The sequence below is a fragment of the Aulonocara stuartgranti genome (assembly GCF_965226115.1).
Source record: "Aulonocara stuartgranti genome assembly, chromosome: 23".
NCBI classification, from domain to species: Eukaryota; Metazoa; Chordata; class Actinopteri; order Cichliformes; family Cichlidae; genus Aulonocara; species Aulonocara stuartgranti.
The window spans coordinates 53,470,912-53,615,090 of NC_138958.1; the positions used below are offsets into that span (position 1 = coordinate 53,470,912).

Genomic DNA, 144,179 nt, shown 5'->3' on the forward strand with positions numbered 1-144,179 from the left:
GTACCTGAGCACTCACAGTGCTTTATACAACATTCCTCATTCACCCGTTCACACAAGCACTTTTAAAAAAATGCTTTTTCTATCTAACATTCACACACATTCATACTCTGATGTATGAATTGGGATTAGTATCTCGCACAAGGATATTTGAGATGCAGAATGGAGCATCCACAGATCGAAGCAATGACCTGCATTTGGTGAACTTTTGTCTGTTTTGTTTTAAATGCCTTTGTATTTTTGTGCGAAGACCTTTGTGATGTTTGTCTTGAAAGGTGCTATATAAATAAAATTTTAGTAATGTTACTGATCTACCACCTGAGCTAAAAAAGCCAAAGAGTTGATTCTGTTCATGTGGAAGTTTTCAGTGGGAGAAACGTTTCGTCACTCATCCAAGTGACGTCTTCAGTCTGAAGAAGTAAATAAGGGGAGACAGCTGGATCAAAGAAAGGCCTTTTAAAGGAATGGTTTAATAACGTCGAACGCATGCGGTGTCTGTTAGTAAAGAAAGCATTAATCAAAGCTAAAATGTCTTTGAGAAGTGTTGAACGAATGGAGTCTAGAAGGCTCATTAATGGTTTAGAGGAAGAGATCACTGAAGTTAACACAACAGAGTGAGGACACTTCTTTTTGTGATTCTAGTCTGTGGAAGGCTTTCGAACTGTGTTTATTTACACTGTCAAAACGTCCAGCCCACTGTGACCAAAATATTACAAAATTCACATACAGGAAAAACACAAACCTCATTCAAATGACTTCAACCAGGAGTCCTTAAAACAGTTCAGAAATATACTCAAACTTATGTGTGTAATACAGACATATACTCTTATATAGGACAATGACACAGATGGAATTAGATGGTGAAATATTTATTCACGGTAACTTATTACTTATTTCAAAAATAATAAAATTCTAGTAAAAAAGTAGCCAAACCACCACACTGTCCAATTGTGTCTAAATGAAAGGGAAACAAAATACCCGGACTAAAGGTGCAGTTACAGCCCGTTAAGATGCTCGACTGGCAAAGACAGACACGTTTTCATTTTTAGATTCTTTCAGTATCACAAAGTGTCACGTGGCCCTAAAGTTCCATTTACAGGTTGAAACAAACAAATGTGTTGTGATTCCATTTATACAGAGTTAAACTGGGATATATAGCATCAGTCCAGTTCTGAAATGTTCATGTAGAGGTGACAGTCCTGTGTTATGCATTAGCTACACAGATTTGAGACACAGCGTTCGAACATCTGCAGCTGAGCACTATATAGCAGAAAAAGCTAAGCTAGTCTTATAAAAACTTCAGAAAAGCAGACATATTAAAGATAGCCAGTGCTGCACCTCAGCCTCATAGTAGATACACTTATGGTATCAATGTGAAACAAGCCATCTTCGTTCAGTCAGTCAATACTTCGTTGTCCCCAACGTCTGCCAGCCCATACTGGCAGGGTGACAATGACGCCGCGTTCACGGCTGCAACATTTTGGAAATCAAACAACAATTAGTTGGAAATTGCTGTAATCCTACTGATGCAACAGCAACACAGCAGTTAGCACATCTTTGAAAGCACACAGTCAAACATGCACACAACAGGGCCCTGTACTACGAAGCAAGTCCAGTATATCCCATCCTTTATTCTCTTACTGGAATATCTGAAATCAGGATAAAACCTCCCATCGCTGGTCAACCCGGGATTTCTCTGCACTATCACATGAAAGGGATGGTGTTGCCTGGTCAAACATGGTACGTAAACAGCCAGCAGAGCAGCAGATTTTACAGTGCTACCCCTCAGCCTCCTATGGTATTAATTTCAAAAACCTATGTCGCCTCATTCTTGAGTTATCGCTTCACAAACTTGGGCCTGTCGGCAGGGTGACCACAGTCCCCATCAGTCTGATACGGCTGAGAGTTAAGAAGGAAGATAAAAATATGAGAAGTTAAACACATGCAGTAACAGAGGTGCTGTACACTGCTTTAGTATTAAAATTATATGAAGTTTAGCCGATTTGAAACCAGGAAGGAAAGCTGCCAAAACTGCTGACTGTGTAACTTATCAAACTTCTCAATATCACAACTCTATCATTAAGACATCAGAGGATCTGATGGACTATAATGTAATGAAATGTCTGTTTGAAAGAGTTTTTATTGTATCAGCTGCAGCCTGACAGTGAATAAATACAAGAGCAGAATTCATTTGATACAAACTGAGCAAGTACAACAAGGAGCTCTGTTTTGGGACCATACACTAATCCTCACAGAACTGAAACGGTTTAATTGCAGCGAACATGTAGACTTCACACACTAAAAATAATTTAGACCCTCCCAGTATCCACACACAGAGGTCTGAGGGACCGCACAGACTGGTACGTAGGTGGTGATCTGCGATCTCTATCATAACCTCTTTTTATAAGAGGTTAGTTACCATGGGTACATGAGTGATATATACCACGTCTTACTGCACCATCTAAGTAAAGAAAATCCAGGGTTAACCCTGAGATGACCTGGATAAGACCATTTTTATCTTGACCATCCTGCTTCATAGTAGAAGCCATAGGACATGAGCTGGATATGCCACAAGTACAAAACAGGCCCCAAAATAACCGGCAGCGTGTTTGGGGCTTGAGTCACTGGTTGAACAGCAGCGCTCGCACACATTGGCAGAAAGACATTTTTCAGAACACTATTTAACCCCCACATGGCAGAAAGTGTCATCTGTTTTTTTAAAGCACGGCATGGTCAGGGACACGAACAGGTAAGTGTGGCGTTCTAAAGTAACAGATAAACATTGGTTGGACTTTAAGCCAAAGAGTAAACGGCCGTCCACGCAGGATGTGATCACGGTGTATCGCTGTGTTGTTGAGAGTCAGCGGCCTGCAGACATTCAGGTTCTCGAGGGTTAACTCCAAACTTCATGCCACCAGCAGCCATCTTGATAGTTGTTGCCTGAAGGTCTCCGTCACTACAAATCACTTCCTATGTGGGTGCCTTTAATAACAGCTGTTTGCTATGAGACAACCAAAACACACACAGAATGCAGCAAACTTCAAACACTACTTTGAAGAGAATTCCAGGAAAACTGCTTTTTTTGGGAAACTGAGTCGCAGCAAAGACAGCAGGAGGCCAGCTTTGTTTAGGCCAAGCAGATACATCAGACAACAGTGCAGAGCAATGGACACTGTCATGACTTCATGCTAGTGAGCACACAAGCCACTAAAATGTGAAAAAGCTGAAGCGGGTTGCTTCACACCTTAATAACAGACAAATGGAGCACCAGAGCAGATATCAACAGTCGTACACAGTAAGTCAATTTAAACCCTTTCCCGCTTCGGTCTGTCGAACACGACACAAATGCAGCATGCAATTCTAGTCATTTGCTTCAGCTGGATATTGCAGCACCCACAGACGCCTTCTCACAGTTTTATCCAAATCTCTGCGAGCGTGTTCAGCTGCTGATCGACGCTGACACAGTACAGATTCCCCTGTCAGCACCGCTCACTGCTCAACTCTAGGTGTGTAGTCAGGCCGTCGAGTCTGAATGATCTTTGGTCGTGGTGGGCGGGGCTTGTCATCCTGGTCGCTGTCATCGGGTGCGGAGCTGTCACCGCGTTCGTCGTCGCACACATGGACGACCACGCTGGGAGTGGTTGGTGTTGCTGTGTGAAGCTCGTACTTCCCCCCTAAGAATAAAACAAAAAAAGGTCAAATTGGAGGACGTTTCCCACAGGGCGTGCTACAATGTACCAAGTCACTGTGCAGCGATGAGGTTTCCCTCTTCAGCGATAGAGATAATGCAAAATGGAGAACAAAGCTGTCACGATCCTGACGACCTGATGATCTCAGTTTTAGATGTCAATGAGGTCTGACATCAGCTGGCAATTTCAAATGTATCAAAGAAACTATTTTAATCATTCAATTTTAGGAAACATTGCTTTTATACATCTGGAGGCAGAATCTAGATGCTTTAGCCACATCAGCCGACACCAACTCCTAACCCATACTACCTTTACTTCTTCTAACTTTGACATTGGTGGTGTGAACATAGCATCAGCATGTGGAGCTGCAACAGGTCTAAATAGTTTTAACAGTCAAATAGTCAAATTTAAAGTAATAGGGAACAGCTTTACTAAGTGACAAACGTGTTTCGGGGTGTGGCCTTCATCGGGGTCATTGAAGGCCACACGCCAAAGCGTGTTGGTCACTTAGTAAAGCCGCCCCTATCCAGTCTTTAAGTCTGACGTCATTAGCTGTTCCCGGGCCTAAACTCTGCTGCAGGTCCCAAAGTCACATGATCACTGCGGCATTACTGAGAGTTAAAAACTGTCTAAATTCTTTCATCTGTAATAAAATGATCAGCGTTGCTGCTTTACCAGGTGTAACAATTAAGTTTAACATCGAGGCATCCATGAAAACAGGATTTATTACATTTAACAGAGTTAGAAGTTAACAGGAAGTTAGCTCGCTAGCTTCCACCTAAACATGATGTAGCATGTTCTGACAGAGAGATTTTTAATTCAAACGTACAGCTCTGCTACCACTTCCAACATAAATCAAGACAAAACTAAACAGCAGTGACGTTTGTAGGGTTACTGAAGTTGGGCTAGCTGCTATATAATGATGTGCTACGTGATCGCTAGCGACACAGCTATGTTAGCATAGCATAAACACGGTGAAGCTGGAGGATGAACGCTAACTTTTTTGCTACTTGATAAAAGTTAACGTGAGGGTTCCTGATGGTTAGAGACAAATGCAGTCACATAGCAGGATGCTGTAAACGGACCAAGCTTCAGTCAGGAGAACAACTGAGATAATCCATCCACAATACGAGGTTAGTCATTAATATACTGCTGCATGCGCTGGGCTGTAGTTACATCGTAAGGTTTTAAAAACAGAGCTTTAACATGATTAGCGGTAATAAAAACCGAGAGGCCGACAGTGATCACTGACTGTTTGTAAGGGCTTGTAGATTACATAGAACAAGACACAAAGCATTAAAACAAGTTAAAAACACAACAGCCTTAGTGAACACAGCAGTTTGGAAGCAGGATTCGTCACGTCATCACTTAAAGACCGGATTACTTTAAGTGTTGCTGGAGTCTTCGGGTCATCAGATCTTTGTCTTCTCCATGCACCTTGGAAGAAGGTGAAGTTGTGCCAGAAACATTTGTTGGTTTCTAATCCTCACTGCTTTTAAATGTGCTGTGTGTCTATGCTAGCAGATGTGCATGAAGTGTGGGTTTCCCATCACTTCCCTGAGCTCAGTGTCACCCATGTCTCTCGAGGAGCCATTCGCCTGTACGGCTATACAAAGCTGTGTTGCCAGACTTTCACTAACACATCATCATAATCATCATCATAATCATCATCATAATAATAATAATAATAATAATAATAATAACAACAACAACAACAACAACAACAACAACAACAACAACAACAACAACAACAACAACAACAACAACGGATTGTGTGACATGCACAAGACTTGTAAGCATTAATTTATAGAACCTCCCCCACATTTCATGAAAGTTTGACCTTGAAGAAGAGGTCAGGGGTCAAAAGTAACGTGATATTTAGAATCCCTATATGTATTCAATAGAAACAAGAGCAGTAAGAAACATAATAAAGTTGTATAGTGCCATTTAAAACTGACTTTTACCTTCAGATCTTTCTATTGCCCATGAAAAAGAGGTCAGTGGTCAAATGTGACATATTTTAAATCTTTTAAATCTTATCTGCAATACCTTCTATATGTTCACAATACACTGTTTGTAATAATGATAGTTTCTAAGCCTTTTAGTCAATTATTGACCAATTATCATGAAACTGACCTTGAAGATCTCAGTGTGAATGGTTTGTATCATAATTCAGGGCTCAGCTTCCTGAGTATCTGGAATCTAGTATGCACTGTTGCTCTATTTACGTGATGTCATCTCGATCCCGGCCTAGGACATCTTTTCTCTAAGGAGATTGTTTTGTTGTACATGGTCCCTGTTAAATAAAGTGGAAATGAAAATGAAACACTGCAATGAGCACCTACCATAGCGCAGCTCCTTAAGTGCAATAGATGGTTCTTTTGTCCTTTTTAAATCTCATTTTATAGTTTTTCTCTTTATTATTTCTGTTCTTTTCAGTGCAGCAGGGACAGCACTTAATTTTGTTGTACTTGTTTCCGTGACAGTAACGACGCTCTGATCGCGGTGTTGGGTTTTCCCTCTAACCACCACACCTGTCTGCAGTTCTGCTGGCAGTCATTGCTACCTGGCTCCTGACTTTGAGTTGTAGGCGTTGATGTCAATATCAGTGTGGAGACAAGCTCACACACTTTGCACTTGTAATCAGTTGTGATGAATTTATCGAGAATTAAATGAAGGAAGACAAAAAGATTAAAAGAAGAGGAACAGCGTTTTAAATCATGTACCACTCAGCTTCGTTCCAAGCCTGTAAAGAGCCTTCAGTTTGCATTTGAGGCTGCAGGAAGTGTCGATTGTGTTTTACAAACCTGTCACACATTCACACACGGATGGAAAACACAAATCATAATGTGTTGTATACCTGGCCCCAGTTTAGAGATGGCACAAAGCAGGTCATAGTTGATGACCGGTGTGGCGTCCTGAGACTGTTCCCAGCCGACTGGAGGGGAAGCAGGAGGCGAGATCAGGAACTGCTTCTCTGGCTTGGGAGGCTCCAGCCGAGGACTCCCTATGTGCACAGACTACACAGTGCAAAGGCAGGGCAGCACTTTATAATAACCAGCAATATATCACAGGTTTACTGAGACTGTAGCATCATATAGAAAGAAATGGATTGATGATTATGTTTCTGTCACCTACCTACCCAGCTAACTAATGCACTGATATTTATACAGTGCTTCTATAGTCGTACCACTGAAGCCACACAGTCACATTAAACTGTAGATTCAGTGATTTATTGGATATTTTTTCCTGTGTATTTCACCAACTTTAACTACAGTGAGAAAATTATTTATTCAATCCTCCTCTGACTTTGTAAGTTTGCTTAAAAACAAATGAACAGTTTCTCATTTTTAGGGTAGTTTCATTCTAGTAGAAGAAGAAAAAACGTTGCAAAGGTTCTACGTTGATTTGCATGTAACTGTCATCGTCCCACTGCTCCAGTGAGAGTACCACCCAAAGTCCCCACAGCAAACATGGAGGTGGAAATCCTATGCTTCCGGGATCCGCCCTACTGTGAAGTGGAACGTCTAATCACTGCCCACTGCGTCATTCACCACAGGGCATTGTGCACCGGTCGCAGCAGATGGCCCCGCCCCTCCCTGAGCCTGGTTCTGCTGGAGGTTTCTTCCTGTTAAAAGGGAGTTTTTCCTTCCCACTGTCGCCAAAGTGCTGCTCATAGGGGGTCATATGATTGTTGGGTTTTTCTCTGCATGTGTTATTGTAGGGTCGACCTTACAGTATAAAGCACCTTGAGGCGACTGTTGTTGTGATTTGGCGCTGTGTACATAAAACTGAACTGAAATGTTTATTATTTTGTAGCATTAGAAAGGATGAATTAATCAGCTAGCTGACATAAAGCAAGCTAACAACATTGTTTAGGTAGACAGAATGTAACACTTATAAACTACACTAAGTTATTCTATTCTTATATACATATACAGAGCAGCAGCTCCATTCATATTAAACTGAAGCTAACATGTCAAATTTAGTCTGGAGGATGCTGACCGGTGTCACAATAAGTGAAAGTATGCACATCTCTATAAGAGAAGAACGAACACTGCTATAACACACAAGCTAATGTTCTTCCACAATGTACAAGCTGTTTTTTAGTTATTATTTCAATTTTCATTTATTATTCCAAACTCTGGGACAACCATAGATGACATTCAGAAAGTGAATCAAGAGCTCCGCCTGGTTTAGCGCGTTGAAGGTCTGAACAAGTTACATTCATGTGTCTGATAGATCTCAGCCTACAGATATTACCTGAGCGAAGTAAAGTCTCATTTCTTTGCCGTTGAAGTCCGTCTTATGTAGTCGGAGTCTCGCCTCCGCTGCAGCCAGAGCATCTCTGAAACTGATCCTGATCCGCCGAAACGACTTGAAGTACTGGAACTGCACCTCTGAGTCGAATGAACGGAACAAGGCCTCAAAGCCAGCCTGGAAACACAGAGGAAGCAGACAGCAGGAGGAGACTGAAGTAATGACTGAGATCTCTGAACCATCTTACAGACTTCAACTCCGTTCAGCCCATTTAGCACTTTCTTCACTAAAAATATTGAGCAAGAGCCAGTTTGAAGATTCTATGAACAAAGGCACAGACATCTGATCATGCAGACACACTGAAATGATCGATATTACCTAAACGCCTACAGATTAGCACACATTAGTGCAGATGTAGGATTCATCTTTTTCTTAACACTGTTTTATTATCGAGTTGCACCAACAGCTTAAGGAAACTATGTTAAAAAGCACGGCCATGCTGCAAAATCCTCATTACTGTGTTTTACAGTCAGTCTTGGCTGTCATTACACCATCTAACAGTCGAGTTGCTGCATTACTACTGAAAGACCGTTTTTAGAGGGTAGTTGAGCTGGATGCTTGGGTTGATTCAGCTGTAAAATCACGTTTAAGCAGACCTCTCAATAGCTACATTACATGATGAACTGCACATAAAACCTATATACAGTCAACACAAAATGCAGTTGGAAGCTGCTGGTCGAGCCTGGAAGCCAGTAAAGATGTCTCAGGATGCACACAGGGTCAGCTGCAGTCAAATTCCAGGAAATCCTTTAGTGACACCGTACTGTTACCTGCACCTCAGAGTGGTGGAATAATTCCCGGCTGGTCACCGAGGCCACCAGGCAGAACCGGTTACATTTAGTGGTCTTAATGTGCATGACAGGCGACCCGCCGATCCGCAACCTTTTCCACCTGATAACTGAGTTCAGGGTGCGATGCAATGCTGTAACAGTCAATGAAGTTGAGGAAGAGGAGGGACGAGGTTGGAGGACTGTTGCTTTCCCCAGGGTGACGGACGAGCAGAGACAACGGGATGTTCCAAACAGGACCGTGGTCGGGTTCTTCCCCAGCACTGGCTTCACATGCGCAGCAGCAGTTTTTCTCCTTCGGTGCCCACAGTACATCAAGTCCACAACGTTAGAAAGGCAGTGCGGCACATTCCAAGATTATGAAACGAGAATCTAAAGTTAGAAATTGAAAACAACATCTAACATTTGCTAATCTGCGTTTTCTTCTGCTGCAGCTTGTTCCTGTCTCGCTCAGCAGCAGACTGAAAACTCAAGGAATTTTCCAGAGATTTGGGTGTGGAGAGCTGAAAATGTCACTCACACTTTAATCTCTCTCTCTCTCTCCCAGATCCAAAGCCACTTAAATGAGGCCCTGCCAGCCTATGACGCATTAGCCACAGTCCCCTCCTCTCTTTTTCCTGGTCTCATTCACTGCAGGCCAATCATCGGTGGAAGGAGGAGGGAAATCTATTTTCTTCTCTCTTCCTATTCCTCCACTGACAGATACAACACTGACTAATCATACATAATGAAGGGCAGTGACTGCGTCTGTGCGAGAGAGTGGGAGACAGAGCTGACATCACTGCCTCCTGATGCTGTTTCTTAGTGGAAACTATGACAGGGAGCCTCACTTTGGATTCCACACGCAGAACAAAAACATACATTCATATCTTTTCTTTGTATATATGACTGAAAGACAGAGAAATGACACAGGTAGCTGGGAGACTGACGCCCAAAGTAAAAAATAAAAGGGGTGAAGGAAGAGTAGAAAGACAGGACGAGTGAGAAGCATGAAGGGATCCAGAGGCAGGTTGATAACATGTTTCTGTGAGGCATTAATAGCAGAGAGCTTAAAGCTTCACACAATGACAGACAACACTGTGACTGCTCATACAGTCAACATCATCATCTTTATTGATAAAGCACTTTAAAACAACCAAAGTGCCGTACACTGGAACTGAATAATACAGTTACATAAGATATCAATTAAAGCCAAATAAAAGAAAAAGTATAATCTTTAATTAGTTAGATATTAACTAATTTAATTACAAGAAGAACTACGTCTCTCTGAGGCCGAAAGCCAAAGACTAAACATGACGGCTGACATATACAACATACATGACTTTTCATTTCATTGAGGGGGAAAAAAGTCACAATATTTACAAAGATCACCAAGAAGCACTTAGAGTGCAGATGTCTGCTAAATCAAATGACTGACCTTGAAGGAGAGGTCAGAGGTCGATGTTTTGAACAATGACCTTGGAGACTTTGGTAGATCTGAGCCAAATTTGAATGGATTGTTAAGACTCTGAAAAATCAAGTTTACAGACACCATGAAGCTACCAGCAGATTACTCCAACCTGGAAGTTCCAAGCTGAGTAAGCACACGTTTCATTTACGCTGTACAAAGCTAGTAACACACTGATAATATTCACGGGGAACTCAGTGGGACTGTAAAAACAACACTGGACGCCAACTGAATGTTCTTGCTGCTGTTAGACCTCAATCCCCTGATCATCACCGACATCTGTCACACATCTGTCACACTTGGGGTGGCTGCAGCTAGGTAGAGCAGGTCATCTACTGATCGGGCGGTTGGTGGTTCAATCCCTGGCTCCTCCAGTCTGCATGCCAAATATCCTTGAGCAAGACACTAACCCCAAGTTGTTCTCCGGTGCATCAGAGTATGAAAGTGTGTCAAGCTTAATTAGGTTACTTGGGTAAGTCTAAATTGCCCATAGGTGTGAACCTGAGTGTGAATGGTTGTCTGTTAGCCCTGCGACAGCCTGGAGACCTGTCCAGGGTGGACCCTGCCTCCTGCCCTATGGTAGCTGGGAAAGGCTCTAGCTGCCCTGCGACCCCGACAGAATGGATGGATGTTGTATAAAGCACTTTGAGAGTAGAAAAGCACTATAAGAATCAGTCCATTTACCATTTAACAGTGGACATGGCTACAAATTTTGCAGTGGAGCAACCATCAGCCAACTACTGTACATGGGTGACAAGCTATAAGCCAGGACACAGACTCACTGATCCACATCACCAGGATGTACAGTGAAGGCATCAGGATGTTATTCAGACTGGATAAGTACAGTCGAATGGCTGCAAAGACAGGCAAGCTCATCCACACTGAAGGGGTGGAGGAACAACAGCAGATGTAGTACAAAAGCTACACGTACCTGGATATCCCACAGGCCAGTGGGAACATGATGACTATGCACAAAGGTCAGCCACAGTCAGGTACAGCCAGAAGGAAAAGCAGGTGCTGACAAGCCAGCTGAATGGTACGAATAAGCTCCAAGCTGTAAATGCATATGTCCAGTGTAGACGGTCAGAAAACGACTACAAGAAGACAGGACCAACTTCACCCCCGATCAGACCTGCACACTGTTAGACCTCTGCCTCACCACCACATACTTCAAATACAACGAAGGCTTTTACAGACAAAAACATGGCTGTGCCATGGACTCCCCCGTGTCACCTATTGTAGCCAACCTTTACATGGAGGAAGTGGAAAGGAAGGCTCTTGGCTCTTTCAAAGTAAGAGTACCCAGCCACTGGTACAGATATGTGGACGACACCTGGGTCAAAATCAAGACACAAGAAGTGGAATCCTTCACCGCGCACATTAACGCTGTGGATAAAAACATCAAGTTCACCAGGGAAGACACAAAGGACGACTGTTTGCCTTTCCTGGACTGCGCCGTGCACATTGAAGAGAACGGCAACCTCAACATCGAAGTTTACCGGAAGCCCACACACACGGACCAGTACCTCCTCTTTGACTCCCATCACCCTCTGGAACACAAACTTGGAGTAATCAGGACCCTACACCACCGGGCAGAACATGTTCCCTCTAAGCCTGAAGGAAAAAAGAAGGAACACACACATGTAAAGGAAGCACTCAAAACGTGTGGTTATCTTAGGGCTGTGCGATATGACCAACATCTCATATCCTGATATCAGACATCTATCGTCCGATAACGATATAAATCACAGAAATGTAACATTTTTGTAAATTCTGTGAATCTCGAGCAGCTCGACTTGCGTGAAGTGTTTCCTGCTGCGCGTCGTGTAGCTGGAGTCGAGTGTTTTAACTGATGCATGAAACGATACATTTTTAGACATAAGTTGTAACGGCGCCGTTTTCTTTGTGAGTATTTATTACACGGCGTGCTGCGGGGAAAAGCCTGTTCTAACGTTTGAGTCTAAGCTTTATTTTTTAGCACCTGGCGGCTCTTTTTTACTTCTCATCTGTAAATAATCTGCTCTGTCACGTGATTCAGTTTATTTTGAAAAGTCTCAACAGGATCTTGAGCTTTATTGTGAAAGATTTATGTGGAACATAAACAAGCGGACACGCGATGGTTTTACCGTCGTTGTTGCTAACGACGACGCATAAAAACAGGTGCTTGTCCGTCTGTAGTGTGGTTATATTAAATATAAGAGAAAGAGATAACTTTAAGAAATTAATATAGCCGCTACAGTGACCATCAGAACCATGAACAAATATTGCCGTAAACAGTTTATTTTGCGACACCACGAAACAAACGATAGCGTAAAATGAAACGATAGACGCTTTTATATCGTCATCCGATATATACGGTTATATCGAACAGCCCTAGGTTATCCTAACTGGGCGTTCTTAAAGTCAGCAAAGAGGCAGAGAAAAGAAGATCAGACACCAGCGAGGGAGGATAAGAAGGACAGATGCAACAACATTGTCATCCCCTATGTAGCCGGTGTATCAGAGAAACTCAGGAGGGTTTTCTCCAAGCACGACATCCCGGTGCATTTCAGACCCAGCAACATGCTCAGACAAAAACTGGTTCATCACAAAGACAAAACGCCAAAACACAGACTTAACAATGTGGTGTATGCTGTACAGTGCAGCGAGGAATGCCCAGACCTCTACATTGGAGAGACCAAACAGCCACTTCACAAGCGCATGGCACAACACAGAAGAGCCACCTCCACAGGACAAGACTCAGCAGTCCATCTGCATCTAAAGGTCAAAGGTCACTCTTTGAGGATGCCAATGTTCACATTTTGGACAGAGAGGACAGATGGTTTGAAAGAGGAGTGAAAGAAGCATCTATGTCCACTGTGAGCGACCATCTTTGAACAGAGGCGGGGTTTACGACACCAACTGTCTGCCATCTATAATCCAGTTTTGAGATCCTTCCCAGACGCCTTAACGCCCACTCACATCCTGGGCCATCTGACCTCAGGAAATCGCATGATAGGGTGGGGCCAGGTTTCACAATGAGCTCACCCGAAACTCTGGCTGATTGGGACCCACACCCAGTTTCACACCTTGGCTCAGGCGATTAGAGGATCATCAGGGGGTCCTTTGTCCCTCTGTGGGGGGAAACTCCCACTAGCTTTATATCTGGGACTCTCCACCATTTGACCTTAGAACTGAAGAAACTTCTCGGATGAGAGGTGAAACGTCTTCAAGCAACTTAAAGAAGTCCAGACGCTTTTCTTTGCAAGCTCCTTTGACTACGATGACCTGGATGACTGAGAACCTTCACAGACACATGTCCTGTAACAATAAGCAGGCACAGAAAGAAACAGGGAAAACCCTCCACCCAAAGTCCATGACCACGACACTCTATGTCCCTATAAAAGAGGGAGGACAAGGATTAGCGAGTGTCAGAGCCACAATCCAGGACCTCAGCCCCAAACTATGCAAACCTGCCCCGGAGACTATCCAACACATCGCAGCAGGATGTAAGATGCAAGCTGTGACAGTGTTCACTGAGAGGCACGACCAAGTAGCTTAACTGATGTACAGGATCATCTGTGTGGCACGTGGACAACACAGTCCCAAGTCCTGGTGGGAGCCATCATCAAACGCTGTTGAGAACAATGAGGCTAAGGTCCTGTGGGACTCCAGATAAGCAGCTGTTGGACAACCAACCAGACACAGTGGTGGGCAGAAAACCATAGCTGTGATAGATCCTGTCCTAGCTTAGAACATCAGGAAGAACGAGCACGGGGAAATCGAGAGGTACCAGGGCTGAGGGAACAACTGAAGCAGATGTAGAAAGGTCTCTGAGGAGCTCTGATAATGGCTCTGCGTCAGTGCTCCCCATCCAACCGGTAGGAGCTTCAGAGGTGCTAGAAAGCAGAATGGGAGACACTGTCCAAAAACAGGTGCCAAGCTTTCAGCATCATACTCAGAAAGACCAAAGGCTTCAGCAACGTATTGTGCAAAGGCTGTGAATTCTTATATACATGCTAGAGCAGGGTGATATGACCAAAAATATTTATCACGATATACATTTGAAAATTTACAATAACGATATAACTGACGATATAAGTGACACTACACAAAATACTTTACAACTCCACAACTTTATTAGTGCAAAAAACCCATCAATGTATTTTCACTTTGTCAAGAGATTTTTGTTTTTATATAATTTGATCAGCTTCATGAAATGTGTTTTTCTGTTTTTTAAGCAATCTACATGTCTATGATTTTTCACCTTATAACTTTGTGATGAACTTATTCAGCTACTAAATCACTTCCTGTTTTTAGAGAACAGATGTAGAAAAGGGAAATAACCCGTTGCTTTGGGTCTGTGCAAACAAGCAGCTGTTTTTTATCTGCATTAAAGTTATATAAAAATATATCAGTGCAAATTCTTTGCTGACAGTTTAACCAAAAGGCATTTCCAGTGGAAACTGGCCGACATATCCTCAGCATAACCATGTATAATATCCACACTGTGTGTGTGTGAGAGACAGAAATGTGCAAACACAGTGCTGTAATATTAGTGAGCCTCCTGACAGTCTGCTGATGCTCAGTGTCCATCGAGTGTTGTGTATTGATGTTAAGCAACACTACAGAAACTACAGACATACTTGCACTAATCACCTGCAGGTCTCAGCCTCACCCTGCTGCAGCCACTGTGTGTGCAAGCCCAGCCCTGCATTTTTTCCATCCCACTGTTTTTGTTTCATCTACACATTTGTTTCCATTGCCTCACCAGGCAGACACAAAACAAGCACACATTTTTATGGCACCGTGCTCTCCTTTCTAGCACAGAAATAAAACTTGCACAGCTCAGCAAACATTAGTATTTAAGTTCATACTGGGGTACAGTGATCATGTGGAGACAGGCCTCTACTGCCCTCCTGAGGCCAGTAGGTGCATAGCAAAACTATAACAGAAAATTTGGAAAATCATCATTTTGCTGATAATACTGACAAACCTTCAGGTCTTAGAGAAAAATGAAGTTAGTGTCCAGCTAACTAGGTTAGTAGAACCAAGAAAGTTTAGAAAACTCTAGCAGAACCTGACTGTGTCCACTAGTTAAAAACATTTGTTTGTTAAAAAGAGTTTTCAGTGTTTTGCACACCTTTGCAGGGCTGTGCAATATGACCAAAATCTCCTCAATCAAAATTTATTTATATAGCACATATTAAAACAACAGTGTTGATCATAGTGCTTCACAGTCAATAAAAACATGAGACAGTTAAAACAAACAATAAAAGAGGACAACAAACAATAGGTAACAACGCAACAAGCTAAAAACAGCCAACTAGACAGAATCAAAAGCCAAAGTAAAAAAATAAGTTTTAAGACGTAATTTAAAAGACTGGATAGACTCGGCAGTGCGAATATGAACGGGGAGGTTATTCCAGAGTCTGGGTGCCACGATCTTATCCTGATATAAGACATTTATCGTCCCGACAACGATATATATCACAAAAATTTAACATTTTCAGCTAATTCTGTGAATCTCGGGCAGCTCGACTTGCGTGAAGTGTTTTCAGCTGGGTGTTGTGTACCTGGAGTCCAGTATTAGATAAGTTGAAACAGGCGCATTTTTCTTTGTGAATATTTATTACACAGCATGCTGCGGGGAAAAGCCTGCTCTAAGGTTTATTTTTTAGCACCTGGCGGCTCCTTTTGGCCTCTCATTCATAAACACTCTGCATACTATTTCACATGATTCAGTTTATTTTGAAAAATCTCAACAGGCTCTTCAGCTTTATTGTGAAAGGTTTATGTGGAAATTAAACAAGCGGACGGCGGAGCCAGACGATCGTTGTTGCTAGCGATAACGCATAAAAACAGTCGCTTGTCTGTCCGTAGTGTGGTTATATTAAATATAAGAGAATGAGAGAACTTTAAGCAGTTGTACAGTGACCATCAAAACCATGAAAAATATTGCCGTAAACACTTTCATTTGCGACACCACAAATGGTAAAAATGGTAAATGGCCTGTACTTGTATAGCGCTTTTTCTAGTCCCTAAGGACCCCAAAGCGCTTTACACAATCATCCACACATTCACACACTGGTGATGGCAGCTACATTGTAGCCACAGCCACCCTGGGGCGCACTGACAGAGGCGAGGCTGAAGTGTGAAGTGAAGTGTCTCGCCCAAGGACACAACGACCGAGACTGTCGGAGCCGGGGCTCAAACCGGCAACCTTCCGATTACAAGACAAACTCCCAACTCTTGAGCCACGATCGCCCCACAAAACAAACGATAGATAGCGTAATATGAAACGATAGACGTTTTCATATCGTGAGCTGATATATATCGTTATACCGAACAGCCCTACACCTTTGGCTAAAATATATAAGAGGCTCTATTAAAAAACTGCTTCCTTGGTAAAACCTTCACAAACGCTGTTTGAGCCAATCTGCATTTTTCTGACGTGCATTTTAAAGATATTCAACTTGTTTCCAGTTTTTAAGCTTTTAAAACTCAATCACAGTATGTTATTTCTTCCTGCTGCTTCCTGCATCATTTATTTGTAGGCCAGAACTGCATGCAACTATGCTTTTTGCCATTTTACAAATTTAATAGTGCACTCTTAAAATACTTCCATGAAATACACATTGAACATGACCAACATCAGTATCACTATTAACAGCTGTGACTTATAGGTGAAAGGTTCCATTCATAGCAGCAATTTGGACATGCAAATATGTTTTTAGAAGGTAGAACAATGCAATGAACTTAGAATCTTTGTTTTAGGACTTCTTCAAATCCCAGTTCCAGTGTCAAGTCTTCATGGATCGGATTGTTTGTCCAGCACATCCCACTGATGTTGGACTGAGATCTGGAGAATTTGGAGGAACACTTAACACCTCAAACTCCTTGTTATGCTACTCAAACCATCACTGAACCTTGTTTGGCTCTTTATGGCAGGGAGCATTAACCCACTGAAAGACACTGCAGTCATCAGAGCACACAGTTTCCATGAAATGGTGCACATTTGTCTGCAACCATGCTTAGGTAGGTGTTACGTGTCCAAGTAGCATCAACATGGATGAGAGGAACCAAGGTTTCCTAGCAGAACATTGCCCAAATTGTGATTGAATATGAACCTGAGTGCGATTCCATTCTTAATCCATAGTGTTTAATATGAGGTTGGCCCACGCGGTGCAGGTATAACATCTTCAAGTCTAGAACCCGTGGATATCACCAAACGCTGTTCTTCCTCCTTTAAAACGCTCTGCTAGGTCCTTACTGCTGTCAGCGACTCTTCGTTTTTTGGGTGTTTCTGCATTCATTTTTGTATCTAATAGCTGAAACGTGTGCTCCATTGGGTTGAGCTTCTTGTCTTTGAAGAATACCCTAATTCTTTAGGTGGGGTGGTAGCACAGATCACCTACTGATCGGAAAGTTGATGGTTTGACCACTGTGTGCTCAAGTCTGCATGCCAAATATCCTTGGGCAAGATACTAACCCTGAATAGCTACGTGATGCAGTGTGGACGCACATGAATGTTAGATAGGAAGCACTTACGGACAAAGCATAGAAAGACATGATTGAGGCAAGTTGTGTAAAGCGCTGTATAAGAACCAGTGCAGAGAAACTTTAGGGCTGCTTTTGCAGTATCTTTTGATCTTCGACATATTTTGTCACATTTCTCTTGTTCCTGGTGAACTCCACAATGGGATTAGGGTGTCGCTCCCCTCCCTGTTCAGCCTGACGCAGTATATACTACAGTAGAAACAAAACTACAAAAGCAGCCTAGGTAGTGTTTGCCCTAGAAACATATTCAAATCCATTTAATGCTTCGTCTCCCCAAAATATGAAATGTACATGCATGCAGTAAGCTGCAGTAACACCAGAGATATGTTTTATTTCAAGGCAAAAGTGTTTAAACAGACGTTATTAACACATTTGCATGTACATACATATTAGCTGCCTAGCTTAATCTTTTCTAAGGAATATGAACCCTAGAATGCTCTTCATACTTGCTCACTACTGACTTCCTGGCTTTAAATATATTATCTCCCCCTGCTGGTAATGCAATTATTGCATGCAGTAATGCAACTTCTGCATGCATGTCTATTTCACGTTTTGGAGAGGCAAAGCATGAAATGTAGAGAATATGAGTTTTGAAAAAGTGAATGACTTCTTTACATTACATTAACAACAGCATGATGGAGAGAGGGCATGACGAGCTGACCAAAGTACAGGCTCAGCAGCACTTTCAGATTAGCATCTATAAGAATGTCTGAATAGAATAAGTTTAATCAGCGCTATATCAAATTTCAGTGCTATATAAAACATATGAAGTCCTATATAAGAAGTCATTTTATTAAAAATGGCTAGAATGCTTAAAACCCCTAAAACCTAACGGTATAAGCTCAGATTAGGGGCCTGTTGGAGGTATTTTCCCGCTTTGTAGTGATCAGTGTTGAGGTCACAACCAAGGCCAAGTGGGACTACCAGGACAAAGTCCACAGGAGTCCACTTACCGCTCTTCTGCGCTCCTCTGACCCCAAGCGATTACGACTACGCTGTATCACTGACTAATAAAAGAAAAACCAGGTCAGTGTTCAGTCCGTCACATCTCTCCCAGACAAGCTAAACACCCTCTATGCTCACTCAAACACAGTTTCATGTCCTCCAGTGGGGAGTGAGGCTGCCACAATGGCCTTCAAAAAGGTCAAGCTATATAAAGCTCCAGGACCAGAAAGCATTCCTGGTCATGTTCTCAGAGCACGTGTGACCAGCTGGCAAAGGTGATTGCCAATATCTTCAACATCTCCCTTCAGGGCGTCCACCACCATTCCCATCGCCAAGAAACAAGTGGTCTGTCTAAATGACTACTGCCCTGTTGCACTAACATCAGTCATCACAAAGCCAGCAGACAGTCAGACTACACATCCAGTCTACCTCCCTTACACGCTGGTCCAATTAGCCTACAGAAGAAACCGAGCCACAGACGTTGCCATTGCATTGGCCACACACACACTGCCCTGCCCACCTGGAAAAAGGGAACATATATGTGTGAAAGCCCTTAGCTGACTACAGCTCAGCATTCAACATGACAGTGAGAGTTGGAAAACACACTTCCTCCTCGCTCATCACAAACACGGTACAGTACAGATGATATGACCATCACGGGCGACGATGACAGTCTACAGAGTGGACATGAAGGGACCAAACAACTGGTGCTAGGACAACAACCTCTCTCAACATCAGCGAAACAAAGGAGGCGACAGTGGACTACAGGAAACAACAAAAACGAGTTGACCTTGGTGGCTGTCAGCCAAATCTGATTGGACTGGTAACATAACCCCGCACTACACTACTTCAGTTTTATCAGAATTCATTCAAAACTTTTGAGCTGTCACGTATAAGACAAAAGAAAGAAAGAAAGAAAAAGAAACGGATGTCGTGTGAGGAAATGCCACAAACAAGTCACGTAGGTTCATCTCGAGTTCAGCCACTATCAAACTGAAGCCACCGGTTATTGTTTACGAACCGTTGTTGAAAACGTTATGCTTAAGCTAGTTACCGTGAGGATGTCTCATTACTGAAATCACAATAGCAACTAATTAGATGAGCATCAAACATCAAAAGAGAAGTTTTTGATGTTTGTGTTGTTACTCAACTGAGTCTCTCACCAGCTGCTGCACATTGCTGCACCCAGCATCCACAGGAGAAACTGCTCCAAAGGTGAAAGTGACGTAACTGCACAAATTATTAGTATCACACAGTCCTGGCTTCACCGGCACAAATCTGTTTTTCCACACAGCACATGTCCACTGGGACTGAATACTCCCTGCCTGCCTCAGAATGATTCTGCTGGTTTTATTTTCATCAAATATTAATGCAGTGACATTTCTGATTTACAGGATGGGGAGTCCACGAAAATGCTCACCGATTTGGGATTCGCCTTGGTGACAGAACCACCTGTTAACCTGCTCACCTCCTTCCCCCAAGAAGCTGCAGGAGATGTAGGAGACCATCCATTATGCATTTCATTTCAGCCATGTTCCCCTGTGTGACATCAACAAACACCCTGACTATTCGGTTTAATCCAGGAGCATTTTGGGTCTGAACCCAACTGGACCTTCTTTTCTGATTAAAGCTAGCAAACAGACTCCAAACCAGAGGAAAGTCGAACCTCAGGAATGAACTAAAGAAATTCCAAAGTCCCAGAGACGGTTTCCAGCAGAATCAGTTTGGGGCGTGACTATAGCTACTACTATACTAGTCTTTAATGGAGCTAATTCATTGATTTTCATGGATGGATGCCAGTAATCCCCCTGCCACCAGATGGAGCGATGAAACCACATAAACCTGTGGCTCTCCTGCACACACATCTTTCTCATTTAAGGCTACTGTGCTCCATAGATACACGTTTATTCCTGTCATACTATCAGATAATTTCATATTTTGGTTTAAAAACAAAGAACAGTCTCTAATGAACTACACAAAAGCGCCAAAGCTATTGGTTCATGTTTCACGTTCATATGTAAGCACTGTTTAGCTGCGCCGCACACAGGCCAGTGCCTGACAGCTTACCTTAAGCCTTTCCTCGTTGAATAAATCCTCCGCCACTTTGCAGGCCACCAGGGCGTCCGGTAAATCCGTGAACTGAACATCTACCGGGGCCGCCTCCTCCTCGCCGCCATTATCCGCCTGCTGCATCACCCAAATATCTGGAAACATCGACAGCCTTCCGTCAGCACCGACACATACTGCTTACTGCCTGACTCTACACCTACCAACACCTTTGATATGCCGCGTACCAAAACCAGGACATGAAGCTATTTTTGTGGATAAACATATTATTATGACAAAGGCGTCGCTGCGCTGTTTACCCGCCGGTGTTAGCAGCGATGTCCTTTCTGTGTGTGCTTTCAGGCGGCCGCTGGCTCCTCACTGTGCTCTCAAACCCGAGCTACTGTCTGACATCAGCTGCACTTACAGCTACCTGTAGCTACACGGAACAGCGGAAGCACTTCCGGGTTTTCTTCTTCGCCGGGCCTTCGCGGCAGTTTACATCCGTTCACGGTGCGTTACTGCCGTCTCACGTTCCTCAGCGGTCCGATGACTTACCTACACACAGGGGCTGTATCCCAGTTCAGGGTCTGCAGCCTTTTTTTTAAACTTTATTTATCACATTTTAGACATACAGTTAACTCATTCACTGCCAGCCATTGGCAGTGAATGAGTTAAACCCATTGACTCATTCACTGCAATTGACGGCTATAGCAGTGAATGAGTTAAGTAAAACAGGAATCACATAAAAGATGACATTGTGGTGTTACAGTGAGGAACAACGAGAGTGACAGGGACAGTGAAACAAAAGTGAGTAGAAAAATAAAATAAATTAAGGGGAACGTAAATAAACAAAAGTTTGCAAGAGCCAAAATCAAGTTAGTTGTTTCAAACGGTTACAGATGTTAACAGTCTTGAGAGCCTTAGTGTTTTTTGATGAGGAGATTGTCCTATATATTGAGTTCCATTTTTAATACAAGAAGTTCAGGCTTTCTGCCGAGGACTTTGCTTTTGTGTATGTGAAATTTTCCCAAAATTAAAGCCATATTTATAAAGAAGAAAGCATCACTGTCCTTGTCTTTAAAATTATAATAGCCAAAGACAACATCCTTGTAGTATAGTTGAAAAGTAGGTAGAACAGAGTCAGTAATAAACTTGTGGAAGTCCTTCCAGAATTTACATGTAAATTTACATGACCAAAACAAATGAGTAACTGTTTCAGGTTGGGGTCTGCAGCCTTAAAGGCCGCATTTTAAGGCCGATTACGTCACAGCGACGTGACGAAGGCTGTCCCATTTCAAAGGCTTCTCGAAATGCGGCCCTCAAATGCGCCCTTCATTTCCCTGAATTTTAAGGACGTGGTGGTGTAGACTGCATAGCCCAACATATCCCAGAATGCATAGCGCGGCGGTGCGTGTGGACAATTTTGCCAAAAAAACGGTGGACGGCTGAAGTGGGGCAACCGAAGAGTAAACTTTTAAAAGTAAGTTAGTGATGTTGCCACAACCATACATGCCAACCCTCCCGATTTTTCCGGGAGAATACCGAATTTCAGTGCCCCTCCCGAAAATCTCCCGGAGCCACCATTCTCCCGAATTTCTCCCGATTTTCCACCCGGACAACAAAATTGAAAAACCATATCGCAGAATTCATAGCGCGGCCCAGACAATTCCAGTCTCCAACAATGACGGGTCCTCAGGTGGAAGCAGCCTCTGAATTTGGACACCCCGCTGTTTCCGGGCTGGCCAATAATAACAGTGACATTTAACGTATTTTATCCAATAAATAAACACTGTAAAATGTATTTAAACCCCCCCCCCCAACAGCCCTTTTGAACGTCTCCCTAGTATGGCCACAACACCTCACTCTTGGAGCACTTTTTTGCCACATGTATCGCAAACCACGTCTCAGCTGTTTGTGGAGGTAATATACGTCCGCACATGACTCCGATTACGCTCAGCCATTGTTGTGAGTGCGCACGCCAAAGGGCTGCGAGACATTTATACAGCCGTATTTCATACATGACTATGAAAGGCGGAAGAGGAAGTAGTTCCTTTGAATGTAGACAATCCGAATGTTATAGTTTCTTTCCACTGTGTTCCTGTTAATGATAAACTACAAATTGACTCTAAATTACTAAAATATCGATATTTTAATGTGAGAATCGATTCTAGAACATAAATGATTGGTATCGGAGGAATCAATATTTCAGGATCGATCCGCACATCACTAGTAAAATTGTTGGGCTTCATTTCTGTACTGAACAGTCATTTAAGATTAGTTACTTAGTTGTAGCTACTTAGTTGTAATATTACTCTTTCTGGGTCACAAAATAAACTTTTATACAGAGCCCCGCAAGGGACATGGGAGGAAAAAAAATTAAGATGAACTTTTGCGAGATCTCGCAAAACAAACTCGGGATCTCGCAAAACTTTTGCAAGATCTCGCAAAGGTAACTCGGGATCTCACAAAAGTTGAATTCAAACAATGGTGGCAGCTACTCAGTTGTAATATTAATCTTTCTGGGTCACAAAATACACTTTTAAGATATTTTGAGGCGTGAATGTAGCTGTGTAAACGTCAAATATCTGCTCGGTTTACAAGACATCACATATTTGCAAAAGTGCTCCGACGTTTTCGTAGATCTGACACCCACCATCTCGAAGCTAACAGGAGGTCCTACTACAGCCGGGAGGAACACCGCTCTCCCGGCACAGAGATCTCGCAAAAGTTCATTGTAATTTTTTTTCCTCCCATGTCCCTTGCGGGGCTCTGTAATAATCAGACCATGTCATAACTGCTTTAAGTCACACAGAATAGATATCAGAGCCTCAAACAGGCTGACTTCTGCTAAATGGGTCAAACTGGGCAGAAAGTCTACAAACACATAACATCCTTGTAGAATATGATGTAACACTATAGATCAACTTAGCTCAGAATATATAAAGCATATAAACAGTTACAGCAATATGATGCAACACACAGCAGCTACTGATCCAAAATACTCAAAGCTTCATAGAACTGAAACCAACATTTATTTTAGCTCCATTCTGCTGCTGATACATACTTTAGGTTTCTGAACATTGAACTTGTTGCTGCCTTTCATAGTGTGTAACTTGAAGGCCCTGAGTACTTTCTCTCACACTGGAAACACTGGGATGATAACATTATTTGAACATTACCTAATAAGACTGATTCAGCACAGACAGTTATGTTAAACTTTCCTAGCAGTCCTTCACAAACAGGGAACAGTCTGTCTATTCTCTCCATCTGTCAGCTGCTGCTGGCTCTTCCTCCTCCTCTTCCTCACACACTGCTGAGTTTGTCCTGGTGGATCATCAGGGGTGCAAAGCCTCACAGATGATGTGCAGCAGTGGGTCCCTCAGTCTGTCCTCACTCTGGACACTTGCAGTCGTCACACATGGAAATCAATTGTGTGATAAGCTGCAGGATTCAAACACAAGTGTGACTTATAAACACATGTTCATACTTTTATTCCACAATCAGAGAGAAAGAAACAGAGAGAGAGTGCAGGACAGACAGACAGGTGACAGTCTCAGGTGTACACACTGCTACAAACAGGAGGATTTAGTGTTTGTGTTATTACGAGTGTAAACAAGAAGAGTTCCAGATGGTGCAGTGGACACATGTGTGACTGCTGTGATTAAAGCATCTTTCTTTCAGCTTAACGAGTGAACCGTCAGCTCGTTCAAACACACGTTAAAGTGCGTTTGGCTCGACACCACCGAACAGAGGCAGCAATGTAACATAGCTAACATTAACAGTGCAGTGGATCCTGCTTGTGCCGCGATGTTCAGGACTGCAAACCGAGCAGCATCACTGACTTTCAGCTTGTTGTGTTTGTGGATATATGACTGACTTTAATTATCCACAAAATCATCACAATCTCTGTAAGATTAAGGTCGACTATTGAACGGCGTATATTTGAAAGTAAAGGCTTTAAAACCAAGTTAGTACAAACATCACTGATGTCACATAACTTTGCCGACAGCCACAGGCTGATTGCCTCAATGCCACGGCGCATTGAAGCAGCGATTAAGGCAAAGTGTTTCCCAACCAAGTATTGAAGATTGACGTATCATTTTGAAAGTACCACATTTTGATTGATTTGTTGTAATCCTAATTTCTTTCTTTTTTCCTGCAAAAACTGAGAACTAAACAGTGATGTCTTGACCAGTGGCGGAGCGTGGGGGTGGCTTACTGGGCTTAAGCCCGGGTTGTTTTGTCAGAGGCCCGGGGTCTTTTGGGGTGTAATTTTTTCACAGTTAGATGTCTGGCTGACAACTGTATAAAACAAAAAGTACACACAATAGTCGAAGCACATAGTGCACACTGTGGGAATTTACGACTGTGCGTGAATCCCCCCTGATATTGGTATGATCCGAGCTCAGGCACTAAACGACTGAGCGAGGGGGCGGGGCAGCTGCCGCCTGTGAGTGCGCTGTTGGAGAAACGGAGCCAGCCATACTAAGGAGAGCTTAAGTTTGACCAGGTACCAAAGCAAATCATTCGTACCGTACAAATAATGTAAATATGACGGTGCATCACGAAAGATTGATATCAAACTGATCACTTGACCAATATTACGTTATTGCTCTTCAAGTGAATCAACAAATGGCGAAATGAAAAGCCGAACAACAACAATGCTGTTTCTTTAGAGAGTCTTAGCTTACATGTGTGTTTATTTCATATTTTCAGTTGTTTCCCTCCACAGCTAAATAAATCGGTTTCAGTAATGCACTGATATACAAGAATGGACATAAGGGGCTTCTTTCAAAGAAAAAACTCTGGTAGTATTTTATATATTATGCTTTGTATGTTGTTCAGTATATTCCTATGCAAAACAAGAGGAACTTCAATACACAGCAGTATATTCACAGTTGAAACCAGATATTTACACTTTATGGAAAACACAAGAACATTTTTTTTACTGTACAACATCAATTTAGAGTAAACTTTTGTTTTAGATAAATATTGAAACATCTTTTGAATTAGTTAAATGTCAGAATAAAGAGAGACAGAGCTTCCTATTTTTTATCACTTTCATCAAATGTAGGAGTACATGTACACTAAGTTTATTGTTAATTAATAAGAAACTCCAGACGATTCCATTCTGAGCTGAAGAAGCTTCGTAGAGTCCATGTGAGTAAACTGGTGGCACAGCTGTGGATGCATATAAGGCAAAACACAGAGCCTGTTTCTGTGACATGGGAACATCAAGAGATATCAACCAAAACACCAGGAACAGAACTGTGGAGCTCCATAAGTGTGGCTCAGTTTGAATACAATTTGGTGCCAAACAAATATGTTATTGATAAGTAATAGTCAAAGGAGCTTGCAAAGAAAAGCAGACTTAACAATGTGGTGTATGCTGTACAGTGCAGCGAGGAATGCCCAGACCTCTACATTGGAGAGACCAAACAGCCACTTCACAAGCGCATGGCACAACACAGAAGAGCCACCTCCACAGGACAAGACTCAGCTGTCCATCTGCATCTTAAGGTCAAAGGTCACTCTTTGAGGATGCCAACGTTCACATTTTGGACAGAGAGGACAGATGGTTTGAAAGAGGAGTGAAAGAACCCATACAGAAAAGAAATAGTAAAAACTTATATGTGATTATTCATGAAAGTGGCCACTCTCACATTACTTTCATACATTGTTTTAGTAAGTATCCAAAACATACAAGTTTCATTATATAATTTTTCAAGGGATCTTATATCTGTTTTCACACTTATATGCTTTTCATACAAGTTTCACACAAGACAGATACAAACTTTATAAGATTTATATATATCTTTTCCATATGGGAAGCCATCTATGTGCACTGTGAGCGACCATCTTTGAACAGAGGCGGGGTTTACGACACCAACTCTCTGCCATCTATAATCCAGTTTTGAGATAATGATAATAATAATAATAATAATAATAATAATGGATACTTTATTGATCCCCATGGGGAAATTACTTGTTTTTCTCTGCATTTGACCCATTCACTGAGTGAAGCAGTGGGCAGCCCACTAAGCAGGCGCCCGGGGAGCAGTGTGTAGGGACGGTACCTTGCTCAGGGGTACCTCAGGGTAGCCGTTAAGTGGATTCGAACCGCCGACCTTCCGATCATGGGGCGACCACTTTACCTACTGAGCTATCCCTGCCCAGACGCCTTAACGCCCACTCACATCCTGGGCCATCTGACCTCAGGAATTCGCATGATAAGGTGGGGCCAGGTTTCACAATGAACTCACCCGAAACGCTGGCTGATTGGGACCCACACCCAGTTTCACACCTTGGCTCAGGCGATTAGAGGATCATCAGGGGGTCCTTTTGTCCCTCTGTGGGGGGAAACTCCCACTAGGTTTAAATCTGGGACTCTCCACCATTTGAACTTAGAACTGAAGAAGCTTCTCGGATGAGAGGTGAAACGTCTTCAAGCAACTTAAAGAAGTCCAGACGCTTTTCTTTGCAAGCTCCTTTGACTACGATGACCTGGTTGACTGAAAACCTTCACCGACACATTGATAAATAATTTATTTATCAATCTAAAAAAAAATAAGCATTTAGTCTGATTTGATGTTACAATTAAAAAAGTGTTTGTGTTTTGATCTGAAGAGTGTGTAAATATCTGGTTTCAACTGTATATTTGATGATTGTCAGCACAAAGAGAGAGAGAGGAACAGAGAGGGAGATGGAGAATGAGGACAGAACAGATGAACAAGAGCAGGTGAGACTCATATGTTAGTCAAATGGTTGTTTACCAAAAGTATCACCGTATCACAGGTCCTCATGTATCTCGTGTTTCTTTTTAGGTTTGCTATTTTTCAAATTCTATATTTATTAAGTTCTGCAGGCTTGTTTGCACAACAAGGATAAATAATTATATAAACTTTTCTCAATCTAAACAGAGTTCTTTGGTAGAATTTAAAAAATAAGTGTAGTGCAGGTCTATGATGATTTTTAGTGCTACTATCATCTAGCTTTCTGGTTCTGTCTTGGTTAAGTCCTCAGTAGTCCTGATTTTGAACTGTTGTAGTCCTGTTTTAATTCTGGATCAGTTCTGGGTCTGGTTGAATTGGGGATTAGTCCTCGTGTCTTGATACAGCCCTGACTTTGTTCTGCCTCGCTGCTTAATTAAAAAACTAGTTTAAGGTGTCCTGCATATGATATATATTTTTTCCCTCTATGAAGTCATTCTTTTTTGAACAAAACTCAAAACAGAGCCAATTAATCTTTCAGTCATTTCTTACCCCCCCCCCCCCCCCCCCAAAAAAAAAAAAAAAAAAAAAAAATCCCACATGCATACTACCCTTTAGGGCTAAGCCCCAGGTGTTTCAAATGTCTGGCTCCGCCTCTGGTCTTGACAGTATTCTCATTTTTTGAAATCCTGTTTTTGAGTTTTTTATGAGCTGGAAGCCCAAATTATGTAATTAAATAAACAACTAAGTACTTGAAACCCTGAATCTATAATATATGAAAGTTTAACGTTTTGAATGGAATTAAGGAAATAAATGAACTTTTCCATGATATTCATATTTTTTGGAAAGGGTCTGTAGGCTCTTCCTTCTCTAACCTTCTTACTCAAAAACAACACACTTTTTCTTTTATTGGTTTCAGCTGAATTAAAACAAAAACATTTTTCTGTTTCACGTGTCTGTGAAGCTTCTCAGTCATCCAGGTCGTCGTAGTCTAAGGAGCTTGGAAAGAAAAGCGTCTGGACTTATTCAAGTTTCTTTCATATCTTAATATCATCTATTAAAGATACTAAATGACTGATAGTATGACAAAATGAAGACAGCATTTAAACACGTTCATGTAGTAAACTGGGCTGAGAGTGCTTCAATAAAATAGTTCTGGTGAACCTGCACTGTACAAATAAAACTGAAGTTCACTAGATGTTGTATATATGGCTTTGTCTATCTACTGGAGGGTAGGTTTCGTAGATGTAGCTGTGATGTGTGGTTGAATGTGTTAAGAAACTCCAGATCAAATGGCGCTGGCCTCTGGGTGGCAGAGTTTAAGCTTGTGATCATGTGGGATCAGCCTTGGTTTAATCCCTTAGTGAGAGAGAGAGAGAAGAAAGCGAGGAGGCGAAACGTACTTATTGACGTGGAGCGGTGCCTGAGGCACAGTACTGATGAGAGAGCCCCATAACCATCTTACAGGGGAAATCTGGATTTTTCTTCTTGCTTTACTTTGGAACTTTGGAACCTCGTGTCACTCCTAGAGCTGTTACAGATGTCAAACTTTGGTAACCATCCATCTTTACTTTTTAGAATCTGGACTCGTCAGAAATCCTGTGAGACTGTATTCATTTGTTTTCTATCAGCGCTTTGATTTCCTCTGGGATTCAAGCTTAAAACTGGGAGTGTAAGTTTTACTCTTCATACCCATCTTTGAACTCTTCTAGAACGCCGGATCATTTTCACTAATTTTACATGTTATAAAGCTGCACATTCATCCTGCAAACTTGGACACTATCATTTCTTTCTAAATAAGTTGTGTTATTTTCCTAATGGCTCAATTAAGTTGTAGCCAAAGTCCAGACCTGCCAAATGGAGCCGTTGCCCACAGCCCACAAGGTATGTTTTCAGACCTGGATACCCACAGAATCAAAGACGACGCTGAGGAAGAAGAAGAAGATGATGATGATGATGAGGTGGAACTGGCAGAGGAGGTTGGGGAAGATGTTTTGATGGTTGCTGAAGCAGAACAAACTGAAGATGAAAGTAAAGAAGACAATGATTGGCAGAAAGGAGAGATTACACATGTGACCCTGTTATCAGATGGAGAAATAGGAGAGGGGGAGGATGAATGTGAAGTACTGGAAGAAGAGGTGAATGGAGAAATGGGAGCGGGAGATGGACATCAAGAAATAACCACCACACTGACAACAGACAAAGAATCTGAAGATACAAAGATGGCTGAAAATCTCTCTCTTTCCCCTCTATTGGTTGTGGTTGAACCAGGGAAACGGCAAATATTAAACAGCAATGGAGATGATGAAAAAGAGGAGGAAAGTGAAGAAAACAAACAAGGGGGAGAAACAGCAAGCGCAGGAACAGATGTAAGGCAGGAAAACATGGACGAAGGCACCGACGATCACGTGTCCTGTCTTCAGGACGGAGGTACTTCTGTGTGGGAGTCAAGAATCGGTTCCAACACATGTACTGGTGACCGAGGCGAAACAGAAACTGCTACTTTGCCCACTGCTGGCAACATAACAGAGGTTAATCTGAACATAGAAGTGGCTCCTTTTTCTTCTGGAATAAATGAACAGGCCAGCATCCAAGCTTCAGCTCTGGGCACTGATCACACACCAGTCGATAGAAGTGTTACAGCTGAAGAGGTGGCCAATCAAACCTACCAATTAGATAATGAGAGTCAAAATGAAATAAAAAACAATGATGGAGAAGATCCCTCAGAATCCATAAAACAGGAGGTTGTTATTGATAATCTTACATGGCAATGCCAGGGAGTCCAGGAGTGTGTAAATCATGGCTCTGAGATCCCCGTGAGAGCAGGAACCAATCAAACGGCACAAGAACCAGAGCTGACGGCCCTAACCTCTGAAGAACAGCCACAGTCAGATGGAGACACTAAAGCTAAAAGGACTGAAGACGTCACCCAGAAGGAGCAAGCAGAAGAGCAAGTTAACAACTTGGCAGAGATGGACGGGGGAGGAAAGAGTTCAGAAATGGAGGAAACGATAGCCAATAATGTTGCTGGAGAGTTAATGGGCCAAGAAGAGCACAGAGCAAGAAATGATCTAGAAATGCAAGAAGAAAAAGCTGCTAAGCTTGAAATACAAGCTATAACAGTTCCTCCAGAACCAGTGGGCCAGACTGGAGAAGAGGTACATACAGACACAAAGGACCAGGTGGAGGAAGCTTCTCTATCTGAGAAAGGCATCGAGGTGAAGCTCGACGGGACAGAAGGAGAGGACAAATCTGAGAAAAATGAATCCACAACAGAAGGAAGTGCTTTACAAGAGCATCCTTTGCAGCTCCTGAAAGAAGCAGACACAATTTGGAGAAACAACACAAAAGAACATCCACAGACAGAGATGCTTGTAGAATTTGAGACTGGAGGAGGAGCAGTAGAAGAGTCAATGGAAGGAGAAGTGGAGATGGCAGAAGAGCCAGTCACCGTTCTTGATGATGAGACTGAAACGATGGAGGAGAAGCCCAGTGAAAAATCAGAAGAAGTACATCCTTTCACCATTATGAGCGGTTCTGATGATGCCACAGACAAGATAAAAGATGAAGATCACCAAGTGCTGCCAGGAGACGAGGCCATACTGGGTAAAGAGGACATGGAGACACAGGACATAAAGCTAAAAGTGCACAACAGTGAGGCAGAGGCAGATCTAAATGAGAGCATTAAAACACTGAAGCAAACAATGGAGAATGGGTTCTTGTGTCCTGAGCCACAAGGTCTTAGGAAAGACGAACTGGGGAAAGTAAAAGTGCTGTCACCCAGGAGAAAAGATAGAGACTGGATTAAAACAGATCAGCCAGAAGAAGAGACGACTGCTGCTGAAAGGAAGGACTGGAGTAAAGAGCTGAGGCACATCAAAAAAGAGTTCTGGGAGAATGAGTGGGGAAGGAAAGAATGGGTGGATAAAGAAACGTCAGCAGAAAAGATCAGTTCACCGAGGAAGGCGGATTGGATAAATGAGCTGAAGTCAGTTATCAAAGATGAATCGCTGCCCAAAAAGAAAGACGAGCAGGTGAAGAAAAAGAGAGTGGTGCTGCTGGAACATGGTTGCTCATATGTCCCTCAGCGGGAGGCGATGACTGCAGAGACGAGGGAAGAGATCAAGGTGACCTCCGACAGGAGAGCGGACAGTCCTGTGGTGGACAGTAAAACACTGGAGAACCAACCCTATGAAATCTCCCTGTATGTCAAGGTAATCAACTCTTCCATGGTTCCTTTGGCCTGTGATGAATGCCAGACGGATAGTTATTACTATTATCATAGTGGGAATTTACAAAGAGCATTTTGTCATAATGAATAATGAATTAGTCTCTATGGAGAAGCTCATGATACAGCAAAGTGAAAGTGCACAGAAAATAAGCAGAGAAATATAAAGTTCTTGTGAGAACAGGGAGGACATTAGTACAAGAGAAAATCTGAAAATGAAAGGAAATATGATATGAATACACAAAAGAATTAGGAACAAGAAACACAGATAAAACTAATAAAGACTGATAAAACGTTATGAAATGTTAGCTTCATATATCAAAGACTTTTTCCATCCCACTCGCCATCAGGCCTCCGTCTGTGTTTGAACCTGATACAAACCTGAAGACGACTTCCTGAACATCAAGATCAGAGTATTGGCTCCATAAAATGTGACGAAAAAAACTTCAAGCTGTCCTGACTTAGAAAATAATTTTGATAAATATGAGACCTACGTTATAAAAATAAATTATTTGATTGTTTTTTTTTTTAATTATTGTAAAATATTCGATGCTTCTAAATACTTGTGCAAAAAAAAGTGAAAAATACCACATTCTTTGTAAGAGTCCCAGAATCTGCGACGGTAAATACCTCAGTCATAAAGAATATGCATTTATCTTCTTATTTGTTCTTATTATGTTTTTGGTAACCAATTTTATAAGATACTAAGCCATCAGTGAAATTAGCACAATTATAGCTTTTAATAATTTTCCATGTTACACCATTGTTAGTGAAAACTTCCTTAATTACACAAAAATATCAGTTAATAACAAATAAATCTACACAGAGACTAAACGACCTTTATTGTTAATATTTCACTGCCACATATGTTATAAATGCATTTGTCGTATTAAGTAGAATTTATGCTTAGATGTGTTTTTACAGTCTTTTTATGTGGTACAAAAAGGATCCTGATTTTTCCATGGCATTCTACTTTAGCATTAAACATACTGATTCACTGTCAGTGTAATTTATTGATATTTCATGTACTTCCAAAAATACAGTCAATTTGTCTACCCCAATCCAAGTTTATTTATAAAGCATTTTAAAATAGCCAGCACACGATCAAAGTGCTGTGCAGTAAATAAGTTAATAACAATAGAATAAAATAAACACATAATACATAAAGATTTGACTTAAAACAGCCTTATATTTTTTTTAAAAACCCAACAACATAAAACAACGTAGAATTAACTAAATAAAATAAAATAAAATAAAATAAAATAAAATAAAATAAAATAAACCAACACTGGATCTGCTACAGCAAAAGCACAATCAGGGGCAGCTGATCAGCTGACCTGAGAGAGCGGGTGGGTGTATAAGGCTGTAGCAGCTCAGAGAGATAGGATGGGGCGAGGCCATGGAGAGCTTTAAAAGCAAATAAAAGAATTTTAGAAATGAATCCTGAAAGAAATGGACAGCCAGTGAAATGAAGCTAAAATAGAGGAAATGTGCTCAAACTTCAGACGAGCTGCAGCATTTTGCACCCTCGGTAAATGACTTCAGATCACAGTCCACTTTGACCCCCAGGTTTGTGACAGCTGGCTTAACATATTGGGTCAAGGTATCTAAATACACATTGGGGGTCTCAGTGGGGCTACCAAACACCATCACCTCAGTCTCTTTATCACTGAATTTTAAAAAGTTAAGAGACATCCAAGCCTTAATTGAGACACTGAAGTAATGGCTGTGTGGAACATGAGCCTTTGTTCTGCAGAGGGACATAGATCTGACAGTCAGCACCATAGAAGTGAAACGCAATGCTGTGTTCTCTCATCAAACCAAGAGGAAGCAGATACAAAGAAAAGAGGCTGAGAGCTGAGCACAAACAAACACAACACTGGCAGTGACAGACGGCAGACACACACAATGTATAGAACCGATGTTTGCAGTGCAGCAGAGAGGGTTATAGAGCCCACGAAGGCTGTGACAGCAGCTCAGGTGATACCTGCTCAGTAAAGTGTGTGGAGATGTCACTGGTGTCTATAACTTGTTACCCACATGTAGTGTCACTGGTGCCTGAAACTTTGAGGCTGTAGCAGCTTCATCAGTATGTTAATCAAACTCTGACTTTAAACTGAGACGCTGAGAGTTTCCTGTTCCAGAGCAGCTGAATTAGTTCAATAAGCTCAACTTTGTGTGAGGACGCAAAGAGAGCCATGACCGGTGGAGCTCCACCACATTTCACCATAGGAAGAGCAGTGACTCCACTTTAACACAACATGCTGAATTAAATAAAAACTCTTTGAATAATTATTCAGTAACACTGAGAGAATGTAATTTTTCTATATATAGAATAAGATTATTTCTGGTTGTACTGGATAAAAATCTGTAATAAATATAGAGAAAAGTGCTTAAATGTTTCCCATTTCTAATCTCTTCTAATATTCAGCCTTCACTGACAGACGGTGCGTGTGACTGCTAGTGCTCATAGTTCCCTGAAAACAAATGCAGGGGGACTTTCCAAGTCTTTCGTTTTATCAGTAAATGTGCTGTAAGAAGTGCCTTTTACAGAGGTTAAATATTTCAATATAGTTTTGGGAGGTCGAGCCTGGTCTTGGCCCAGCACATTGCACACACTGTTTCAGTATTCACAGTGTTTGTTCACACAGTTGCCTGTTCAGGCCAGTGTTGCCCATTAGCTCAGCTGTCAGCTACCAGCTCATCTCCCTTCTCCTCCACGTCCCAGCATCCATGTTTGCTGTCACACTGGCCCGATCTAGACAGGATGAGCTGGGAAATGACCAGAGCCAAACTGAATCTGGTCTGAATTTGTGACCCATCCATGCCATGCAAGTGGAATCTGATTTAGATGAATTTCAGTGGATTTCCATGTTCAGACTCTGAATTTCAGACACAGAAGCCTTCAAAATGTTCTTTGATATCATGATTTACAACCTCAATCTGTGAACACATTTTAACCCGAGAACCTAACATCACGAGAGTTAGAAGGATGGAGACTACGTATTCTGAGCTTGCTGCTTCATTGTAGGGTTGTTATCTTACTATATAAAGTGCCTGGAAGCAACTGAACTCAGGGGATGATTAATCCATGACTGCTGATCACTGCACACAAAATAGAAAACTAATATCTAATTGGAATTTTTGTAAAAATGTAAAATGTGAGTTTGGCAGAAATGTATGAATAAGCACAGATGTCTGTCAGCTGGTTCTCTCACACAAACTTGTTAGCTAAGCTTGCTTCCTGGAATAGAGCAATAAACTTAAACGGCTGCCTGTAAGAGTCACTGTTATTATTAATGTGGCAGAACCACAGCCACAGTTGGGTGTCAGACACTGGACAGGAAAAACAAACTGAACAAGAGCTGAGCTCTCTCACAGTGAACATCAACAATCTGCAAAAATGAACAACAAGAGTGACCAAACTGGAGCACCACCCCAGGACCGTGACAGACAAACAGCAAGTGAAAAAGCTAATCTTGATCTGCTTATCTCATCCCATTAAGACAGTGCTGTTCTAATCCATCGCCATGGTAACCCACATTACTTAATGCATGTAGTTTTAAATGAGATTTGAAAAAGATTCAAAGTACATGAAGCTTGCACTTCTGTGACCATTGTGTGCTCTGTGCTCTGGTTCAACAGCATCCTGAGAATAACTTTCATTACCTGAGAGATTTAGCACAAATACCCGAGCGTCGGCCGCGTCCACGTAACAAGCTTGTTCAAACAAAGCCTTCCTTTGTCACGGGCCCTGTGGGCAGCACAGATGGAGGTAGATACAAATATTATGTAGAAGTTCAGGTTTCCTTCTCTGTGGTCTAGAAAAGCTGTAAATCCTCACATCTGAGGATTTCTTTAAAACAGCACGATCATGAAAATCTTAAAATAAGCATTTTACTTTCAACTTATGCTGAAACACAGTTTCTGCTTTTGTTTGTAAAAGAGTACAGAATGAAATAGTCTGAATAGTGCTGGTGTGCTATGTTAATCTCAGCAGTCTCGCTGGGTAAGCTGATTATCCTCCTGTTTGTTACTGAGAGCTCAGAGCTGTTGCAGCAACATTCAGTATGAATTCTTTACTCACAGGAAAACTGTTTTACACAACACTCATAGCGCAAAGATGAGGCACGTTGCTTATAAAAGTTATTGATCACGTTACTCTTTACATTACTCCTCTGCGAGATCATTTTTTTAGAATTTCTTTCCAGTATTGGATCTCTAACAGTGACCATACTGAGATATTTATCCCAATTCAGCTAATAATAGGACACAGACACATTTTAGTTGTGTTAGATTCACCTGAACTTCAACAGATAACTGATGTGCGTGTGTATTCACATGGGAGAGAAACAGGAATTATCATGCAGAGGATATTCTCCTGTACATCTCTGTTAAACACAGAGTCCAGATTTATTCAGTCAAATTAATTATAATATGAGAAAAGAGATGTAAGATCTACACTTACACCGTATCGTTCTTTTGGGGTTTTATTTCTTTATTTCCTTCATCCACCCATTTGTTCTGCTGTTCATAAGTGAAGCACTACAGTTTTTATCCATAGATCACCTGCAGGACACGTGATGACTGGTCTTTGTGTGTGTAGGCAGGAAGTGATGGACAGAGCATCGGAAACTGTCCTTTCTCTCAGAGACTCTTTATGATCCTGTGGCTAAAAGGAGTCATTTTTAATGTCACCACAGTCGACCTCAAGCGGTAACATGGTGCAGACGCATACACGTATTCATACAGTGACTATGATACACATGAGAGTGACCACATGCGCCTGACTTTTGGGTTATCAGGAAGCCGGCTGACCTCCACAACCTTGCTCCAGGAACCAACCCTCCTTTTGTGACCTTTAATGGTGAAGTCAAGGTTGATGTCAACAAGATAGAAGAATTCTTGGAGGAGAAACTGACTCCACCCCGGTATGCAAGCACACATTGAAAGACATGTGTTTGCGATGGGAAGCCGTGTTGAGGTTAATTTCAAATTTCTCCATTTTGTCTCCAGATATCCCAGACTGGCTCCCAAACATCCAGAAGCTAACACAGCTGGCATCGACATCTTTGCCAAATTCTCAGCGTACATCAAAAACTCAAGAAAAGACACAACAGATGGTAAGAAGGGACACAGTTAGGTTGGAAACATGTATTCAAGAAAGTTAGTAAGGTGTGTGTGTGGTTTGTTTGTGACTGCAGCATAAAAAAACGCCTTGGCTGCATTTTTAGGTAAACAGCTGCAAAAAGCTTTGTTTGCATAACTCAGTTACTTTTTTGAAGAAGTAACTATATAATTAACTGCCCAACATTGGTCATTGTTTACTGTATTTTACAGACAGAGTTACAGACTCTCTCCCAGACCACAGACTCAGAATACAAGTCAGAGCTTTATATAAAAAAAAAGAAGAAAGTTGGAGTTGAAGTTATTTTTCCTTCCAACAGTGTTAACATGCTACAGGTCAGGAACAAGATTTTTTTAAGTTTTCATTGTAAGTGGGCTAAAGCAGTTCATTAAAAGTCGTCTAACATAAATGCTGTAATTTGATTACTTTAATAAACATGTGACTTGGATGGACTGGATGCTGGCGTGACCACAGTGCACACGTCTGCTGTTGCTCACAGTGGTCCAAGGGACGCTCAGGGAGTTTGTGTGAGGGAACATTGGTCATGGCCATGCAGTGTTATACAGATGTTAAACTATATTAAACTATAGAAGATGGAATACGCAGACTTTTCCTCGTTTTATATTGGAAAATTGAAACTATTTAAACTAAAGCTGTTTTCCCATGCCGTACCTCTGTGGGGAAACCCTCACCATAACTTACTCTTTTTCTTCTTGAATAATCAGGCTCAATCTCAGGTGACAGAGCTCATGGTATCACCTGAACAGAAAGCTCTCAGATTGTTGACTCACTTGTGCTTCTCAGGATATTTAAGAGTAGAATGGGAGGCAGAGGCTGTTTTGTGGAATCAGCTCCCACAGTTTCTTAGCACTCAAAAGTCAGGCAGAAGATACAGAAGAGGATGGAGGCTGAATAAAAAATGGAGACGCATACTTGGGTAGATGGAAGGATGAGCGAAAGGAAGAAGATGAGACACAAAAGTGAGCCGCGGCTGGAAAGCTGTCATTTCTGAGAGCAATACTTCCAGAAACACACTGTGGAAGAAGCAAAGAAGGAACACGTGGTTATAAATCAGTCTGAAGACATGCTGGTGAAAAAGCTGTGACAACACCTCAAAGAGCAATGATAAATTCATGCACACTAAAAATTGCACACATAATTATGCACTCCAGTCCCCAAGAACTGCCGCTCTGCAAATGTGCTGCATTAATCAAAGCTGAATGAGAGCAGCTTGGCTTAATACATAAATAGGTTTGACCTGTTTATTATTATGGTCTGTCAACCAAATACACCACCTGTCAGAAGATATATACTAACTTTGCTCACCTCTTTTGTTGGTCTTCTTGGTCTGTGGTGGGAAGGACTTCCTAAAGTTTCGACCAGTCAGGCTTGGGATGACGTCTGCACTGGCTTTGGATGCAGTGCTGTCAAGTAACACTGTCTGTCCTGTAAAATAGTCAGATGTCTATTCATATTAATGTACAGAATTCACCTGCTTGCTGCTACTACTGCACATTCACCCAATGTACATACTATATGTATATATATATATATAATGTTTTTCCTCTACACCCCCCCCCCCCCCCCCCAATTTTTTTTTGCACATGTTGAGGAGCGTGTCAGGCTACATTTCACTGTGTGTTATACTTGTATAACTATGCATGTGACAAATAAAGAACCTTGAACTTGAACTTGAACTTGAACTTCTCTCCCTCTGACTTTGTAGCCTTACAGAAAGCTTTGTTGAAGTCTCTTCAGCGCCTTGATGACTTCCTAAGGACTCCCCTGTCTGCAGAGATTGATGCTGATGTCTTAGGAGATGTGCCAGAGTCAACTAGGAGCTTCCTAGATGGGCCAGAGCTCACCTTGGCTGACTGCAACCTGCTGCCCAAACTCCACATTCTAAAGGTCTGCAGCTTATTCAGGTTGCTAGAACGTTTACATGAGCTCGATCAGAAGGACCCATTGTTGGTTATTTTCTATGCCTTTTTTCTCAGGTTGTAGCAAAGAAATATCGTGGCTTTGAGATTCCTCGGGAGATGACCTGCGTGTGGCGGTATTTGAACCGTGCCTACCAGAGAGAGGAGTTCACCGGCACCTGTCCTGCTGAGAGTGAGATTGAGTTTGCCTATTTGCATGTTGCAAAATGAATTAAACAAAATGTAGGGCAGCGTATAAATCAAGGAAATCAAGAAATATGTAAAGAACATAAGGAAAACTAGTAAAGAGGAAAGCACTAACACACGGGTCTGTGTGTGTGTGTGTGTGTGTGTGTGTGTGTGTCATCTCTATCTTGACCATTTTAAAAATGATGACAACACAACTACTTCACTTTTCAGATAATGGCAGGACCGTGTCACTGCAACACTGACTCTGACCGTTGTATACACACACACACACACACACACACACACACACACACACACACGGACACACGGACACACACACACACGGACACACACACACACAGCGAGAGAGTGAGAGACGCAGTCTCAAAGACAACAATTATCGCAGCCTTGACTTTGTGATCAATAACAACACTCAGTTTATAGGAAATCAAAATGATTTTTTCATCTTTTATTCTATTTAAAGTGAAAATGTTAATGATGTTCATTTCACACACCATTAAAATCCCAACATGGAAAGATCTTATTTTTCCAGTGTGATGTGTTTACTCCTTAGCTAGTGATTCAGTTCTATCACTGCTGATTTATAATCACTGCTCATGATCTACTTCGTGATAATAGAAAATGAAAACATAAAGCATTTGTTAGGTAGTAAAGAGCACAGTGTGTCTCAACAAAACAGATCAATAACACACTGATGTGTGCTCATGCAGTGGGACTGTTTAGTGTAATAATCTTGGAAATACTTTGAATCTTACGCTTGTCACTAGCTGTGTGTGGCCGTGCTTTGATTCTGGATTTGTCTACTGTAAATGTGTTTTTGATGGATGCAGATCACAGTTCACTCTGATCCCAGTATTAGAATCACTTTGTTCTTCATGTACATGCTCAGTGCTAGAATTAAACTGATTGGATCACTTTGTGGACTTTCTTTGCCTTTGCTGTCTGTGTTGCAGCCCTTCTATGTAAGGTATACATGAATGTAATCAAAGTGAAAACATTTCCTGAAGGCAGATCTGACGGTGCATTGTTAGAATGGTGAGGAGACTAAAAGCAGTCAGCATTCAGAATAGTATTATGGTCTGTACAAGGGCAGAATCTCCAGGGGGGTCAGGGGGGTTATGACCCCCCCCCCCCCCCCCGCCCCCCAATAATCAGACCCAACCAATATAACCCCCCCAATAAAATTATGAATATTCTTGCATAAATAGGCTGTTGCTTTTCTTTATTCATTTCAGGTATTACCAGCAAAATAGTCCCATGTTTACCATCTGGGAATTTACCCAGATTTATTTATTTATTTAAACGGAGATCCAGAGACCCCCTAACCTCCTAACCCCTAACCCCCCAATGTTCAGCACAAAGTTACTCTAAAGTTATCTTTCTAGTAGTATGTCGATTTTTGTTGTATTATGACATCCAGAAAGTATCGCAAATAATTTTATTTTATGACATCAAACTGTATGCCAAGAGTGAACAAGACATCAGTGCACTGATCTACACCACCAAGATCTACTGCAATAACACTGGAATGCTATTCGGACTAGAGAAATGTAGTCGGATAACAACAAAGGACAGCTCGAGGAAATCCAAGACAGGAACTTGGGAACAACAGGCAAATAGAAACCATGAAGAGACTGCTGGGAAAGCTGCAAGCTGCAGAGGGTCAGGCAAGTCCTGAGGAGTCAGATGAACGGTGGGATGTCACGGTTCTGGGTCAGTTCTGACGCAGCATTTTGAGTTGTCATTGTTTATTTTTTTGCATTATGGATTATTTTCTTATTCTCTGGTGCTTTATTATTATAAATATATATGTCTTATTCTTGGTGAGGGATTAGTTCTTCGGTTGTGTCTTATGTTTAGTATAGTTTGAGTTCCATGTCTTATATTCTTTCTGTCTGCCTCTCAGTGTCAAGTCTGCGTCTTTGTGATTTGTGTGTTGTTTCCTGTTTTATTTTGAAGGATTGTGTCTTATGTCAGTGTGTCCAGCTTCGCTCCCCCTGTCTCGTTAGTCTAATTTCTCCCAGCTGTGTCTCCCTCCTGTTGCCCATTCCCTGATTACCGCCATGTGTATATAAGCCCTGTGTTTTCCTGTGCTTTCCTCTGCTCTCTGTTGCATTGTACCCTCAGATCCTGCCTGTGTGTTCCAGTTTGTGTTTTCACGGTTTGGTTTCTTTTTTTGTTTGGTGCCAGCAATAAAACTGAGGTTCTCAGTTACATTTACGTCTCCAAGTCCTGCATTTGGATGCTCATCTCCGCCTGCCCGCACACAGAGCCCTGACAGAACGACGAGACCAGGATGGATCCAGCGGACTCACTTTTAGCTTCAGTGGGGGAGTATCACCGGCGTGGAAACCAAAAATAGAGAGGGCATAGCCTAATGAAACAGGAAAAGACTGCCGTGTAATGCCTTTATTTCAACAAAGTAACTGTATTCTGAATACCACCTTTTTAAACGGTAACTGTAACGGAATAGTTACTCATATTTTGTATTTTAAATGCGTAACGGCGGTACGTGTACTCCGTTACTCCCCAACACTGCATATATACAGTTTAGTGCCCAGCAACATGGTTCATAAAATAAATCACGTTTGTAGTTGCTGTCCTGTGAGGACCACTTATCTCTGAAAAACTAGTGAGCTCAGAAATACAGGCCTTCATTTAGATTTTTTAAAGCACATTAAGTAAGTTAATAATTAAAAAAATCAGCTGAATTAAAGGCTTGAGCAAACGCTTTAACTGTAAATATCTACAGGGGATTAAAAATATGAATGAAAATGAATTTGGAGCTGCTGGTTAAAGACAGTACATTCAGATAATCTCATAGATGTTAATAAGTACTGCTGAGCCTGCATTTTATTAGATCAGATATGATTAGAGCTGCCATCCCCTCTCTATCGTAATCAGAGCTTTCCTTGTTAATGTACTAAAATTTATTAACGGCTTTTTTATTCTCCATCTTCTCTTCATCCCACATGTTAGCCAAAGTAGGTACAAAGAGGAGACTCGTATTACGCTGACAAACCACTGAGGCTCTTTTACTTGCTAATGCTAGCTGTATATGAAGCGCAGATAGTAAGTGATCTCAGAACAGTGAAAGGTCAGTCAGTGGTCGCTTGTGCCACATGCTGGTCTCTAATCAGTTTATAGTCAAAGGCCAGTGGTTTATCCACAATGCTTACGCACAAACCATCAGAAAAACCTCCTGGCCTCTCATCTTGCCCACTAAAGTAATTGACTGACACACCTTCAAAACAGCAAGGGTTGCATTCCCTTATGAAATTTAAGCAAGGGCAGCAGACTGTAGCTAACTGTGGCCACAAGAAGGCAGCAGTGTAAAGGCTGGATGCACAAATTATTGCCATGCGAGGATAGACTATTTTTAGATATTTTCCTGCTACATCACTGCTACAGTCCACAACCTAACCACTGTCCATGTCCATCATGTGCTCAAACAGTGGTGTGATGTTTGATATAATAGCCTGCTCTTGGTCCTGTGCTAGACTTTTGACTTTCCAAAGCAGTGTATGCTTGAATCATTGTGGTAAATAAAAATAGACAAAATGATTGTGATTGCAAGGTCAAGCACATTTAACACAGAGACTTGTATATAATCACCAGCTGGATGACAATGACGCTGACTTCTGCAGAAACCCTTTGAATGAAGTGACCCAGAATTTACATACCCGGACACCAAATACTCACAGTCCAGTTTCCCCAGAAACGCCCGGTTGAAGAATTCACTGCTGGTCTGGACATAGGCTGGTTTGACTACTGAGGCTAGCTGGTGTCACTCATCAAATACTATTAACTCTGATGATGATTTAGTGTCAGATTGCAACATACTGCTGCTGAAGCTGTATCTAAATAAAGTACTGTATTTGATCTCAGCTCAACAACCAGTGTTACAAAATCCTTTAAATACAAACTGTGTAATCAAAGAAAAACCACAAAGTGAAGTTACTGTTTCAGATCTCTGACTGTAGGAAATAAAATGGCAGCCTTTGTCATCACAGTCAGTATTTGCTATGCAAATGATAAACTTTATTTAAAATATGGCACACACATTGAAAAACTGACGCGTGTCTGTCTTATAAAGGAGCGTAAGGGTTAACAAGTGTGTGTGTCTTGACCAAGGGTGCACAAGGTTTGTTTTGACTGGTCTGTCTTGTTAGTTGATGCATGAATGAAAAGGTCCAAGGCTGGCGCCGGCCTGGTTCGGCACGAAGATCTTTCTGTTGTCATAGCCACAGTTTCTTAGCACTCAAAAGTCAGGCAGGAGATACAGAAGAGGATGGAGGCTGAATAAAAAATGGAGACGCATACTTGGGTAGATGGAAGGATGAGCGAAAGGAAGAAGATGGGACACAAAAGTGAGCCGCGGCTGGAAAGCTGTCATTTCTGAGAGCAATACTTCCAGAAACACACTGTGGAAGAAGCAAAGAAGGAACACGTGGTTATAAATCAGTCTGAAGACATGCTGGTGAAAAAGCTGTGACAACACCTCAAAGAGCAATGATAAATTCATGCACACTAAAAATTGCACACATAATTATGCACTCCAGTCCCCAAGAACTGCCGCTCTGCAAATGTGCTGCATTAATCAAAGCTGAATGAGAGCAGCTTGGCTTAATACATAAATAGGTTTGACCTGTTTATTATTATGGTCTGTCAACCAAATACACCACCTGTCAGAAGATATATACTAACTTTGCTCACCTCTTTTGTTGGTCTTCTTGGTCTGTGGTGGGAAGGACTTCCTACAGTTTCGACCAGTCAGGCTTGGGATGACGTCTGCACTGGCTTTGGATGCAGTGCTGTCAAGTAACACTGGGCACGCAGTGGTGGGATTCACCGCTCCTTCAGCAGCAGTGAGCTTCCATCACAACGGTAACAAAAAGATTAAACTGGCTGTCAGCAATCAAAGCACGAGTCATCAACGAGATACTTTCCTTCTCCCCCCTTTTAAGAATGCAACCACACAAACATCATTGGCTGTTTTACACTCCTATACGTGGAAATTGTTACATAGTGGCTTTGCTTGGATTTCAAGACATCCTCGTTTCTGCACCCTGTCACACTCTGGTTCATTTAATCCTTTGGTCAAAGTTCTTTATTGCTGGATTTAAGAAGTCATGTTCAAAATGCAACCAGCACTTCATTAGAACTGCCCACCTTTGGGACAAAGACCAGTGTTTTGAATAAAACTAAACAACAAGCCAGTTTTCTCTTCAGATAGACTATTAACCTGCAAGCAACCAAAGACTACTCAAGCAAGTGAATAATGCAGGGAGCACAAAATTCTCATTTCTTGTCAGCCAATTCACGTATCTGTTTTCTTTATGTCTAATTTGAATGCAGTTATTTTGCATGTTTCTAATCTGACTGACCACTTGAACCGCTTCAGACTGCGGGCCCTACTAAGTGACATTTGTTCATACATTCATGCAGCACTCAGATCTTTAGACTTTGGGTCTAACTTACCACTTTCTCTTTCCCCCCGGCATTTCTGCTGCTTACTGAAATGAAAAACAAAACAAAAATGTCAGGAAAGCAGAGGTCACTTCTTGGTTTAGGCCAAGCCTGTAAATACTGTGCAGTCCTGAGTCTCTCCAGACATTACCTAAGGAGCTGCATGTTTGAGTTAGTCTGATGTTAAATAGTCTTTAATGCAGCGACTCGTAAGTACAAAGTGTTTTGAAATGAACTAATATTTTTCTAGTCTAGTCAGAGTACTCAAAGAACTTTAAAAAACATATTCACAAAGGCATATTCATTCATTCTGGTGGAGACATCGAGGTACATGGGGAGGGGCAGGTGATTGACTGATGCTCTGATTATCTGATCTCCTCCTTCGTGCTGTGATAAAGGCCAATGGTAGAAAATATCCCAGATACAGTGTCTTAATGTGGGAGAGATATTCTTTATGTTGAGACCTTTCTCTTGGCGTTTTCTTTCTGCTAATGCTGGAACCTTAAAGAGTAATACATTTTATAATACAATGAAGAAGGAAATGCATAAAAAAGTTAAAAGAAGAGTGGTATTACCTCGTGGCATGATGGTAAGCTGTGAGCTCCGGGTTCTGTTAAATGCCCGGTGAAATTCCTCCAGGGCTGAGATCATCTTCTGCAGCTTGGCTTGTGTACCAGGACCAGCTGTGTTGCTGTTGACCACTGGTTGCTTGGACTTGGTGTCTGCAATAGTTCTTGTGGCAGTTCGGTCAGTGGTTTGTGCTGTACCATCATGTTGAGCTGCTGTGCTTTTGAGGAGCCAGTGCTTCAGGTATTGGTTTGAATTGAATGCTAAGGTCTTCTGTGGAACAGCTGAGACATGAAAAAGACTACGAAGGGAACGTGGTTGTTTCACAAAGCCTACAAAACAAATAACAATAAAGCGATTAGGCTGGCTTTTCCATGAAGAGCGTGCACAGAAACACAAGAAGCTGCTATTCGGTTCCAGCCATCATACACCTTCTTTTGAAACGATTGATGCAAAGACCGAGGCTGAAGACTGAATGACTTTTTTAAAAACTGTGACGTGCTTTAAATGAAAGCACAGTTTTTTTAAACACAAACAAACCTTTAACCAGTAACTCTTCAAGAATAAGGAAATGCCGGCTATGAGAATTAGGCGGTCTTGTATTATTAACATTTTTTTACCTCTTTCATCAGCTGCTGCTTCCACTTGCATCCCTAGAATCATCAGAACGTGCAGGATGAACGCCATCCCCATCAAAGCTGTTGCTCTGTTTAGCATTGTGGCTTTAGTTGAAAAAGAAGAAAAGATGATGCTCAGGCCTGAAGTCTATATGAATTTACTTTTTCTGAAAGTTTCAAACTTGGACTAAGAATCTTTTTCCCACAGTGTTTTTGTTCTACAAGTTCTCAGTCTGTATTGTTTCTCCTGATGCTCAAATTATCCATCCAAAAAATGAGCTCTGGAGATTTTCTGGGTTCTTTTAGTGACTTGTCTATGGAGAGTCTGTCGTTTCCAGTTTACTCAAAGAGATAATCAGCGTTATCTTCAGGTGTGATACTACACCTAAATTGGTATTTGTCAATTAAATCTCTGCAGCTTCTCTAAAAAACCTACAGTTCAGCATCAGTTTCATCTGTGAAACAGAGAAAGTTTTTCTTTTCATAATCCATGGATGCACCTCTCAAAGAAGGCTTGTCAAGAGTGTGTTGCTTTTTCGGACACAGTCAGCGTACCTCGCTTTTATAATCCTTGGTTTGTCCCAGAGCGTCAGACTGATTTCTCAGCATCAACCAATGAGACCTGAAAGGCCACGTAGCCCAGCCCTTCCTCCTCGATGGGTCGGTGACATTTGGAGAGTGTGGCGGCAAGCTTTGTGTGTTTGGTGTCAGCTGTATTGTTTTGTGAATCTGGTGTCTGTGTGTGTGTGCTTAGGCTTGTGTTTAATATGTGTGTCTTGTGTATGTGGACATGGCTGTATAAGCAGTGATAAGGTAGTTCTTAATATGTTTGCTCAGGGGCCACAGAAAAAGAAAAGCATTCTGACGCATGAGGGCTTGGAGCCTCCGACTGCACACACACACACACACACACACACACACACACACACACACATGAATACACTAGAAACTCACATACACATACAAATGAACTTGGAAGAATAGTGAAAACCACACACAGACTCTGAAAACAAGCGGGATGCACATCAAAGTGCACATGAAGGCTGGGAATTCATGTCCAAAAAGGGCTTTTCAGTTGTTGCTCATTGGAATGACTAAACCTTCAGACAGAAAGCTGACACCTTAGTGATAGCTACAAATATACACCCGTGAACCACATTAATCCGTGCGATGGTGGAAGGACACGATGGGGGGAAATATTGAACTTTGCAAAGAGATAGAATATAAGAAGGGTGAGAGAGACCAGGAGAGTTGCTGGGTGAAAAGAATTTAGTTTAAAAACATTCCCTCATTGTCTCAATCTTTCTGACTAGCTTTGACGTTAACACGCTGTGTGTGTCCACGGAGACAAAAAGTGACTGAGTTTGAAAGTTTAAGGGAAATACAAACGGAATGTTTTCTTCTTCCAGTTTCTGTAGAAGCCTTTAGCTTCTCCTCTTATAGACACTTACAGGATGTGTGTTTGCACATTTCTTTCATTCATTTCATTCTTTAAAAATCAAAACAAAAACAGGAATATCAGAATCTGACTAGATTATTTTCTAGTAAGTTTTCATGCAGTTTTTCAGCTGGTGAAAGTCTCTGTCTATTAATAACCATGACATAGTTGAAGATAGTAGCAGCTTGATTTTTTCCCTTTTGTGTCTTTCTCTCTTGCTGTCGCTGTTTTGCGATTTCAGGTACTCTGAGACAGGCTCACATAGGTGCTATAGATGAGATATAAAAATGGAGCCCTGATGTTAAGATGTGAAAGTCAACACATATGACCCACTGCAATTTGAAGCATCCAATGAAACAAAAATACGTTACACTGGATAGGTAGAGGTGAGATTCAAACCTACTACTAATTATGACTAGTTACTGATACCCAGGATGCTACCAAAACTCAACCAATAGGCTTCAGTGTAATTTTGATACCCGGTTTTGAATAGTATACAACATCCAGTGTGTGAATGTGTGCGTGACTGGGTGGATGACTGGATATGTAAAGCGCTTTGGGGTCCTTAGGGACTAGTAAAGCATTATATAAATACAGACCATTTACCATTTATCCAACTGTGCAGAGAAACCACCCACCCTTTCTCCATTTACAGTGGGGCAAAAAAGTATTTAGTCAGCCACCGATTGTGCAAGTTCCCCCACCTAAAATGATGACAGAGGTCAGTAATTTGCACCAGAGGTACACTTCAACTGTGAGAGACAGAATGTGAAAAAAAAATCCATGAATCCACATGGTAGGATTTGTAAAGAATTTATTCGTAAATCAGGGTGGAAAATAAGTATTTGGTCAATAACAAAAATACAACTCAATACTTTGTAACATAACCTTTGTTGGCAATAACAGAGGTCAAACGTTTACTATAGGTCTTTAGCAGGTTTGCACACACAGTAGCTGGTATTTTGGCCCATTCCTCCATGCAGATCTTCTCGAGAGCAGTGATGTTTTGGGGCTGTCGCCGAGCAACACGGACTTTCAACTCCCGCCACAGATTTTCTATGGGGTTGAGGTCTGGAGACTGGCTAGGCCACTCCAGGACTTTCAAATGCTTCTTACGGAGCCACTCCTTTGTTGCCCGGGCGGTGTGTTTTGGATCATTGTCATGTTGGAAGACCCAGCCTCGTTTCATCTTCAAAGTTCTCAGTGATGGAAGGAGGTTTTGGCTCAAAATCTCACGATACATGGCCCCATTCATTCTGTCCTTAACACGGATCAGTCGTCCTGTCCCCTTGGCAGAAAAACAGCCCCATAGCATGATGTTTCCACCCCCATGCTTCACAGTAGGTATGGTGTTCTTGGGATGCAACTCAGTATTCTTCTTCCTCCAAACACGACGAGTTGAGTTTATACCAAAAAGTTCTACTTTGGTTTCATCTGACCACATGACATTCTCCCAATCCTCTGCTGTATCATCCATGTGCTCTCTGGCAAACTTCAGACGGGCCTGGACATGCACTGGCTTCAGCAGCGGAACACGTCTGGCACTGCGGGATTTGATTCCCTGCCGTTGTAGTGTGTTACTGATGGTGACCTTTGTTACTTTGGTCCCAGCTCTCTGCAGGTCATTCACCAGGTCCCCCCGTGTGGTTCTGGGATCTTTGCTCACCGTTCTCATGATCATTTTGACCCCACGGGATGAGATCTTGCGTGGAGCCCCAGATCGAGGGAGATTATCAGTGGTCTTGTATGTCTTCCATTTTTTGATGATTGCTCCCACAGTTGATTTTTTCACACCAAGCTGCTTGCCTATTGCCATCGAATTTCCCAGAGGAACCCACCCGAGGGATTAATAAAGTTCTATCTAATCTAATCTATTGTAGATTCACTCTTCCCAGTCTGGTGCAGGTCTAGAATACTTTTCCGTAAGGTGTGAGTGTGCGAGTGAATGTGAGTGTGAATGGTTGTCTGTCCCTCTGTGTGTTGGCCCTGCGACAGACTGGCGACCTGTCCAGGGTGTACCCTGCCTCCCGCCCAATGACAGCTGAGATAGGCTCCAGCGCCCCCCGCGACCCTGAAAAGGATAAGCGGAAGCGAATGGATGGATGGAACTTGCACAATCGGTGGCTGACTAAATACTTTTTTGCCCCACTGTAAAGAGAAGGAGAGAGAGAAAAAATGCGTGGTGAGATGCTCCCTGAGTCTGATTATGTGTGTGCATATTTACTAATATGAGTAGGCTTGGCTTAAGTATGAGGGGCCGTACAAGCCAAAATTCATACTTTGACTCTCACATACATATATTCTTCTTTCATGCACATATATTGTCACTCTCACATACATATATTCTTCTTTCATGCACATGTATTGTCACTCTCACATACATATATTCTTCTTTCATGCACATGTATTGTCACTCTCACATACATACATATATTTTCACTCTCACATACATATATTGTCATCTCGCACACCTTTATTCTTAATTCATATCCATGTATATTCACTCTCACATAAATCCATTAATCTTCCTTTCACACACATGTATTCTATTTTTCTTAATGCTACATATTTTTATGTTGACATATATTTATTCTCCTTGCAGGTGCAGCCCTTTCTAGTCATACATATATATATACATACCCTTTACCTTTCAACACATATATATTTGTACTCCTATACTCATATACACATACAATCCCAGTGTTTATCCTTTACCCTTGCATACATACACTCTGACATTCACATCTGCATTTCCTAACACAGGAAGTTAATCCTTTAAGCAGGAAGTTATTCTTAAACCAGGAAATGTAATACACTTGGAGAACTTACTTGACATACCCAGACCTAAATCAGAATCAGAATCAGAATCAGAATGGGTTTATTGCCAGATGTTGAGGTTTACAACATTAGGAAATTGCTGCGGTGCTTCAGTGCAGACAATAAGAATTAAAGTGCTATGTAGAAAGAAAGATATGTGCATGAGATATACATGAGATATATACATGAGAATAAGAATTATGAGTGCTACGTAGAAAGATATATACATGAGTGAACCAGAAGAACCAAGCAATGAAGCTGTTCAAAGTTGTCCTGCTTTCTTTGCTAGTATTGCAGTTAATTTGTCGAGTAAGTAGTAATGAAAATGAAATTAGAACTTTTTTAAATAATGTATTAGAATGTTTGGAACAAATTCAAAGAGAAGCTACAGATTCTTTTGTTCGTCAGAGGCTCCATAGAGAACTTGGTGATCACATTCAAACCTTATCTGGAATTTTGTCCATCTCAAGATTTGTTGACGATGCAAGAAATAGAGAAGCAGTGAATACATTACAGTCCTTAAATGGATGGCTAATTTTTTTACTGACTGCTTATGAAACCAGACAAGGAACTACATCTGAGAACAGACTTGTCTTGCTACCTCCACCTCTCATGACTTGCTCTCAAGGTCGACCGCGATACAGCATTTCAAGAGAGCAAATATCTCATTTAGTATCTCTTGGAATGAACTGGCAAAGCATTGCAACATGCTTAGGGGTTAGCTCCCGTACTCTGTACATAACTTATACTGATTTCATTTTTCTATAGGCATATAGATGGAAACCACAAACTTGTGAGATGGAGGATGGTGTTCCATGGCTGTGTGGATGGTTTCAGTAGAACCATCATCTACCTTGCGTGTTTAGATAACAACAGGGCATCAAGTGTTTTGTCACTGTTCATGGTTGGTGTTCAGAACTTTGGAATGCCATCCAGCGTGAGATGTGATCATGGACTAGAAAACACTGGTGTTGCCCGTTTCATGCTTTACAGGCAAGGACTGAACAGGCATAGTGTTATCACTGGCAGGTCTGTGCATAATCAAAGAATTGAGCGATTATGGGCAGAATTAAATCGAGTGGTGTCATATCATTTTGTTAATCTTTTCAATTTTATGGAGGAGCATGGTGTATTAGATTCACTTAATGAGGTCCATTTATTTTGTCTTCATTATATATATTTGCCACGTATTCAAAGAGCTGCCACAGAATTTCAGAACCGGACGGTTGTGGAGAGAAGCCAATTGGTGGAACAGTGTTGGCTCCAGTGGCGAAGGCAAGAATTGTCCCCAGCTTCTGTGTTCCGTCTTGATCTAAAGGAAAAGCAATACTGTCAAAAATGGCATTAAAGACAAAAACACAGCAAGCATTTCTACTTTTAACTGATTCAATGAAAAGATGCACTGCATTATAAATTGAACACAATGCTTAAAACGCTAAATTTACCTTCTGCATCTGTTAGGTAGTCTCTCCAGAAACTAATGACAACTGCTTCAGCATGCCTTTTATTGCTCCCAGCTGGAGAAAGGCGGATGGTAAAGAGGCTGTCAAGAAGGTCAGCTGTAAGCACTGAAGGTGACCAGCATAGAAGGGTGCGAAAACTCTCTGGGTGATCTTGGATTTTGTCCAGCACCTCAAGTGTCCGTAGTCCATCCTGAAATCTAAATGATGATCAGAATTACCTTTAAAAATCACAAATCACATCAAAAATGAATGGATCCAAGAAGTATAATCTAAAACATATGAATTTATATATACAATAATTTTTACTTCAGATTATTCACATCATCAAAAGTGTATATCCCAAATCTGCATTTTTCATGTGATGCTGTCACCTTTGGAGGCATGGTGTACCTACACATAAAGAAATGTCACACAAAATTCCCAGAATACAAGGCAATCAGCATGGGTTTGAGTTACTTATTGGACAACAATAAATAAATACATACATACCTTTCAAATGGACCACAGACTCTGTGTATTACTTGTGTTACGAACTTGTATGTCCGTGTGTTTGTTTGTGCAGGTGCTGTGTTTTTGTCTATGTTAATTTAGCTGTGCCAGGTCCCTGTTCCGATTGGTGCGTGGACTTACTGCCCCGGCGTGATTGGATCCAGCTGGAGGACCCGCCCATTAAAAGGAGGCTGGAGTGCTACAGCGGGAGAGGTCCTCGCATTTCTCCTCATCACCCAGCAGTAGTCCTGTGGTAGCCGCTGGCTGCAGTATACGCTTGAAAGTTGTGGAAGTGGAGTGGGTAGGGGTGAGCTGCCATTTCTTTTGATCACCCGTTTTCTCCTGTTTTGAGTTAGTTAAGGAGGTCAGACTCTGTCTTTATTTTTGACTTTGTTTTGGTAAGGTCAGGGGTGCGGGATTTGTGTAGGTTTGTTTTGTTTATTGTTTTGGCCTTGGCTCACCCTGAAGTGTTGACACTCCCGTTTTGGTTCTCTTTATTCACATTGTAAATAAATCACCTCATATCTAACGGATTGGTTTCGTGTGACTGCTTGGGTCTTGGGGAGGGAAGCGAGTGCCTCGCTCATGTTATGGCCTGGCCCTAGACGGGTCGTAACATGAATTGGGGGCTCGTCCTCTGCCTTTTCCTGTGGGCTTTTGCGTGTGTTTGGTCTGTTGGCGGTTTTCTTGGGTGTGGGGGTGGTAGGTGTGTGGAATTATGGAGTTTTCTTTGGATGATTTTGTTACTTCGCCTTCGTGGGATAGAATTGTGAGGTGCAGGAAAGCGGATTTGCTTATCATTGCTAGTTGTTATGATGTTCAAGTGTCCTATGGTGCCCGCAAAGCGGTGGTTAGGGACGCTTTGTGTGCAGAGTTGGTGGAGCGAGGCGTTCTTCCTGCCCCGCAGGCAGCTGTAGAGCAGCCTGATGGCGGGGGTGTGAAGGTGGCTCCGGAGGCTGAGCCGGGGTCGGATGCCAAAGGGCCTGTTAACGTGCTACCAGCCGAGGCGGACTCTGATGCGGCTGAGGCGGGCTCTGACACAGCCGAGGCGGACTCTGATGCTGCTGGGGCGAAGCCTGAAGCAGCTGAGTCTGGTACGGCCGGGGAACCCCTGGCGGGGCGGTCTACGGAAGATCTCCGTTTGACCCTCCGTATTAGGGAGGTGGAAGCCCGTGCTAAAGAGCTTGAGGTACAAGCAATGCACCTCCGTGTCAGAGCTTTGGAGCTGGAGCGAAAGCCCTCCACATCTGCCTCTAGTCATCCTAGTACGTCCACCGCGGTCCCGACAGGTTTTGACATCACCAAACACGTTAAACTGGTTCCCCCGTTTCGTGAGGCCGAAGTGGATTCCTATTTTAACGCTTTTGAGCGTATAGCGGCCGCGTTAAGTTGGCCGAAGGAATTTTGGCCGCTGCTGTTACAATGCAAATTGGTTGGCAAAGCCCAGGAGGTGTGTACCAGTTTATCAATTGAAGATAGCCTGGATTATGACGTCATGAAGAAGACTGTGTTGCAGGCATATGAGCTCGTCCCAGAAGCCTACCGTCAAAAATTTAGGAAGTGTGAAAAAACCGCCAATCAGACATTTGTGGAGTTTGCCCGTGAAAAAAGTCGCCTGTTTGAACGATGGTTGCAGGCCAGTAAAGCACAGGATTTCGAGGGGCTGAAAGAGCTTCTTTTGTTAGAGGAATTCAAAAAATGTTTGCCGGACCAAGTAGTCATTTATCTGAATGAGCAAAAGGTGACCTCACTTGCTAAAGCGGCAGTGATGGCTGATGAGTTTACTCTCACCCACAAAACTATATTTTCAGCCGCTGTCTCACAGAATACTAGGGTGGGACAGGAAAGGAAGATAAAGTCACCAAAGATAGGACTGAAAGATAGACAGGAGGATGGTGTTAATCGCGACTGTTTTTATTGTCGCGGACCCGGACATCTAATCGCTGTCTGTCCTGCGCTCCGGAGGAAAGAGCAGCGCAAAGGCTCTAGAAATCCAGCGGGCGTAGGTCTCATCAAAGTTGTCCCTTTGCCTAAATCGCATTCCACTCTCACCCGTGATTTGCACCATGTGGATGCAGAAATAGAGCCACGTTTTAAACCGTTCATCACGAAAGGCTTTGTTTCTGTGACGGGAGAAGAGGGGGACAAAGTGCCTGTTACTATTCTTCGGGACACAGGTGCGCATCAGTCGTTTATGTTGGATAGTGTACTACCATTGTCAGATAAAACTGCTTGTGATTCGGATGTGTTGGTTTGGGGAATTAAGATGAGCGTTCTTCGGGCGCCGTTACACAAAGTCCATTTACATTCGCCCGTGAAAACGGGGCATGTCAAAGTTGCGGTGAGTTCCCAGTTGCCGATTAAAGGGGTTTCGTTTATTTTAGGAAATGACTTGGCTGGGGGAACAGTTTTCCCACCGCCTGAAGTGGTGGAAACGCCTATTTCTTCTGTCACCGAGGTTGCCGCCCCTTTGTTAAATGTGTTTCCTGTTTGTGCAATCACTCGTGCGCAGTCACGCAAATTTGATGACGTTATGGATGTTGCTGACACGTTTATGGCGATGCCAGACGAGAGAATATCTCCCAGCCGTGAGAGTGACAGAACAAAAAGCGATGTGATGAAACTGATGCCAGAGCTGGATGAGAAATTGAATAGGGATGCATTGATAACCGCTCAGCAGAATGACTCATCACTGGCTCCCTGTTTTCTATCTGCAGCTAAGAGTGCAGGAAGTGAATCACCCACTTCTTATTTTTTGCGAGATGGAGTTCTTATGAGGAGGTGGTCCTCTGACCGGTGTGGTTTGCCTGGTGCTACGCAGGTGGTGGTGCCGAAGCCACATCGAGGGCAGGTGCTTAGCTTAGCGCATGATGCCAGCATGGCTGGACATCTTGGGGTGAACAAAACATATCATCGGGTGTTGCGCAACTTCTTTTGGCCAGGGTTGAAAGCTGATGTGGTGGCATATTGCCGTACCTGTACCACATGTCAGATGGCGGGGAAACCTAACAGACCCATTCCACCTGCTCCGTTACATCCTATTCCAGTAATAGGTGAGCCGTTTGAAAAAGTAATATTGGATTGTGTGGGTCCCCTGCCAAAAACCAAATCCGGACACCAATACATACTTACAATAATGTGTTCAGCAACAAGGTACCCAGAGGCAATTCCACTACGCACGCTGAAAGCAAAACCGGTGCTAAAAGCACTACTTAAATTTTTCTCTACTTTCGGACTTCCAAAGGTTGTTCAAACAGACCAAGGAACGAATTTCACCTCAAAAATATTTGCACAGGTTGTGGAGGAGTTGCACATAAATCATGTAAAATCCAGTCCATACCACCCGGAAAGTCAAGGTGCTCTGGAAAGATTCCATCAAACCCTCAAAGCTATGCTGCGCAAGTTCTGCGCGGGGTCGGATAGAGAATGGGATGAGGGTCTGCCGTTATTGTTGTTTGCAGTCAGAGAAGTCACTCAGGAATCCTTGGGATTCAGTCCGATGGATCTGGTGTTTGGACACGTGGTCCGCGGTCCCCTCCGCCTTCTGAAGGAGAGGTGGTTGTCAGAATCTTCTGAAACTCAGCATAATGTTCTGGATTATGTTAGCGGACTTCGGGAAAAGCTTCACCTTGCATGTCAGTTAGCTCGAGAGAATCTGTCACATACGCAAGCTAAAATGAAAACTCGCTATGATAAAAAAGCTGTTTGCAGAAGTTTTCAGCCGGGAGAGAAAGTGTTGGTGTTGTTGCCTGTGGTAGGGTCCAGCTTATCAGCTCAGTTCGCTGGCCCATATGTGGTGGAACAAAAACTCAGTGACAACAACTATGTGATCCAGACCCCAGACCGCCGGAGAAAGTCTAGGGTTTGTCATATTAATCTGTTAAAATCGTTTCACTCGAGGAGTCCTTCGGGTGCGCCGTCTCCAGTGTGCGCCGCTAGTACTGTTTCTCCCTATGAACCCTCTGATGACGGGCTACTCCAGAAAAGTGAAGCGCTGGGTAGCGGCCGGTTGAAAAATTCGGAGATCTTAAATGATTTAGACACATATTTAGTCCACCTGTCTGAACCCGCTCGAGCTGACATCACTGAGCTGATAGAAAACAACTTATCACTTTTTTCTGATCACCCTCGTCAAACTGCGGTCCTGTGTCACGATATTGATGTGGAAGGACATAATCCGATTAAGCAACATGCTTACCGAGTGAACCCAGTGAAAAGGGCGATAATGCAGAAGGAAGTTGACTATCTCTTAGAACACGGTTTAGCCTTTCCGAGCGCCAGCGCATGGAGTTCGCCGTGTGTGCTAGTACCAAAATCCGACAACACTCCTCGGTTTTGTAATGATTACAGGAAAGTTAACGCTGTTACCAAACCTGATTCATTTCCTCTTCCTAGAATGGAGGATTGTATTGATAGAGTGGGATCGGCATCGTTTGTAACCAAACTTGATTTGTTAAAAGGTTACTGGCAAGTACCTTTAACTCCCCGAGCCTCTGAAATATCTGCTTTTGTTACACCGGACCATTTTCTCCAGTATACGGTTATGCCGTTTGGGTTGCGTAATGCACCCGCTACTTTCCAGCGCCTTATGGCCAAAGTACTGGCGGGCGTGAATAACTGCGATGCCTACCTGGACGATGTTGTCATTTATTCATCCACCTGGTCTGACCACTTACAAACACTCTCTCTTGTTTTCAGCCGTTTTCAGGAGGCCTCGCTTACGTTGAACCTAGCCAAATGTGAATTTGGCAGAGCCACCATCACATATCTGGGAAAACAGGTGGGTCAGGGACAGATACTGCCGGTGACCGCGAAAATACAGGCGATCGTTGAGTTTCCAGTCCCACAAACGAGAAGGGCGCTGCGCCGATTTCTAGGAATGTGTGGTTATTATAGAGGGTTTTGTAAGAACTTTGCCACTGTCGTCGTTCCTCTCACCGATTTGATCAGTCCGAAGAAGCCTTTTGTGTGGACGCCTGTTTGTCAGACTGCTTTCGAGTCTGCGAAAGCATTACTGTGCAGTTCCCCTGTTCTTACGGCCCCGAATTTCATGTCCCCTTTCAAGCTCGAGGTTGACGCTAGTGCGGTTGGTGCAGGAGCTGTCCTTATGCAGGAAGACCATTGCGGCGTGGATCGCCCAATTTGTTACTTTTCAAAAAAATTCAACAAACATCAGATGAACTACAGTACCATTGAAAAGGAAGCCCTTGCCTTGTTGTTAGCCCTACAGCATTTCGAGGTGTATATCGGATCCAGCTCTATCCCTGTTCAAGTGTTCACTGACCATAACCCATTGGTTTTTCTCTCCCAGATGCAAAACTCAAATCAGAGACTTATGCGTTGGTCCCTTCTTTTGCAAGACTTCAACCTGCAGATCAAGCATAAGAAAGGGACGGAAAATGTCATCGCGGACGCCCTGTCGAGAGCAATTTTGTAGTCTAGGATTAAACACTAGAAGGATTGTTTAATTCTTATGGAAGGGGGTGTTACGAACTTGTATGTCCGTGTGTTTGTTTGTGCAGGTGCTGTGTTTTTGTCTATGTTAATTTAGCTGTGCCAGGTCCCTGTTCCGATTGGTGCGTGGACTTACTGCCCCGGCGTGATTGGATCCAGCTGGAGGACCCGCCCATTAAAAGGAGGCTGGAGTGCTACAGCGGGAGAGGTCCTCGCATTTCTCCTCATCACCCAGCAGTAGTCCTGTGGTAGCCGCTGGCTGCAGTATACGCTTGAAAGTTGTGGAAGTGGAGTGGGTAGGGGTGAGCTGCCATTTCTTTTGATCACCCGTTTTCTCCTGTTTTGAGTTAGTTAAGGAGGTCAGACTCTGTCTTTATTTTTGACTTTGTTTTGGTAAGGTCAGGGGTGCGGGATTTGTGTAGGTTTGTTTTGTTTATTGTTTTGGCCTTGGCTCACCCTGAAGTGTTGACACTCCCGTTTTGGTTCTCTTTATTCACATTGTAAATAAATCACCTCATATCTAACGGATTGGTTTCGTGTGACTGCTTGGGTCTTGGGGAGGGAAGCGAGTGCCTCGCTCATGTTATGGCCTGGCCCTAGACGGGTCGTAACACTTGGAACATGATGTCATGTATAAGCAGATCCTTGTCTTCCAGCCTCCGTAGCGGCCTCAGGCAGCCAGCATTGGCTAAGTATTCCTGAAGTGGCTCAGTTGCTACTATCAGATCTTCAAAGGATTTACACTCTTTAACCTTCAAATAAAAAAATAAAAAATTAATGGGCCCCAATTAATACATGGAGTAGAACGAAATGCACACTGTCAAGTGTTCCTTTGACTGTGAGGTGCCCACACTTGAAAAAGACCAGACTTTGAATTTCACTCAACTTTATTGTGACCAGCTAGTTTGATAGCTGGTAGGTAGGTAGCAGCAGGTAAAAAACCTTTCAACACAAAAATAAAGAACATTCCATTAACCATTCAGATAAATTACATGCATTACACAGAAGACAGATGAAATAACAAAATACACTTCAGTAAAGCCATTTACCATGTGGTTAACTGTGTTAATTTAACTGTGGTTCTTAAATATACAAAATGTGTCTTCTTTGCATTAACACTTTTTTTTTTATAAACAATTGTATTTTAAAGTATACATTTTAAAGTTCAAACATTTTAATAGACTTTAAGGATTTTCTTTACAAAGAATTATTTTCTTTAAATCAAAACCCAAACATTTATTCACTAGTTTTACGATCCACCCAAGGATTTGGGGGGTAACTTTTTAATATTAATTAACATAAATATGTGGGAACACTAACTGAACAAACAATTTATTCAAACTTAAACATTCATTTTTGTCAATATAATTTTTTAAACTTAAATGCAGCAACTATTTCCCTAAGCGTAAAACATTTGCACAACTGAGCTTCCATAGTTCCAAATATATGTGCAGCAAATGTGAGCTCAAGAGCTTACCGATAGCCCGTCTTGTTCAAAGTCTTCCTCACAGTGGAAAAGTGCTTTGTTTGCCGTCCTCTCAGTATGTTGCTCACGGGTCAAATGACTGCTGCATGCATTTTAAGGTCTACTAGGCACGCCCACCCTTGATTGCTCTAATGTGGCTCACCTGGCAGGGCGGCGCACACCAGGCCGTGCTTAGTTGTTGATTGCACCCAAGGTCTAATCAGTGGCCATGCGCACGCAGCACCGAACAGGTAGTGGGCAGGAGGAGGAAGAGAGGAATAACAGCCACACCTACTAGGCCAGCGCGACACACACAATACTAAAACATTATCCAACAACTGACAAATCAGTTTTACCCTTTTAATTTTTTCACGCAGGTCACTATCGGCAACATCTTCTAAAACTGGTTTAGCCAAATCTGGGCCATCAACAAGGCAAGAGAAGAGTGTTGGGGACAGAAAGCCTGCTGGTGGACCACCATGTACAAGGCTTACTGCAATGGCTCTGCCTGCAATGAAGTACCTGTCCTCCCTCATGGCTAGAAATAATGAAAAACATTACATGTCAATAGATGCATGAAAGCGCTTGACACGAACTTCATAAAAATGATTTTTTTATTGCATTACTCCAGGGATATCAGCCTAAAATCAATACATACCAGCACTATCAAGCGCCAAGTTCATTTTGCCTTCTTCACCCTCAAACATTGGAGACAGGGGTAAAGCTTCGATCAGAAGTCTTAGAAATTCTCTTCTTGGTCCACCCAAGTCAACAGCCTCTTCAGGTACTCCCATATCGTCAGAAAACCTGACAGAAATTGTGTGGCATGGATCATATGTCGCTTGTTTAAAACCTCTAATTGCTCCATCCAGGACTGTTGATCTATTAATGTTGAACTTGCATTTCTTCTGTTGGTTTACTTTTGCAGAAAGTTCCTCCAAAATATCTTTTGCTGATACCAAACAACTTGAAGTCCTGTAGGATTAGAAAAAAGAAAAGAAAAAAAAAGAAAAAAATATTGAAAAGAACATCAGTAAAAACATTCACATACAAGGGCTACAAGGACATACAAAGTTTTGTCAAAATCAGAATCAGCATACTTTATTAATCCCTAAAGGAAATTATCATAATCATAAGCAAAATGTACAAAGGAGTATATTGCTCAGTGGCTTTTTATATTGTTTATATGTTTTGGAGAACTAGAAAGCACTAGAGCAAAGAAAAATAGTTTCAATGCACAATAAGTAAATTTCATTTCATTGTCAGATAGGCTGTTAAAAATTCGCTGCCTATTTCAAATAAAATAAAATTTGCCAGCATTACAGCATTATCATTTGACTCTGTAGACATTATTCAAAAAACTGTTTTGTTAACAGCAAATATAAATATCATATATGCATATAAATATCTGAGGATGGATTACACTCCTTCACAACACTGGTTACAGTATTGGATTGCAACAAATATGGTGTGTTTAATTGGCTACTGTAAAACATTTGTATTTGAAACTAACCTTTCGCTCTGCAGGCTTGCTAGTATAGCCTGGTTAAGTTCCTCATCATCAGAAGACATGTCAGATAGTGGAGTCATGATTGAAAGGTAGTTATCGTAGTTTACAGATTGACTGTGTGTTGATGTAGAGGGTAATGCTGAACAATCATTCTCTGGATTCCTGGTCTGGTAGGGTGAGCTTGAGGTATTTCGGCACGTCAGGACCAGAACTGGATCACTTAAAGATGCAGATGATGAGGTAGAAGGCTGACTAGTGGAAGGGTAGATTTCCAATGAAGACACTGGTAACTGGCTGAAGGAAATGTTTGTTGAAGCGCTGCTGTACTTGTGTGAGATACTACTTTCATGGGTCAAGGCAGGAGTTTCCGTTAATAATGTTCCATTACAAACTGATGAGGCAGGAGATTGCGTCGGAGCAGAGATTGGTTGGAAGGCAGCTGTTGAACTGGCAAAACTGTCTGAAGATGATGAGCGCAGCTGCCTTGATGAAACAGGGTTTTCTTCACAGTTTTCCTCACTGCTGTAGCTTGTAATATCATCCTTAGAAATAAAATAATAATTATAATAATTCACATATATTGAATTTGAACATTAAATACCATATATCCAACCTCTTCTGCTTATTCTTATCAGAGGTGGGGTGGTTGGAGCCTATCCCAGCTACCATAGGGTGAGAAATTTCAAGAGTTAATAGATCTTTCTCACAATTACTTTTACATACTAGGCAGACAAAATTGTAACACATCTCCTGAACAGCAGTAGTCTTACGTTCTATAATTCACAAACAGTCCAACAGAGCAGCTGTAAATTTAGTCAATACCAGAGCTTAGGATTAACATTTTAAAAAAGGAACATTAACTTGGTACTATTCTATCCAACTACAAAAGGTGAAAGGCAAGTTTAAAAAGAACAGAGATGAGAAAGTTCAAAGGTTGTTTATGCACCAATTTCTGGTCTTCATATTATTACTGTACAGTGCTATGTAGATTCATTCAAAAGTCAAACAACGTACCAAAATTGGTTTTGATGGTCTGATGTATAGGGCTTTCGATTTATAAATTTTATGTATGAGATTTGCATCCAGCTCCTGTCCTGCTCGCAGTTTGGGCGCAATCAGTCTGTTTCCACAAGCCATCAGAAACTCCAGGCTGGAAAACAGTTACAGTAAGTTGTAAAATGTTTAAAATCCAAAACAGCAAAAATGTTCCAATAACTTTTTTAGAGCTAATCTTGTTTTCCTCTTTGAATCAGACTTAAACCAGTAGTAACAGAAGTAAACTTTATACAAATGTCAAAAAAGTATGCCAAAAATGGAGTGTTCAAGAAAGGATAACTGATTTGGTTCTTTTATTTTAGTTTACTGATTCATGTCTACCTGTTCTCTGACTTAAATCGTTATGTAAAGCTTTGAAATGCCTAGATATCGAAAAGACTACTGACAAAAGCTGTGTCGCATTAGGTTTCGACTGCTAGCACAACCTACCTTACATCAATAGAAAGTTTATCTCCAAAGGCGTCCCTTATTTGTTCAGAGACAGTTTTCTGGTCCCAGGATTTTTGGAATTCAAATCCATTCAATATATGCCCTTGTTCATGTAAATGTTGTTTTGTGCGATGCTTGACAACAACACTGCTTGATGGCCGTGGAAGAAGGATGACATCTTTGTTGAAAGTATCATGATAATGTGTCTTGGCCCTATGAAACAAAACAGAAACTATATTCAGATTTATGTATCTTTTGTTTTATTTACCTATACTTAGACACTATCAGTTCCTTAAGAAAGTTGCTAATGTCACTTGGTAGTGACCAGCTTACATGTTAAACTGTTGCTAAGCTTTTATAAATAAAATAAAATGTTACACAGTTTATATTAAAAAAAAAACAGTATCGCAGCTAGCCATTTAGCCCACTTGAATATGTTTAAAGTTGCTTGTGCATGTAAGAGTTGAGTATAATAGCAAACACAAATAACAGAAACATAATTTGAAAGAAAAAAAATGCATAAAGTAATAGCATGCCTATAAATTGCCTTTGAAAAAAAATGGAAAATGTACGTAAAATAGAAAATGTTTTGGGGTTTGACCATTTTAATTCACTGACGCTTGAATTAAAAAAAAAAAAAAAAAAAAATATATATATATATATATATATATATATATATATATATATATATATAGTACAATGCATAAGGATTTTTTTTTTTACTGCTCTACAAAGAGGCATACAAAGAAACATTTGCTATTACTTTGACTAAAGAACAAAAAGGACACCGATCATATTTCTTTTTTTCTTATTTCATACACTGTAGAAACTGGACTGAAGGCATGACTTGGCATCCATGTTTATCTACCTCTACAGTGGTACAGATATTGATCCACTCACAACACAGAGTTGGATTGATGTCTTCTAGCAAGATTAAAATTCTACCCCAAAAAATAAATAAATAAATAAATACAAAACTAAACAAAAACAACAAGAAAATTAACCCAACCTTTTATTTAGCAGGCTAATGTAGCTACCACCTCCCACATTAATAAAGAAGATTTAATAAAGTAATCTTAAAGTAAGCATCAACTTACACTCGGGTCACAAGTACAAACAGCCACTAATATTGAAATAAATGCCACGGTCTTTACTGTTTTTAATGTGGATGCTGCTGAATAAATTAGCTAGGGCTAAAAATTTATAAGGGTAAAAAAGTGCGTTGCTAAATCAGCAAAGCACATTTCGTATTTTGTATTTCGCAGTTGTATAGTTAAGTGGCAAACTGTTTTGTTCTTACCTTTTCCTTGATCTGCAGTTCCAGTTGCCAAAGTGTTTCTGGGTCTGATATCGCAAAGACTGCCCCACTCCAGTCGAACTCCGTGTAGCTACTTGACTCGTTGAAGATACCCGGGTGTTAGCTAGTCTAAAAAGTTCCCTCATCTCACTTTCCACCGTGCTGTGGGTAACACTGGGTGCAGTTGAGCCCATCCCATCTCGATCAAGTGACGAGGACAACGATGTGACCGTTTCAGGAGATGATAAAATATTTCTTAACAACCCGACAGCTTGCTGAAGAACTCGAGTTTCTTCTCCCCCCTCCATGCTGTCAGACACTTGAAAGTGACCCGCGCGTGCTTCTCAGCCAATCACAGCGGTACAGACACCCAGCCTTCCGTTTCCATTAAACTCCTTCCGTTTCCACTATACTCTTTCATTCACATACATTATTCTCTTGCATACATATATTTTCTTCAGATATGTATGCATTCTCTTCTTACATACATATATTATTTGTAAGATTAAATGCATTTTGAATGCATGTAAATGAGAGCAAAATGTAGGAATGCATAAATGAAAATGCATGTATGTTAGAGTGCAAATGTGTAAATATGTAGATTAAAATACATGTATAAGAGAGCATAATATTGCAATGTGTGTGTTAAATATGTGTAAACATGAGAATAAAAATATCTAAATATAAAAATTAAAATAAAACTACGTGAGAGTGAAAGTATATGTATGTGAAAGAAGAATATATGTGTGTGTGAGAGTGAAAATATATGTATGTGAGAGTGAAAGTATATGTGTGTGAAAGAAGAATGTATGTGTGTGAGAATGAAAATATATGTATGTGAGAGTGAAAATATATGTGTGTGAGAGTGAAAATATATGTATGTGTGAGAGTGAAAATATATGTGTGTGAGAGTGAAAATATATGTATGTGATAGTGAAAATATATGTGTGTGAGAGTGAAAATATATGTGTGTGTGAGAGTGAAAATATATGTGTGTGAGAGTGAAAATATATGTGTGTGAGAATGAAAATATATGTATGTGATAGTGAAAATATATGTATGTGATAGTGAAAATATATGTGTGTGAGAGTGAAAATATATGTGTGTGAGAGTGAAAATATATGTGTGTGAGAGTGAAAATATATGTGTGTGAGAGTGAAAATATATGTGTGTGAGAGTGAAAATATATGTATGTGATAGTGAAAATATATGTGTGTGAGAGTGAAAATATATGTGTGTGAGAGTGAAAATATATGTGTGTGAGAGTGAAAATATATGTGTGTGAGAGTGAAAATATATGTGTGTGAGAGTGAAAATATATGTGTGTGAGAGTGAAAATATATGTGTGTGAGAATGAAAATATATGTATGTGATAGTAAAAATATATGTATGTGATAGTGAAAATATATGTATGTGAGAGTGAAAATATATGTGTGTGAGAGTGAAAATATATGTATGTGAGAGTGAAAATATATGTGTGTGAGAGTGAAAATATATGTATGTGAGAGTGAAAATATATGTGTGTGAGAATGAAAATATATGTATGTGAGAGTGAAAATATATGTGTGTGAGAGTGAAAATATATGTGTGTGAGAGTGAAAATATATGTGTGTGAGAATGAAAATATATGTATGTGATAGTAAAAATATATGTATGTGATAGTGAAAATATATGTATGTGAGAGTGAAAATATATGTATGTGATAGTAAAAATATATGTATGTGATAGTAAAAATATATGTATGTGAGAGTGAAAATATATGTATGTGATAGTAAAAATATATGTATGTGATAGTGAAAATATATGTATGTGAGAGTGAAAATATATGTGTGTGAGAGTGAAAATATATGTATGTGAGAGTGAAAATATATGTGTGTGAGAATGAAAATATATGTATGTGAGAGTGAAAATATATGTGTGTGAGAGTGAAAATATATGTGTGTGAGAGTGAAAATATATGTGTGTGAGAGTGAAAATATATGTGTGTGAGAATGAAAATATATGTATGTGAGAGTGAAAATATATGTGTGTGAGAGTGAAAATATATGTATGTGAGAGTGAAAATATATGTGTGTGAGAATGAAAATATATGTATGTGAGAGTGAAAATATATGTGTGTGAGAGTGAAAATATATGTATGTGAGAGTGAAAATATATGTATGTGAGAGTGAAAATATATGTGTGTGAGAATGAAAATATATGTATGTGAGAGTGAAAATATATGTGTGTGAGAATGAAAATATATGTATGTGAGAGTGAAAATATATGTGTGTGAGAGTGAAAATATATGTGTGTGAGAGTGAAAATATATGTATGTGAGAGTGAAAATATATGTGTGTGAGAGTGAAAATATATGTATGTGAGAGTGAAAATATATGTGTGTGAGAATGAAAATATATGTATGTGAGAGTGAAAATATATGTGTGTGAGAGTGAAAATATATGTGTGTGAGAGTGAAAATATATGTGTGTGAGAATGAAAATATATGTATGTGAGAGTGAAAATATATGTGTGCGAGAGTGAAAATATATGTGTGTGAAAGAAGAATGTATGTGTGTGAGAGTCAAAGAATAAATTTTGGCTTGTACGGCCCCTCATACTTAAGTGTGTGTATCATATACGACTGTGTGCGCTGTCTGATTGATGTAAATGTGCTGCCGTTGAGCGCATGATTGTGCATGATCGTGCTGTGCGTATGTGTTGAAATAAAGGTTGTTGTTTGTGGATGAGTGTGGAAGCAGGTGATCGAAGCAGTGAAAGAAATAAAGAAAGAAACCAAGGACAGGGGTGAGCAGCATGAAAACCCGGAAACATTCCAATTAGGTCACTGACGGAGAGTGACGGTGTAAATTCTGCTTTTTGATGATGAGTGCCATCTAAAATTTCCTCAGAAGTCAATGTGCCATATAATTGCATTAGCAATAAATATAATAACCCTCTATATCAACAGTTACACACTATATAGAACAACTGTCAGGGTTTCTGGGTCGTTGACCCAGTATTTTCAGTTCATGTTCACTGTTTATCCTCTGTACGTTCCACTTCCTGTTGTGTGTTACGTAACTCTGTGTGCATTATGTTCTAGTTCTTATTCCATGCATCGTTAGTTCAATTGTGTTCAGCTGCTCACTCACCTGTCACCTATCAGTCATTGATCAGCCAGTGTATTTAAGTCCTCAGTTCTCTCCTGGTCAGCGTCGCGTCATTAATGTTGTAACTGCTGTCTATGCCCCATGTTTGCCTCCCAAGTTCAGATCAGTCAGCCGTTCATTCAGTTATTCAGTCAGTCAGCCATCTCCTGTTTTCGTCATTCGTCCCTCACAATAAACACCCTGCATCTTCACCATGAGTCCTGCGTTTGAGTCCTTTTCTCCACATCCACTCAGCAACCCCTGACAACAACTTTATAGAATTGTATTTGTTTGCAGATGTTGGCAGCTATCAGCGAACAGTTATCAGCTATTTTGAAACAAATTTTTTATCCATAACAAGAACTCCATAACAGCAAATGGTCTGTACAACAGAAAATGCATGTCTTGTTGGTATATGTATAATTTCTATACATTTTACATCAGATAAAAACTTTGGTTGTAAGATTCAGATAATTATTTATTAAAAGTGAGACATTTTAAATGAGAATAAGAAAGAAAAGTATTTCTTTGTGCCCCCCTCTCCCTGTTAATGCCCTACCTGCCCCCCTGGCAACACTTTGCTAGACCCGCCCCTGCACAGTTACCAGCTGTCAGCTGCTTAGAAAAGGATCCTGGTGTTATTTGTCTCTCAGAAACAGTTCATAACTTCAACTCATCCATGTCACCTAAAAGGTAAACCTGTTTCTCCATCACCTGTTCAGCTCTGATGATCCAGTAAGGACATCTCCTGGTTTCATCTTCACGTTTCCCTCTCACCACATATCCAAACCCACATCATGACCAGCAGCTTTACAGCTGTGGCTCCAGCAAACATCAGCTGATACTAGAAATTAATATTAAATAAATTCTAACAACAGCTGATCAAGCTTAAACGTGCTGCTGTTGTTTAGCGCGACATCCGCTGGTTTCCTCTTTCTGGCGCAAAGTGAGCGATAAACAAACAAGAGAGACGATCAGCTGATCATTGATCAGTTTCATGATTGAAGTAGAAACAGGAGAGGCAGGGGAGAGAATGAGAGAAGAAGAGGCAGCTGTGCAGCAAAGACACAGAATAACTCCAGCTTTGTGTCTTTTTCATTGTAGCTGAATTACGGGACAAACTGTGTTTCTTTTCACCTCAACAAGAAACGAATAACATTGTCTCTGAATACAGAACGATTCCGTCTTTTTACGGACGGTTGGCAACTCTACTACCTAACCTTATGAATAAAATAAAATTCACTATCAGTAACATCATAGCACCACCCAGCTGTAGAAACTCCGTCATGCTAGCTAGCACGCAGTACGAGTTATTGTAACTGACTGTAAAAAGTCAGCACAACGAAAATAAACCACCTAAACTTGGTTTATATCTGACCCAGATAGACTGCAGGTCATAACTTCTTACCTGAAGTTCAGTTCACCTGACACTCGGACCGGCGGCCGCCTCGGGTCTCTCCTCCTCCTGTCTCCCCTTTCCCTCATCTACTCTGTGGAAACTCCGCCATAGCCACCGCCAGAGTTATTTTTACACATCTGCCAGCACCTGGCCAATCCACCAGCTTTCATTGTTTATACCGTTATTTACAAAAAAGAAAAAGAAAAAAAAAATCATCGGCCCATAAAAACGAAAAATCACCATCGGCCATTGGGCACATACCCAGTATGGACGATGGCCAGTCCAGCTATAGTCATGCAATCAGTTAACCCTTCGCGCGCCAGCTGTGGCACGCGTGCCCAGGGTGGCCAACCCCTGATCTACACCAATTGCAGCCTTGCATCAAAACTGGACAATCGGTTGTCGTTTGACTCCAGTATGTCGGCAATATCTTTGCCGGCTGGCTGCCGGGCGACATCTTTTCGACGACGGCGTCTCAGATTTGGCCGGGGAAGATGCACTCTGGGCCTTCTTCATTACAAGATCCTGGAAGCACCGATCGATGTAATCTTGGAGATCGCGATCGCGATTGGAGATGCGATCGCTCCTGCTGATTTCTGCACCATTTGGATGCTTTTCATGTGTTTAGGCTCAAACTGGTTTGAGTTTTGAAGGTGCACGGTGATGTGAAATAATAACTCCCCTCAAATGTCTTAAACCAAAAGTAACAAGCCTGTTTTTGGAAATGTAAGGAGTAGAAAGTTAAGATATTTGTGTTAAAATGTAGGGAGTAAAAAAAACAAGCTGCCAAAGTACAGGTACCTGAAAATTCTACTTAAGTACAGTAACAAAGTATTTGTACCTCGTTACTTCCCACCTCTGCCTCAATGTGATCATTCATCCTAATGCACATGAAGACTATTGAGTCAGGCATGTTAATGTGAGCTGGTTCTCTGCTCCGTGGCTGCTGGGTGACCCCTCATCTGTGGCTCTCCTTAGCTCTTCCCAAGAGGGTGACACGGTTGCTCCTCCGGTGGTCCTCCTTGTGTCACAGGCTGGGTCTCTGACCCAGCGCTCTGAGCCTCTCTTTTGTATTGGTTTCATTTTTGATATGTTATTAGTTTTTGTGTCAGTTCCTATCTGTCTTTAGTTTGGGTTGTTATTGTTTATTGTTCCTTGGTTTTCTATGTTTTGGGGTTTTGGTATTTATCATGGGCAGCACGGTGGCACGGTGGTTAGCACTGTTGCCACACAGCAAGAAGGTCCTGAGTTCAATTCCACCATCAGGCCGGGGTCTTTCTGTGTGGAGTTTGCATGTTCTCCCCGTGTTTGCGTGGGTTCCCTCCGGGTACTCCGGCTTCCTCCCACCGTCCAAAGACATGCAGTTTGTGGGGATAGGTTAATTGGATAATCCAAATTGCCACTAGGTGTGAATCTGTGAGTGAATGTGAGTGTGAATGGTTGTCTGTCCCTGTGTGTTGGCCCTGCGACAGACTGGCGACCTGTCCAGGGTGTACCCCGCCTCTCGCCCTATGACAGCTGGGATTGGCTCCAGCGCCCCCCGCGACCCTGAAAAGGATAAGCGGTAGCGAATGGATGGATGGATGGATGGTATTTATCATTATGTATTTAGGTCTGTTAAGTTTGTGTTGCCATGCTTAGTTTTAGTGTTCCTGTTTGTTACGTCCCCACTTAAAAGCTAGGCGATGAGGGTGGGGGACAGTAACAGTTAGATCCAGGTGGAATGAAAGAACGCCAGGCAGAGGTATTTAACATAAAATAGATCTTTATTGTAGGCAAACACCTCAATAATCATATAAATGGCAACAACAAAAGGAGACAGCACCGCTGCTTTAATGAGAAATCAGGGAGGTCAACCCAAAGTGGTAATGACCACTTCAACAAAGAAAGCAACAATAAGGCTTCAACAGAAAGAGACAGCAACGATGCTAGCAAACAATATCCAGGCAGGCCACACAAACTAATGAAGGCTGCCGTCACTCATGGGCAATCACTACTCACAAAGAGCCACACACCAGAAGGCTGGTCACACACAGCAGGCTGTTCCACACCTAGGCCAGTAGCACACTCTGACCAGCACAGAGGAAATCCACCAGAAACCTCTCCCTCCTCCACCACACTGCTCTTCTCCAGCTTATATCACCCCTGAGGGTAATTGGTTGTAACGAGAGCAGATGAACAGCAGGTGTGACCTAAAGGAGAAGGCAGGGGCAGAGAGAGACAAGGGGAGGGGCCAGAACGAAGGAGGAGAGGGAGAAGAAAACACCACGCCCACACAAGGGCAGTATCAGGAGGTCCAGCTAGGGCCGTAACACTGTTTTATTTTGACAGTGTCTTGTGTTCCTTGTTCATTATAGTTAGCTTTCCTTTCTTGGTCCTGTCATTAGGGTTATGTCTGTCAGCTGTTCCCCCATGTGCCTCCACTTCCACTGATCACCTCATGTGGGTATTTAAGCCTTCTGTTTTCTGCTTGTCATTGTCGGTTCGTCTGTTTATTTGACCTCAGTCACAGTCATGGTTTTCGTCTGTTATTCTACGGTAGTCTTAGTCATAGTCTTTGCCTGTTATTTTCCACCACAGTTATAGTTATAGTTTTTTGGTCTCAGTCCCTCTTAGTGTTTTTGTTTCTTAGTGTTTTTGTCAGTTTGCTTTGGTTTCCTGTGCCGTCATTAATAAAGGATCACTTTTCTGTTACAACTTACAACTCCTCGTCCATCATCTGCTTTTGGGTCCTGCTTCCTCACACATCGGCGCACCCCGCCGTGACAGAACGAACCGACCAGTCATGGACCCAGCGGATTCAGCTCTCACCGAGTGTCTGGAGGAGACGGCTCGGATCCAAGCGATCCTCGACCGCATCTTTACAGCGCCCGATTTGAAGAGCAAGCTTGTGATGGTTAACGTTGCTGAAGCTATTATGGAGAGGGATCCCCGCCTCCTTCAGCTCCCGGGCTCACCTGCTATCCGGTTGTTCAGTCTGACGTCACTAGCCGTGTCTGGGTCTAAACTCCGCTGCAGGTCCATATATCAAACGATCACTGTGGCATTACTGAGAGTTGAAAAACTGTCTAAAGTCTTTCATCTTTAATAAAATGATCAGCGTTCTGCTCTACCAGGTGTAACAATTGAGTTTAACATCCAGGCATCCATGAAAACGGAATTTATGACATTTAACGGAGTTAGAAGTTAGCAGGGAGTTAGCTCGCTAGCTTCTATCTAAATACAATATAGCATGTCATGACTGCGGGGTTTTGGAAACAAATTAAAACGTACAGCTCTGTTATCACTTCCAGCATAAATGAAGACAGAAAACTAAACAGCAGTAACGTTTGTAGGGTTACTGAAGTTGGGCTAGCTGGTATATAATGATGTGCTGCGTGACCGCTAGCGACACAGCTACGTTAGCATAATATAAACAAGCTAACTTTTTTTCCCACTCGATAAAAGTTACCGTGAGTGTTCTCGGTGGTCAGGAACAAATGTAATCGCATGGCAGGATGCTGTAAAAGGACCAAACTTCAGCCAGGAGAACAACTGAGATAATCCATCCACAATACGAGGTTAGTCATTCATATACTGCTGCATGGGCTGGGCTGTAGTTACATCCTAAGGTTTTAAAAACTGAGCTTAAATAAATGATTAGCGGTAATAAAAGCCGAGGGAGGTCAACAGTGATCACTGACTGTTTTAGGAGCTTTTTGAGATCAAATAGAAGAAAATACATTCCGGAGCACGAGCCCTCTTTCCGGGGTACTCGACTGGCTCTCGGGGGACCTCGGAGTTACCAGGGAATTCCACCTATTGCACAGCCGTCTTCCACTCTCAAGAAAAAGCGGCGTGCGCGCCATCGACGCTCCACACCACGAACACAAGTGAGTGACTATATCTTGCCTCCTCATGTTTTTTCTCCGGAGATTATTGGAACGGACACTGCCTTTCCGGGTCATGAGCCCGGCTATGATGAGACTGTTTTCACTGGAAATGCTAGCCATCAGGCTCAGCTAAGCTGCTGTGGGACTGCTATCCAGGCCGGTTTGGAGCCGGAGACGGAGGTGCAGCTTGTGCAGCCTATTTCAGTGTCAGCTGGAGGGCCCGGGGAGCCCGTCCGGCCTCACGTCTCGTTTGCTGGAGGTTCGGGAGAACCCAGCCAGCTTCATGTTTCGTCTGCTGGAGGTTCGGGAGAACCCAGCCAGCTTCATGTTTCGTCTGCTGGAGGTTCGGGTGAACCCAGCCAGCTTCATGTTTCATCAGCTGGAGGGCCAGAAGAGCCCGTCCAGCCTCACGCCTCGTCAGCTGAAGGGCCCGAGGAGCCTGTCCAGCCTCACGCCTCGTCAGCTGGAGGGCCCGAGGAGCCCGTTCAGCCTCATGCCTCGTCAGCTGGAGGGCCCGAGGAGCCCGTTCAGCCTCATGCCTCGTCAGCTGGAGGGCCCGAGGAGCCCGTTCAGCCTCATGCCTCGTCAGATGGAGGGCCCGAGGAGCCCGTTCAGTCTCACGCCACGTCAGCTGGAGGGCCCGAGGAGCCCGTTCAGCCTCATGCCACGTCAGCTGGAGGGCCTGAGGAGCCCGTCCAGTTTCACACCTCGCCCAAGGAGCCCGTCTGGCCACCTGCTGCTTCACCACCTGTGGCTGCAGTGCCACCACCTGCTGCGCTACCGCTTGCTGCTTCTGCGCCTCAGCCTGAGGACGACGCCTCGCCTGGTTCTGCCACACCTCAGTCTGAGAACTCATACAAACTCATTTCACCCACTATAGACTGTGTGTTGCTGCAACTTACACAGCCTCCTGCCATGTCAGCTGGGGGGCCCGAGGACCCCGTCCAGCCACCACCTGCGGCTTCCTCACTGTCACCTGGTTCTGCTTCTGCTTCGCCTGTTCCAGCTTCAGCCTCAGCTTCTGTTTTGCCTGGTCCAGCCTCGGCCTCAGCTTCTGCTTCGTCTGGTCCAGTTTCAGCCTGTGCTTTGCCTGGTTCAGTTCCGGCCTCAGCTCCTGCTTCGCCTGGTTCAGCCACAGCCTCGGCTTCTGCTTCTGTTTTGCCTGGTCCAGCCTCAGCCTCGGCTTCTGCCTCTGTTTTGCCTGGTCCAGTTTCAGCCTCAGCTCCTGCTTCGCCGTCGCCTGGTCCAGTCTCAGCCTCAGCTCTTGCTTCTGTTTCGCCTGGTCCAGCTTCAGCCTCAGCTTCTGCTTCGCCTGGTTCAGCCTCAGCCTCGGCTTGTGCTTCTGTTTCGCCTGGTCCAGCTTCAGCCTCAGCTTCTGCTTCGCCTGGTCCAGCTACAACCTGTGCTTCGCCTGGTTCAGCCTCAGCCTCGGCTTCTGCTTCTGTTTCGCCTGGTCCAGCTTCAGCCTGTGCTTCGCCTGGTTCAGCCTCAGCCTCGGCTTCTGCTTCTGTTTCGCATGGTCCGGCCTCAGCCTCGGCTTCTGCTTCTGTTTCGCCTGGTCCGGCCTCAGCCTCGGCTTCTGCTTCTGTTTCGCATGGTCCAGCTTCAGCCTATGCTTCTGCTTCGCCGTCGTCTGGTTCAGCTTCAGCCTCGGCTTCTGCTTCTGTTTCGCATGGTCCAGTTTCAGCCTCAGCTCCTGCTTCGCCGTCGTCTGGTTCAGCTTCAGCCTCGGCTTCTGCTTCGCCTGGTCCAGCTTCAGCCTCAGCTTCTGCTTCGCCTGGTTCAGCTTCAGCCTCGGCTTCTGCTTCGCCTGGTCCAGCTTCAGCCTGTGCTTCGCCTGGTCCAGCTTCAGCCTCAGCTTCTGTTTCGCCTGGTCCAGCCTCTGCTTCGGCCTCGCCTGGTCCAGCCTCTGCCTCTGCCTCGCCTGATACAACCTCTGCTACTGTCTCGCCTGGTCCAGCCTCTGTTTCTGCTTCGCCTGGTCCACCTTCAGCCTCAGCTTCTGCTTCGCCTGGTCCAGCTTAAGCCTGTGCTTCGCCTGGTCCAGCTTAAGCCTGTGCTTCGCCTGGTCCAGCTTCAGCCTCAGCTTCTGCTTCGCCTGGTCCAGCTTCAGCCTCAGCTTCTGCTTCGCCTGGTCCAGCTTAAGCCTCAGCTTCTGCTTCGCCTGGTCCAGCCTCAGTTTCTGCTTCGCCTGGTCCAGCTTCAGCCTCAGCTTCTGCTTCGCCTGGTCCAGCTTCAGCCTTAGCTTCTGCTTCGCCTGGTCCAGCTTAAGCCTGTGCTTCGCCTGGTCCAGCTTCAGCCTCTGTTTCTGCTTCGCCTGGTCCAGCTTCAGCCTCAGCTTCTGCTTCGCCTGGTCCAGCTTAAGCCTGTGCTTCGCCTGGTCCAGCTTCAGCCTCAGCTTCTGTTTCGCCTGGTCCAGCCTCGGCTTCAGCCTCGCCTGGTCCAGTCTCTGCTGCTGCCTCGCCTGGTCCAGCCTCTGCTGCTGCCTCGCCTGTTCCGGCCTCTGCTTCTGCCTCGCCTGGTCCGGCCTCTGCTTCTGCCTCGCCTGGTCCTGCTCCTGCTTCGCTGTCACCTGGTCCAGCCTCGGCTTCTGCTTCTGGTTCGTCTGGTCCGGCTTCAGCCTGTGTTTCGCCTGGTCCGGCTTTGGCCTCGACTCCTGTTTCGCTGTCGTCAGTTCCAGCCTCGGCTTTTGTTCCTGCTTTGCCTCCGCCTGGTCCAGCTTCGGCCTCAATTTCTGTGTCGGCCTCGCCTGGTTCTGCGGTTGTGTTGCTGTCGCCCAAGCCTCGTTTTGCCCCTCGGGATCGCCGGCCGCTTTCCGGGCCGTTTGTTGGACATCATTGCCGTCGGGGTCGGCCCCCTGAATCTTTGGCCTGTGACCTGCTGTGCTCTCGACCTCCGGGTCGGCCCCCTGAGCTCATGGGCTATGGACTGCTGGACCGTTGGCCTCCTGGTCGGCCTCCCGAACTTTTGTACTCCATTTTGCTTTTCTGTCGACCTCTGGGGCGGCCGCCTGAACTGCTTCGCCATTTGCTCCTGCTCTGCCGGGTTCCTGGTCGCCCTCCTGAAGCTGGGTCTCGGACTCTTGTGTCCTTGTTGTGTTTGCTCTGTATGTTTTTGCTGCTTTGTTTTTTGTGGTTTTGTTTCTGGCCCTCCTTCCTGGTCCCCCTCCGCCCGCCCTGGGTGGGTGGTTGTGGTTTTGTTTTTGTGTTTGCTCTGTGTGTTTTCGCTGCTTTGTTTTTTGTGGTTTTGTTTCTGCTCCATGCCCTATGGCTCCCCACACCCTCTAGCAGATCATTACATGGAGAAACCTTTTGAATACAAGCGTGCTGATCCACACAAACTACAGCTTTTTTGGCTGCTACCTCAAAGCACATTGTCCGCTGTTGGTCCTAAGTGCTGCACAAAAGCGTTCAATATTTAGTCTTTACTGTTAGCTAGATTATTGCTGTGGTGTTGTGTTTATTATGTTGCTCTCTTTTTGCTTGTTTCTCTGTTTTTTTTCTCTCAACAGGTGATTTTTCTTCTTCTTTCCTTTATGTGTCTTCTCTCACTGCCCCTCTTCCCCTTTGTTTTTCTTTCCCTTCCTCTCTTTCTCTCTCCTTTCCTATCCCCCAGATATGTCTGTCTCGTCTGTAATAACTTAAATTAAAATAAATAAACAAATAATAATAACAAAGGTCAATCAAATGGACCAATAAGGCAAGGCCGTGATGACCCTATACTGTGTTCTCTGCATCTGTTCCATTTTTTGCGCTAATCATCACCTGCATTTATGTATATATCTACCTGCCTAGCACTTTTGATTAGAATTTTTATGTGTATTTAAGTGTTTGTTTTACAGTATGTTTGCACTAAGTACCGAAGCAATGTTGTAAACCTTCTCAACATTTGGCAATAAAACCCTTTCTGATTCTGATCTACTTGGTAAAGTAAATCTGTTGGGCATCTTTTTTGGCTGTCAGACAACAATTCTGGCAGCTGAAGAACCAAACAGGCAAAAAACCAAAAAACATGGGCACTAGTTCACATCTGAGGTTTCATAGAACTCGCAGAGCTGACTTTGACAAGATCCAAAGATCGACTTAACCCTATAAAGCCTTTTGTATCATATTTGATACAAGAGTTTCTGAGATCTCTATCTCATCAACATCATCGATACCTGCCATAATTTCAAAATGTTATGGACATGCATGCATATGTGCAGAGTCGGCCCAAGCACAGGAATGCAGCTTAGTTTATGCTCGTTATTTAACAGGCACTCTAGTTGACATGGTCCCAAACGGTAAGAAAATAACTTTATTTATATTATATTATTATATTTATGAATTTCTTAAATAGCAATTTCTTTAATAGTTTAGATGTCACAGTTAATGCATTCATTATTATGTGAAGATGCCCCCTGTTCTGTTATTCTTTTGTAAACCGGGAAAGTCTTGTCAATAATACGTGTTGAAGAAAACAAAAGGATCATTTGTGCTCATTTGTTTTCAGAAGATGAGATAGAAGAAGAATGGGACAGTCAGCACAAGCAAATCCGCATGTTTTTGGTCGTTCCATGTTTTCTGTATTTGGTCCTGTTTCATTCAGAAGCAGCTATGTTTTCTTTTTAAGTGGTTATCAGAGTGATCCCAGACCTGTCCCTGGTTTCAGGCTCAACGGTGTTTGAGATCCTTTTGCTCACCTCTAGAGGGCTATCAACCTCCATATATGGCCTCAGAGATGCATGGATCCAGAGCTGGCCCTTCATAGTGGACTATATTAATGCGGCTTAGTTTATGAATTCATTAATATACGTGCGTTTTAGTTGATATGGTCACAAATAGTAAATAACATATTTATAAATGTCATGAAGCAAATAGCAGTGTGGTTTAGATGTCAAGCACACACATCCATACATATGCAATAATACTAAGTGCAATAATCCTTTCTGTCATCGTTGTATTTTTACTCAGTTGTATATAGTATTTGTATTTGTATTCTATTTTTATCTTATTGTATATTTATTTTATTTTATTCTACTGTATATAGTATTTTATTTTATTCTATTCTGTACAGTTGTGTACTGTATTTATTCTTATTGTATTCTAATTTTTGCCTCATAACTTTTGCACTGTCCACTTCCTGCTGTGACAAAACAAATTTCCCACGTGTGGGACTAATAAAGGTTATCTTATCTTATCTTATCTTATCTTATCTTATGTACTGGGTGATACAGATTCATTTATACCTTCAACATATAACCTTTTCCCTTCTCGTATTGTATTAATTCTAACAGATAAACACAAGGAACTGATGATTTTATGGTGAAAACAAATTCCACTTATTTAAGTCAGCTATAGGAAAAGTCTCCGTGTGATTCTGGACAAAGATCAGAATATCGTTACTGTCATTGTAAAAGTACAACAAAATAAGGTGCAGTCCCTGCAGTGTCAAAAAGAAAAAGGTTAAATATAATAACAAGAATAATTTAAAAAATGAGCTTGAACAGTCAGTGTAATAAACAAGTAAAGCCTTATTGCATGAAATAATAAATGCTGGTGATCCTTCACATTATCAACTGAAATGTTCACTTTTAAAAGCATTACATTAAATAAAATCCAACACATATTAAGCCAAGAGTTCAGTTTGTTGAGGTCTTTCTATGAGTCTGTATATTTTGAGCTTCTGTTCTCTAAAGAAAATCGTAGACTTGCGTGAGTAATGCCTAAAATATAAAATATTTTAGGCATTAAAATTTTTACATTTACATGTTTTAGTCGGCGTTCAAATTGATGATGTTTGCTTTGTAAAACAATCATTTTGGATAAAACAGCTGCCAGCTGCATCAGTCAAACAGTGGAACTAGCTGTCTCCTATTTTATAGTTGACAGACATTTAGCGAGCCAGTATCTTTAAAGTTAATTGGCACTAATGATAAATACGGTTGTTTTTGTAGCTGCTGAACAACAGCAGTGGAGACCAGTGTTAACCAGCAAACTCTGAGTGCAGCTAAATGATGAACTTTATTTATTTATCAATCTAAGCTTACATTTTAAAATAGCCACAATGTTTTTATTATAGTGTTGGAAAAAGTTCTGTTCTGTCTATACAGAAATGTCACAGTTACAGTTAGGTTTGGGATCTAAAATGCTTACCATTATAATTATTAGTAATTATAATTATCATTTATAATAAAAATTATTAATCACCTTAAAATACTACTATTTTATTATTAATTTCTACTGCAGTTTCTATTGCTGCTTGGTAATTTGTCTGAAGATAACACCTTTAAAACTTAAAATTAAGAGTTTTATGTTTAAGGGATTAAAAAGGAAAAACTGCATATAAATAAACTGATGATAAGGATGATGGACCAAGTGAAAGGAAGCGCACCCATGGGAGAAAAAGAGAAAGAGAGTAGAGAAAGGTCAGAAATGAGGATAAACAGGAGAAAGAGGGTGAGAAAGAAAATGTGTAAAAATGTGAGGGATGGTGTGTGTGTGTGTGTGTGTGTGTGTGTGTGTGTGTGTGTGTGTGTGTGGGTGTGTGTGTGTGTGTGAGGGTGTGTGTGCGTGTGTGTGTGTGTGTGTGTGTGTGTGTGTGTGTGTGTGTGTGAGGGTGTGTGTGTGTGCGTGCGGGTGTGGGTGTGTGTGAGGGTGTGTGTGTGTGTGTGGGTGTGTGTGTGGGTGTGTGTGAGTGGGAGAGAGTGATTTGTTTTCAGTGAAAGGTGAGGCCACTTAGCCGAGGCGTAGAGCTACAGCGGAATCTATTACCATGTGTCAAAGGAAACACGAGAAGGGCATGACCTGATTCTGTGTGTGATTGGTGTGTGAGCGAGAGATGAACGAAGGCAGAAAATAAGAACATGGGTGTACTGAATATGACCGTGTGTGTGTGATTAAAAGGACAGAGGCTGTTTGCACGCATTTCCAGAATCTATTCTTAATATTCTTATGTATTTGGATCTAATGCTGCATAGCCTGTAGGAAAAAGCAGTGTATGTGATTCTAATGACTTAACATGTATTTGTCACAGTTAGCAGGCGCTGACTGTGAGGAGTGAGGATGAGACGGAGACAAAGACATCACTGAAACACATGAAGGGCGAGAGAGACTTAAACATGGGGGGAATCTAATATACAATGAACTATAACTGGGCAACCTAGGAGCTTAAGATAACGAAATGAACTTAAACATAAACCATCAAAATATGTGAAAACTCAAAACTGTGGGTCAAACGAGCCAGGATCGTGACAGTACTGGGTCCAATAGCATTCACAGTGTGTTCAGAGATACTTGGGTCTGTGTGACGAGCCCTGACTTTTACATAAAGGCAACCAGAGAAGCCCCTCCCCCAAGAGACACACAAACAGAAACACCTTCCTCCTCTATTTAGCAGTTTAACGAGATAAACTTGATCAGATCACCTTTCTGCACTCCTTACTGTCTGAAGAATTTCGCAGTATTATTATTCTATTATAAAATAAATATCTAGCATATTGCCAAAAATGACTTAACATTAGCTGAGAATGACAAGCAGTAGAGAATGTTTTAACCCATGGCTTAAGGAAAAGAAGCAACAGTATAAAAATACCTCGCTACACATAAAAGTATCAACATAAAAATAACTGTACATCAGTCCATCCACGTTCACTTATACCACTCAGGGTTACAGGCTCTGAAGCCTATCCTAGCTGTTAAAAATAAACCTATCAGTCATAAATGAATTCATATTACTGCTACATATGTTTAAGTTTGAACTCTTTTTGCATATGTTGCATTCTGATGTCCATCATCATACTGTATCTATCATATGTTTGTGGTGGTTGTGCTGCAAGGACCATGTATTTACTCACTTATCCAAATAATTGAATTCATGTGTTCACTTCCACGACTACAGGTGTATAAAATCACGTACATAGGCATGCAGACTGCTTCTACAAACATTTGTGAAGGAATAGATCGCTCTCAGTTTAATTCAATTCAATGTTATTTTATTTATTTAGCTCCATTTTGGACAGTTTCATGCCTCCAACTTTATGGGAACTCGTTAGGGATGGCTCCTCTCAGGTACACCATCTGCAGATGCTTCCTTTATTCATGCAAAAGAAGATGATTCACCCCTCTGTGAATCGCTACCTTATTGTGGTGGAGGGATTTGAGTGTCCCAGGGATCCCAGGGGCTATGGTGTTAGGGGGTTTTTGCCCCCTGGTAGGGTCTCCCATGGCAAATTGGTCCTGGGTGAGGGACCAGACAAAGAGCCATTCAAACGACCCCTATAAGTGCCCGAGGCGTCTAGTGGCCGGGCCTTAGCCCATGGGGCCAAGGCTTGCTGCCTGTACATTAGGGTTTTTCCCAGTGGACCAGAGGGTTTGTCGCCTGCACCTTTGGGTCAGGGAACGGGTCCTGACTATGCATTGAACGACAGTTTAGAGAACCCAGGCTTTTTAGAGTCCCTGGGTGGGGTACTGGAGGGTGCTTGACCTGGGGACTCTGTCGTCCTACTGGGAGACTTCAATGCTAATGTGGGCAATGACGGTGAGACCTGGAGAGGTGTGATTGGGAGGAAAGGCCTCCCAGATCTGAACCCAAGTGCTGTTTTGTTACTCTGCTGTTTTGTCCAGCAGAGCTTCAACAGCACTCTGAGGGAGACTGGGAACACTGAGTCTGAATGGACCATGTTCAGTACCTCCATTGCCGAAGCTGCTGCACTGACCTACGTCCACAAGGTGGTTGGTGCCTGTCGTGGTGGTAACCCCCGAACCAAATGGTGGACACCAGAGGTGAAGGGGGCCACCAGGCTGAAGAAGGAGTCCTATTGGGCTTGGTTAGCCTGTGGGACTTTGGAAGCCAAGCAGAAAACAGCTTGGATAGTGGCTGAAGCAAAAACCTGGGTGTGGGAGGAGTTTGGAGAGGCCATGGAAAAACAGGACCACGATTGATCCTTCGTGGAGTCCTGACTGAATGATGTGTGGTCGTAATGATATCCCCTGCCTGCGGTGTGGGTGATGTGACCATGAGTAGCAATACTCCTAATAATAACTAATAATACCCCATTTAGGAAAATCAGTATTAATGTCTTGTGTATCCACCAGGGGGAGCAGTGTGGAGGTGCATTCATTTACAGACTTGCTACACTATATATGTACACCTTTTAAATTTGTTGAGGGATTCTATAATTGTGCCAGAATCAGCGTTCTAATGAAATACTGACATAGATGCACGTTTGAAGCAAATAAAATGCAGGTTGTCCGAACAAGCCAGGCAGAAAGGGATTGTTATATTCTATGATTATTACTGATTTGTGTTTCTGAACATGAAAGCATAAAACGATTATTTCATTGCACTGATAATGTTCTTATATAAAATGAAAAATCACATTTTAAAAGTGCAACAATATGTATACATGTGTGTGTTTCTGCCAGAAACATGTGGCCCTTTGTTCTAAATATTTCTGATGATTAATAAGGTCAGTGAAACGCTGCTGTAGGAGAGAACCACAAAGCTCTGGCACTGTGCTTAAAACCATTGTAAATTCCCTCATTTACGTTTTCCAAATAAATTAACAGTGATAGCTTTGACCATCACAGTCATGCCTGCTTACTCAAGGTCTGCTGCTAATCTTAGTCTATCGTCTTTGTGATTTATTTTAATACTCTGGTTCAAAAATTTGGCTCTGGGAATGGGAGATCCCAAATCCAGCAACTGGTACATGTCCCGCAAATAAGTGTCCAACCTGCAGTATTTATTTAGTTATAGGTGGAAAAACTCCATGTGCTGACAGGTAGGAGAGAATGAACAGTTATTAGAGTTCAGCCTGGTCCTAATGAGCGACCATACAAACAGCGCTCGCTGTCCCCACAGGATACAGTTTGTTTCAACTCTGCAGTCGGGAGAATCTAAACAACTGATACCTGTTTTATACATTTTTCACATTGTTTCTTGGGATTGTGCAATCAAAGCTTCATCATCATCATATGCCCCCACCTGAATGTAGAAACCATGTAAAATTTAAAATACGATGAATGAATAAACACTTTAATAACACAATTTGTTACATGTATTAAGTAGATGTCTTAACAGTAATTTTACTGTTAGGTAAGTAAGAGCCGTCTACATTATAACAGTATTTATGTTACTAATGTTACATTATTAATGTTATTGCAGTGAATTGGCCGCTGTGAGCCACATGTATTTTAACTCGCCTTCTACGCTCTGCACATCTCAGATAAATCACTGCAGTCATTTTACAAACAGGTAAGAGAGCCCAGACAAATAACTGCCGCCCCCCCCCCACAGAAGGCCGTCGACTTCCAAACCCCGGCACAAATATCCTCTCTATGCTGTGATTTTAACACATGTGAATGGTAATCCAGCAATCATTAACAAAAGGTATTTACAGAACACTGTTATAAAATATATCATTTTCTTTGTATCTTCAAGAACTTTATGACAAAGTTCAAATGAGGGATTTTTGCTTTTCTCAGTTTAGTGCTTGTTCTTCAGCTGCATATCAACACCTCTTAATGATGTGAAATAAGAGCCTTCTACAGAGCAGACCCCCATCTCTATAATGTGTATGTGTTAGTCCCCATAGGGAAATAGCTCCTCTTCATTTAACCCATTCACCCAGTGAAGCAGTGGGCAGCCACCAATGCAGCGCCCGGGGAGCAGTGTGTAGAGACGGTACCTTGCTCAGGGGTACCTCAGGGTAGCTGTTCAGTGGAGTCGAACCCCCGACCTTCCAATCATGGGGCCACCACTCTACCTACTGAGCTATCCCTGTCTGGGAAACTATCTTAGTGAAAGTCAGTGATGCGTTTTGTCCTTTCATAAAATTTATTACAAAAGATTTTTACATTTTTACATTACTGTGAAAATGTGCACCACCACATGTTACTCAAACTGGTATTAATAAATCTGCCAACTTTGTGACATCATGTTGAGTTTAGAGCAGAGTGTAACTTAAAAATGTGTAGAGGTAATTCCTACTTGATGGAATGATCTATGCCTGTATAGATTTAGGTGCACTCAGTCAGAGAAACGTCTTCAGCACAGAGCTGCATTCATGAAAACTCCCACATCATTTTGAACTTCATTAGTAGCATGCCCCTCAGTTTAACGTTCTGCTTTCTAGCAGTCATCAAGTCGTCTTTTCATTAATTCAACACATTTCTTAGAAATACGGAGACATTTTCTTAGAATACAAATAAATGTTAATTTTTTACACAATATGCATCGTTAATGAGACTCAAAGTTCATCAAATGCTTGTAAGCTACTACATGTGAGGATGCAGAGAGGCTGTAGCAGCATTTGGTGCCTTAGTCAACACACCTTTGGGTTTGGAAATTAACAATGAAAAAAATGGCAGCGTTGAAGAAGAAGAGGAGGACACAGCAATGGGTAGATGGATATGAAAATGACTGAGCAGACTTGACAGGCAGGGGCCTCATTGATTCTCCTCCCTGCTTCCCCATCCCATCATGACCAGCCTCGGCAGAAGACAGATAGTGGTGAGGTGGCCTGTATTTGATTAATGGGGTAATGGCCTTGCAAGGATGAGACAGATGGAGAAATAAGGAAGAGGAGGAAGGCAGAGATAGGTAAATTATCTTTTGGGAGGAAAAGTTCGATATGACTTTTTATCTTTGGTGGATTTTTTTAAAGTATAAATACATACTACACTTTAAAAGCTGCTGGAAGATGAAGACAGTGTCCAAAATGCAAATATACCATGTGTCAGAGAATAGAGAATATCATCATGACACTTAAAATAGGATATTATTGCAGTTTCACATATGCTGCAAAATGCTGAGTACTACAACAGCATATATTGCCAAACACTGTAAGTTGTCACCTTTATTCACCTGCAAACTACATCTTGGGATTATCAAATGGTAAATGGCCTGCATTTGTATAGCGCTTTACTTAGTCCCTAAGGACCCCAAAGCGCTTTACACATCCAGCCATTCACACACTGGTGATGGCAGCTACGTTGTAACCACAGCTGCCCTGGGTAAGCAACCACCACCAGTGGGCAAACATGGGGTTAGTATCTTGCCCTAGCATGCAGCCAGGAGGCAGCCTGGGATCGAACCACCGACCTTCTGATTAGTAGCCGACCTGCTCTGCCACCTGTCATCTAAAACTTTCCCCAATGTTGCATGCAACGTGTGGAATGCTGTACTATTACAGGTATATGTTGTCAGTGATCTGCAACATATTAAGGTGTTATGGTCACATATGATAAAAACCTTTCTTCAGGTTACGTGTGTTGATTGATAAAATGTTAGCTTTGCCATCCTTGGCTCATGTTTTTTCAGCATGGTGGCGAGTGAGACAAGCCCTCTGGCTCAAGGTTTTTCCAGACTCTAATAATAATTATACTTTGATATGACACTGTTTGGTAATCCCATGTGTCATATGTATTGCCTTTGGCCCACCATCTTTGCATGTTCTCCCTGTGTCTGCATGGTTTCTGTTCAGGTATTCTGGCTTCTTCTCACAGTCCAAAGACATACAGTTAGATTTACACCTATGGACAGAATCTGCAAGTAACCTAATCCTACTGAGTGTGAAATGTTGTCTCAGGCTCCGGATTGGGAAAAACGGCAAAAGAAATGTTTAGAGTTTATGATCTGATGTAGAAATTACAAACCTGGCAGCAGAGCATAGCTTGACAGATCTAATCTGAATTGCATGTGATTTTATGGTCAGTTCCACATTGAATAAGTCAAATCGTGTGCCATGGGTTCTTACATATAAAGGTTTGATAACAGATTAAAATGAGGGATAAGCTTTTTGGTAATTTTCCAGTGCCTTGGATTGTTGTTTTAATTTCATTAATTTAAGTGTATTTTGGTGCAAAAGAAGACAAGTTTAAGAGGATGTTACTCAAAACACTGAGAGATTTACAGCTCTTTGATGATTTGGTCCAAGGTCACGACCTCCATTCTGTACGGACTGAAGAGTGCTGCAATCTATATCACTTACCGTGGCTGCTACCTGCACTTGCATGCACTTGTGTATATGCTAGTGGTTAGAGTGGCCTCAGATGGTAATGACAATAAATAATATCATAAGTACCATTAAAGTGAGATACAGATGCTGCAGACAGATGATGTACTGGAGACGTGTCCTCCACAGGCTGGTGTGCCAGAGCTCTGCCATTACCACCAGTACAGACATACTTCGCTCTATCTGCTACTATAAAAGAAAGTGTGTGTGTGTGTGTGTGTGTGTGTGTGTGTGTGTGTGTGGCCACCCTTTGCTTTGATTACTACGTTGCACTCTTGGCATTCTCTCCATGAGCTTCACGAGGTCGTCACCTGAAATGGTTTCCAACAGCCTTGAAGGAGTTCCCAGAGATGCTGAGCACTTGTTGTTCCTCCATCTCATCCAAACCATCTCCACTGGGTTTAGGTCAGGTGACTGTGGAGGCCAGGCCATCTGGTGCAGCACTCCACCATTCTCCTTCTTGGTCAAACAGCCCTCACACAGCCTGGAGGTGTGTTTGGGGGTATTGTGCTGTTGAAAAATAAATGATGGCATGTCTCCCAGAACATCTGGCACAGGACAGCTGTGATGAAAGACAGGGAGGAACTTTCTGATAATAACGTGGAGTCTGGGTCCTGTTGTTAAACGAAAAGAACAAGTTATACTTGAAATGAAGTCCTGTGGTGTTTTTAAATCTAACATTTTATTTAAAGTTTCCATCTCACCAGTCTGTAGAGTGCTCAAGTTCACAGTGGATCTAAAACGACAGCATGACGACCGCAAATTGGCTCACGGTGGGAGTGGGATTACATCAGAGATGGTTCTGAGCCCCTTGTTGTTTGTGATGTGATAGACAGACTGACAGATGAGCTTAGTCAGGTGTCCCTGTGGACTATATTGTTTGCATTCTTCCATTCCTTAGTTATATCAAGTATGCCAGTGCTATAAGGTAAAACCAGCCCCACACCATGATGTTCCAACCTGCAAACTTCACTGCTGATATTGTGTTTATGCAGTGCCTTTGACCTCCAAAGGCACACACGGCATAGTAGTGAACTCGTTGTATTATGCCATCCAAAGAGTTCAGTTTTGGTCTCATCTGAACAAACTATATCCTCCCAGTATTTCAGAGGCTTGTCTACATGCTGCTCAGCAAATGCGCTTCAATATGCTTTTTCTGCTGATTCCAGGTTTTTCTTGAGACCTCTTCTGATCATTCTTTTCACTCTGTCTGAAATCTTGTGGGGGCATCTTGTCAAGGTCAGTTCATGGTAAAATTGTGATTTTTGCACTTCTGGATTATGGTCCCAACACTCACTGCTCACTGGAACCTTCAGTAGTTTAGAAGTTCCTCTGTAACCAATCCCATCAGTATGTTTTTGTTGTTTTGCAGGTCTTGAGCTCATTGGTTTTAATCAGAATCAGAATACTTTATTGATCCCTAGGGGAAATGATTTACCCATCGTGAGCTTCTTCTTGTGTGAAACCTTGGTAATGAGACTGAACTGAACCATCTGATATTAATTTGATATTAAGTGGCACGATTACTTTCTAATTACTGATAGACTTCAGCTGGTGTCATGACTTTCTATGGCTTTGTTGCACCCGCCTTTGTTCACTGTTCTGAAAACTCTTTACTTCCAGTCACTCAAAAATGGCTCCTTTCTAAGGCTACGTTCACACTGCAGGCGAAAGTGCATCAAATCCGACTTCTTTGACCCTATGCGACCCATCTATCCGATCATGGTGTGACAGTGTGAACGGCACAAATCCGATATTTTCAAATCCGATCTGGGACACTTTCGTATGTGGTTCTGAATCCGATACATATCCGATGTTTTAGAAAGCGACTGCTGTTTGATGGTCATGTCGCATTAAATCCGTCTTTTACGTCACCGACACAAGACTGACGCCAATTATCAGCGCCGGAGAAGACATCGTGAACGCTTCCTGGCCATCCAGCGTAGATGTCAGTGAAACTCTTGGGAAGACAACGTTGGAGAAACGTGAACATTTTCTTTGTACTGTATAATCTGCAGATTCTGACAGAAATCTGCAACTATCCTTTGAAGCAGCGCTCCTCTAAAACAGCAATAAGGATCATTATTAGGTTATTTACATTATTATGTAAATAACAAAATAACTTAAAGCAAAAATTGGGAAACGTGAAGTCCGAAGTCTTTATATTAAGGCCATCAGTCAAACAATACTGTTGCTCTGGGTCTAAACAGAGCGCGTTGTGTGTGACGTCTTCTTTTGAGCATGCGGCCGCTTTGAGCGTTCACACTAGAGCGCGTTTGCTGTCGCATTTTATTTGTAGTGTGAACAAGCAGACAAAAAAATCGTATTTGATAAAACAATCTGAATTGAGCATTAAGACCTGCAGAGTGAACGTAGGCTAAATGTCTTTTGCCTCCATTTTAAAAACCAGCTGTTCATTTAGCATCTAAAATGTGCCTCGATAAAGAGATAACCAATGTTTAACCTGACTCAGAACAACACTTCCATCTGAAATAGCACATGATTGGTTACTTCAGTAATTTTGTGAATACTTTGTTTTTTATGGAATAGATAATTTAATGCTGCTAAAACCATTTAGATATTTGGCTGTTAAGCTATGAAGTCCAATCCTGCAAGTAATACATAGACTATGTCTTTGATCCAAATCTAATCAGAATCTAATTATTATCTGTCTACTTATCACACCTTCATGCAATACACATAACACACACATTTGCACCTGCACAATCTCCCATTCTCAGAGAAATTCAATGATTGTGCAAATGGAGCAAAAATGAAATATTGACCCTGGGGATTCATGCATACTCATCAGTTTATGTGAGTTATGTATGAATTAGATATGCTAATGAAACTGGACAGGTTATCAATAAGAGATATGGCAGTCCAGCTAAAGGGAATCAAGATGTTTGAAAGGCCCGTCAGCCCCTTCACTTTGCTGCCAATGTAAAAAAAGACGGTGTTTAAGCAGTTATGGTGAAACTGGTTAGAAAACAATAAGGTTAAAAAAATATGAGTATACTGAAAAAATCCTACATATCTACAGATGTTTTTTCTTTTTCATTTCATTCATTTAGTTTTTCTCTGTAACCATATAAAGTTACAATCAAACAAGCCAAACGAAAATGCAGACTTGCTCTGTTGAGGCTAATCGCCATCACTAAGAATATGACACTGTAAGACCCTCCAGCTGACCCATCGGAGGTGGGTGCTTGTGAGTTGGCTGAAGATGCTGTTTAGGCCACCCCGTGACAGGAAATAATTACCGTCTGGCTTTGCTCATGTTTTAGCTGATCCGAGGTCCCCTTTCTCCTGGGTTTTATGTAATAACTGATAATGTTATGTGCTGTTCCCCAGCTGCACCAAGGCCGATCAGCAAGCACTCCAGCGGGTGGTGAAAGAAGCTGGCAGAATTATTGGAACAAGTCTGCCAGAGATCAGTAATATCTTCCCCACTCGCTGTCTGAGGAGGGTGCACAGTATCCTGCGGGACCAACATCACCCTGCGCGCCACCTTTTCCATCTGCTGCCCTCAGGGAGAAGGTACAGGTCTATACAGGCCAGAACATCCAGACTGGCCAACAGCCTGTATCCACAGGCTGTGAGGCTCCTGAACTCTCTGCCCCCCTCTCACGGACAATAACCATATCCAACTTCTTAATAGCAATGAACTGGTCTGCATTGGTGCATCATATCTTTATTCTCTTCCCCCTCCTGCCCCCCCCCCCTTTCTTAAATAGATAACTATCATATCTGATATCATATCTCACAGTACAATAATATTGAATGGGTTGCATTGTTGTATTTTGTCATGTTTCTCAGGTCTTTGTCTGAATTTCTACGAACATTATTGCTAAGGATTGTCTTATTGCATTGGAGTCACACTGGGTTAAATATGTACACTTGGGTTTTAAGGGGTATTTATTATTTTCTTCTTTTTTTGGGTTGTATGGAAGCCCCAAACGCAATTTCATTGTTCTTGACAATGACAATAAATAAATAAATACTAAATACTAAATACAACATATGCTAAGTTACTCCCAGGACTTTTGCTCACTTTCATTTCAATGCAAACTTGTAGGGAAAGATGAAGATGTTTGTATCAGCTTGCTAAATGAAGAAGGTCTGGAATAGAAGACTGCAGAAAACTTTATAGCAGGCTTATGAACAGTGTTGGGTAAGTTACTTTAAAATAGTAACTTAGTTACATTACTAGTTACTTCTCTCAAAAGTAACTCAGTTACTTCAAGTTACTCGTTACTTTCAAAGTAACTAGTTACTAGGGAAAGTAACTTTGGTTTTACTCAGAATTCTCTTGTTAATGTGTTTCTTCCATAACTTTGCCAGTCTTCTAGCTTGCTTACTTGCCACAGTGCACTGTGCCACCGACCAATAGAAAGGAAAAGATAATGTGCATATTTCCACGAGAGAAATCCCACACCTGGACCATTGTTGACTGCTGCCATGATTCTAGCCTACGTCACAGCGTCATGTGTGCCTTTTACATCCAACACAAAAACTGCAGTCGTGGTGCTTTCGATTGTACTCAGAACTCAGAAACTCTGCCTTCTGAATAGGAAGATGTAGGTAACACCAGACTGCAGATGAGCTGCATACAGGGCTGGACTGGGACAGAAAATCGTCCCGGGCATTTTGACTAGAGACTGGCCGCCATTATAGGAAAAATCATAAAGTCTTTGAATGAAAACAAACACTGTTGTGACAGTGATGTACACTGTTCTGATGGTATATATGCATCAATCTATCAATCGTTTGTTGTAAGATTCAGATAATTATTTTTTAAAAGCGAGACATTTTAAATGAGAATAAGAAAGAAAAGTATTTCTTTGTGCCCCCCTCTCCCTGTTAATGCCCTACCTGGCCCCCTGGCAACACTTTGCTAGACCCGCCCCTGCACAGTTACCAGCTGTCAGCTGCTTAGAAAAGGATCCTGGTGTTATTAGTCTCTCAGAAACAGTTCATAACTTCAGCTCATCCATGTCACCTAAAAGGTAAACCTGTTTCTCCATCACAGCTCTGATGATTCAGTAAGGACATCTCCTGGTTTCATCTTCATGTTTCCCTCTCACCAGATAACCAAACCGACATCATGACCAGCAGCTTTACAGCTGTGGCTCCAGCAAACATCAGCTGATACTAGAAATTAATATTAAATAAATTCTAACAACAGCTGATCAAGCTTAAACGTGCTGCTGTTGTTTAGCGCGACATCCGCTGGTTTCTTCTTTCTGGCGCAAAGTGAGCGATAAACAAACAAGAGAGACGATCAGCTGATCATTGATCAGTTTCATGATTGAAGTAGAAACAGGAGAGGGAGGGGAGAGAATGAGAGAAGAAGAGGCAGCTGCAGCATAAAGACAGAATAACTCCAGCTTTGTGTCTTTTCCATTGTAGCTGAATTACGGGACAAACTGTTCCTTTTCACCTCAATAAGAAACGCGTAATATTTTCTCTGAATACCAGACGGGACGGTTGGCAACTCTAATAACTTATGAACAAAATAAAGTTCAACATCACTAACATCATAGCACCACCCAGCTGTATAGAAACTCCGTCATGCTAGCTAGCACGCAGTACGGAAAAAGTCAGAATAACGAAAATAAACTCCACCTAATGTCGTGGTCTGGGTGGTTTTCCACAGCATCAGCTCCTCCCCACTGGGTGGAGTCTTTGTTGTTCCTCACCTGATGGCAATCGGACCAGCAGTATTTATGACCGGCGCACTCAACTGGTCTTCGCCAGATTATCTGCCAACTTTACCGCGAAAACCCACCTACCAAGCTCTCCTGGAAACCAGTTTGCTGCCGCCGGTAATCCCTCTCCGTGTCGGAGCTGCCATTCTTTCCTGCCTGCCTCCCTGCATTTCATGCAGTACCCACCTGGACCTCTCCTGCCTCCCCCCTCCACGCAACCCTCACCTGCAAGATTGTAAGACAGCTCTGTGTACTATCCTTAGATGCACTCGCAGCTCTCTGTGGGATTCCCCTGACTGCTCTCTCCTCTGTTTCAGTGCCCTGGCCCGCCACAGTTTCCCCTGCCCAGTACCTGCACTCAGTTATCCCTGCCGTCTAGTTATCATCACAGTATCTTCTCTCGCCTCAGACATCTAGTTTATGTTCATTGATTCTAGTCTGCACTTTCTGTTAGCCTTTGAGCATTGTAAAATAAATATCTCTTTTCGTTACACCTCACCCCTGGCCTCCGGTTTTGAATCTGCACTTGAGTCCCTTCCATTTCCACGGGCCACTGCGCCTGACAGTATAATCTGGCCAGTGTATGGACTCAGCGGATCAAATCCGGACCGCCGTCTCAAAACAGGGCGCCATTCTTGGCACTCACGAGGACGCGCTCCAGTTTCTCCTGGCGAAGGTTAACTCACTCACCGACGAGCAGGAGAAGATGCAGTCCGCGGTTCAGACCCTTCAGTCGGCCACTGCCCCGGAACCCGAACCCGTTCCCGGTACGTCGGCATCGGTATCCGCGCCGCCGCCGCTTCAGCCCGCTGCGGGTCCTGAGCCCCTGCAGACGCCGATGTTCCGCGATGCCGCCTCCCCGGAGCCGGAACCTTTTTCTGGCGGCCGGGGGGGATGTAGCGGTTTCCTCCTTCAGTGCGAGCTAGCGTTCGGGCGCTCACCCCGCTCGTTTGTTTCTGAAACCGTGCGGATTTCTTATTTAGTCGGGAAACTGCGCGATCGCGCCCTTACATGGGCAGAGGCTTATCTAGCTAGACATCCGTTACCGACTTGTCATTATGACGACTTTCTGAGTGAGTTTAAGAAGACTTTCGCTCACCCGACCTCTGAATGCAGTTCGGCGCGGAAGCTGTTGCATCTTCGTCAGGGACGGCGGAGCGTTGCGGACTTCCTGATCGATTTCCGCATCGCCGCCGCCGAGGCGGGCTGGTCTGATCAGGCTCTACACGGGGTGTATTTGCACTCCCTCAACGATGAGATGAAGGACCACCTGGCCTCCCGGGACGAGCCCGCTAATTTTGAGGAGCTGGTTTCCCTCACACTTCGCATTGACAGCAGGTTGCGGGAGCGAGAGTGGGAGAGGGACTACAGCTCCCGTCGGTCCTTGCGGCGGTCATCTCCGGTCGTTTCTCTCCCGCCACCGCTTCCGGTTCAGCCGTCCGCTCCCTTTGCTGGCACGGGGGGTGGTGAACCGGAACCGGAACCCATGCAGATCGGGCGTTACCAGCTGACGGTGGAAGAGAGAGAGAGGCGTCGCCGTTCACACTCTTGCTTTTATTGTGGCTCCGGTGAGCATTTGATTTCTTCCTGCCCTAAGAAGGGAAAAGAGACCGCCCGCCGGTAGATCCGGGGGTACGGGTGGGCGGTACCAGGGTTAACGCCAAGCCCCGATTTTTGCTTTCTGTGACGCTCTTACCCGGTCAGGGAGCCCACGTCTCATCAGCGCTGGTTGATTCAGGGGCCGAGCAGAGTTTGATTGACAGGGGATTTGCTGAACAGCTTCAGATCCCTCTTTTTGAGTTAAATCCGTCTATTCCAGTTAGGGCATTAAACGATCAGGTCTTTTCTTACATCACTCATCGCACCGCACCGGTTACCTTGATCACTTCCGGCAACCACAGAGAAACACTGATCTTTTACACCTCACAATCCCCTGACACGCCCATAATTCTAGGTTTCCCATGGCTAAGGCATCATAATCCTCACCTGGATTGGGTGGGACAGAGGGTCGTGAGTTGGAGCCCATATTGTCACGCAAACTGTCTCGTCTCAGCTGCCCCACCAGGGGCCACCGAGCCCTCTAGCAAGGAGAACTGCACCCCTGACCTCTCTGCGGTTCCCCCCGAATATCATGACATATCTGAAGTTTTTAATAAAGATAAGGCACTGTCCCTGCCACCCCATCGCCCTTACGATTGTGCCATTACCTTGTTTTCCGGCTCCACGTTACCTTCCAGCCGCCTCTACAACTTGTCACGCCCTGAACGGGCTGCCATGGAAAAATACATCAGAGACTCACTGGCAGCTGGACTCATCAGACCATCAACTGCCCCTGTGGGAGCTGGCTTCTTCTTCGTGGGTAAGAAAGATGGCACACTCCGCCCATGCATTGACTTTCGGCCCCTTAATGACATCACGGTTAAAAACAAATACCCATTACCACTCATCAGCTCCGCTTTTGAGCCCCTCCATGGGGCCACCATTTTTACCAAACTGGATCTCAGGAACGCATATCACCTAGTCAGAATCAGGGAGGGGGATGAGTGGAAAACTGCGTTTAACACACACTTAGGACATTTCGAGTATCTAGTCATGCCATTTGGCCTCACTAACGCACCTGCAGTTTTTCAAACCCTAGTGAATGATGTCCTTAGGGATTTTCTGGATCGTTTTGTCTTCGTTTACCTCGACGACATCCTGATTTTTTCCAAGGACCTCAAGGAACACAGAGTCCATGTCCGGGCCGTACTCCAGCGGTTGTTGGAGAACAAGTTATATGTCAAAGCCGAGAAATGCGAATTCCACTCACCGTCTGTGTCGTTTCTGGGTTACATTCTTGCAGGGGGGCAGGTGAAGACAGATCCGGCTAAAGTGAAGGCAGTAGCGGAATGGCCACTGCCAACCTCCCGAAAACACAAGGGTTTTTGGGCTTCGCGAACTTCTACCGCCGCTTCATCAGGAATTACAGTCAAGTGGCCGCTCCCCTAACTCGTCTAACTTCCTCTAAGCTACCTTACCATTGGAGTCCAGAGGCCGACGCCGCCTTCTCCCGGTTGAAAGAACTGTTTACCTCTGCGCCGGTCTTAATCCATCCCGATCATAGTAAACCTTTTGTCATGGAAGTAGACGCGTCAGGCGCTGGGGTCGGGGCGGTGTTGTCCCAGCGTTCAGGTTCATCTGCTAAGCTTCAGCCCTGCGCCTTTTTCTCCCGCCGCCTCTCACCTGCGGAGAGGAATTATGACGTTGGAGACAGGGAGTTGCTTGCTGTAAAGCTAGCGCTGGAGGAATGGCGGCATTTACTTGAGGGAGCAGAGCATCCATTCACTATTTGGACTGACCATAAGAACTTAACCTATTTACGCACAGCCAAAAGGCTCAACTCGCGCCAAGCTCGATGGTCCCTATTCTTTACTCGATTTAACTTTTCCATCTCTTACCGACCAGGCACCCGCAACACCAAGCCGGATGCTCTGTCCCGCCAGTTCGACCCTGTGTGTGACCCGTCTGATGCACCCACCATCTTGCCGGCAGGAGTCAGGATCGGTTCTGTCGCCTGGGACGTGGAGGAGGACATCCGCCGTGCGCTGGAGACTGAGCCAGACCCCGGCACGGGCCCTCCGAACCGACGCTATGTCCCCACCGTGGCTCGCCCTAAGGTGATCGATTGGGTCCACAAGGGCAAATTTTCTTGCCATCCGGGTGGGGGGAGAACAGGCTCACTCCTTAAAAGGTATTTCTGGTGGGAGACTATTGATAAAGACGTCAAAGAATATGTAGCTGCCTGTCCTGTCTGCGCACGTAACAAATCGAGCTCACTGCGCCCAGCTGGACTTTTACGACCCCTCACTATACCTCATCGCCCCTGGTCTCACATTGCGTTGGATTTTGTCACTGGCCTTCCCGTCTCCTCAGGTAAAACCACGATTCTCACTGTGGTGGATAGATTCTCCAAAGCTGCACACTTCATTGCCCTAAACAAACTCCCCACTGCAACGGAGACAGCCAAGATTATGACTGAGCAGGTCTTCAGACTCCACGGCATACCTTGCGAGATCGTGTCAGATAGGGGCCCTCAGTTCATTTCGCGAGTGTGGAGGTCGTTCTGCACCGCTCTCGGGGCTAAACCCTGCTTGAGCTCAGGATTTCATCCACAGACGAATGGGCAGGCTGAACGGCTCAACCAGGAACTGGAGGCCACCCTCCGTTGTGTCGCTGCCTCCAACCCCGCCTCATGGTCCTCGTTGCTGCCATGGGCAGAATACGCTCACAATTCGCTTACGTCTTCTGCTACTGGCCTCTCGCCTTTCGAGGCCTCCATAGGTTACCAGCCGCCTCTCTTCCCCGACCAGGAGGCCGACCTCGAGGTTCCCTCGGTCCAACACCATCTCCGACGTTGTCGGCGGGCGTGGAGGTTGACCCGTCGGTCGTTGTGCCGGTCCGTTGCTCGCCAGTGCCTGTACGCGGACCGTCGCCGCAGGGCAGCCCCTGCCTACTCCCCTGGGGCAGAAAGTATGGTTGTCTGCTAAGGACGTTCCCCTCAAGGTGGCATCCCGTAAGCTGGCCCCGCGTTCATTGGACCCTTCGGGGTGGAGCGGGTCCTCAGCCCTTCTGCGCTGCGGTTGAAGCTGCCTTCCTCGCTGCGCATTCACCCGACCTTCCACGTCTCCCAGGTCAAGCCGGTGGTCGTGAGTCCGTTGTGCCCTCCTTCTGCTCCCCCTCCTCCCGCCCGGCTCGTGGATGGGCATCCTGCCTTCGCGGTCCGGCGCATTCTGGACGTCCGTCGGCGGGGACGGGTCCGGCAGTTCTTGGTGGACTGGGAGGGTTATGGGCCTGAGGAGCGGTCCTGGGTGTCTCGTTCCTTGATTTTGGATCCTGCTTTGCTTTCTGCTTTTTACGGGGCTCGACGCGGGCCGCGGGTGGCTCGGTCGCCCGGGGGTCGACCCTTGATGGGGGGGTAGTGTCGTGGTCTGGGTGGTTTTCCACAGCATCAGCTCCTCCCCACTGGGTGGAGTCTTTGTTGTTCCTCACCTGATGGCAATCGGACCAGCAGTATTTATGACCGGCGCACTCAACTGGTCTTCGCCAGATTATCTGCCAACTTTACCGCGAAAACCCACCTACCAAGCTCTCCTGGAAACCAGTTTGCTGCCGCCGGTAATCCCTCTCCGTGTCGGAGCTGCCATTCTTTCCTGCCTGCCTCCCTGCATTTCATGCAGTACCCACCTGGACCTCTCCTGCCTCCCCCCTCCACGCAACCCTCACCTGCAAGATTGTAAGACAGCTCTGTGTACTATCCTTAGATGCACTCGCAGCTCTCTGTGGGATTCCCCTGACTGCTCTCTCCTCTGTTTCAGTGCCCTGGCCCGCCACAGTTTCCCCTGCCCAGTACCTGCACTCAGTTATCCCTGCCGTCTAGTTATCATCACAGTATCTTCTCTCGCCTCAGACATCTAGTTTATGTTCATTGATTCTAGTCTGCACTTTCTGTTAGCCTTTGAGCATTGTAAAATAAATATCTCTTTTCGTTACACCTCACCCCTGGCCTCCGGTTTTGAATCTGCACTTGAGTCCCTTCCATTTCCACGGGCCACTGCGCCTGACACCTAAACTTGGTTCATATCTGACCCAGAGAGACTGCAGGTCATAACTTCTTACCTGAAGTTCAGTTCACACTCGGACCGGCGGCCACCTCGGGTCTCTTTCCTTCTGCGTCCCTTTTCGTTCATCCACCTGCTGGCCTCCACCACTTGCTAATGTTACTGAATCTGTGGAAGCTCCGTGATAGCCACCACACGAAGTAACGAGTAACGAGCCTATCTGAATCCCAGTAACGAGTAACGCGTTCCTGATTTTGGCATAATAACTAGTTACCGTGCTCGTTACCACAATAATAACGTAGTTACTGTAACGCGTTATTAAGTAACGCGTTACAGTAACTACTGTAGCTTATGAACTTTTTACTGAGGCCTACAGGCCGCTGTGCTGACCTGCTGTTTTCTGTATGTGTGTGTGTGTGTGTGGCTGTGTGTGTGTGTGTGTGTGTGTGTGTGTGTGTGTGCTACTTGCCTGTGTATAATGGCTCACCAACCATTTCCCTGTGTGCAGATTCCAGTGGATGCAGTGTTGAAAATGGATAACCCTGACATGTGGGAGGCCGGGACCTTCATTAGTGCTGATCTTTGGTTTTCACTGTGAATAAACACACTGAACTGTTGTTGTTATTGCCTGACCTGTGATTCTGGCCAGTTACTGTATCAGCAGCATCCAGCTTTGCACATCCCATGAAATTTGGTGTTCCTCTTAAACGTGAGGACAACTGGTAGACGCCCTTCACCTACGGTGACAAAGACGTGCATGTGTGCGTTAGAAATGCCGTTTATGGGCTGTATGAATTGTCCGCTAACTTAAACCAGTGGTCAAGTGCAGCACACGCTCAGACACGCACACACTGGACACTTCTTCATTAACAAAGAAACATTTCTATTGATCTGGTCTACAGCTACGTTTCATGTTACAGCAAAGAAATATGTATGGGGAGCACTAAATGGGTTACTGACACACTGGTGGACGCACACATACACACACACATTCACTTACAGTGAAAGGGAAACTTTTTCCTCTCTCTCACTTACACACATCCAAACACATACACACAGAATGACTGGTCAGTGCTAAGCAGGTTAGAGTGAGTGAATTAGTATTGACTGGCTCCTTACAGCATTATCTGTGGCTGCAGCTTGCCACTACTGTCAGAACTGTGTGTGTGTGTGTGTTTGTGTCTAAATTAACAGGATTTCTATGAAGAAATTTCATAATCTGAGCGTAAATGCCACCTTTGTTTAAAGTGTAGTTTTTATCTGATCTGTATCTCTCTCCTCTCTCATTGTGATCATGGTGTGTGTGCCTGCGCATGTGTGTGTGTGTGTGTGAGTCAGAGATCCTTTAGCATCATCACTGTCATAACGGAGATTCTCCACAGACCTAATGCAGCCATCACTCATACACACTGCCAAGGGTTATTTGTGTGTGTGGTTGCAGGGGTGGGTTGGTGGTCTGTCATTTCTCAGTAAGGGAGGAGGATTTATAGCAGTTTGCATTGACACACAGTGACAAAGAGAAAAAGGAAGGAATACAAAAGAGTGCGGTAATAATGAGTGAGGCTCATGCTAAATCCCGGGACTATGTATCATCAGCCAGGTCAGGAAAACAGCAGGACCTCTGTGAGAAATGTCTCCACATTATGTGAGATTATTTTCATTTTTCAAAGAAAGTAAAAACAAAAGACAGAAATCTTCAGATATTTCTCCACTGAAATTTTAAAAAATCTATTTTTTCATTTAAAGTTGCACTTTAGCCCTAGTCCCTCTCACCTGCAGTAGGTTTTATTGTAAAAGTAACTGATGGGAATTCACGAGGTTTATTGTCCTTTCCCGAGTCTGCTGATGTTACGTTGTTGTTCTGAAATATAATACTTAGCTTAGCATGCATCCAACCAAGCCAAGTTCTTGGGCGCCTGGGGACCCACCTGGTGGGGTCGACTGAACTGGTGGTTCAGGTCGTTGCCGGGGCCTCCCCCGTTCTCCTGCTGACGTTGCCGGGGTGTTTGGCCTTTGGTACTCTTGTGGGCTGCGGACGGCCCGGATATCCTGGATCCATCTGTCTGCAGCTGGCTCCTGATGCGTGACTGCGGCTTCCCACCCTCCTTTTCAAGTATATTTGATGACACGGACACTCGCTCTCACACATGCACACACACACACACACACCACAAGAAGATTGTTTATTTATGTATCTGTGCATTTTTGTGTGCGAGTGAAAAGTTTCCAGTGGTCATTGTTTGTCGTGTTGCCTCTTTTTCTTTAATACATATTGTCGTATTGTGTTTCCTAGGTTACAGTATATTGCTGTACATGCACAGAGACATGTGCACTTTAAATACCAGCAAACGTATTGTGATCGTAGTAATTAAGCCACGTTTCCTTTTAGGAGTCCTCTTGCGATGTGGAAAACCATACTTACTCCATGGTCACAGTCTGTTCTGATCGCATTAGTTTAGTAATTGAAATGTGAAATGAAACGTGAGACACAGAGTGAGTACATCCCTATATGATAAATAGCTAGTGCTGGACTTCAGCAGACATCAGTCAGGGCTGGCCGTGCTTCAAAACCTCAAACAATGACACATGTCAACCATAATCACACATGATATCCACCCTTCCACCTACACACACAGTCTCCGTGTCCTGTACATCCATAGCAATAATCCATCAGATCTACCTTCATTGGAGCAGAGCTTTAATCAAACCAGCCCCCCTCCATCCACCCAGCTCACCCCGTCAGCCACGGTCAAATCCAATAACAGCTCAATACTCATAGTGATTGATTGGCTTCCAATCCAATTGAATCTCTCTGAGATGTGGGTGGGAGGGGGACACGGGCTGCCTTGCTCAGTGCCATTATGCACTGGCAGCAGAGCAAAGTGGGGATGAGAAAGGAGAGACGAGACAGAAAAGAAAGATGGGAGAAGAAGAGATGTACTGAAGAAATATTGGAAGTGCAAGAAAGAGAAAAACAAAGAGGAATGACCTTGCATGCTGTGTGTGTGTGTGTGTGCGTGCGTGCCTGTGTGTGTGTGCGTGCGTGCGTGCGTGTGTGCGTGCGTGCGTGTGTGCGTGCGTGCGCGTGCGCGTGCGTGTGTGTGTGCCAGGTCCTGTTTTAATTGCCTCATTATAACTTGACTGTAACTTGAAAATGCATAAGTGCTCGCACACTGGGAAGGGGAATAAACATTTCCAGTTTGTCCGTCTGTCTGCCTTTTCCACAGCAGAAGCCAAGCTGACCCAACCTGCATGAGCGCACAAAAACTGATCAAAAGACAAAAGTGTGTCGTGGGTTCATGTCATGTAGCAAAATGAATGAGGACAGGGTGTCCCTTGTTAACTAGCTAGTCTTCTTTTTTTGAATCGTACTGTCTCTTAGCTCAAATCTACCTGGTCATGGGATCCCCCTGAAAGGCTGTGCAGGAGGCTGAGAATGCCACAGAGCTGTAAAAGAGCCTGAACAGGAGGCTCTGGCAAGGAGAATGGAGAGGAGGCTGTTGGAGCTGCATGGCAAAGGCTGCTGAGGCAAAACGAGCTGACAAAGAGAGCCACGTCTCTCTGTTCTCACTGGTTACTCGAAATGAAGGTTTAATCAAACACTGGAACTCCATCCCAAACAGTGGATACACACAAACGTGAGTGTGCATATGAACGTTTCACAAACCATCATTCATCAGTGCTAACTGGAATCACATTATATTGTACAAACTAATTTAGGATTGCCTCAGACCATCAATATGAACACGTGATGAAGGCCTGGCTGTCTTAGACTGTAGAAACATGCCTTTAAGCTGAATGCTAACAATAATAAACAGGACTAATAATAACTATATTATTGTTTGTTACTTTTTAACTATTAATTCCGTGAGTTATTATTTATTTATTATTATTATTTTGAATAAATTAAAGTATTAAATTACATGTAATGGAAACAAAATCCTAATTGTATGTGGTACAGATCCATGAGGATCTACCAGGCCGGGAGCCATCATCAGTCCCCTCTGAGGCCTTCCCCAAACCGCAGCTCAATTCATGTCAAAGCATCACCTTTACCTACTAAAACGCTGTCAAACCTAAAATGAAGACGTGGGCCCAGTGAGTGAATAGTGGGTTTGCACGTTTTTGGGAGGGGGGTTCCACGTGAACGGCATTACTTTTTGTTTGGGTTTTTCCCTTATTGCGAGACACTGTAAGTTGCCTGAAAGTACTCATTGTCACGGTCCGCTGTGACAGACCGTGTGGAGAGTGCGTGGAGGACTCAGGTGCAGACACGAGTGACACGGGAGTAAACTTTAAACAAAAGCGAGCCTTTTATTGTGGCTGGTAACGCAAGAGAAACAAACAAGAATAAGGGCAGCACAAAAGCAATAACTAAACAGAAACCTAAACTGGGAATGAACTAAGGTAAGGCTATGAATACAACAGACCGGGCATGGAAACATGGAGGGTGGGAACACAGACGACGCGACACAGACTGTAAGAAACACAGAGACTAAATACACATGAGGGATGATCAGGGGAAGTGGCCACACATGGGAACGCAGCTGACACACATGAACTTAACGACAGGACAGGAGGAGTGAAACTGAATACACAGACAGTGAATGCAGGCCTTCAAAGTAAAACAGGAAACATGAGACATGAACCGGGGAGACGTAGTACAGGGGGAGGTGACATAACTGACAGCATGAACTTGACAGTACAAGACACACAGACATAAACACACGAAGGGCAAGGGAGACGTAATGCAAGGGTAACATAATTACAAAAGGACTGGGCTACCTTAAAGAACCTAAGAAAACAATAAACATCAAAATAGGTTAAGCATAACACACTGGGTCACACAACCCAGGACCATGACACTCATAAATACATATATGATTATCATGGAAAATATGGCTGGAAATAAGCAGAGAAAAGTATTGTTTTGTGAAGAAAATTGGCATGATGGAGAAATATTATGGCTAGTGGGAGGGGCAATGGATTATAAAGGGAGGTATTGGTGGCCTATCTGGCACTCGGTGAGGGTAACATGTAGGCTGGTTTATCCACTTAGCTTTGTAAATAAAATAATAAAATAATAAAGTTACATGTTTATTCTTTTTGTAAATAGTCCTTTGTGCACTTGGGAGGCCGGTATAATAAAGTACATGCTCAGAACCCTTCCTAACTACGCCTATATATTTGTTCAGGAGACATTTATGAGAGGACCCCCCGACACATCTCACCACAACTGGTCTCAGAGTAATGTTTCTCTGACCTGTTCTTCAGTCAAACACGTTTTCCATCCTTGTGAGTCTCTGCCACGCTCATGGTGCCGCGCTCTATCAAACGGGTGCGTAGGCAAGCAAGCTTCCAGACTCTTCTTCATTTTTCCATTTTCCCCTCTGGGCCATCGACTGCTGTGTTCGTGTCTTCGGATAATGGATGCAGGGTGCAAGGGGCTGAGCGACAGTTTGAATCTCTCCTCCCCCGCTTCCAGCATCTTCCTGTAGGCACTGATTCACATCCATTAGTTTCTCGTAGTCTGCCAGCTGACTGGTCATTTGCACTCTACACTGCATTCCAAATTATTATGCAAATGATATTTTTCTCTGTTTTTCCTAAATAGTCGATTCAAATGACAGTTGGCATAATTTCGAGTCATCGACAAAATGTTACTGAACAAACATCCCAATGAAAACAGTATGTTTTTCAAAAATAAAAAACTTAAAATGCTTTGTTCCAAATTATTACGCACACAGAGTTTCAAAACATTTTATAGGTTGTAGAGAATTGAAAATGGTTATTTGTTGAATTTGCAGCATTAGTGGATCAATTTCACTGAAATCAGAAGCTATTTCAGTCAGAAACATCTTAACAGGTCAAGTTACACATTAACACAGGAACTCTTATTTGATAGCAGTTTTACAATTCTTGCATCCATGGAACTTATGAGTTTTTGGAAAGTTTCTACTTGAATGTCTTGATGTCAGAATAGCCTCCCGGAGCTGCTGTTTGGATGTGAACGGCCTCCCACCCTCATATTTCTTTGCTTGAGGATGTTCCAAAGGTTCTCAATAGACTTGAAGTCAGGGAGGAATGGGGACCACACCATGAGTTTCTCTCCCTTTATGCCGACAGCAGCCAATGATCCAGAGGTGTTCCTTGTAGCATGAGGTGGTGCATTGTGTTGCATGAAGATGGTTGTGTTGCAGAAGGCACAGTTCTTCTCTTTCTACTATGGAAGAAAGTGGTCAGTCAGAAACTCCACATCCTTTGCAGAGGTCATTTTCACTCCTTCAGGGACCCTAAAAGGGCCGACCAGCTCTCTCCCCGTGATTCTGGCTCAAAACATGACTCCACCTCCTTGCTGACGATGCAGCCAACCATCCACCTCTACATCCATCTGAACCATACAGGGCTGCGCTGCACTCATCAGTGAACAACACTGTTTGAAAATTAGTCTTCATGTAGTTCTGGGCCCACTGCAGCCGTTTCTGCTTGTGACCATTGGTTAGGGGTGGCCAAACATAAGGTTTATGCACAACTGCATCACCCCAACCAATCACAGCAGATGGCCCCGCCCCTCACTGAGCCTGGTTCTGCCTGAGGTTTCTTCCTGTTAAAAGGGAGTTTGTCCTTCCCACTGTCGCCAAAGTGCTTCATATGATTGTTGGGTTTTTCTCTGTATCTCTGAAGCTCCTTGAGGCGACTTTTGTTGTGATTTGGAGCTACAGTGGGGCAAAAAAGTATTTAGTCAGCCACCGATTGTGCAAGTTCCCCCACCTAAAATGATGACAGAGGTCAGTAATTTGCACCAGAGGTACACTTCAACTGTGAGAGACAGAATGTGAAAAAAAAATCCATGAATCCACATGGTAGGATTTGTAAAGAATTTATTCGTAAATCAGGGTGGAAAATAAGTATTTGGTCACCTCAAACAAGGAAAATCTCTGGCTCTCACAGACCTGTAACGTCTTCTGTAAGAAGCTTTTCTGTCCCCCACTCGTTACCTGTATGAATGGCACCTGTTTGAACTCATCATCTGTATAAAAGACACCTGTCCACAGCCTCAAACAGTCAGACTCCAAACTCCGCCATGGCCAAGACCAAAGAGCTTTCGAAGGACACCAGGAAAAGTATTGTAGACCTGCACCAGACTGGGAAGAGTGAATCTACAATAGGCAAGCAGCTTGGTGTGAAAAAATCAACTGTGGGAGCAATCATCAGAAAATGGAAGACATACAAGACCACTGATAATCTCCCTCCATCTGGGGCTCCACGCAAGATCTCATCCCGTGGGGTCAAAATGATCATGAGAACGGTGAGCAAAGATCCCAGAACCACACGGGGGGACCTGGTGAATGACCTGCAGAGAGCTGGGACCAAAGTAACAAAGGTCACCATCAGTAACACACTACAACGGCAGGGAATCAAATCCCGCAGTGCCAGACGTGTTCCGCTGCTGAAGCCAGTGCATGTCCAGGCCCGTCTGAAGTTTGCCAGAGAGCACATGGATGATACAGCAGAGGATTGGGAGAATGTCATGTGGTCAGATGAAACCAAAGTAGAACTTTTTGGTATAAACTCAACTCGTCGTGTTTGGAGGAAGAAGAATACTGAGTTGCATCCCAAGAACACCATACCTACTGTGAAGCATGGGGGTGGAAACATCATGCTATGGGGCTGTTTTTCTGCCAAGGGGACAGGACGACTGATCCGTGTTAAGGACAGAATGAATGGGGCCATGTATCGTGAGATTTTGAGCCAAAACCTCCTTCCATCAGTGAGAACTTTGAAGATGAAACGAGGCTGGGTCTTCCAACATGACAATGATCCAAAACACACCGCCCGGGCAACAAAGGAGTGGCTCCGTAAGAAGCATTTGAAAGTCCTGGAGTGGCCTAGCCAGTCTCCAGACCTCAACCCCATAGAAAATCTGTGGCGGGAGTTGAAAGTCCGTGTTGCTCGGCGACAGCCCCAAAACATCACTGCTCTCGAGAAGATCTGCATGGAGGAATGGGCCAAAATACCAGCTACTGTGTGTGCAAACCTGGTAAAGACCTATAGTAAACGTTTGACCTCTGTTATTGCCAACAAAGGTTATGTTACAAAGTATTGAGTTGTATTTTTGTTATTGACCAAATACTTATTTTCCACCCTGATTTACGAATAAATTCTTTACAAATCCTACCATGTGGATTCATGGATTTTTTTTTCACATTCTGTCTCTCACAGTTGAAGTGTACCTCTGGTGCAAATTACTGACCTCTGTCATCATTTTAGGTGGGGGAACTTGCACAATCGGTGGCTGACTAAATACTTTTTTGCCCCACTGTAGCCAGAGCTCACCATTTGAAAAATGGTTCCACGGATCCGGCTTTTGTGGTGCGTTTGTTACCCCCTTTAATTGTCTGTCAGACGAGATTTGTCGATGTAGAATTCAAAATTTGTCTCCTACTCTTTGGCTTACTGTACATCTATTTCTTTTTCTACATAAACTACAATTCATGCAAAAGCTTTTTAAGGTTGTCAAGTCCAGACTCACTTGAGTCTTTTTGTTGTTCAGATAAACCAATGTGAGCGCTCAGTTCCTCCTCCTCAGCTCTCCTGCTGTTGTTTTGGCATCTCACTGCTGTTATTTGTTTGTGTTTGCCCATTGTTGGTTCCGCTGGGCCGCCTTTCCTCCATTGTGTCATGACCAAATGTCTAAGTGAGAGCTAACGGAAGGCCTCATGGGGCCAATGAGTGCATGTGTGTGTTTGAGAGAGAGAGTTGTCCTTTTGTTTGTGTACATATCTTGAAACTATGTATATCTATGCATAACTTTTGTCAGTATATTGCCTTGCTTAAAAATATATGCATGCCTGCACGTGTGCGTTTGTGTGTGATTAGTCACAGGTTCCCCTGGGTTACACTGAACAGCCTAAAACGGAAAACATGTTGGGCAGAAAAATGGCCACCCATACAAACATGCACACCAGGCCCTGTTTACAAACTCACAGGATGAAATACGACCACAGTAGCTTAACGGTGTGTGCGCATCAAGAGGTGTGTGTAAGCTCACAGTGGCAGAACACACAGAGCCTCTGAGGAAACTGTACACGCTCATGGAAATGTAATTACTTTAACCCCCCCTCTCCCAAACACACACAAAGTTCTCACATCACTTGCCAGCACACACAAAAATTTAACTGCCTGACAAAAACAGAACGCATCAGTTCAACTAAAGAAAAATAATAATGACTCGCTACGGCACGATCAGCGTCCACGACTGTGTCGTTTTGTGCTACATGATTTGCTTCAAACTTGCTGGGTCATTAGAGTGCTGCAGTGGGCCATCTACCAAAAGCTGCCTCCTCCAGGCTGCATGTTAAAGTGTTCTTGGGCACCGTACTGAATCCATGGCTGCATCTGTTGGATGCACTGCAGTGTGAGTGTGAGGGGCAAGTGAATATTAGAGAAAATGCAGTATAAGTACTGGTTCATTTATCATCCACCAAAAAATAAATGTGACCATCCAAAATTAGTTTTTTAGATTCTTTACTGCAAGACAAAGAATCAAATGACCTGAATGAGCCTGTAACACGAGGTTTAGGTCACCACAGTTCACTGGATACGCTTTAATAAAAAGCTTTTATCAGATTTGTTAAAGCTGAGATGTGTGCCTTGGTTATTACTCACAATCAAATAAATCACCAGGTAAGCTCATAATTGAACCTATCAAAATGATCTTCAAGCTCTGATGTATTTAATAATATTTAACTTCTGGCCATTCATTTGAAATATTCCCACAAAGTAAGCAAAGTAAAGAGCAGTGGCACAAAGACAGACTCAGTACACTGTCCTGGGTCTTTCTGCTGGTGTTATATAGCTTCAGTTTTTCTTCATTTCCTTGTGGTTTAGATTTCCACCTGTACCCTGTACCGTCCTGGCACTTTGACGCTGCGTGTCCTGTCCAGTCCCAGCTTCAGCCTGTGTTATCGCTTGCGTCTACTGATGCTGTGTCTGTGGATCCCACCTCAACAGTGAGTGAAATCAACTTTCCCTTCATGCTCACGCTGAGCCTAAGAAAATGAAAACAGAGACTATTGTTCCTAGTTCCATAGTGCCGATATGGAAACTGTGTGTTTTGTTTCAGTAATAAAAAGTTTTGTGTTTCTCAAACATTGACTGGTGTTTGTGAGTCAGCCGGTAATAAAATATTGTCTGATGTTTCCGAGCCAGTCTATGATTGTTTTGTTGTAAAGTCTGGGACTTTTGATTGTGAGCCAGCAGACGTAGTTTTTCACATTTCTAAGCTAACTCCTTCAGACACTGCTTGTATTTGTCTGCCAGCTCAGTCAAAGACTATTTATACTGTATACTGTGATCCTGAGCTGACCCCAGAAACCGTTCTTGTTGCTGGGTGACAGCAGGTTTAAGAGTGACAGGACTCAGAGCTGCTGAATCTTTGATTTTATTTCTTTTTTGCTGTGTTTTACTTGCATTTATTTCAAAGAGTGTAAACACAAAACATGATTTTATTTTATCTGCTAGAATATGCAGACAATAGGTTTAAATATTGGGCAGCATGGTGGCACGAATAAAACAAGTTTTACAAAGAGATTTTTTTTCATTTGATTACATTTATATGATGATTATGCAGAAAAGAACAGAATTGGGCTGAAAGGTCTATTCAGGAAGTGTATCATGTTTTTTAAAAGTAACTACTTTTTTGGAGAAGTAATCAGTAATTACTTACTAATTACTTTTTTCAAGTAACTTGACCAACACTGTTCCTGACAAATCAAAAGAAAAAACATTGAATGTCACATTGCATCTATGAGGTTTAATTTCTATCATCCAGCTACATCCAGCATTTTCTTTCTTTCTTTCTTCTTTCTTTCTTTTATGGGTTCAGTATAAACTTGTGCGATGCTTGTGAAAGCTGATGTGAAGCATGCCTCCAGTAACAGTGATTTCCTGTGAGTCTGCAGCACAACAGGATGAATCCTTGTTACTGACAGCAGGACGTCACCATACAGTACAATCTAATGAAGTCCAAGCAGCTTCTTCATGGGGACACTGGCCTGCACAAAAACACATGGAGAGGTGAGGAAGGTTTGTTTTTTACTTAGAGAGAGACACAAAGAGTTCAGAGACCAAATATGACACACAGGAGGAAATGTGGTCAAACACTCCTGCACATCCTGTTTGAAAGGCAATCTCAAGTCCAAAGGTTTTCAGATAAGCACAATTAGACTGATACACACATCAAAGGAAAGGAACAGATTACATGACTGATACAATACAACTGTATTTATATAGCACATTTAAAACCAAAGGTACACCAAAGTACTGATGAAGAAAGATAAATCAGGCTTTAATGTAAAATCTTAGTTTAGTTTTTAGCTATTTCCCTTTTTCCTGACCAATCATAAGTGTGCTCAGCTTGCCTAGGTCTGAATCTTTCTCAGTGATCTCTGGTTTGGTTAATCCATACAAACATCACTCATCAGCAGCAGTCGTCACTGCCTTTGAAGAGCTATGCTGGCATCGTCCCTGTCATTGTACTAGGGTTAGCTAAAATCTGCCACCTGCAGCTTCATATTCCTTAAGAACAGTGTCATTGTATCAGTCTTGTCATTTATCTTGCAGGGAGGAGTGAATCAGTGTGAATGATGAAAGTGCAGGAATCAGTAATCCAGTAAACGTTAGCTCATTAGTAACCTCTTTATTCTGCTGCAATCACAGAAACACAGAGGCACCAGTTTTTACAAGTTGCTGCGCTACTTTCATTTACACCCGACTGTATTGACCTGAGGACCATGCTTCAACATCTATCACTGCAGAATCGCAGTCTGTGCATGTTCACGCAATGGGATGAAAAAAGGGAGAAGGAGAGCTGGAGAAACTCAATCCTTCTGTCACCTTTCAGAGTCAGTAACCACTGTGTGTGTGTGTGTGTGTGTGTGTGTGTGTGTGTGTGTGTGTTATTCTGCCAAGAAAAGGAAACTTAAATCAGCAATTAAAGTAAATAATTAACCAGCTTTACTATGTATTATTAATGAGACGGCCTAATTGCCCCCTGCTTTAAATGGACAGATAACACCTGAAGACAGATATAGATAGATGGAAGGCACGGGAGCAAAGGTAAAGACAAGCCGATGAAGAAACGAGCAGCAGAGATGTGATGATAAGTGGCAGTAAAAGGATGAATAAATAAAAAAGAAATAAACCAGAAAATAAGGCAGAAGTAGAAGATGTGAAGGATGAAAACAGACAAGAATGGTAAATGGCCTGTATTTGTACAGCGCTTTACTCGTCCCTAAGGACCCCAAAGCGCCATTCACAGCTACATTGTAGCCACAGCCACCCTGGGGCGCACTGACAGAGGCGAGGCTGCCGAACACTGGCGCCACCGGGCCCTCTGACCACCACCAGTAGGCAACGGGTGAAGTGTCTTGCCCAAGGACACAACGACCGAGACTGTCCGAGCCGGGGCTCGAACCGGCAACCTTCTGATTACAAGATGAACTGCCAACTCTTGAGCCACGACCGCCCCAAGACAAAGTCGATCTTGGGGCGATCATGGCTCAAAGAGGGTTCGCCTTGTGATCGGAAGGTTGCCGGTTCGAGCCCCGGCTCGGACAATCTCGGTCGTTGTGTCCTTGGGCAAGACACTTCACCTACCGCCTACTGGTGTTGGCCAGAAGGGCTGATGGCGCGATACGGCAGCCTCGCTTCTGTCAGTCTGGCCCAGGGTGGCTGTGGCTACAACTGTAGCCTCCACCAGTGTGTGAATGGGTGGATGACTGGGTGTGTGAAGTGCTTTGGGGTCCCTAGGGGACTAGTAAAAGCGCTGTACAAATACAGGCCATTTACCATTTACCAAGACACATGGAGAGACAAAAACTAACAGCAGGGAAGGACAGAAAGAGTCGGCTGGACTGAAGAGAAATGGATGTGAAAAGTGATCTTGTGTGCTGACCATCGCCTGGGTATCATTCCTTTTTGCTTAAAATAGTGTCGAACGTGAAATGACTGATAATCACATGTTGGATTGCTTACATCAAGGTGTCTGTTTAAATGTTTGAACTAAAAAATATCTGAATTGTCTTCACCAAAAGAATCAATGAAAACAAAGTGAAATGTATCAGTGTGCTTTTCCTCCTCTTCAGCACTCAGTACGTCTGTATCCAGTGTTTCAGACAGGGCTCTGTTAACTGCACCAGTGTGTGAGAGCTAGCAGCAAGCCTTTTAGCAGTATCTACATGTTATTGGATTAAGATCATGTTAACTACATCAACACCTAACAGAAACATCTCCACACGGCAAAACACACCACCCTTTTAGCTTCTCACATTATGTGTGTGTGTGTGTGTGTGTGTGTGTGTGTGTGTGTGTGTGTGTGTGTGTGACAAACACTTTAAAGTTCAAACACCAGCAGCTCAAAATCACACACCAATCCCTCCTCTCAGAGGAGAAAAACATATCTGTGACCTGAGCCGTGCGTGTATGTCAGGAGGAACTCAGGATTTAATCCATCTCGTCCCCCAATTTTGGTGTTGTTTCATTATGTGTCATTGCCTGTGCTCAAAAAATCATTCAAGCTTAATAATGAGAAAGGAGATTATTGTCTTACTCACCTTGACTCTGCTGGGTGCTTTTCATGTTGCTATCAGAGAAGAATGAGTATGGGCATCTCTTCGGACCTTGATAAGTCGGCAGATGTAACCTATGCACTTTAGACACAGCTGTGGAAACTGAAGACAAGCATGTTAATCTTTATGAGCGAGGACTGAGCAGAGACATTAACAGAGATATGACGAGGTGTCGTAAAATCTGAGAGATACCGAGTAAACGTCTACACTCACATGCACAAGTTTTGAGTACACAACTTTGTGATCATGTTAAAGCTAAAGATGATTTTCAACATTATTAATTTTAACTACAAAATTTAATTTAATTGTTATTTCTGTTAAAACAAACATCCCCATGTTACAGGACATCATAAGTATGCTGCACATTTCAGGGTGCTTCAGTACTGCATAAGCAATTTTAAGTAAAGAACATGCAAATTACACTGGGAGCCATATAATCAGTAATCCAAGTTTACTGATTTGTTAATGTTTACTTTGGTGAATGATGGAAGTTTTCACCAATGAAGGTTTTGTTTTCATAAATGAGAACTTTTGCTTTGTTACTGTGTTTCGCTCAGCTGTTTGATCTTGTAAATAAATAATGAAAGGGGCTCCCCATGACCACAGATAACATAATTACATAACAACAACAAACTGAAACATAACTTCCTTTGCTTTTGTCACCCTGCTGGTGACAAAAGCAAAGGAAAAGGCTTTTAACGCATGGACACTAAGGACAGATCAGCCACATGCAATGTACACAACTGGCTAGAAAGACACTGAGCTCCAACAGCACAGGTTGAGCAGTTTGGAGGATAAAGTTAGAGAGACGAGGCTGAAATGGTCTGAACAACAGAGCAGAAAACACGCATAAGAAGGGTCGTGAATATAAAGGGTAAAGTACGCTGAAACTGGACCTTCTATGGAGGAGGAAAAGAGAAAGACCACAGAGGAAGTTCGGGACATTTTTGGGAATGTGTTTTTCACAATAAATAAACATAAAACACTCATTTGCTCATCAATAAAAGTTGTTTTATTAGTCTTTTTGTAGTCAACTGTATTCCATAAAAATAATACAAAAATCAACAGTTGCGTGTTTTAACAGATTTTGTATTTGTAGGATCATTGTGTTAAAACATCACCTCTGTCAGTACGTTCATATTGTTTCTCTTTGAATAATGCACCATAAAGCAGAATTATTATCACAAAAACAGTTTGTAAAATGTATTGTAAGCATGCTGCTAATGAGTAAAAAGAAATGTTCTACTGACTATATCTACTTTGATTCAAAAAGCTGTGTTCATTTTCATGTGTGTTTAAATCACGTGCATAGATATAAACTATAGCGTAGCAGTAATTTCCTTGTTTTTTGATGGCACACGGTTTCACAGCTAAAATGTTATTTATTGAGGCGTTGTGTTCTCATGCTGAACTGCACAAGCACAAAAGCATTAATGGATGATTGGATGTTACCATATTAAAAGACAAACACACAAATATTTTATTCATTTGACTGTAGTATATGAAAACATTAACTGACACGATGTCTGAGTTACAGTTTCAGTAAACCTCAAATCTTTTTTCTCCTCAGTATGTCAGTTTTGTTCTTTTATTTTGTTAATCAAAGCACAGGTAGGGTGATGTCATTTCCTTTCAGTAGCAGAAGCAGTTGTTGCTCAGCATTGCTTTGCTCTCTAAACAAAAGGCTTAAAATAACATACTACAAAAATATTTACAAATAATAATGGATTGCATTTATATAGCGCTTTTCAGGGCCCTCAAAGTGCTTTACAGTTCCACTATTCATTCACTCTCACATTCACACACTGGTGGAGGCAGCTACAGTTGTAGCCACAGCTGCCCTGGGGCGCACTGACAGAGGCGAGGCTGCCATATCGCGCCATCGGCCCCTCTGGTAGGTGAAGTGTCTTGCCCAAGGACACAACGACCGAGACTGTCTGAGCCGGGGCTCGAACTGGCAACCTTCTGATTACAAGATGAACTCCCTACTCTTTGAGCCACGATCGCCCGAATGTAGCAAACAGACTGGATCTGTAATATATTTAATCAATCTCAGCGCCCTTGTCCCGCACAGATAGCAATCTTCTCTTGTTGTAGTGGATGGATTGCCTATGCCAACCAAAGACCGCTTAGCAACAAACATTTCTCAGCTAGTAATTTAATAATAACAATAACAAAATAAACTGTAAGTAAGTTGACAAATTTTTTTTAAAAATACCTTATTTTTATTATAATGAGGTTGATACAGTTTAATCTAATGTATAAAAATTTAGTAATAGTAACAATATGAAAACCTGCCAGAAATACGAAGGCAAACTCCCAGCACATCGTTTTCAAACCCCGCGGTCTTTCACTGCTCAGGTTGAACATGATATATGAGTCACTCAGACAACTTAAAAATGTTATTGTTTGGCTTTTTTCAGTGATTTCTTTGTTCCTGAGTAAATCGGTTTGGCTGAGATTAAATTTATAGTTTTCACACAGCTGAATAAACGTCAAACAGAAAACTGATTAAACAGAAGTGTGAGAGTCGAGAGTTTACTCCAGCGTCCTGTTATATTTTAGATAGCAAGGAGCAGATGGCTGAGTTTATTAAACTCCACCGAGACAGCGGTGACACAAATCTGAAGGCTGTTTCACAGCCGCTCAAAGGATGCGGCCTAGGAATTGTGCTGGAGGTTTCTTCCTGTTAAAAGGGAGTTTTTCCTTCCCACCGTCATCAAAGAGCTTGCTCATAGGGGGTCATATGATTGTTGGGTTTTTCTCTGAATGTATTATTGTAGGGTCGACCCTACAATGTAAAGTGCCTTAAAGCAATTGTTGTTGTGATTTGGTGCTGTATAAACAAAGCTGAATTGAACTGAAAATATCACTTTCACTTTTTAGATAAAGAGGGCAGTTTGTCAGTGAAAGAGAGCCACTACTGACCTTTTTGACATAACACAATTAATAATTTAGGATGAATGGATTTATCAATAAATAAGTAAATGGATATCACAGAGGGAATATGATATGGTCTGCAAGTTGTTTAAATTGTTAAACACACTGATCAAATTAATGTTGTCAAATTTGTGGTTTTGTGTGACAGTCATACATAGAGATTCACTTCAATGTCACGTGTGGGTTAAAAACTATCAAATATTATTGCATGAATTATTAAAATCTTGGAAGAGTTGTACACAACGACACTGGCAAATTCATTAGGTGTGAGTGCTGAAACTAAATCTATTCAGCCAATCATGTGGCAATAACTTGTTTATTTTGTGTTTAGGCACAGAGACGAGGTCAAAGCAGGATCAAAATGGGGAAGAAAGGTCATTTAAATGACTCTGAATGTGGCATGATTGTTCAGATTTCCCAACACAACCACCTCCAGAGTTTACAGAGAATGGTCCAAAGAATGAGAGGCTATCCAGTGACCAGCAGTCACTCTATGAAAATACCTTGTTTGTTTGGATTTTTCCAGCAAGAGAAGCGGATGCCAAATCATTGCAGACTGGTTTTAAATATGACAATGAGTTCACTCTAATGGCACTGACCAAACATTGCACCAACTGTATAATGCTAAATCTCTGAGGAGTTTCCAGCACTTTGTTAAATCTGTGCTACAGTTCTGCAGGAAAAAAGGGTTCAGCCTACTACTTACAAGGTATACCAAATGAAGTGGCCAGTGAGTGTAGTAGTAATGCTCTGTACCCATCCATCCGTTGTTATGTAAAGCAGGTTCACCCCGGTTCTTTTTATTCCTCGTGCCTCCAGAGACGACACCGGACTCAGCAGTCATTTCACAAAACCTTCGTTCATCTTCAGTTACGCGTGCACCTTCCAGAAGGAGAGACGTACAGGGCTGGTGTCCCTCTGCAGATCTTCACTTCTTTGTTTGTTTCCACCAGTTTTATAGGAGCGACCCCATCGTAAAACCCCCATGGTTTGTTGCAAACTCTGTGTTTGTGTATGTATGCGCGAGCACGTGAGTGAGTGTGTGTGTGTGGGTGGGTGTGCGTCGAAACAGTTAAAGCACTATGTGTATGTCTCTGTGTATGTGACTTCCTGCCAGTCATAAAAGTCCATCTCCCCTCACCCAAGGTTCAACAAATTCCTCTAGAAAACATAGTTAACAGATTACAAGCACTGAGACCCCCCCTCTGCATCCATTTGGCAGTTTCCACTGGGCCATTGGCCTCTTGTTGTCTTACTTTTACCACTAAGCTTGTGGAGGGTCTCCGGCAAACCTACTTCTACTTATGAGCTTTAATTACATTCAGGGACAAAGGTAGCAGACTTCTCCTCTCTTTCCTATCTGTTCCATACAGTCCTAGCATCCACCAACTGTAGCTTCCTGCCTCCTTGTATGACAGGCAGAACCCCAGTGTCAATAAATTCCTCTCCCTCTACACAACACACACTCTCAGGCCTACGGCTAAACCAAACTTAAACACACACACATTGACAAATCCTTTCCTATTCCTCTGATCTACAACTGGACCCCTCAAGCAAATTTAAGCACCTTATATTCTAATTATGTTTTCTTTTACTCACACCATCCATCCATCTTCTTCTGCTTATCCAGGGCAGGGTCGGAGGGGCAGCAGCCTAAGCAGAGAAGCCCAGACCTCCCTCTCCACAGCCACCTCCTCCAGCTTGTCTCCTCCCAGTGGGACATGCCCAGAATACCTCAGCCAGGATGCACCCAGGAGGCATCCTTATCAGATACCCAAACCACCTCAGCTGGCTCCTTTCGATGTGGAGGAGCAGCGGCTCTGAGCCCCTCTCGAATGGCTGAACTTCTCACTAAGGGAGAGGCCAGCCCCCCTTTGGAGGAAGCTCATTTCTGCTACTTGTGTCCGTGGTCTCATTCTTTCGGTCACTACCCACAGCTCGTGACCATAGGTGAGATTCTGAGACCACCCAGGTGAAAGCCTTCTGCCACTTGGCTATGCCTAGAAATTCTGTCTATAAAGATTATGAACAGAATCAGTGACAAAGGGAAGGCCCGGCAGAGTCCATCACCCTCCAGAAATGGTCTGACTTTTGCCAGGATCGAATGGCCCGTTTGGAAAAGCCCAAAATAAAATGCACGATTTCAAACTTGTCAATCTTACAGTCTTAATGCTTTTGAGTGTCCAAACGATAACGAGAAAGATTTATTTCACATCAATTTTTGAAACTGCTTAATTAATTCATGGTTGTAGGAGGGTAGAGTTAGCGGTATAGAGTTTTGATTTTATTGCTAAAAGAAAAAAATGTCTTTTCAATTGCCTGTACAGATGCACATTACCTGTGCCATCCTATTAGCTGGGACGATGTTGCAAAATTAAAAAAAACACAAATGCCAAACTGAAAAAAGAAACACAACTTGTGATTTCCATGGTGTTTTCCAGTATTGTTTAAGTATTGTACTAATATTTCTAAAGCTCCTTTTAAGAAATAATTTCATGTTCTTGTTTTTAATCAATGTTTGGAAACAACTCGCCTCTCTGAGTTATTACAGGCTCAGATGAGCCTGTTCCTTGCAAAGTTTGATTGTATTTATGGATGTATAATTTCAAATATTAAAGGGAGAACAGTTCTTATTACTATCATTTTTCTATTTAATATAACACACCGTTGAATAGCCTACAGACCAAGAAAGACAATTCCTTGGACATCATGTGTCATCAATGAGACCTTGTACAGACGTGTGCCTTTCCAAATGATGTCCAATCACCTGAGGTTTCCACAGCAGGAAGTTTTACAGATTAATGATTAGTGGAAACAGGATCTGAGCTCAGTTTTGATTGCCATAGCAACAGCTGTAAGTACTTACTGACATGTCTAATTTGTTTTTTATTTTGAAAAAATTGCAGTTCAAGCAAAGTTTTTTTCACTTCATTATGGCGTACTGTGTGCAGAATTTTAAGGTGAAAAATTAATTTTGGATTAAGGCTGTAACATGACAAACTGTGGAGCAAGTGAAGTGCTGTGAATACTTTCCAGATGCACTGTAACTGATGCCACAACCATTCTGTGGTCTGTGGGTTGCTCTCTCTTCCTTCACTTCTCTGTTTGTGCCTGCTCGTCCACTGTCTCTGTCTCTCTTCTGGTTTGTCAGGATACACAGAGTTGTGGTCAAAGGGAACTGTAAGGCAGAGAAGTAAACACCGCATCCCAGTGAGGCTGATGTCAAATATGTTTTCATTTTTAACATAAACTCTTTCTTCTCTCTCTCTCTGTCTCTCTTCCTCTTCTCTCTCTCTCTCTCACACACACACACACACACACACACACACACACACTACCAGTGACTTGTGAAAATCTTTGGTTTATATCAGCCTCACAACACACACTGCCAGCGTGCAACCAGTGTGATCAGTGGGCTATTAGACTTTCTGACTAATACGTCACAATAAGTGAAGGTGAACAGTGTACTGTCTGATGTGCTCTCGTCTTCTCCTGGATCTCCCCGGGATTGCCGCCTCTCACCCTTCTGTTCATTCTGTACACGAATGACATGGACGCATGCATGCCGTGGGTGGGAAGAAGGCTAAATCCCAGTCCAAGATCAGGAGAGCAAAAGCAGTGACTCGCAGGGTGAGACGGAGAACCTAGGTCAGGATGAACGCCTCCATTACGGCCTCATCCACCCCCGAGGCCACCTCCACTCTGGCCAGCGACACCAGTGCGGAGGCCGGCCTGTGTTTTTTGTAGTTTACCATTTTGATGCAACACAATGCAATTATATTACAACCAATTATATTACAATGACAATGCAATTATATTATTGCAATTATATCACACAACAGCACATTCGAAAAGAAGTTCTTGGCTGCAACATATTAATATACTTGCTTTTTTACGAAACAAATAAACATTGCTTACAAGTTTCTCCAAATGTGCTCTCCGGTCGCTCGAGAAGGGCAGCCATATTGAACAGAATTTTCTGTCAACGTCGTTCAGGTTAGAGGGAAAACATCATGACATAGTTGATGTACAAATGCGGAGCTCAGAAAAAAAACATTTACTCAAAAATCATAATAAGGAAGCAGTATTTACTCTCAACTTCTAAGCCATGTACAATTATAACTGTTTGAATCGTTAACAGAACAGAAAAGTTTTAGGTTGTTTCAACTTTGTGAGAAATTTCAATTGTTATATCCACAAACTTTATAAGTCAGGCAGACTGTTGGGGTTTACAGTGTATGCATGTGACAAATAAAGAATCTTGAACCTTGACTACAGGATGCTTCAGGCGAGGAACCAAAAGAAAGATGATGGCTGTGTTGGCTCAGTTCAGGAGTGCTGAAGCGACTCTATGCTTGAAGAACGCTGAGAACCACAGACTCAGCTGCGACCTCACCGACCTGCAGAGCCAACTCGAACAAGTATGTGTGTACTGGCAGACACCAAGAACCAGCTGAGCTCTGAGACACTGAGGAGAGTCGAAATGGAGAGCCAGGTGCAAACACTGAAAGAGAACCTCAAACTCCACAAGAATGTCAGTGAGCAGGATATCCTAAAGATCCAAAACAGACAAAAGACGCCTGGTGGAGGTGGATTCAGGGTGGAGGGGAATGTTTGAAAGCAAACTGGCTGAGGCGATGCAGCAGCTGCGGCAGGACAGCGAGTCGCAGCTTCAGCAGTACAAAGGCCGGGTTTTCAGCTCAAAGTTACACAGTGCAGAGAAGGATGCAATGGAGAAAAAACAAGTGGCTTTGGCTACCAAAGAAGAGCTGGAAACCACAACGGTCAGAGTGGAGACCCTCAGCTCGTAGCTGCAGCAGTTCCGAAAAGAAAAAATGTCTCTGGAAGTCAGTCTCTAGGAGTTGGACAGGACTCTGGACAGGGAGCGGGAGGACTGGCACCAGAAACTGAGTCAATAGGAGCAGGAGCTGCTCAACATTACACTGCATTCCTAATTATTATGAAAATTGTGTTTAAGTGTCATAAAGATTGAACAAGTTGTTTTTCAATTAAACCCATGGATGGGATTGTGTCTCAGGGCTCTGTGATCATTAGTTTGCCAGGTGAGCTCAATTAAAGGAAAAACTACCAAAGAAGGATGTTCCACATTATTAAGCAGGCCACCATTTTCAAGCAACATAGGAATGAAAAATGATCTCTGCTGCTGAAAAGTTGAATGCCTTGGACACCTAATGAAAACCTCAGATATTTCACAAAAATTTAAGCGTGATCACCATAATTTTAAGAGATTTGTGGCTGAGTCAGAGCACACATGGGTTTGTGCAGATACAGGCACACTGATGAAGGTTTCTGCCAGACAAAATCAGATTAAGAGCCCAGCTGCTAAAAGGCCATTACAAAGCAGCAAACAGATATTTGAAGCTGCTGGTGCCTCTGGAGCCCTGCGAACATCAAGGTGTAGGATCCTCCAGAGACTTGCAGTTCAATTCAATTCAATTTTATTTATATACAGTGGGGCAAAAAAGTATTTAGTCAGCCACCGATTGTGCAAGTTCCCCCACCTAAAATGATGACAGAGGTCAGTAATTTGCACCAGAGGTACACTTCAACTGTGAGAGACAGAATGTGAAAAAAAATCCATGAATCCACATGGTAGGATTTGTAAAGAATTTATTCGTAAATCAGGGTGGAAAATAAGTATTTGGTCAATAACAAAAATACAACTCAATACTTTGTAACATAACCTTTGTTGGCAATAACAGAGGTCAAACGTTTACTATAGGTCTTTACCAGGTTTGCACACACAGTAGCTGGTATTTTGGCCCATTCCTCCATGCAGATCTTCTCGAGAGCAGTGATGTTTTGGGGCTGTCGCCGAGCAACACGGACTTTCAACTCCCGCCACAGATTTTCTATGGGGTTGAGGTCTGGAGACTGGCTAGGCCACTCCAGGACTTTCAAATGCTTCTTACGGAGCCACTCCTTTGTTGCCCGGGCGGTGTGTTTTGGATCATTGTCATGTTGGAAGACCCAGCCTCGTTTCATCTTCAAAGTTCTCACTGATGGAAGGAGGTTTTGGCTCAAAATCTCACGATACATGGCCCCATTCATTCTGTCCTTAACACGGATCAGTCGTCCTGTCCCCTTGGCAGAAAAACAGCCCCATAGCATGATGTTTCCACCCCCATGCTTCACAGTAGGTATGGTGTTCTTGGGATGCAACTCAGTATTCTTCTTCCTCCAAACACGACGAGTTGAGTTTATACCAAAAAGTTCTACTTTGGTTTCATCTGACCACATGACATTCTCCCAATCCTCTGCTGTATCATCCATGTGCTCTCTGGCAAACTTCAGACGGGCCTGGACATGCACTGGCTTCAGCAGCGGAACACGTCTGGCACTGCGGGATTTGATTCCCTGCCGTTGTAGTGTGTTACTGATGGTGACCTTTGTTACTTTGGTCCCAGCTCTCTGCAGGTCATTCACCAGGTCCCCCCGTGTGGTTCTGGGATCTTTGCTCACCGTTCTCATGATCATTTTGACCCCACGGGATGAGATCTTGCGTGGAGCCCCAGATGGAGGGAGATTATCAGTGGTCTTGTATGTCTTCCATTTTCTGATGATTGCTCCCACAGTTGATTTTTTCACACCAAGCTGCTTGCCTATTGTAGATTCACTCTTCCCAGTCTGGTGCAGGTCTACAATACTTTTCCTGGTGTCCTTCGAAAGCTCTTTGGTCTTGGCCATGGCGGAGTTTGGAGTCTGACTGTTTGAGGCTGTGGACAGGTGTCTTTTATACAGATGATGAGTTCAAACAGGTGCCATTCATACAGGTAACGAGTGGGGGACAGAAAAGCTTCTTACAGAAGACGTTACAGGTCTGTGAGAGCCAGAGATTTTCCTTGTTTGAGGTGACCAAATACTTATTTTCCACCCTGATTTACGAATAAATTCTTTACAAATGTGGCTTCATGGATTTTTTTTTCACATTCTGTCTCTCACAGTTGAAGTGTTCCTCTGGTGCAAATTACTGACCTCTGTCATCAATTTAGGTGGGGGAACTTGCACAATCGGTGGCTGACTAAATACTTTTTTGCCCCACTGTAAACGAAGAAAACATGTTTCTAGCATCCAAAACAGCAGCGCTATTTCTGTAATGAGCATTCAAACCTTTTCTGAGGGACTCCTTCCTCAAACCACCTGATCAACAAACTCTGACGTGAAAAAAGGAAACTTTGGAGCGGCTCCATCCACAGCTGTTTGTTTTACAAACTCTGCAGTAAAGCTACAGAAGTAGCTGTAGTTTACAGTTTTTTCTGAATGCTTAAACCCTAACTGTGATTCCTGTAGCACAGTTTCTAAAACTATTCAGACTTATAGCAAAACCACTCACTGAGTTTGCAAAACTAAAAGCACAAAAACTGCTTTGCACTCAGTTTGCAATTTTGTAACACACACTTTGCAAAACTGTAGGCACAATTCACTGCACAACACTCAATTACCAAATTTCCAACACACTCCTAGCAAAAGTATACACATGTATGGCTATCATTAACACTAATTTGCCAACTGTCTGACACACTTTCACATGTGAAAACTTTTTTAGATAATTAGTTCACTTTGCAATCAGCCTAAGCACTATAATACAGGTAAGCTGTGTGTGCGGAGTACAATGGAGGGAGCAGAAAGAGTGAGAAGTAGAGGAGGCCGAGGAAGAGGACGTGGAGGTGAAGAAGTAGGATGAAGAGGACGACAAGGACAAGGAGGAGCAAGAGGAAGACGAGGAGGGGGGAGAGGAAGACGAGGAGGGGGGAGAGGAAGACGAGGAGGGGGGAGAGGAAGATGAGGAGGGAGGATAGGAAGGGTAAGAAGAGTAAGAAATAGAATTGCTGATGACATCAGAGCTACAATAGTGGACCATGTAATCAACCGTGGAATGACCCTGAGGGTAGCTGGCCAACGGGTCCAGCCTAACTCGAGCCGCTACACTGTAGCAAGCACCATAAGGACATTTTGAAATGAGAGTCGGTTAGTACAGTCACTTTGCACAAAGATCTGTAGCACTGCCATATGCCAATGAGAAACACACCAATACCATTGATGTAAAAATACTGAAATTGTTACTTTACAGAATTGCTAGATGACCAGATGCTGGGGCAGAGGAAGCATGTTCACTGCAGACCAAGTAACCCATATAGTCATTATGGCGATTGCAAATAATCCTATACTTGGAAATGAACACTTGTGTTTGTTTTGATGTGTTTGAATAAACACCAGTACTTGAAGTTTGGATCCCTCTATGCTTATGGATCTATGACAGAAGTATGAGCTCAAACTGACATAGCCTACCTTGTGCACAGAGAAAGCAAAAGCCAGATGTGTTTTGTATTCATACCATCAGTGTGCAGTTGGCGCATTGTGTGCTTAGTAGATGATGGCTTGTGTGTACTGTTTGATACGGAAACACCATTTTTACGAAGGTGTGAAGAGTTAATCTAGCTGTGTTTGCTTTTGCAAGAGAACTACAATGTTTTGATGATTGGGTGACAGGTTTTCTTATTTGTGTGAAGAGTTTTGCAAAATTAGCCAATAGTTACAAAAAATGTGCTTAAGCAATCAGAAAAAACTGTAAATAAGCAGAAGAATTGTTAACTTAGAGGAAGAGGAAGGGTAAAAAGAGTAAGAAATGGAATTGCTGATGACATCAGAGCTACAATAGTGGACCATGTAATCAACCTTGGAGTGACCCTGAGGGAAGCTGGCCAACGGGTTCAGCCTAACTCGAGCCGCTACACTGCAGCAAGCATCATAAGGACATTTCAAAATGAGCATCAGTTAGTACAGTCACTTCGCACTAAGACTTGTAGCACTGCCGTATGCTAATGAGGAACACAACAATACCAACAATTTACAGAATTGCTAGCTGACCAGATGCTGGGGCAGAGGAAGCATGTTCACTGCAGACCAAGAAACCCAGATAGTCAATATGGCGATTGCAAATAATTCCATTAGACTACACGAAATTCAGCAGCGCATAATTGAGGATGACACCACCTTCCAAAACATACGAAATGTGAGCATTTCTGTATTAGGTGGTGTACTTGTCCGCAACAGAATCCGAATGAAACAAATGTACAGAGCACCTTTGGAAAGAAACAGTGAACGTGTAAAACAGCTGCGATATGTGCAGGTGAGCTATAGTATCATTGGTACTGAATCTGGAAGTGCACACTGTAGTGCTGTGCATGTGATGGAGTGATGGAGCTAGAGGCAGATGGGTCCTGAGCAGATTTTTCTGGATGAGGCTGGTTTCCACCTCACAAAGACAAGGAGACGTGGCAGGAACATCATTGGACACCGTGCCATAATCAATGTCCCAGGACACCGTGGTGGTAACATAACATGTGTGCAGCTAGAAGCCAAAATGGAGTTGTTCACCATCATGCAACCCTGGGCCCATATAACACTGCACACATTACAACATTCCTGGACACCTTACATGACATGCTCACTAATGTTCAGAGACCAGAGCAGACCAGATACGTCATCATATGGAACAATGTTAGTTTCCATCAGGCTGCTTTGGTCCACAACTGGTTTACAGATCACCCACTCTTCCCTGTACTCAGCCTCCCCCCATACTCTCCATTCTTGAACCCAACTGAAGAGTTCTTCTCTGCCTGGCGCTGGAAGGTCTATGACCGTCATCCCCCATCAACGCATTTTACAGACAATGGAGGAGGCATGTGGGGATATTGACCAGGCATCATGTCAGGCCTGGATACGCCATTCCAGAAGATGTTTTCCCCGGTGCCTTGGACTACAGGACATTGCATGTAGACGAAATTTTGTGGCCGGACCCAGAGAGACGACACGATGTAGACCGATTTCTTTTTTTTTCCTCAGTGAAATTCCTTTTTTTACTTGGAAATAAACACTTGTGTTTGTTTTGATGTGTGTGAATAAACACCAGTACTTGAAGTTTGGATCCCTCCATGTTTACGGACCTATGACAAAAGTATGAGCTCAAACTGACATGGCCTATTGTGCACAGAGAAAGCAAAAGCCAGATGTGTTTTTTTTATTCATACCATCAGTGTGTAGTTGATGCATTGTGTGCTTGTTAAGAAAATGGCTTGTGTTAACTGTTTGATGCAAAAATACAATTTTTACGAAGGTTTGGAGAGTTAAGCAGGGTTTGTTAGCTTTTGCAAGAAAACTACAATGTTTTGCTGATTTGTGTGTAGAGTTTTGCAAAAATAGCCAATAGTTACAAAAAATGTGCTTAGGCCATCAGAAAAAGTGTAACCTTTTCTTCTCCTTTTTGCTAGATTCAACATGTATGCTGTCTTCTATAATCCACTGCTGTATTTCATGCAGTGGAATTGCATTATTCTGACGGACCATATCCACAACACAGTTTTTCACAGTTGTGTACACACAATTCCTTGCACTTCAGACACAATGACTGCAACATGTATCTGATGCACCAACTCCCTGAACTAATTCTACTAAACTACAAGCACAATTCCTGCTTTACACTCAAATTGCAGTTTTAAAACACACTTTTTTTCAAAACACTACACACAGTTTTCTTCATTTGGCACAATTTTCATGAAGAAAATCTCTTGTTCGCACAAGAAACACACTGTCATTTGAAATTGTAAACTCAGTGGCCCTACTTTGCATACTAACTCATCACATGGGTAAACACCTTTCACACACAATTGCAATCTAGAAATCAGAGCTTTATACGGTTTTTTCTGAATGCTTAAACCCTAACTGTGATTCCTGTAGCACAATCTCTAAAACTATTCAGACTTATAGCAAAACCACTCACTGAGTTTGCAAAACTAAAAGCACAAAAACTGCTTTGCACTCAGTTTGCAATTTTGTAACACACACTTTGCAAAACTGTAGGCACAATTCACTGCACAACACTCAATTACCAAATTTCCAACACACTCCTAGCAAAAGTATACACATGTATGGCTATCATTAACACTAATTTGCCAACTGTCTGGCACACTTTCACATGTGAAAACATTTTTAGATAATTAGTTCACTTTGCAATCAGCCTAAGCACTATAATACAGGTAAGCTGTGTGTGCGGAGTACAATGGAGGGAGCAGAAAGAGTGAGAAGTAGAGGAGGCCGAGGAAGAGGACGTGGAGGTGAAGAAGTAGGATGAAGAGGACGACAAGGACAAGGAGGAGCAAGAGGAAGACGAGGAGGGGGGAGAGGAAGGGTAGGAAGAGTAAGAAATAGAATTGCTGATGACATCAGAGCTACAATAGTGGACCATGTAATCAACCGTGGAATGACCCTGAGGGTAGCTGGCCAACGGGTCCAGCCTAACTCGAGCCGCTACACTGTAGCAAGTACCATAAGGACATCTTGAAATGAGAATCGGTTAGTACAGTCACTTCGCACAAAGATTTGTAGCACGGCCATATGCCAATGAGAAACACACCAATACCATTGATGTAAAAATACTGAAATTGTTACTTTACAGAATTGCTAGATGACCAGATGCTGGGGCAGAGGAAGCATGTTCACTGCAGACCAAGTAACCCATATAGTCATTATGGCGATTGCAAATAATCCTATACTTGGAAATAAACACTTGTGTTTGTTTTGATGTGTTTGAATGAACACCAGTACTTGAAGTTTGGATCCCTCTATGCTTATGGATCTATGACAGAAGTATGAGCTCAAACTGACATGGCCTACCTTGTGCACAGAGAAAGCAAAAGCCAGATGTGTTTTGTATTCATACCATCAGTGTGCAGTTGGCGCATTGTGTGCTTAGTAGATGATGGCTTGTGTGTACTGTTTGATACGGAAACACCATTTTTACGAAGGTGTGAAGAGTTAATCTAGCTGTGTTTGCTTTTGCAAGAGAACTACAATGTTTTGATTATTGGGTGACAGGTTTTCTTATTTGTGTGAAGAGTTTTGCAAAAATTAGCCAATAGTTACAAAAAATGTGCTTAAGCAATCAGAAAAAACTGTAAAAGGGCAGCAGGAGAGTTCTTCTGTTTTGGAGCAATGGATGCCAACACTGGAAACAGAGGCAGAGCGAGAGGAGTGAGAGTAAGAGGAGGATGGTGAGGATGAGGACGATGAAGGCGAAGGAACGTAATCTCTGAGGAGATCAAAGCCACTTTGGCTGACCATGTGGTCAACCATGGTCTACCAATGAGGGAGGCTGAGCAAAGAGTACAGCCAAATTTGAGCAGGTGCACTATAGCATCCATTATCCAGACTGCTCAGAAAGAGTCAAAGAATCGCAACTTTGTGCAAATAAGTCCCATACAATCCCACAAGTGTTGCATACTGTCAAAACTGTATAAATTAAAGTATACATATTACTGTACTGTACAGTAATCATACTCTGATTATGCCTTACAATAGGGACCACTTCTACGTATCATGTGTGTTTAGAGAGTCCTTAAGCTAGAGGTGGCTGCAGTTGAGCACAAGTTTATCTTCATTGATGATGTTGGCTTCAACCTCACAAAAAGACAAAGGCGGGGAAGGAATGCCATTGGTCAGCGTGTCATTGTTGAAGTCCCTGGCAAGCGTGGTTGGAACATCATAGTGTGTGCAGCATGTGTGCAGCATTTTCCAACCATGGTGAATTTCATCACCATGCTACCCTTGTCCCTTACAACACTGCCCATCTGATCACATTCCTGGACATCCTACACAACACACTCATTCCACCAGATCAGACAGATAACCCAGAACAGCTCAGCTATGTTGTCATTTGGGACAACATAAGTTTCCACCAGGCTGCTCTGGTTCGTGACTAGTTCACTGCCCACCCACACTTTTTAGTTGTTTACATCCCTCCATATTCTCCATTCCTCAATCTTACAGTTTTTCTCAAATGCTAAAACACATGTCACAAACGTTACCACCAGGTCCCCCAATGTCCAAACACAACACCCTTCTCTAAAGCTACATAAACACAACCACACCTTCCCACTGCAAAACTCAAACTCCCACACCAAGAGAGCAGCTCGAAGCTGTCAAAACTGTAAACACTATACACAGCATTACACACTACAGCAAAACAATTGAAAACACAATGCTCAATTTGTGAGAAGGTTCTTTGGTTCATAACTGCCAATGCATATTTTTATAAACTGTACAGTAACGGATCGTCATAGAACCCTGCAGAGGATTAGGCATTTAGATTTGTGAGTTTCACATGAAGACTATAAATCTATAAAAACATCCTGCATGTACGTACACTACTGTAACACAACTCAATGCAAAAACAGAATCTATCGCACACAACAGTACTCTCGGAAACATGATCAGGGTGTGAAGTCTTTTTTTTATTGTCTACACGGTCTTTTTACAGTATTACACAGTCACTGTGCGGCATCATGTCGCCGAGCTGCATTGGGCCACATCACCTCATCCACATCACAGGCTATATTGTCCCTTGCTAGGCACCGCGGGAAAAACGCCCTGGAATGGCGAATCCATCCCTGGAAGGCCTCCACTGGGATGTCAGCACAGGCCAGCTCCATTGCCCGTACGAGATTCTCTCGTGTGTATGGCTGTCTGTCATACACCTTCCATCTCCATGATGAGAAGAACTCCTCTATAGGGTTCAGGAAAGGGGAGTAGGGTGGCAGACAGACGTTTAAAAAGTGGTCACTGTTGGTGGTTAACCACTCTCTGATTTGGTGTGTTTTGTGGAAGCGGACGTTGTCCCAAATGATCACATACATGTGATGTGCTAGCCTAGGATGGTGTTGTTGACGGTCCAGGAGGATGTCTTTTAGCTCCTCTAGGAAGGTGAGGAGACGTTGGGTGTTGTAAGACCCAAGGACAGCATGCCGGTGGACAAGCCCCTCCGTACCCATAGCTGCACAAAGAGTAATATTACCCCCCCGTTGGCCAGGAACCTCAGTGATGGCTCTTTGGCCAATGATGTTACGGCCTCTTCGCCTTAGTTTCTGGAGGTTGAAGCCAGCCTCATCCAGGAAGAGGTACTCATGGGGTCTGGCCATCGCGTCCAACTGCATTATCCTCTGTGAACATGGAAAAGCGTACAGGTGTTCAGAACGGTCAATCAGGTAGCACAGTATTGTCCAGAAGTAATGTAGGCCACTAAGCAACACAGTATGTCCACTAACTGTACTGTGGACATTGATGTATACGTACTTGCACATTCTCGTAACGTTGTTCTATGTGTCGCGCAGAGTTGCGCTCAAAGGGAACCCTGTAGACCTGTTTCATCCTCATCTGTTGGCGCCGGAGAACTCGGTCTATTGTGGACACGCTGACAGCATCAATGTTCTCAAAGTTTACATTATCTGCAATGACTTTGTCTCTGATCTCTCGGAGTCTAATGCAGTTGTTCTCACGGACCATATCTGCAATGAGGGTTTCTTGTGCCGCTGTGAATATGGCAACCCTCCCACCTCTATGTGGCATTCTTTCAGCTCTAAAGAAAGAAACATGTGTTGTCAATTGACTGATTTATATGTAAAACTACATGTAAAGTAACAGACCACTTTCACAGGCCTGTAAAACTGTAGTGTGACAAAGAAAGCAATAGCGTACTATACCTGTTGTGTTGTCTAAATGCCTTGATAATGGTGGCCACGGTGAACCTACTCAGGTTTGGATGTACTCTTCGTCCCGCTTCAGCCATTGTCATGCCATGGACAATGACATGATCAATTACTCTTGCTCGCATATCATCTGTTATGATGGTGCGAGGTTGTCTTCTTCTCCCACCTGGACCTTCTCTTCCTCCTCTACTCCGAACTCCTCTTCTTCTTAGGCATTCACCTCTTCCTCCTCTGATCTCAACCCCTCTTCCTCTTTGGCCTGCAGCTCTTCTCCTTCCGCACGCTCGAATGCCTTCATCCATTGTGATTGTTTGGCATCTTCACCAAACTATGCTTTTATAGGTGGGGTCACATCATTAGCAACAGGTGTCTTCAATTTTGAGTCGTTGTGTGTAATGACTGACGCCAGGTGTGTTCCCTGTGTTCAAAGATTGGTGACTGTGGCAAGCATTTTGCATCACATGGGCTTTCATTTGAGAATATGAGCAGAGTTGTTTTGCAACATGTGTTTTAGCAAGGAAAAATGTGTTAGATTTATGAGTACAGAGGGTTGTGTTTTGTGAATTGTGTCTTCATGTGACATGTGTTTATGGTACTGGAATATGGTGGCTACATTTAGTAAATGTGTTTAGACTACTGGTCATTTGGGTTACAGGATTGGCTTTTGTGTTTTAACATTTGAGAAAAACTGTATTGAGGGACTTTTTTCTGCCTGGAGATGGAAAGTGTCCGAAATCCTTCCATAGCTCCTCCAAGCTATGGAAGATGCATGACGAGATATAGCAGTTGATGCTATTCATGGCTGGATTCGCAATGCTAAGCGATATTTGACCTGCTGATCGGCCTGGGAAAACATTGCTTGTGATGTGGTGCTGTGGCCAGACAGCATCAGAAGAAAGGATGCAGCATAATTGTTATTTAGGTTTTTTTGTTTTGTTTTTGCTGTAACTGTATTCAGCTAATTCTTCTGTCGTCTGTATATGTAGACCACGGTATATCGAACTTCGTGTTGGTTGGGATGAACACTGTGTACATTGTTTTTGTGAGAAAAATACTGTAAAATATATTTGGTATATTTGTGTATTTTGTGTACAAACATTCTGAAATCTTTTACAATGCACTTCAATCTAGCAAAAAGCAGAAGAAAAGGTTGCAACATGTGTTTTCAATTTTTAGTGGTAGTGTGTTAAAAATGAAGTCTGTTAGTTGTGTTTAAATTCTGTGGCCTGTGTACACCATTCTGGATACAAGTGCACCACACTGCTAAATGCATTGTGTGTTTGAGAATGTGTTTAGAGTTTTGGTAAATGGGAGATTCAGATTTGCAACTGGTGTCCTAACCAGATGAATAGTGTTTAAGATTTTGGCAACTGTGGGATTGATTTGATGAAAGAGTGTTCATAGTTGACAGATTAGTTTTTACAATGGGATTCAGAAAAACTGTAATGCTTCACTGCCAATCAAGCCCTCCGGTCAGATTCAGCCAAAGAATACAAAAGTAATGAGACAGTACCTCACAGTGCACATGACCAAAGCAAAGAGATGCAGAAATGGGGGCAAATTGGAAGACTCCAATTATAAGTTTTAACAATTTATTATTAAAACTGTAGAATTTTAAATAGTTTTACATGGTGCCATGGACATCCTCTCTCTGGCTCAGAGACAAAATGCTTTTTATTATGTGTGATAAACATGAACATGACTGGTCGAAACAGTTTAGGGTGGCCTTGGGTCTGATGTCGGCTCACGTTTCTTCTTCTGCAAATTTCTGGACATCTCCTTATTTGGAGACACCACTTTACCCATTACCATGACAACCACCTCCAGTCAGACCTGCAGAAACAGAGCTTCTCCAACCACAGAAATGTATGACCACGTTCATCCTCTGGCACCTTCAGCAGTGAGACAGAGCATGACGTCTCTGTGGACCCCCGAGAGCCAGGTGGGTTCCACAAAACATATGCTGATGCTCAGGGGCAAGCGTTACCTGCTGTTATACCTTGGAAACCATGGAAATGTGGAACCAAGGAGTTTAGGGAGGAGCACAGGAGGAACACGGAGGGGCACAGACGCGTCGACAAAGGTCATGGGATTAACTGAATTTAACGGATTAACTGAGTTTGGATTAACTGAAGGGTTTTCAGGGAGTTTTTAGGACTCTTACAGTAGTCCAGCCTAGATGTAGTTAGCTGCATGAACTAAGTTTTCAGTGTCACTCTGAGACAGGATATTTCTAATTTTAGAGATATTGTGCAAGAAAGCAGTCTTACATTGTTTAATATGTCCATTGAAGTCTGCGTCCCATCACAGAGTCTGCAGGTGGAGGCTTTTAGTCCAGAGGTCCAAAAATACAGACGCACACCCTTATAGTCCAATTCACACAACAAATACAGACATATGCCCATCCACGTCGATCCAAGCTCCGCTATGCAGGGAACGGTGGCCCCAAGGGCCGGCTCCAACCCCAGGACACAGACAGTCCGGCTCCCGAACCACCAGCTCCACTCCCCTCATCCTGGGCAGGCCACAGGATACAAGGCTGTAAGAAGACCCACCCACCGTTCCCTCCCACTCGTCCGTTTGAGAATGATATGTGTTAGTTTATGTGAGTTAATGTGCAGTAAATTTTTGTTCAAGTCAAACGTTTACAGAATTGGCTGCTACAGTCGAAATTATAAGCCTTGGCATGGCATATTTAAACTTTTGTGTTTAAGAGTCAAACCTGATAGCATGGTTTGTCTCTGTTCTTGGTAAGTGTAACAACATACACTAAAATTAGCTTCTCTAATGTTTCCAATACAGACGCTCATTGAAATAGTCTGATGGAAATATAAAGGCGCCCCCCTCCCCCCACATCCACACACAGATTGTAATACCAGATCACCAGGGATGGGCTGAATAACCAAGATGTGCAGGACTCTGAGCAGAGCATAATATATTACAGGCCGTCCAGAAATGGTTGAGAAGTGGCCCTGGAGATCTACGTGGACCCTCTCTGTCTCTTAAAGATTTCTCCTCATGTTTCCCTCCAGAAGAAACTGATATAATCATACAGCAATCAGTTCTGCTCGTCCCCATGGAGCCCTTTCCCTTAAATAGCATGTAATATCTGTAAAGTTACTGGTCACAAAGCTACACCTGCTTCCTGACAAACAGTTGTCATATTAGACAAAAAGTGGAGGTTAAATGAGCTCATTTTGAATTAGGGCTTCTGTTTCAGCTCATGGTTTAGTATATTTTGCCTAAATGTGAATGACCTCAAACAGTCTGTGGACACTGCTGCATTTCTGTAGTCACCAACAGGTGATTCTGTATGTGACTCTATAGGATGCTATTCCTTCTCACCCTGGACACAGTCTGTTTGACCTGCTCCCCTCAGGCAGGAGGCTCCGGTCCATTCGCACCAGAACCTCTCGCCATAAGAACAGTTTCTTCCCCTCTGCTGTTGGACACATGAACAATAAACGTACGACTGTTCCCACCACTAACACATGACCCTACGCTGTGTTCACTGCATCATTCCATGTTTGGCACTGATCACCACCTGCACTCATGTATATATCATGTATATATATATATATATATATATATATATATATATATACTTAGCACTTTTAATTCTTATTCTTATTTTTATTTTCATGTCTATTTAAGCGTAATTTATGACAGTATGTTTGCACTGAAGCACCGCAGCAATTTCCTAATGTTGTAAACCTGCTCAACATTTGGCAATAAAACCCTTTCTGATTCTGACATATTAGAAACGCCTCTGAAACAGCATCAAAAGCGACAAATCTTTAACAATAATTAAGCAGATATATGTCATCATGGCTGGCAAATACACTTCATACAAAAACTTAAGGTGGGTTTTGTTTCTGTCAGCCTGGAGATGTTTATCTGTGAATACCTGATGAATGAAAACAATATTATGTGCTGTCATGCCATGGGATGCTAGTAGTAAGTGAGGACTTCAATAAAGATTTACACTGGTTAACATGTATATATTTGGATGAATTCAACAACCACTCTTTGCCCTGATTCCTTCCCTGTTGTCATTAAAATCTATTAAGGGCCTACTGAAGCATACTGAGGTTTAGCTATGTTTGTGGGAACAACTACCAAATAATGCTCTGTTTGAGATCAGGCGTGTTAGCAATATTTTTGTCATGGTCAGGGTGAGCGGCTGTGTTTCTCTGACAGCGTCAGGTCACCTCCCGCGGGTGGAGCCTCCACCCTTGTTGATAATTCATCTGGCAGTATTTAAGACTCAACGAGTCATTGCCAGCACGTCTGCAAATCGTAGTTAGTGTCGAGCATCAAGTTGTGTTTATTTGTAGTTGACTCTCGTTGTGCTAAGTCTCTTCTCCTGTGTCATAGTATCTCTCGGACAATTACTCATCTGTGCAGTGTGTCACCTACCTGTTCTCTGCTGGTCACTCGCCATACTGGTTACTGCTCCACCTGCCTGCCCTCCTGCCGTCCCCTCTGTACCCTGAACCTCCTGGAACGCTGGATCCTAGCCATACAGACACTCACTTGGAACCCATCGGCAGTTTTCCCCCCACGTTACCCCCGTCCTGCTTACAAGCAGAGACGGGCAGTAACGCGTTACTGTAATCCGATTACTTTTTTCAAGTAACGAGTAAAGTAAGGGATTACTATTGCAAAAACGGTAATTAGATTACCGTTACTTTCCCGTAGGAACGCTGCGTTACTGCGTTACTAAAACCGTGATTTTTTGCGAGAATGTCTCATGACAGTGACGTAAGCGAGTGCGACATTCGTGACAACAGCTGTGTGCAGATCAACAGTGGATCACATATCGAGTGTGGGAGAGAGTATGAGCGTGCAGCGTTTAAAGCGTGGAAGTACTGACCTTACTTTGAGTTTGATTCCATAAAAAGTGACAAAAACATTAGCGTCCGCTGTGCGTGGGAAGAAAACTTCTTTTTACAGCGAAAAAACCCCTAAACTTCCAAGCAAGCACCGAGTAGCTACGACGTAATGGGAAACTCACAGAGAAACTAGCGGATTCTTCCACTGACCGCGGCACACCTGCACCAGGGTAAACCTCCACAAACCCCACTCCTGCTTTACAGGTGAAAATAGAGCAACAGGACCGCTGAGTCTTTGACTTTATTTATTTTCTGCTGTGTTTTACTTGCATCTATTTGAAAGACTGAGTGTAAACACAAAAAATATTTTATTTTATGTGCTGGAATGTGCAGAAAATAAGTTTAAATAGGTTTAAACAAATTTCTTCCAGTCAGAGAATGTTGCAGATAATTAAATTTTTGCTTGATGCATAAAGTTAAAAGATTAAAACTAATAAAACAAGTTTTAAAAAGAGACTTTTCCATTTGATTACATTTTGTATGATGGATTATGCAGAAAAAGTAGAATTGGGCTGAAAGATCTATCGTTTTATCACCTGTTCAGGTTGTAAATCGTGTTTTTAAAAAGTAACTAAGTAACTAAGTAATTAATTACTTTTGAAAATAAGTAATCAGTAAAGTAACAGGATTACTTTTTGGGGGAAGTAATCAGTAATTAATTACTGATTACTTTTTTCAAGTAACTTGACCAACCCTGCTTACAAGTAAGGCAGAGACTCATTACCTCCTGTTCTCTCTAGGGCTGAACGATTATGGAAAATAATCTAATTGCGATTTTTTGCCCCAATATTGCGATTGCGATGCGATATGCGATTATTTTTTAAGGTCTTTGTCTTCTGTATTATTAAACAAAGACAAGCAATACATCATATAGTATGGCCAATACTATATTACATTAATTTTAAACTGTTCTTTCCTGGAAGACAGACCTCTGTTATGATGACATGAGGTGATGCATGAATTGATGACTGACATTTTTATTTAACTTCTTCAATCACAACAGTATATTTGAACATACACAATAGTTTATTTTTAGCTTACAAACATCTGAGCATAAAGTGCTGACAAGGAACCCTGGTGTAAACATTAAAATGAAAGTCAGTACAATGTGCAGATTGCAGAAATATACATAAAAAAAATCAGTGGCTTTACCACACTCAGTTTTTCGACATCTGTGAACTACTAGACAGTCATTCAATTAAAAAATAATATTAAATAAATAAAACTAATAAATAAAAAATACACACATCTTACTGATCTCTGCAGTCAGTAACATTACACATAAAATGCAAACATAATAGCAATTGTATAAACACACACACAAACACGCCTTTAAAGTTTAAAGGCGTGAAATTGGACGGTCTAGTTCTGATTAGCGTCACCGCTGTCTCGGTGGAGTTTAATAAACTCGGCCGTCTGCTTCTTGCTATCTAAAATATAACCAGACACTGGTGTAAATTCTCGACTGTCTCATACTTCTGTTTAATAAGTTTTCTGTTTGACGTTTAGTCAGCTGTGTGAAAACCAAGGAGGAACCCACCCGGGGGATTAATAAAGTTTTATTTTATCTAATCTAATAACTTTAATCTCAGCCAAACCGATTTACTCACGAACAAACAAAACACTGAAAAAAGCCCAACAATAACATTTTTAGGTTGTCTAAGTGACTTATATATCACGTTTAACCCGAGCAGCGAAACTCCGCGGTGATCTGAAAATGATGTGCCGGGAGTTGTGCCGTTCTCGGCCGCATCAGTAACCCTCGAGCTCCCGGCTAGCTGTCGAGCTGGTGGGTAGCAGACGCCTCTGAAAACGTCGAAGCACTTTTGCAAATATGGGATATCTTGATAAACCGAGCAGATATTTGATGTTTACACAACTACTTTCTCGCCTGAAAATATGTTAAAAGTTTATTTTGTGACCCAGAAAGATTAGTATGAGTAATTTTAAAACTTAGTAGCGGCCGCCATTGCTGGAAACTGGAGTTTGGCTGGGCCGCGCTATGAATTCTGGGATATGGTAGTAATTTGGACAGCCTTCGGCGCGTCGCTGTGACGTAATCGGTCTACAAATGCGGCCTCAGGAGGATGCAGCCCATGAATTGTATAATATAATCGCAGTATAATCGCAGCCTTTGCGGTTAGAAAATTGCACTTGATCATGTCGCGATATTATCGCAAATGCGATATATCGTTCAGCCCTAGTTCTCTCGTCCTCCTACTAAGACCCATCTCACACCTGTCCCCTCTGGTTCAGAACCCAGCACCACGTATCCAGACACCCTGCCTGAACTGTACCACAGGACCTTTCACTGACGTATTGCCACGTTTCACAGTTATCTGTTCTGTGATTGCTAATAAATGTATTCTTTGGCAAAGTCACTCAGCCTCTGCCTCTGCTTCCTGCCCTGACAGTGCTGACATTCTTGTCATGGTCCTGAGTCTGACTCAGTGTTTTGTGTTTGTTAATATTATGTTACGTTCTTGTTTATTCTGGTTATGTCTTCTGTTAAAGATTTGCTAGTTGTGAGGTTATGGTTCTGTACTCCCTCTGTCCCTGTTCAGTCAGTTCTCAGTCTCTCTGCATGTGTGTTGAGTTTCCTGTTTTACTTTGAAGGTCTGTCTTATGTCAGTGTATTCTGTTTTGCGTGTAATCAGTGTCAGCCGTGTCTCCCAGCTCTTTCCTCTTGTTCCTGTTCACCTCTTGCATTTAGTCTGTCTTCCCCTACTTGTCCTTGTATCGTCCCTCATTATAGACTGTGTTCTGTCCATCAGCGTTCCTGCATAGTTTATATTATGTTCATTTTAGTTATTTTGGTTTCCAGCAACAAAGCTGTTTGAGTGCACTTTTCGCCTCCTGAAGTCTGCACCCTTTGGTCCACCATTCCTGCCTCCTGCTCACAGTACATGACAATTCTTGTCAGTTACTGAAGACAAAACTCAAAGCACAGAGCAGGAACTGAATGTAGCTACAATAAAGCAAGTCAGTGGAAGGAAATACAGCATTTGGTGATGACTCTGGCTTTAGACTTGAAATGATCATTGACCTCAAATGAGTTTCATCCAAGTATTAAAAACACTCCTTATTTAAAATTATGTTAGTTTGTCCAGTTTCTTTTGAGTCCCCCAAAATTGGGAGATATGTATATTTAGACAAATCAATAAATATGCAGAAAAAAAATGATAAAAATAGCCTAAAAATGTAACTGAGAAATCAGCTAAAAAAAAAGACAAATGATTTTTCAACCAATATGGCCAAGAGATCCTGCAACCCTTCGCTGCTTGTCCAGATAACAGTTACAGGGAGCCTGCAATGCACAAAGAGGCATCTAATGTATGTCTGCAGAGTCCAGAAGCCTGCTGAAAAAATCCTAGAACAACAATGGCCAGTAAATTCTGGGGGAGTTATGTTTTTATTTAATTTAAGAGCTGGTGAACTCTACCAAATAAAACCTGGGTACATTTTTGGACTGTGTTAGAATTAATTTTTTTATCTTTAATACATGTGTACCTCACATTTATATTTTATCCAATTATACACTTACATTTTATCTAATCCCACATTTACGTCTTATCTTTTATTGCACAAATAGGTATTGTAGAATACGGTGTTGAGAATGCCACATCTATACCACACAGTCCAATGGTGAAAACTACCACATTCGTGCTTGGAGTAGACTGGTACACTGATACCACTACAGGGAAACATGTCTATAAATCATGGTGTTAGGGGGAGCCCCCCCCCCCATCTCTTTCTGCAGGGCTGAGATGCAAGCGATGGTTGCCCTAGTGAACTGGAGGTCTTATTAAAGGGAGATGTCCAGAAGGCGTGAGATGACCCGAGGGATGGACCCACTCCACAATCATGGGGACCAAGTTTAAACAACAGCCTTCCCCCAATTTTTAACCAGTCATATTAACATTCTGTTTCTGTGTCTCGTAATAAAAGTGTTTACAGCTTGTGTGCAGCACCCTATTGTCCGTCTAATCGCTGAACACATGGAGGTCCACGGAGCTATGTAAAACTTACTTGAAATTCAAACTGCTGAATAATCTGCTCTTATGGAAAAACACTCACAGCCAGACTCACTTTGATGGTTTCTGATTAGGACATACTGACTCTGATTGTCACCCCCAAGAAAAACACCAGCCGTGAGAGACGCATCAACAAGGACAGAGCAGAGAGCAGCCGACACTGACTTATCATGTAGATGTAATAGAAGAACAACTGCCTGTAACCCCTGTTTAAAAAGTTATTACCTGTAACCTGTGGGAAGCACCAAGTGCTGCTCTAGAGTAGTGCCTGTTGCCAGACACCAAGGGCAGTGTAGGTGTGGATGAGGATTTCTGCAGCTCAGAAGGTCGTGTGTTTTACGCAGCACTCGGTATTCCTGCACAGGAGTGGTTAAAAATTTAGATAACAGTTTAGATATAATCAGAATTTAATGGTTAAAAAAGCTCAGTGGTTAACCAGAGGAGTGCCCCTTATCACCCCTAACCCCCCGCCCCCCCTTTACACATCCTCAGATTATCAAGCGAGCATGGCAGCCCCTGTTGAAGAGACCTCCGATTGCTGTGACAGTCTGGCAACCCCATCTTCACAGAGCTAGACCCCTGCAAGTCCAGCTACCACTTACGGAGGCGGTGCATCCAGCTGACATGCCACCCTCCCTGTGAGGTGGAAAATCTACTTAGGCTACGTCCACACTAATGCGTTTTCGTTTGAAAACGCATCGTTTTCTCTCCGTTTTGGCCTCCCGTCCACACTGAGATGGCGCTTTCCCCAAAGAAAAACGCAGCGTTTTGAAAACGCTCTCGTAAAAGCATACATTTCAAAACGCAGCTGTCACAGTGCGGACACACAAAAACGCAGACTTTCTAAAACGATGACGTATTGTAGTCATGTGATGCAGTCATGTGACCAATTAAACAAAGATAGCGAGTGCATTATACAGCAGTTGTTTTGATTGCTCTCAATTTTGACAGCCCTAAAAAAGATTAATATCAGTTTGTACATGCTCCAGATAGATTTTCTTCAAATTCTTTAATTCTCACTCGCTTTTGCGCAGGACTGGAACGTAAGCGTTTTGGGCTGTTTCAATGTGGACGCACAACTCTGTGAAAACGACTGAAAAACGCTAGTGTGGACATAGAGGGACCGTTGGAGGTGGCTTTGACAGAGATCTCGTATCCTTGTACCTGGTTCATCGTGCCAAACGATGAAGCATCTTTGAGTGGAGAAAAAAACCTGCACCTGATGAAATGCCCACAGAAGGAGTTGAATCCACTGCAAAACTTTTGCAGTGGATTCTTCATGGATCTGAATCACCTGGGAGTGGAAGTTGATTTTTTTTCTCTGCAGAATAGATTTTTAAAAAAAGGCAGGTGGTTTTATCACCTTAGAGTATTTCCAGCTTGATTGCAATTGTTTCTCCTAAGTGTGGCCCAACCAGATTTAGAGGACAGTCCGTGTAAAGAAGTGACATAGGCCTACTACATGAATGAAAGAAAGCTGGTGTGACAAAGAAATGTCAGCACGACTCTTTGGATGAAATTGTAAGAATTAAAAGCAAGGAAAACCTTCTGGTAGCTCATTGCCCAAAACTGTAGTCGTAAAAATAAAGAAACATTTATAGTAAAAAGTGAAAAACTGTCACAGAGGTACAGGTTTTGTTAGAGACATAGCTAAGCATTTTGGAATTTGGGAAAGTTTGAATTTCTTCAGTATTGAGTAACAGAAACTGGGTTTTCTTGTCACTGTTCATTTTGATGGGGAAAAAAAACAACCCAGCAGCGGACAACGCTGTACAGTAGACTGGTAAAACTGGGATTTTTGTTGGGTTTCAAAGCACACTGAGAGCTGTGGTGGAAGTAAAACGAAATTCACGACAATGTTGTTAGGTGAGGGCTGTGTGCGGACAGGGATAGGACCCAAGGTGCAGACTCCAGAGACAAACGTAAATTGAAATAGCTTTAATGCTGAACTCAAACATAACATAACTGGAAAAAATCTAAATAAACTTAAACGGGCGGATTGACAAAACACACAGCAAAATAAACAGTAGATCGCGACACGGACACAGAGAAACACAGGGCTTAAATACACAGAAGGAGCAATCAGGGAATGGGTAACAGGAGGGAAACACAGCTGGGGCAAATCAGGCCTAACGAGACAAGGGGAAGCAAAACCAGACACATTAACATCAGACATGGACTTTCAAAGTAAAACAGGAAACATAACACAGACTCACAGGCAGGCACCACAGAGGGAACAGAGACGTGGGACCAGGGCAGACACAAACACTGACTGAACACGGGGATATAGGAACTAAGGATACACAGAGACGTGAACTAGACAAGGGGATACAGGTGATAGGGGAGACAGAGCAACTAGAGAAGACAGAGACATAAACCATAAGACAGAACTCAAAGAAACCAAAGACTAGAAAGTATAAATAATATAATAAACTCAAAAACCCTGGGTCAACGACCCAGGCATCCTAACAATTGTTTTCCAAACATCTTCTTTTGCTGCTGGTTCAGTGTTTTGGCTGGAGTGACTCAGAACCTGTGAGACGGCGGCTTTCAGCACCCGACAGCCGTATCCGTGTACACGCCGTCTGACGAGCAAGCCGTGCTTTGTTGTGGTTACATCTTTTTGCCTGCTCTGTTTACCTGCTCTTTAATTGTTTGGTGTTGAAACGCTGACGTTAACCTTTAGCTGAGACATTTCTGTGGATGTCCCATATGTCTGTATTAAAATAACATCTGTAAAACTAGATGTTCTCCCTCTCACCCCCCTACCACTGGGGGCACTGGGGTTACTTTGTGTTGTATGAATAACTATAAGGGAGGATTTTATCAAATACAGTTAAAGTCGAAAACTTCTATCTGTTGGCATTTTTTGGCCTTCAGACAACAACTTTATTGCTGCACTGCTGGACAGGACAAAGTCATAATGACTTACAAGAACTATTCTGATTTTTGGTAGCTTCTTATGGAGGCTCCCGTACTCACAAGGGCGGGTGACTCTGCATGTTTGATTTGGCAGATGTTTCCACCAGAAGCTTTTCCTGATGGCCCTCTTTGTGTCTCCTCCCAGTCTGTAATCTATTACACTATGAACCCAGTACTTGCTTTGTACTGAGTAACTTAATTGGTTTGCAAATCAAGCAATGTTTTGCTAATGTCCTACATTTTCATTACTCTTTAACTTTTTAACTCATTCCCACAAACTAAAATTATATCAATAAGAGATACATGTACTGTTGCTTACTACAACTAGTTCACAGATAGCTGCCTACTATTAAAGGAATCCAGTCCTATAAAAAAAGTCCAAAATTTCAGCTTGTGCTTGTTTGGGGTGAGCAGCAGATCAATCAGGTAAAGAATTATAAATGGCTTCAAGCCTCTGAGACGCACTTAGACACTGAGCCGTGTCAAAGTTGTGTAGTTTATAAAGCCTTATTTTATGCATTTACTACTAGTAGGGAGAACAAACATGAGATTTAAGACCTGGACACGTTTGAAACTCTTTGTCCTCCACAATGGAAGATTGCTGAAAATAAAAACAGATAACACTTCATCCGGCTCCTAATTTTATACAATCTGCACTCAGCTGTGTCTCCAATATCATTGGAAAAAGCTTTTTCACTTTTCCCGACATGCTTGGATCCAATTTCCCGTCTCTCTGTGTACCTGACCTGTACCTGCTACACTTGCTGTCTTGGAACGTCTGCCCCTCTTTCTTCTTTCACATAAATTTGCATGTGATTTGCCACATGGCCATAAAAAAATAAAGACCCACCCATACCTGCATGGATGCTCAGCAGGGCTGAAGCTTCGACTCCCACATACCGACAAGTCATTAATAATTCACATAAGATTATCTTGCGGGCTGGATGTGGCACGCAGGCCATATGTTTGACACCCCTGGGTAAAACTGTAGTGAGGAGAGGCAGAGGTTCCTCCGTCCATCCTGCCTATTAGCAATCAGTCTGATGCTTTGCTTGTATCGTCTCAGTTTTCTTTACTGACATCCTGTAATCAGAATAAGTCGACTCTCTCACAGACAACGTGTTTGTGTGATGCTTTTGGCTTTTTCCAGTCCTTAGTCATACAGCCATAGCTTTTAGGCCCACTGCTATGATGTTGTTATGAAATCATCAACATCCTGCTTGCCTGTCAATGCCCCATAAATACCTCTGTAATTCTAGTTCAGTGATGAAACGTTGCTCCCACTGAAAACGCTACAGATGAACAGAATCAACCGTTTGGGAATTCTTCTTTTCTGCTGAGATGCAACACACTCTGTGTCAAAATATAATATAATTTCCTGTTTGCTTTGTTTACGATTGTTTTGCTTTCTAAATTTGCTCCAAATTAAAATTTAAACAAAGTTTGTCCATCTGTCTTTTAGCAGGCTTAACTTTTATGTTGTGAGGGTCGAATCTGAGTCCTTTTTAGCATGGTAGTCCCTGATATAAGCATGCTGCCTAAGCATTTTGTTTATTGTGAAGAAAAAACTGGACATATTGGTAAATACAGTATTACTCTGTCAAAGTGTCATACCTCTGTGATTCTAGCTACTTTGTAGCCCTTCTGTAAAGCTAAAGTAAGTTCAGGAGTGGTCCACAGTCCAGTCAGCTGTGGAAAATGATTTATTAATAATTATGTATACTTCATTGATCCTCGTGGGGAAATTACTCTCTCTGCATTTAACCCATTGACTCAGTGGGCAGCTGCAAATCTGGCGCCCAGGGAGCAGTGTGCAGGGATGGTACCTTGCTCAGAGGTACCTCAGGGTAGCTGTTCAGTGGATTCAAACCCCCGACTTTCCGATCATGGCGCAACCACGCTACCTACTGAGCTATCCCCGCCCCTTTCAACTGATTTTGGTTACTTGCTGGTCAAAGTATTGCTGTTACTGTTTTTAGACATTTTCGACTGAAAGGATCCTTCAGTGAATCCATTTCTAAAGACAGTGCATCTCTGAACAAGAGTTTCAACATCAATTTGACAAGAAAATACGGCCTCGCTGATAAAATCAAACGTTCTCTTGTTGTTACCGGCTCATACCGTTCAGAAAACTCATTCCTACCAGCTGTTTTCATTATTTGATGTTATGCACACAGGGGGAATGTTAAGGTCCTACATAAGTCATATTGTAAGCAACCGTTGAGTTACCTTAGAACTGCGAAGAGACTCAATGTAAGGGCCATTTTATTAAAACTCAGGTTTGTCTTCATGTCAAGTGTGCCAGGTGCAGTATTACTCCAGCAATGTGCAATGTGATTTACTGCAAACCATTTTTACTAATGAAATTGTATAAAGGTTTGCTGATGCTGACCGTTGATTCTGGACTCATCCCTGCGTGATCGTTTAACTCAATGTTTGAGAATGAGTAGGTCCAAGGCCTCAGTGCTCACCCTGTGTGTTTTTGGGCTCTGCAATGGTTCTTTCAAATAGAAATAAAGAGGACTTTTGCACTATGATGTGGAGTGTTCTGAAACTTACAAAGAGTCTAAAACTTTCAAACAAGCACACACAGTTTTATTATAACTTTAACAACTGCAACAAAGTAACAACTCATACTGCCATCTGGTCTTTCTCCTGCTTTCTTCTTGTTGTTCTTGGTCTGCTGATTGAGGAGGGGCTTGGACCAGGGCTTGGTTATCGTCTGATGAGAGCGGTGAAAGCAGCAGACTGCTGAAGAGAAATTTCTCCAGCACATGTCCTGGTTAGTGTAAAAAAAGTCAAACATCAAAACATCTTGCTTAAAATTGTCCAAAAACTATTCAGTGAGTATTTACAAACTCAGCAGTTTCTTGGTTAGGGGGCTGACATGAGACGACCTCTTTTAAATCAGAATCTGAAGGGGAAACAAGTCTACACCATACCAGAGGATTATCCTTTGGTGTTGCACTCTTAACCTTTGGCTTGCTGCAGTTACTGCAGTCAGTCACTGGATGCAAAAAAAGAGGAAGAAAAAAAGTCAATGTAATTCCTGGGAAACCACAGACACCAGTTTCTTGTAGCCACACATAGGTTGGTGTCTTATTTTTACTCTAATTTGACTGAGCCATTAGCAAATGACTGCTCTAGGTTGGGGTATCTTAGGCTAGCTAGATCCGTGATTGGATGAAAACAGAATTGGAAGAAAGGTGGAAATAAGCAAAACAAGCTCTGTTAGATAGAATTTTTCTGTGACAGAGAGGAGGGGGGGGGGGGGGATTTTTCTGGAAAGCAGTAATTGAAAAATGAAATGTAAAGAAATGAGATTTCCAGTATGTTTCTTTGATGAAGGCTTACTGTAAGTTCTAATTGTATAAAAACTGTTCGCAGACTGTAGGACTCTTTCTCTCTGTCACTTTCACCTCCTCTGTCCTTCACTTTCTTTCCATCATTCTTCTGCATCCCACCCCCTCTCCAGCCCATCCACACACCCACTCTCCTAGTGTAAGTATTGTGTGTGTGTTGTTTCTCCCTTTACAGTGAGAGGAGAGCAGCATCTTCTCTCTCTCCTCAGACAAACTGTGACTTTAAGTGTATTATTATCTAACAGACAGAGTGGGGCGGGGGAGTTGTTTTCTGGAAATGGACTCGCACACAGTCCATCACTGATAACACTCTGAAGACACTTTGGTAATGCACAGATGCAGATTAATAAACTACAATTTGAATAATGTTGTGGACATTATTAGCACAGCACTGAATGTGATGAAATTACACAAATTTGTTCAGTCTCCCCTCACACGTGAAACCAGGCCTTTTGATCAGTGAGTGTGACAGAATACTTCCTGGCTATCGTGTGACTGTGATGACCCTCTATTATTAGACCTATCGGTCTAATAGAGGAAGCCTGTGGAGGACCAGATCTATAATCTCAACTCTAGAGATTAGTCATTTTAATGGGAGAGTCAGCAGCAGGGCACAGCTAGTGGAAACAGTTGAAACTAAGAAGAACCTCAACTCAAAGCATTTTTTAAAGAATACTATGTGCAAGTTTTCCTTCGCGTTTTTAGAAATCTTGTCACTGTAAAAATGTCATAGCATCTTGATTTCCTTCCACAGGCAAGACCTTCTACCAAACCGGGCCTTCAGAGCAGCCACCTTCAGTTGCTGCTTGTTTGTCAGCCACATGAAATTGAAGTTGAAGTGACTTATTTGACTCATTTGGAGATACCATACCATGTCGTTGCGCACCTCCGGCACCTCTGCCACCCTCGGACGGACCCCTGCCCACGCCGGAACCTTTTACGGGTGAGTCGGACAAGTGTGCTGGTTTTCTGGCTCAATGTACTCTTGTGTTCCGTGAGCAGCGGCGCTTCCATAATAACGACGGTGCCAAAATAACCTTTTTTGTTCAGTTGCTGCGGGACCGGGCTTTAAAGTGGGCTCAGGTCGTGCTTAGCTCGGATCCCGGGATTGCCTATGCTGATTTCCTGTCTAAATTCCAGACTGTGTTCAATAAAGGCTCAGGCGCTGAAGTCGCCGCGCTTCGTCTGCTGAACTACAAACAAGGGAAGCGGAGCATGTCTGACTATTCTATTGATTTTTGGATTTTGGCTGAAGAGACAGGCTGGGGACCGGAGGCCTTACGGAGTGCACTGCTCAATAATGTTCGTGAAGAGGTGAAAGATGAACTCATTATGCGAGATCTCCCCCACTCTCTTACCGAGTTAATGGCTTTATGTATCAAGGTGGATGACCGGCTGCGAGCTCGTCGTCTGCCGCGGCACTACAATTCCCAGGAGGCCATGGGGCAGTGGAGGGCTGGCTCCACCTCGGAGCCCAGAGGCAGAGAGCGCAGACGGAGGAGAGCAACCCATGCAGATTGGAGGCTCGCATCTCTCCGCCGCGGAACGCCAGCGCCGTATCTCTGCCGGTGAGTGCCTCTATTGCGGCCACAAGGGACATGTGGTCGCCTCTTGCCCATCTCGAGCAAAAGGTCGCGCCCACCAGTGACGGTAGGAGTGCTGGTGGGCGGTCTCAGCCAAGACAAATCTCCTCCACGGTTAACGCTGTCTGCCCAGCTCACGGTCAACACCAAAGGTCATGTTCTCTCCGTTTTGATAGATTCAGGGGCGGAACAGAATTTTATTGACTCTGAGTTAGCAGACCGCCTTCAGCTAGGGCAGGAACCTCTTCCCCACACTTTGCATGTCACTGCTTTGTCCGGCCAGCGCCTACCTGACATTACTCACGTCACTGAGCCCGTTATTCTTACTCTGTCTGGCAACCATACTGAGGAAATATGTTTTTTTGTGTTTAAGGCCACTCGGACGCCGCTCGTTCTCGGGCACCCCTGGCTTCGTCAACACAACCCGTGCATTAATTGGCTTACGGGACGCATTACGGGGTGGGGAGAGGAATGCCATATGACCTGCCTTAAATCCGCCTCACC

At 42.9% G+C, this 144,179-nt stretch overlaps 4 protein-coding genes and 2 long non-coding RNA genes across 9 annotated transcripts; 2 read left to right on the forward strand and 4 right to left on the reverse strand.

Annotated features, from left to right (window-relative positions):
* Nucleotides 1-646: 646 nt before the first annotated feature.
* Nucleotides 647-21,299, reverse strand: rcan1b (regulator of calcineurin 1b). Of its 4 annotated transcripts, none has more exons than XM_082524594.1 (5): nt 21,092-21,299; nt 20,793-20,929; nt 7,950-8,123; nt 6,547-6,706; nt 2,120-3,671 (listed from the first exon to the last, which is right to left on the reverse strand). In XM_082524594.1, the coding sequence occupies exons 2-5, from the start codon at nt 20,916-20,918 to the stop codon at nt 3,487-3,489; spliced, it is 645 nt and encodes a 214-aa protein (XP_082380720.1). In that variant the 5' UTR covers nt 20,919-20,929; nt 21,092-21,299; the 3' UTR covers nt 2,120-3,486. The 4 variants fall into 4 exon arrangements, 3 of the variants coding, with proteins under 3 accessions (XP_082380719.1, XP_082380720.1, XP_082380721.1); XR_014274755.1 differs by lacking the exons at nt 20,793-20,929; nt 21,092-21,299 and adding exons at nt 5,823-5,982; nt 8,777-9,365 and having other exon boundaries at nt 3,559-3,671; XM_082524593.1 differs by lacking the exons at nt 20,793-20,929; nt 21,092-21,299 and adding an exon at nt 8,777-9,339 and having other exon boundaries at nt 647-3,671.
* On the forward strand, nt 9,505-16,062 carry LOC309700785 (uncharacterized protein). The gene is made up of 2 exons (XM_082524592.1): nt 9,505-11,909; nt 12,619-16,062. Exons 1-2 carry the CDS (start codon nt 11,456-11,458, stop codon nt 13,077-13,079), a joined length of 915 nt encoding a protein of 304 aa, XP_082380718.1. The 5' UTR covers nt 9,505-11,455; the 3' UTR covers nt 13,080-16,062.
* A 7,614-nt stretch (nt 21,300-28,913) lies between the features above and the next one.
* On the forward strand, nt 28,914-39,892 carry LOC309700079 (uncharacterized protein). The gene is made up of 6 exons (XM_082523463.1): nt 28,914-31,698; nt 36,319-36,428; nt 36,518-36,643; nt 36,729-36,835; nt 38,567-38,748; nt 38,838-39,892. The coding sequence occupies exons 1-6, from the start codon at nt 29,302-29,304 to the stop codon at nt 38,988-38,990; spliced, it is 3,075 nt and encodes a 1,024-aa protein (XP_082379589.1). The 5' UTR covers nt 28,914-29,301; the 3' UTR covers nt 38,991-39,892.
* Nucleotides 39,893-51,089: 11,197 nt separating this feature from the next.
* Nucleotides 51,090-51,806, reverse strand: LOC309699950. The gene is made up of 3 exons (XR_014274537.1): nt 51,647-51,806; nt 51,323-51,537; nt 51,090-51,189 (listed from the first exon to the last, which is right to left on the reverse strand). It is a non-coding gene; the product is annotated as an uncharacterized lncRNA (long non-coding RNA).
* A 4,212-nt stretch (nt 51,807-56,018) lies between these two features.
* On the reverse strand, nt 56,019-59,465 carry LOC309700096. The gene is made up of 3 exons (XR_014274576.1): nt 59,407-59,465; nt 58,761-59,286; nt 56,019-58,225 (listed from the first exon to the last, which is right to left on the reverse strand). It is a non-coding gene; the product is annotated as an uncharacterized lncRNA (long non-coding RNA).
* Nucleotides 59,466-125,664: 66,199 nt separating this feature from the next.
* LOC309700406 (uncharacterized protein) lies at nt 125,665-127,569 on the reverse strand (the record flags this gene model as incomplete). The annotated part of the gene is made up of 3 exons (XM_082523925.1): nt 126,874-127,569; nt 126,467-126,749; nt 125,665-126,333 (listed from the first exon to the last, which is right to left on the reverse strand). The coding sequence occupies exons 1-3, from the start codon at nt 127,179-127,181 to the stop codon at nt 125,665-125,667; spliced, it is 1,260 nt and encodes a 419-aa protein (XP_082380051.1). The 5' UTR covers nt 127,182-127,569.
* Nucleotides 127,570-144,179: the final 16,610 nt, after the last annotated feature.

Coding starts and splice junctions, on each gene's coding strand:
- rcan1b (XM_082524593.1), bottom strand. CDS start 9,109: ATGTACTGTGGGCACCGAAGGAGAAAAACTGCTGCTGCGCATGTGAAG. Junction 8,124..8,776: donor TCCACCACTCTGAGGTGCAG/GTAACAGTACGG, acceptor CTGTGTTTCCAG/GCTGGCTTTGAGGCCTTGTT. Junction 3,672..6,546: donor CATCTCTAAACTGGGGCCAG/GTATACAACACA, acceptor TTTTATTCTTAG/GGGGGAAGTACGAGCTTCAC.
- LOC309700785 (XM_082524592.1), top strand. CDS start 11,456: ATGGACTCCCCCGTGTCACCTATTGTAGCCAACCTTTACATGGAGGAA. Junction 11,910..12,618: donor GGAAGCACTCAAAACGTGTG/GTTATCTTAGGG, acceptor GAACAGCCCTAG/GTTATCCTAACTGGGCGTTC.
- LOC309700079 (XM_082523463.1), top strand. CDS start 29,302: ATGGCTCAATTAAGTTGTAGCCAAAGTCCAGACCTGCCAAATGGAGCC. Junction 36,429..36,517: donor ACCACAGTCGACCTCAAGCG/GTAACATGGTGC, acceptor TTGGGTTATCAG/GAAGCCGGCTGACCTCCACA. Junction 36,644..36,728: donor GAGAAACTGACTCCACCCCG/GTATGCAAGCAC, acceptor TTTTGTCTCCAG/ATATCCCAGACTGGCTCCCA.